A 129247-nucleotide genomic window follows, 5' to 3' on the forward strand; every position below is an offset into this window, starting at 1 on the left:
TATTGTTCTATTGCTCTTTCTAAATGACCATTTCACTTAAACTTATATATCGAAGTCTTTTAGAAATCGGTAACGTTTATCTCAGAGAATTACTTTCGATCTCCGCAACAGTTCATTCTATCAATTTTCAGGCAATTAGAATATTTGAGCGTGTATTATGCAGTCAGTCATTGCGCTGTTCCTAATTGCTAGCAGAATACATTAAATAAAGCTACACGTTTACAAATCAGATAGAAAAAAAAAACGAGAAAAAGGGCTGTTAACTATAGTTACGCCAAATCCGGCTCATCGTTTATGTCAGCCACTGTTGCCAGCTCTGATAACATAATAAAACATAATATCGTCAAATATTTGCATTGTTTTTGGCTGAAAGTGAAATGTGATAAGAGCCGAACCGTAAAGAACGCACTCGGTAGCAATTAAGCAACGGTAAATGTACCTTTAGATGTGATCCGCTCGACAAGCCGATTACTGACTGACGAGTGCCAAATAACCGCCAACTCTGATAGAAGCGGGTACATTATATAATTACCGAGCAGCTGGTCTATATCTACGTCTAGTCTATGCCGTAAGACAGTACGTATTATTATTGGTGGATATTTAGGTCAATTATAAAGAATTGTACAAAGTAATCGAGACAATAATAGGAATTACGAAACACACCTAAAATTGGAAAAAGTTAAAAAAGAAATACAATGTACAGAATACTAATGGAAACATTCTTACAATACAGAATAGGAATACAGAAAATGAAAAAGGGAATAATATAAATGGAATATGAAATATAGAAAATAGAATAAGAAGTATAAAAATGGAATATCGAATAAGCAATGAAGAATATGGAATATAGAAAATGGAATATGAATTTTAGAAAATAGAATAACTATCTTCAAAATAGACTATAGAAAACAGAATATTGATCACACCAAATTAGGGATTCATGGAATCTGGATTAGTAATAAAATTGGAATTAAGAGAATGTAACTGTGGAATAGAATACCCTGCATAATAGAGAAGTAGGAATATGGTATATGTTATATAAAATAGAGAGAGAAGTATGGACTCTGAAATATGGTATATCGAATACAGTATACCAAATACGGAATATGAGAGAATACGGTATATGACAATGGAACCTATTCTAATAACTTGAGAAACAAACACAAGCAGCGAAAACTATTTAATTTGTTGATAAACTGATAGCATTTCTATAAATTTAATAACTTTAAATCCATATGAAAAAACACAATTCAAAAGTAGTAGATATGGTAGACAGATTTACTCTATTTACTCTCTTTACAAATGTTTAAAAAAAACTACGTTAATAACTCAATAAGCTACTTAATATAATTAATTATTTAGCTGCTGTTCACTTATTTTCTAGATTGCACCAACAAAACAACTAAGTAAACACTAAGATTCCTGGGGTGTCAATCAGTTAATATTAACAATAATCTCGCCTCAGCTGAAACTTACATGAGTTGGCGATCTTTCGGCTTTTTTATCGAATGAGGTCACATATGGCTCGCTCAGTAAGATCGCATGTTATTAAGTGCTATCAACAGGCCATGCATGTACGAGCATATAGGAATACATACAGAAACAACAACGACAACGACAACAACAACCATTTATATTTGCAAGCGAACTACGCTTTTGCGCAACTCGAAAGAATTATGAACATATTTCTTGTATATTAAATACATGCGCCTGACAAGCCCAAAAGCTCAATAAATTTACTTTCCCTGCCGCAATATCAAAATAAAATAAGGCAACAGTTTTATTACAAAAAAAGAGAAACAAAAAATAAATAAAAATTATTACATATTGTGAAAATAAATCGGCAGCCCAAAAAACCAAAACAAAGAGCAGAGACAAGAAATACAGATAGAGCATGTAAGTCTGCTCGACTAGGAAATACCCACATAAACGACATGCCTAATAGCTGTTTCAAATATGCTAACTCTTATTTATTTAGCAATTGAATATGGCAGCAAAATGAGCCTAGGAATAACAGTATATAACATTACATATATCAAAATATTTTCTGGAAATTTCTCAAATAGGCGACTTTTATCCAAAAAGTAAATATTTTTATATTCTATAGAATCTATTTCTAGCTGTGAAGACTCTCAAAATACGAATAAATAGCTCAAGTTAAATATAGATTTAAACAAATTTTATTATTTAAATCACAAACTTATAAGTTGTATATGTATTATTTGCAATCGGTCTTTATCTAACAGTAACCATTAATTAACCAAATGGTTTGAGTTTCAGTGTACTTTATTTACATCATTAGTTTAGTTTTTAATCCAATAATCTTAATGGTATATAATAAATGAATTTTCTAATATATCAAGTTCAAAAAAAGATCAACAAGTCGTACAAAGCGCAGCATTTACTATTCCCCGTTGCATATGACTCAGTAATAATAATATGCCCCGCTGAAATATTTCCAATGGGTTCAGGGAGAAAGAAAAATCGCATGAAACTGCTGCGGTTAGTGGCTGCTGCATAGCAACAGCGGTGTATTAGTTGTTTGGCTCAGGCGGGCCTTAAGACGACGACAACAACAACAGCAGCAACAACAACAACAACAGCAGCAGTAGCAGCATCAACAACAACAACTATATGTATTTTATATGAATAACAAGTAAGAAAGCTCTAGTCGAGACTGCTCGACTAGGAGATACCCTGAACCCTCTAAGCTGATATTCTAATCAGTCTGCACTTCTTTTCGAAACATACACACGCACGTATTAGAACGCGCCTGCTAACTGCGCAGTAAGCAGCGACTGCGCTTGGGCTGCGCTGCAGTGTGGGCAATATTATAAGAATTTATTTGTTGAATAATTTAATTTCTAGACGTACAATCTTAATAAAACTTTCAGAGCGTAATCATATGGTAAAAATGTGTGCACATTCTAAAGCACAAGTCTCTAGTATTTGAAATACGCTTTTTACAAAAGTGAGGGTGAGGGGGTGAATTTAGGGGTGGGGGGTAAATTTTAACAAAAACCGAAATTGTATAAATTGCATATAGGCATACATTAAAAATTTGGAGACTCTAGCAATAAAGGTGTAGAAGATATAATTTTATAACTGGTTTTCGATAAGGTTTTTTATCGATAAAAAAAAGATCGGGATGAGTTATCGATTTTTAATGATAAACTTGATATGCGCGCTGTAATTACGAACATTTTTAAAAAATTTTGAAGTCTCTAGCTCTTATATCTTCTGAAATCGACGCGTTCATACATACGGACAGACGGACAGACGGACAGACGGACGGACGGACAGACGGACAGACAGACGGACAGGGCCAAATCAACTCAGCTCGTCGCCCTGATCAAGAATATATATACTTTGTGGGGTCTGCCACGCCTCCTTCTGCCTGTTACATACATTTCAACAAAACCATTATACCCTGATTTCCCATTGAAAATGGGTTCAGGGTATAAAAAGAAAATACAACAAAACATACGCATATGGTATACAGGCACACAAACTCACACACTCACACACACCATGCAAAACGAATACATGCTCAGATACTCATATATATACACGCACATGCACAACACAATCACACCTCCACACACACACACACACACACACCCCGTTTGCCCGTTGCCCCCTGGCGTTAATGTCGTCACAGTTTAGTTCGATTGCGCAAAAAAGTAGGTCGTCGTGGCCAGACAGAGGCTGCCGCGGCCAGCAACAACAACACATAAACAACAGCAAAGAAACAACAGAAACAGCAACAGCAACAACAACAACAGCAACAATATCAGCCTGAACAACAACAATAAAGCATATCATTTAAATATTTAACATATTGTGCTCGCAAGCTTGTGTTAATTTTATGCGTTTGCCTTGCATTGCTATTGAAATACACAAAAGTTTCTATTTCTATATATTGTTTTCCACAATTTCGATATCAGTAACAATGAAACAATATCAGAGGGTAGCACTGGGTATATGATGCGTGTGAAGAATATATATATGGAAAATGTGTTTATTATAAACAAGCTAGTATTTATATTTAAAAAAATATACACTCCAAATTTTATTCATTCAAAATATTTTAAAAAGCTATTTTTAAATGTTTATTTTTTATTACTATTGAAACATTTATACATAGTAAGTTTATATTCACTTAATATTTTTCTCATACTAAATAAAGTTATATATATAATATACATATTACAATAGCTCGACCTTTTCCCAGCAAGACGTCACAGTAAAAGCGTCAATTAAACTTAATTATGACAATTAAACAGAAATGCAATTAAACTTTTCAATTGATAAACAATTGTACTTTAATAATATAGTTTTTAGTATATTATTCAGCATAATTTTTAGTAACTTTTAATTGTGTGTAATTCCCATAATCTGTATAAAATAAATCCATTTTGACTGAGCAAGCATTTTTATTAAATAATTGTTTTTCATTTTTATATAATTTTAATCGAGGCTAAGATGTCTAGCAAAGTGAAGTAAATCAAATCGTGCAAACAGACAAGTGCACAACAAGGTCGTGACTAGTGATGACAGCGTGAGCGGCATGATAATGAATATAAGTCTATTAATATATTGTATACAAAATTATTCGGAATCTCTAAACAGCACAGCAGGCAGTTAAAATTTGTAGAAATTAATTGAAATGTAGTAAAATATTCATTATCACATTATTTAAATATATTTGCAAACACTTTCAAAATAATCAACAAACATTATTTTTTGTATACATATTCCTAATCAGAGTGAGTCGATTTACTCGGATTATTCTCTCCGTCCGCCGGTATGTTTCGAAAAGGTCGATTTCAAAACTGATTTTTTAAATTTTGAAGTTCCTTGTCCTTGTCCAAGCACTATATATTGTTATCGATTAAGAATGTGATACAAATTGTTTTTAAATAATATTTCCATAACTATTATAGACTGGAGGATTAGAAAATATACACATATGACTATCATTATCCTCGAAAATTTGACAAAATTCCGTCAAGAAAATATGTATGTTCAACAATATCTTATTTAGCCCAATTTGCAGCCCACACGCAGGCGCTGCGTCAACTGCGCAGTTAGTAGAGCGCGTGCCTATGCGTGATAGTCACATATCTACATATATCGCTATGTATGTTCACGTGATCTTCTTTTCCATCTCCATTTATGGTCCATTCAGAGTTATCTAAATCAGCTACCAATTGATAACTGAACATTAAATGAATGCCAGAAACTAGTTTAGCATGGAAAACGGGCTGCCTGTCGTTTAAGCATTTGGTTTCGTTTTTCCTCGCTGCTTCGAACTGTCACAGAACCGCTTTGCAGCTAACTGAAGTCACGTAGGCCAAAACGTTATATTTCAATTTAATGCAAATCTTGCATACTATAATATTATTTAAAATGAAATATAAAAAAAAAAAATGCGATAAATTTTACATTTTATGTGCTTCGTACAATGTAAATGATTTAAGTAAATGCGTGGCCGTTACTCGAGGGGCAGGTCGCTAACACGCCTCAAGAAGATGCCGAAAGAGGGCAGACAAACAAAAATAAACTTCAAAATAAAAACAAAACAGAGCAACAAGTTGAAATAACGAACAGTAGATACTCAGTACCTAAGTACGGGTTAATCCTATACATTGCCAAAACTCAAACACCCGGGCCAATCTATGCGAATTTCACATATCAACTGCAATCAATGGAAAACAGTTTATGATATATGAATAGCTCAAGTTTCCTTTACGTGGGGCAGTTTAGTAAAACTACCGTAAATCCAGAGTATGTACGTGTTTTCCATACGCCTACAATTGCAGGGCATCAAAAGTGACAAGCAAAACAAAACCAAAACAAACTGATAAAACAAAACTGACAACAACAAAACAATAACAAAACTGGTTACGCGTTTACGTTGCTGCTGACAACAACAGGTTTTTCTTTCTTCTTCTATGCTGCGGCTGCTTCTTTTGTTTAATTTTTAAAAATAAACCACACGCAAAAAGAATGCGTAGCCCCAGCTGAAAAGAGGAAATCCAAAGTGCAATCAGGCTGCAAAAAAAAAAAACGGTCTAAATATAGAATAAACAGAAATGCCCTGAAATGGGCAGGTCGCATCGAAACCAATCAAGGATAATTAAATAAACCTGATCTTATAAAGATAAATTTAATTTGAAGGCTGGATGATTCGTTACTTGTAAAGCTCGAATAATGTTTATCAATATTTGATGAAATTTTGATAAGTATGAATCAGAATATAATTTTGCTGAAGGTTATTGCTACAATATCCGTACGTAAACGAAAGAAACTTGTGGAAAGAAGAAGAATAACACTTTAGAAAATCAATCCACAGTAGATGGACTAGTAAATATAATTTGGCAATTTTCGTTTTGTTATTTGTATTTTTTCGGGGTTTGCTTTGAGGTTTTAAGTATTTCTTTTATTTGCATCTGGGTTTTATTTGTTGTGACATTCAAGGTAAGGTCTCGGTCAACGCGTTCTCTTTTACTGTCTACCTTCGCTCAAGTTGTATAATTATCGCAAATCCAAAAGTCAAGCGTGATTAATGATTACGAATTAGATTTCTTACATGTATAGGAAATATAGCCTCAACCCTCTTGTCAATCTATTGGCTAAATATGAATATATATACTGAATCATCAGCACATGCTAAATATTCAAGTATTATGTAAATATATATTATGCATGCATGTGTGAGTGATTATCGCAGCTGAAGAGCATTATTTCGCAAAATGTGCAACAAGTTGGTGGAAGTCTTGCATTAAATATGGATTAGAATGCTCCCTTAATTAAGAATAGATACATATTTACATATACAATTCTAATGAACTTACGAAAATGAGAATTATGAAAATACATTATTTGGAAATGTATTTAACCCGCGCGGCACATCCCATAATGTATTTATATTGACGATCAGATCAGGACAAGAAGCTGAGACGATCTTGGCTTATTAAAATATTAACTTATTAAAATATTAAAAAACATTCCATTTCTTAATATGTATGCTTGGTAATGCACTCGCGATTAGCGCACTTATAACTGTTGATTATATATATTTAAATACTTCCACACTTGGAACAACATTTACTTCCTGTATACATTGCACATACGCATAAGCACTACAGCAAAAGGTATACGAAATAACAGCTCTTTTATCTCAAAGCTCTTATTTCATAACTTTGATATATTTTTCAAAGCTAAGATACTTTTTGCAGATTCCTCCACAATGAATTACAAATGAAATAGAGCTTTAAGTTATTTTAGAGCTGGACTCATTCATTTTGTTTTATACAAATATGTATATTCAGCTCAACTGCATTGAAACATTTGTTGGGTACTTCCCACATATATCCCAATAAATTTAGCACATTTTTGTGATTCATTCATACTCGTAGGTTCATTAAGATCGAACAAAAAAAATCTATTTCCACAGGAAAAAAAAAGAAAAGGAACGGTAGGTCAGCAAGGAATATAGGATATCTCTAAGTTGAGTACTTCAGAGTCCAAAGTTATGCCTACTGGTTTTCTTATATATGTACCTATTTACACATAGTATCAATAATTAAAGAAAACGTGTGAATTATAAAGAGATGATCTTCATATATACATTTGACATATCAGAAAAGCTTTCACTATATATATAAAGTATACATGAAAAAATTAATAATACTTGTATGTACATCTATGAAGATTATTTCGATCCGGTACGATAATTCTAGAAGGTCTTACAGTATTACAATCTTATTGTTACAGCAATATGAACCCTAAATAGATTCCATCAATCTAATGCTAAAAATTCAAATGGGGTGCGCATTAGGGTGTGCAAATACTGTGAACAGTTAAATCCCTCAACCCTATTGAACATATCCGCAGCTAACGTCATTGAAGCAACAGCGACGATAGCAACACCGCGACTCTGACGCTGACGCTAACGCTAACGACAACGCAGCAAACGGCAACAGCAGCAGCAGCAGCAGCTGAAGAAAAAAGAAAGCAAATTGCTTATGCAATAGGCAACAGCCCATCAGACAGACAGATCACATGGCAGGAGCTTAGATTATTTATTTGGCTGTTAGTGAGGGGTAAGAGAGTTGACAAAATTAGTCCAACTATTGGGGTGACCATAACTCACCTTCGTTTCTCCTTAGGCTTGCCGCTTGCGGTCAAGGCAATACCTGCTGCTGCTGCTGAAGCAACAACACCGCCAGCAGCAGCAGCGGTCGGTGACTTGGCTCCAGCGCTGACAGTCGACGTTGCTGTAGCAGCGGCAGCGGCGCTCCGTTGCTTTTGAGCCTCCGCTGCCGCATCGATTGTATCAATTAACGAGACCATTTTCTACAAAATGTTGAAGCCTAAGCAGCATTCAAATATTCAAATCTACGGTTCGCTGTTAAATCTTTAATCTTACTATTTTTTTTTTTTTATTATTATTATTGCAAATCACTGATTTTGTTGTTTTTGTTGTTGCTTTTCCTGTTAATTAAATTTTTAAAGTTGAGACTCTTCGTTATATTCTTTATAAATTAAAAAAAAAAAATTATTGAAGTGGAAGTACTTTGTATATTTTCGAATTCCTCTCCGCACGTCTTTCTTATGCACACCAATACGTAACTGCGTATATACGTATATTTTATTGTATTTGTGCGCTTGTGTGTGTCGCGTATGTATTTGTGTCACTGTGCAGCACGAAACTTTTTAATGCACTGTAAATGACTTTAACAAAATACACTATTGTGAAATTTAGGATGCTATAACTTATAGCCGATAATATACAGATATAACTATTTATTCGAAAGCAATATGCACAACACTCACTTCACTGGCGGCTGTTGGTTATTTGACTTTCTATTTTGTTACTGATTAGGTGCGCGCTCGAACTGCAAGACACAAGGTTATTTACTTGTTTTGATTTATTTTGTTGGCCTGTAGCTCAAACAAATTGCACAGCAATCGTAATAGCTATTGCACTTTGAAATTTTGCACAGATTTGATATTAAATTTACGTTTTAACGTTTCATATCTGAGAATTATTAGCACATTAAGCATTTTACCAATACGTATAACAACATTTTCGTCACGGTTTTCATAATATCTTATTTTTCTTATTTTTCTTATGGTGGTCGGTCGATTACCTGTGGTGGCCTGTCGATAACTACACGACGAAAACGGCCAGAATTACCCATATCGCATATGTTTTTGTTAACAATTTTCGAAAATACCAGAAAAATACTTTATGTTAACATATTTAACGCAATGTTAATAATCTTAAAAAGTGATAAATAATTACAATATTTAGAAATAGTTGCTGCATTATTATACAAAAGTTAAACCTAATAAATTCCTTTAAGATTTAATTTGTTTATGGTCAAAATAAACACAAAGGTTTACTTGAAACTCGGCTCCCCGAAGGACCAAATCAGCTGTTATAGAGCAAAACAAAAAATTAACAGCTGATAGGATGTTATTTAACGGAAGTAATTGTAAAATAATATGAAATTAAACAATTTATCTATTGTATATAATTTTTATGTTTAACTTTTTATTTATTGATTTATTTTATTCCACTTTGGACACGGCATTTGTGGTTGTTGTGTGTGTATCACTTGCTGTTGCGGCTGCCGCAGCACCAGCTCCTCCAGTTAATTCGTCGACATCTTTGATATTGGAGCTACTATCGGAACTCATAACATCACCAAGGGCATCGTCGTCATCATCTCCACCATTGGCTTTATTATAAACAGTGGGGTATTGCTGGAAACAATCCTGCATCTTACGGAAGGCCTCATAGCAATCAGAACCTTTCGGTTCCGCTTCGCTATAATGAAAACATGAGAAAGCTTCTCGAAAGTCAACGCCGCATGGTCCGGTAGCCATGCCACCCAGGCATGGGCAGCTCCAATTAATCTTGCCATCTTTTGTGATGAGACCCTGGGGCGGCTCTGGTGCTGGCAACTCAACAGTACTGGGCGTTGAATGATCCTCTTTGGTGGCAAAGATCACCTTATCTTTGCCGAAGACTTTACAATACGAGAACGCCATGCTTTACTATTGTCTCGTTACGCTTCTTCACCTTTATCTTCTCCAATAAAATACTTTTCGAAGTCCAACGGAGTCTTAGAAGTTTTCAGAACTTGAAAATGACACGGTACTTCCTGGTAATGCCCAATCAATGTAATTACAGTATGGATGCGCTTATAGAACTCCTCGGGCACGCGGAAAACAACTCGTCGCTGTTCTACGCTAAATTTTACAATATCCAAACTAGTCTTGCCGCCAATTTCGCCAAAGAATTTCTCCAATGAGTTCAAAACGCAGCCCCGAAAATAAATTGGCGTAAGCTCAACCTTATCAAAATCCCGAAATTTCCTAAAAAAAAAAAAAAAAATAAATAAATAAATAAATAAAAAAAGAATGTTGCGTTAAATAACACTGGTGAAACCAACACATGCACGTGTGCTGTTAACTGTGACAATTCACTTTGATTTGCCGCATTCAACTTACAGTCGCACATCGAAGTAATGATATCCAATCATACTTCTATTTAATATACCTTTAACAGAAGATCTTCCGCTACTGTTCCACTTTTAATTGATCGAAATGCTGTCGAATGAGTTATAAATGCTGTTTTTATTTTTTTTTTTTTTTTTTCTATTTATGTAAGTGCTTTCATTTAGACTACTTGTTTCTATCTCAACGTTCCCTTATTCTTCTTTTTCAACACTTGATTCCGTTTACTAGCAAACAGCTGATGCTGCGTCGGTTTTGTGAATGGCAAAAAATGTTTATAACATTTCACAATTAAGCCCGCGTATATTTTATGAATCTGGCAGCAAACATTATAGAATTTTGAAAGTCATTTATTAAAGCAAAAGACAGATTGATATACTGTTTATTTGTACGAAAAACTAATAGAAATGGAGCAAAAGCAACGCACGGCACAGAAGCAGGCAGACCTAGCCTCAGCCACCACAGCCGATGTTTCGGATGAAGAAGAGGATGATGGAGGACCACTGGACGTACTTAAGCTACAGGCAAGCGAATAAATTGTTGAATATTGTCGTCATATATATAGTCGACTCTAATTTTACAGGGCAGCAATATCAATCCCAGAGATATTAAGCTACTACAGCAGGCCAGTTTACATACAGTGGAATCGGTGACATATGCGACGCGTCGTCAGTTGCTAAATATCAAAGGTCTGGGCGAATCCAAGGTGGATCACATTATGAAGGAGGCGTCAAAACTTATACCTTTAAGCTTTACCAGCGCACGCACCTTTCATCAAATGCGCTCCGAAGTTGTGATGCTCACAACGGGCTCCAAAGAGCTGGATAAACTGCTTGGCGGCGGCATTGAGACGGGTTCAATTACGGAAATCTTTGGTGAATTTCGTTGTGGAAAGACCCAGATTTGTCATACGCTGGCCGTTACCTGTCAGCTGCCCATCAGCCAGAACGGGGGCGAAGGCAAAGCCTTGTACATCGATACCGAAGGCACATTCCGGCCAGAACGCTTGTCGGCAATTGCGCAACGATACAATATGGATGAGGCAGCTGTCTTGGATAATGTGGCCTGTGCACGGGCTCACAATACGGATCAGCAGACGCAACTGGTTCAAATGGCAGCGGGCATGATGTTTGAATCGAGGTAAAATTTTTTGTTTTATATATATAAATATTTATTATATATATATTGATATCTTCTTTTTAGATACGCCTTAATCATCGTGGACAGTGCAATGGCGCTATATCGCTCCGAGTATATTGGCCGCGGAGAATTGGCTGCACGTCAAAATCATTTGGGATTATTTTTGCGCATGTTGCAGCGCTTGGCCGATGAATTTGGCGTTGCGGTCGTCATTACGAATCAAGTGACAGCTCAAGTGGATGGCGGTGCATCAATGTTTGTGGCCGATGCAAAGAAACCAATTGGTGGTCATATCATGGCGCATGCGTCGACGACGCGTCTATATCTGCGCAAGGGCAAGGGAGATACGCGCATCTGCAAGATCTATGATTCGCCCTGTTTGCCTGAATCGGAGGCCATGTTTGCTATATTACCCGAGGGAATTGGAGATGTTAAGGAGAAAGATTGATAGTGCTCGATAAATGATATTTTGGTATGAATTTATCAGGTAGAAGCTAAGCTATGTTCTTAATAAACGACGATCATTTTGGTTAAATGTAAGGACTCTGAACAAGTTAATATTTTTTGTGAAGGATACGTATTTAATAAATATGATATATATTTTAATATATAGAGCTTTCTCAACTGACTATGTAATATACATATCTACAAATTTTTCTATTAACAGTTTCTATTTACATTAATAGCCATTAACAGAAATTTAAGCAGACTGCTAAATACCAATTTCATTCGTTTCAACGCACAGCTGCGCACTTTTCGCGCTATGTAAACAATAATAAAAGTCCAATTGCTAACGAATGGACAGCGATTCGGCTAGGCAGAATGCTGACCCTTTAGCACTGGAACCGGAAACAGATAATAGCATATAATATGATTTTACTAGTATCATCGCACCAGAAATTATTATTAAAGATTGCGCGGAGGTGCGGCGCAGTAAACAAGCCTCGCTGACGGACGACGAGAAGCACTTTAGTCGGAGCAGAGCTCAAGCTAACGATGAGGCTAACCCACTTTTTCCGATCACAGCAAAAATGAAGCAACGCATAAAGCGCATGAAACAACGCATGTTGGCCACATTAAAGCTGTCCGAGAAGCAGCTGAGCCAGAGATGTGCCAGGCGTGTGGCTCAAACCAGGCAAAGTCGACCAAAGGCTGAGGCTGAATACCGAAGCAAAGAAATCGGCCAGAAGTTGGCCAGAACTAACGTACAGCGCACATTGTAAACGACGGAAATGTATATACATCTAATGTTGAATAATATTACCAAATATACTAGCTTTAATTTCGAAAATATTTTATTTAATGTACATTTTACTGGGTAAACCTAAATTGGGACAGTTTAAGAAACTTGGGCTTTTAGTTAAATATTTTTAAATTGATTTGGCGAAATCTTTTAGGACTGAAGGGCGATCGGCGAATGCTTAAACTATTATCTGTATAATTCTAATACGTTTGATAGCTATCAATTAATATTCCATATCCATATTCTATATTCCTTAGTTAATATAGGTTTATCCCCAGTTTGCGGATATGTATATCCCACAAACTGTACCTTCTCATAAAGAACATATAGTATTGCTCTGATAATGCTTTTATATCTTTCAAAAAACATTCAATCAATTAGAAAATTTTGAATACAATTTTAGTCATATATACACATCTTATCTCTGCTCGATCTCCATTTCCGTTGTCAATCAATCGATCAAGAAAATAATTGTATTTATAAACTCACTATTATCTAGTTAATCATATGTATATATTTGTTGTTCCGATTATATGCTTCCCTGCTCAATCTCTGCCTCTGTTTCAGCTCATCCTTCGTCAATCCATCAATCACTTCGCGCAGACAAGACACAGCAAATAGATATCGTCAAGTGTTTATTTATTTATACACATATTTTCATAATTGTGTATTTAAACATAATAATCTATGCAATTGTATTTATAGTGTCTGTGTGTGCGTGGGTATGCATGTGTGCGAATGTGTATGTGTGCGAATGTGTGTTTGTTTACGGATTGCTGATGCAGCTCTCTCAAACGTGGTAGTTCATACTGTTATAGGATAGCGCCCGATGATGTAATTATAATTAAAATTAAAAAAAAAAACTAATTGCAACCAGTTTAATTGATTCAAATGTCAATTTCAATGGCTCTGAGAAGGGTTTAGAGTAGTAATCGGTGCCTCACATTCATCTGTACGCTTAGGTGTGAATTGAATTTTTGTTATGCTTAAAGTTAACTGAAAAATAAATGGGGTGAATATATTGAAATTAAATAATTAATAGAATCCTATTATTGTGATGTACCTTAAGTAGTTGTTAGATGGGATCTGGTGATGCTCTCAGTTTTCGACCAAATCCGTGGAAGAGGCCTCCTCCTGCTCCTTGCTCTTGACCAAATTCTGATAGCTACTCTCGCTCATCGAGACGCGCAGATTATCGTTGATGTTTTTCGTATAGTTCTTGTAGATCTTAACTTTTTCGCAAAAGTCTACCCAGAAGTTCTCCTCCGGCTCGCTGTCAGGATTGAATACCGCCTTAAAGCCATCGTATATGCCTGTCGAGACTTTACGTATGATTTGCGCCTTCTCTTTGAACTCCAGCTCATCCGATATATCCATTTTCCATAGTTCCAAGTTACCCACATAGCGACGTAACCGCCGCATTATGTCCACACATTCCGGATTTCGCAGCAACATCAATTTATTCAATTCAATGTCCTTCAACTGCTCCAAAATCTCCAGGCATCGGCCCACATTGGCGCGCCGCAGTCCCAGACATTCGCGCAGCTGCTGCGACAATTGTATAAAATCACGTTCCATAAACAACGCATCCTCCTGCTCGATGAGCTCCTCGATGAAACGCACTGCCTCCTGTTTGGGTATTTCATTGCGTACTGGCTCAATGATAATACGTTCCGGCATTGATTCCGCATCGATTTGTCCCGACTCCAGTTTCAATTTCAACTCAATCGCCTCCTTGCGTGACTTCTCCAACCAGGCTTGTTCCGCAGCCGGACTCTCAAAGCTGTCGGGCTTATTGTAGTTCATATTGATGCCCAAACATTTCGCCGTAGGCATATACACCATAAGCAGATTATTCTGTATGACCTGCAAGGGAGAAAATCAATTTGATATATAAATCTAAGTACGATTTATACGTATACGGTTGTTACTCACATTTGAGTGCCGCGCACGCTTCTGCATGGGTGTCACCGCAGCCATTGGCTTCGATTTCTTTACGGACTTTTTGCCGGAAATGCCTTCTGGTGGAGCACGTCTCTTTGTTGGCGGCGGCGTCTCCAATGTATCGGTGCTACCATCCTCTGTATCGCCATCCACGTGCTTTGGTGCCGCCTTCGCCTTGCGACCAGCTGTCGCACCTCCTGCCGCTCCACGCGCTTTCGGCGGCATTGGCTGCGTTGCCTCGGTGCTATCCGTAGCTGCCACGGAATCCACTGTAGTAGTGCTGGCAGCAGATTCGGTTGTTACATCTAGCACCGACTCCATGGTGCTGTCATTGCCATCATCGTTGCCGCTGCTTGGCAAATCGATTGGCGCCGAGTCCTCGCCTCGCAATGCGCTCTCAATTTGATCGATGGCATCGCTAAATTTTGCACGTTTCATATTCTTGGGATTAGCGAACTTCTCCTTATTATCCACATATGTGAATAAATCTTCAACTTTTATATTAGCGGTCTCTCCGGTACCATAAAAGTAAACATTATACTTTTTGTTGTGGTACTTTGTTATTTTTGCTGGCCATGCTGGATAGCCCTTCACTTTTGCGAATACCAAATCGCCGATGTTAAATGTTTTGCCCGCTTTCTCCTTACCCATTCTAATTATGAAATAAAGATTCTGATCAAATAAAATTTGTACAAATTAATAGTATTGTTTGCGGCCTCTTGTTGGCGTCTGCTGCTATTTCTCTCATGCACAAGAAACTCGCGCTTTGGTCTTCTTCTTATCAAGCAATATTCTCTATCTCGTTCACAATTTCTTGTGGCTGTACACGAACATTGAACAGCTGTTTTGCTTGTGTTAACAGCGACGTTAAAAGCAATTTAAGCAATCTAACATTTACTCAACTGTTATTAACAGTAGGCGCTAAAAAATGTTTAGGAAGTAGACGTTTCTTTTTTTAAATTGTATTTAATGTTAAATTGAACTCAATAAATTTTAATAAATGTTTTAAATAATAAAAATAAATAAAATGCTTGATGGTTAACAAATAACAAAAGTTGAAAATAACCGTTTAAATTTTAAAGTATTTGGCTGTATATTCTAAATACTAAAAACTAATAATCAAACTTTAAAAATGTATACTTAGAGTTTACATATATTAAGAGTTTTTATTTTTTTATATTAACAATTTAAGAGTTATGCCATATAATTCTAACAATTTATATAATGGAAAAAAAGATTGAATTAAAACGTGAGGTGCAGCAGAGGAATGTATATTTATATATTATATATATCTACAGGTAGAAATTCGTGTACACTTAAATACACCTTACGCACCGACAAATCCACCACGACAACAACTGAAAATATTTCGAATTGTCTGTTTCGTGTTAGCGCCCAATGAGTCAGTCGACTTTTGTTCGTCGTCAAAGAAAATACAGCTGAGGCGAGCGCTATAAAAAATCATATAAACTTGCACACACATATGTAATATATAGATAAATTTATTTAAAAAAAAAAAAAAAAAAATTGTGTTTACGCTGCTACAAAAACAAATTCACAAGATACGAAATAGTTTCATTTTTGTATACGTTCGTTCTGGAATTTGTGGAATTTTTATATCTTGTGGCGTCTGATCGGGCAACGGACTCGTAAACATGCAAGAGTTAATTACGGATCCCAATTTGACGGGAAGCCTGCCAGCAGATACTCAAAAGAAATTGCGAAGCATTGTGGAAGACATTAACAGCATATCGAAATCGGTATTCAATAATAATGACAATGATAAGGACAAGGAGTGCCAAAGGTGAGCCATACAAACATTACCTGCACTGCACTGCACTGCACTCAATTTAAAGCGAAAATGCAAATTCGATTCGAATCGAGTCAAGGTCGCGCTTATGTCATGGCAACGCAAAGTTCTCAGTTTTTAACTGTGATAATTGGGCTCGACATAGGTGCACATATGTATTATATATATATTTATATACATATATTCATATACGTGGCTATATGAGGCACTGGGTTTGGGCATGCGTGACTAAATACCATTTATGGCTTTTTGCTATAAATTACTGGACACAAGTTTGGGCAACATTTTAAATATTTGTAGAGTTTATATACATATTTTGTAGAATATTTTTTAATTTGTAAAATTAATCTATTTTTTTTTTTTTTTTTTTTTTTTTTTTTTTATTAATATATTTTTATTATATATATGTAAAAATTCAAAGGCAAACCAAACGCAATGAAAATGACAATCAAATTCAATTTCTCGTATATATAAATATATATATTATATATCAATATGAACTAATTTTTTTTTTTTATTTATTTATTTTGTTTACTTAAATTTAAACGCTTGCTTGCAAAACTCTAGATATATATTAAACATACATATATATACATAAAAAACTTAATAATACAGCAGGAAAATGTGAGCAACTTGAAAGCAAACACCTTCAACTGCATTAATGCTCTAATGTGTGTGTGTGTGTAATGAAGCATATGGTCAGATTTTCCGCTGCATTCAAATTGTGCCAAATTTTTATTTCTATACTTTGTGCCAAATTCCATGCCAAATACCTTTACAGATGTGCCCTATCTATACGAAATGCATTTCATGAATATATATTTCAATATAGGAAACCGATGAAAAGAAGGCTATATATATAGCTTTAGATAAATACAGAAAGACGCTATGTAAAAAAGCGAATTCTAAAAGTACTTTTAAAATTATAAGTCACACAAAAAACAGTAAAAATCAAATCAATTTTTTTTTTCCTATTTTTTAAATTCCTATTTTATATGGCAGTTAAAGACTTTTTGAATTTACTTACTGTTAGAGTTGCCAGACTGTAGATATAACAGTCTTTCAAACTGTTTAAATGTATTTGAACTTCAACTGCCAATAAAAACGCTAACAGAGCTAAAACATAACTTCAAATGCAGAGCTGACAAACCTGCAAATACATTATACATTAAATATATTTAAAAATGTTTGACAAATATTTTATAAAAAATGATTTTGTGCACACGTTCATTATTGACAGCCCTGACTCTGACAATCGAATTCAAGGACAAAATAATTGCCTAAATATTGTAGAGGAATCATCATTTTTCATATCGAGTCAGACGAAGGTCTATTCTATTCTGTCTGCTGCCTGTCAAAAAAAAAAAAAAAAAAAAAAATCAAAACAACAACGCAAAAAATTGGCAAACAAAATCAGCAATATTTTCAACCTTGAATTCGAAATGCCTAAATGATTTTATGCACACAGATATCCGCATTGTAAGCTGAAATTTACCTAGGTATATGTAAAAACATATATATCTGTGTATATAAATATAATTGTGGTCTATCAAAATGCCAAATTCCTTTGTGCTCTACATATTTTATAGAGATTTTCTAGGAAGTGGCCTGGCTACAAGGCTGCACTTGTTCTAGAATCTAGATTATAACATTAACCCATTTCCCTTTGTCATCACATGATTCTATATATATATTAGAGTGTCAACAACTTTGAGCGGGATAAATATTGTTATATTTTTTAGCTCGCCATAAACATAAATTTTCTTTTAATTATAGATAAAATCACAAATTGTTATTTGTTTGCGCTGCATTTGTTTTTTGGGCTCGAAAGCAAATATTTTTTGGTAATTTTCACACGGCAAAGAACGAATCATAAGAGCACTTGAGTCAGCTGGACTAGTAGATACCCAGTCCTGATATATGTACATATATAAGCTAAACAGAGTAAAATTAACTTTGAAAGGTATCCAAAAAGATTACATATCCATGATATTGAATCCAAAGAGCTGGACTTTCGAGTTTATGGACATTTCGAAATCGATCGATTATCTAAAACATTATAGAAATAGTTTTAGCGCATGAAAAGTTGTATGTCCATAACAAATCTTAAGAGCTGGACATTCTAGTTTAAGGAGATCATCTCAAATTTGCCTAAAGCCTGAAGATCTTATACACTTTGAGGTAATCGAACTCATAGAACGTACGAACACAGAGATAGTCAGAGCCCACAGAAAACTGTAGATCAGTTCGCCCATTAAACCCAATCAGGCATTTAGAATAACATAAAATACGCATTCTTATACGCTCCGTATATACCCAGTTTACACATTTTCATTGAGTCTAGGGTGTAAACAAAATTTGAAAATATTTTTGTAGATATATACGTATATATTTATATATATATATATATATATATATATATATATATATATATATATATATATATATATATATATATATATATATATATGAGCATAATGTGGTGCGGTCAAAGTGAAAGTGTCCGATGATTAATTTTGGCAAAGTTCCAGAGGAATTTGTGATTATTATTTAATGACGACGAAATGTCGCCAGGCAAAAATATATCCAATGCACCTATAAATAAATTCGTTTGTTGTTGCTGCTGTTTCTATTTTACATTAACATTCCGTTATGCTTGATTTTTGTTTGTATTTTTTTTTTTTTTCTCTGGTTTCAAATGAATCTGTCAACTCAAAGTTGTCATCACTTAAGGTAACAAAGAATTGCCCAAGTTGATGCCAAGTATTTGATGATCATACTCCGATTGGTATATCTGTATATTGGTATATTTATATATACATAATATTTATGCAAATCAAAAGAGGGTGTCACCAATAAGAAACTATTATAAAAATGGTTGATTTTTCTCATTTTTAAATAATAAATCTAATTTGAATTAAAATTTAGAAATATCTTGATTGATTATAGCAATTTTGGGACTTGAGCCGCAAAGTCTTAGTAGAACTTCAGTAATGCCTAAATGTTGCTGTCTCTGTTTCTGTTTCTCTCCCGCTCTCCTTTACCTATTGAACACCTTTTTTAAATCAATTCTATTTTTATATTGCTCATTATCAAAGCAACAAAATAAAAACGCATTCGGCAAACTAATTATAAACAAAATTCTTTTAAATATATACAGGAAAAAATATATGGTAGGGTGAGAGACATATGTTTAATGTCTTCATATGTTTATTATTGTGTAGTATTCCACGTAGGTGCTGAGAAAACAATGACGTACATAGATATAGATATAATAGATCAACCAGATAAATACGCTTAACAAAAACAATAATGCTAAAAGAGACGCTAATGCCCATTCATAAAAGCTTATCGGAGGGGAAGGAACTGATTTAAGATTCTATTTGTTTTCTTGTTTAAACAACTCAAAAATATGTATTTATTTTTTTAATACGCTTTTTTATTTACGTCTTAACTTTGCAGAATTTTCTTGTTTTTTGTTTTATTATTTTGAACGACTAAAAGATGAAATATATTTTTGGTTTTGACAGCTTGCTTGATATTTAGGCTTTTAATACTTAACTATTAGTTGCAAAACCTAAAATAGGGGCAAAAATAAATGTATATGTAGCATATATAGTGACTAATTGTTATTAAAGATTTTATGTAGGATATGCTAAAAATAAATCTATTTTGTGGTCAGGTGGGATGCATAACACATACAAATGCAGATGGGCAGGCGTAGAAGTGGGTATGGCGTTTGATACTGCTATTGCGGGTATTCACACTGAACTAAATATGGACTCTAGTTTGTACCGAAATAAATCAGAATGTGAAAAAAATGTTCAGCAAAATAGAACACTGTTTGGGAATACTTGGGTAAGGAAATCGCTTTTCTATCTACCGAATATTATTAATTATATGACAATTAAATTTTATAAAATAAATCATTTTGTATCTAAAAAAAATGTTTATAGATAGAATCAATAGATAAAATCAATATTAAAAAAGGTAAATTTTGGACTTTATAACATTAAAAATAAATATTATTTTCAATTAGCGGCTTCTAAATATTTTAAAATTTTTTAATTTAAAGTTTTTATCTATTTATTTTTATTGCAGTCAAACAAAGTTGGAGGAATACACGCCGTATCCAGGCATTTCCAGGCTAACACCTTCGCTCTACCTGTGCGGCGCAGCGGCTGTGGTACCCGCCCACCTGGACAAGCTGGGCATTAGTTGTGTAGTGAATGTGGCGCCCGAGCTGCCAGATACGCCACTCTCCAGCTTAAGCAATCCGTTGTATCTGCGGATCAATGCACAGGATCGAGCCGGCGTGAATTTGGCAGCACATTTTGATGAAGTGGCCGATCTGATTGAGGAAGTGCGTCTCAGTGGCGGCAGTACCCTGGTACACTGCGTCGCCGGTGTGAGTCGTTCCGCCTCGCTGTGCTTGGCCTACCTAATGAAGTATGGGGGCATGAGTCTCCGGGAGGCCTACACACACGTTCAATCCATACGGCCGCAAGTGAGGCCCAATTCCGGATTCTTTCAGCAGCTGCGAGAATACGAACAAGAATTACGTGGCAGCTGTTCAGTTGAAATGATCTACTTTGCCTCATTGGATAAGGAAATTCCCGATATCCTAGAGCCCGAATATAGAGCCATGGAGGATTTCTATCAGAGATATCGCAGCTCGCTTAAGAAACGTTAGGTTTCCTTATAATAAAGAGTTCGATTTAATAGTTTTTGTGATATGTGTGGTAATTTTTTTAATGTAAATAATTTATTTGATAATTATTAATATATAAATATTTATTTCTGTATTAGTTGTAGACCCTAACTATTTTTATTGTATTTAGAATGTGCTGATAATTCTATGAAAATGCTGAAATATATTAGAGAAATATAAATTAATTTTTTGTGTTTTACTTATTCGGTGGGAAATCTTATATATAGCTATAGAGACATGTTCCTACCCTAAAATGTAACGTTTAAATTTAAACTCAGTGTAAAACTCAACTTTGCTTTAGAAAAGAGGAAGAAAATAAATAATTCATAACAAATTAAATTCTTAGTTTAATTTCCAACCTTAAATATATTCAGAAAAACAATACACCTTTCCAAGTACATTGAATAAATTTATTAATTTCATAAACATCACGCAAGTCGTATATACAATAACAACATAATTAGGTTACATCGTAATATTTTCTGTATATACAAGTTATTTAATTTAACTAGTTAAATATTTATTTATTTTGGGCTTATTAAATGCTCACATTTATTGTACTCGCGCCTAGCCAGACAAATTGTTGACAAATTTGTTGGCCTCTGCCATTGCACTTTCGTTGGTTTTTCAAAGTTAAATTAACAAATTCAGCTTTTACAGTCTCCATGAAATTACCAAAGCGAAAATGAAATACATTTATATGTGGTTATGGTGTATGAAACGTCAAACATTTATAGATCTACGGGTTGGCTACATATATTGAGTGACCAAAAAAAACTTTGGCACTCGCAATGCTAAAGAAACAACCACTTAGCACACGACTTAAAACGAAAAATTTGCTAGTTAAAGGCTGAAGGAAACATTTGTGTATACATTAAGCTTATTCAACTAGATTTTATTTTTAGTTTTAGTTGTAGTTTACGTAAGACATAGCTTAACGTCATTGCATGGCCGTCGATTGTGGCTTCAGCTCGCGCTGACTCATCAACTTCTTGAGGTTCTCATATGCGGCATTCATAATGCCCCAGCTGATAAAGGAGCGACCCGTATTGAATGCACAGCCCCGATAAAAGTTAGCAATTCGACTATCACGCTCCCGATAGATCCTCTTGCAGGCATGCCAACTGCCCTCAGTTAATTGTCCCATTTCGCTCTGCAGCGACACCTTAATCACATTGAGAGGATAAAATAATGTGCTAATGCTGGCACCGATCACGGCGCCAGCTATAAATTCTTGTGCAGTTCTGGTCGACACCGATTTCTGTAAGTAAAAAGAAAATCAAATTAATTATTTAACGGCGAAGGTTGGAGGTAAAGCAAAGCTGCAAAATTGAATGTAAATTCTACTCAATCCAAGTTTATCTTGAACTTTAAACTATTTTTACAGGAATTTCCAAAGCAATTATCTAGATCACAAGTCAAGTCTGCTCATTTCTTTTCAATTTTGCAGCTTTTCTAGATACTTGCCCTTTTCGGCAAACGAACGCTGGCCTCTTCACGCAGCATGAAAAACAACGCATTCGATAAGCCGTTGCGCCAAAATACTGGTTCAATGCCTCTGTATAGTTCCCGAAAACCGTAATTCGTGACAACATATCTACAAAAAATTTATATAATTTATCTCGGAATCGAAGAGAACTTTACTTTCGCTTACCTAAACGCGTTCGGCGTATTGGAGAAATAACGATGGAACTTTGAGTCGGCCAACAGCGTCTGCACGCGTTCGAATGGCAATAAAATTGATTCCGCGCTGCCTGCGACAACGCCGGCAATCACCTTGGCACCGTAATCATTTAAGCGATAATCTTCGACCAGATATCTCCGCGTGCCATCGAATACGCCAAACATTATGGACAGCGATATGGTCTTCTGTGCCAAAGGCGGCAGCATGCCGCGGTATAGAAATCCGAGACCCTCGTGACGTAGCTGCAACATCGCCGAGCTGACTGGCACTCCATGCAACATTTGTCGGAATATGAGCTTGTATATCGGATATGTGACGCAGATGTTGACAAACGCCGAGCCACAGCCGCATGCAAACTCCTCCCATTGGAAGGCACCAAAGAATCGCTCCAGAAAGATGTTCTCATGGCTAGCACGAACAGCAAGTGTTGCTGTCACTGGGGTTAATGCTGTTGCTGTTGTTGCTGCAGCTGCTGCTGTTGCTGTTGCTGTCGCTATTATCGCCGGCTCCGACTTGGCTATCACGCTGTCATCCTTATCCAGAACGCCATCGACTTTCATGTTGCTGCCGTTGCCGTTTTTGTTGCATGCGTCGTGTACGCATATGCTACCTTGTTACCATTGTATATGGTAGTAGCCCTCAATTGCACACACTTCCTGTTCAGTTTGTTCTTTTTGTTTTGGTCTTTTCATTCACATTGAGTTCGTTTAATTATATAATGAATTAAATTTTATATTACAACGAACGTGCAGTGTGATCGAAATTTGCACATTACTATTTCGGTAACATCATTATTGGCATACCGTACTGATAAGCGGTTATAACAGTTTATGATGCGATTCTTAATTACGAAAGATTTATTGTTGGACTCCTATTCTCGTATATTTATAAATAGTTCACAGACACTTCAGAGATCGCAGGTAGTACAACACTTTTTTTGTACTATAATATTATCGATAGCTCGATAAATATGCATGTGCTTAATGCTCAAGAGTACATGAAACTATACGATTCTTTATCATACACAAATTTGACAAACATTCTTAATTTCAGTAAAATATTCAAACACTGAACGGATTAAACAAAATAAAATAAATAAATACAAGATTGAAAAATATATTAGAAGAATCAAAATTTATTTTTTACCCAGGCTACATATGTATAACATACAATCATACGCCTACGTCTTACGATTCATAAATGAATTTTGAATAATTTTTAACAAATCGGCTTAATAAATATTTCAATTTATGAATATCATATCATATCATATATCAGATAGCCGGTCAATCCTGTATGACAAGTTCAGAATTTCAAACGGAAACATCAGTTGGCAGTTCTATTGGCACTGTCAGCTCTGACAACTGTCAAGCGCGACCAACTTCACGTCTTTTTTCTCTCTTTTTGACGTGCTCTTAGCATATAAGCGGTTCGTATAATTCTTAAAATCTATAAATTTCTTAAACATCACCATAAAGTGTTGCTTTATTTTGAAACAAATCATTTACTGAATAGTTGCAAATGTGCAAGATGCTAAAATTGCAATCGGATAAAGTGATTCTAGTGTGCACTCAAGACAAAGTTTTGTTGACATTCAAAAGAACCAAATGCTAATAAGGATTTGTTTTTTAATTACAGCTCCAAAATGACCATTCGCCCAGCATACCGGCCCAAGATCGTTAAGAAGCGCACCAAGCACTTCATCCGTCACCAGTCGGATCGATATGCCAAGTTGTCGGTAAGTTCAATATGAAATATAAGCAAAGAATTTTCAATACTAAAATTTACTCATATGCATTGCAGCACAAATGGCGCAAGCCCAAGGGTATCGACAACAGAGTACGTCGTCGCTTCAAGGGCCAATATCTGATGCCCAACATTGGTTACGGTTCCAACAAGCGCACCCGCCACATGCTGCCCACTGGCTTCAAGAAATTCCTCGTACACAATGTGCGCGAATTGGAGGTGCTGCTGATGCAGAATCGTGTCTACTGCGGTGAGATCGCCCATGGTGTCTCTTCAAAGAAACGCAAGGAAATCGTTGAGCGCGCCAAGCAATTGTCGGTGCGTCTAACAAACCCCAACGGTCGCCTGCGCTCCCAGGAGAACGAATAAGCTTAAGATTGGAGTTCACTTATACGAGTTTTTATATAAACATAGTCGGAATACAACTATTTGAAACGTTACAAGTGAATATTTCTAATAATTGTTTATTTGTGTGTCTGATTGGGTCAATATAGATTTTTAATTGCCTAGCAAAGGTAATAAGCTACTCGATTATCTCTTTCCGCCTAACACTTTAAAAATGGTTAGATTTGATTGCACTATATTTAATATGCCATATCTATATATCTGTATAAACGCCTAAAAAGAACCCCGGTAGTCAAAACCAATAACTATTCGCCTTACGATTTTGAAACTAATGAAATAGTTGCAATCGATTAGTGACTCGATTTCCACTTCCCGCCATCAAATTGTTGGTTTTAGTCGAACTATTGTTTATTTGAAATATTTCGTACATAGAAGCGTTTCATTTAGAAAAATAAGTCATGTCAAGAATTTATTCCAGCCTAAATACTCTAGGATTCTAGAATTATTATGATTCAATTGCTTAAACATATAAAGGTTAATATGTTAGATTTGGGGATACTTAAATGCTATTTATTTTAATACGACATCATGATCAATTTGTAAATGATGCTCCAGTTCCTTCTTGTTCTCATAATTCGTGCTGCATATGAGACAGAATCCGGCGGAATTGTCATCGTTATCAGACATAATCACTGTGACAGCTTGCTCGGACTCGTCAACGTCTACTTGTAGCTCCTCGACCACCTGATCATCTACGGGCACCTCCTCCCGCACGCCATAGACCACATCGCCTTCGTGGGTCTTCATATGCATCTTAAGTGTATAACGTTCCGTGAAAGATTTCGGACAAACGGAACAATAATGCCGTGGTCTATTCTCCTTATGGATGAGAGTATGATGATTGAAAGTTTTACGCGATTTGAATGAGACGTTACATATGCTGCATATGATTGGATTCTCCTCGGCCTCATGACGCAGGCGATGATTGTAGAGCAGATTGTCCTGAGAGAAGCGTAATCCACACTTTTCACATTGATATTTCTTCTTGTCCCAGTGCATGCGCATGTGCCGCAGCGTATTCACTGGCCGTGAGAAGCTCTTGGGGCAGTATCGACATTGCTTCTCTGTTTTGCCCTCATGCACGTTCATGTGCAATTCCAGATATTCTTCGTCGCGGCGTATAATTCCGCAGATGGGACAGACATGAGCCTGCGTTTTGTTGTGTTCTTCGCTGATATGCTTCTGGAGTTGATAGCGTGCATTGAATATTTTACCGCAAGTGTTGCATTCCTGTTTGACACGCTTTGGCATAAATTTGCCTTGATCATCCTCATCCTCTATTTTGACGGAGACACCATCGGACTTGCCCTCACAAAGAAAATCCTCGTCATCATCATCATCATCATCGTATTCCTCCTTGATTTCCATATTTATATCTTCCTCATCTTTTACGAGCTCCTCAAATAATGCTTCCGCTTCAGCATCATCTTGTGCGGTTTTGTCTAATTCCTCAACCAGGCCCTCGTCTTCGTATTCGGATTTCAATGCCGCTTTCAATTGCGTCGTCAGCTTCTTTTGCGTAACCATTAAATTAACCATAATGGTATCATATTCGGCCAATTCGTTAAAACATCGCGGGCAAAGTTTTGTATCTGCACTCAGTTTGATTTCGGTTTTCATACAGTTGGCGAGGTGGGTAAGCACTAATGACACCGATTTGTGTGACGAAGGCACTTTGGCTGAGAGCAATTCATAATTTGCAGTGCCGTGTATGTCAACGGCACCGCAAAAGAAGCATGTATTCATGATTTCCGAATATCGGCCTTCCTTCGTCTTCTAGAGTGTCGTAAATGTTTACAAAAATCGCCGTTTGGATTTAGGGATGTAAGTATTTTAGGGATGGACCGATATGATAATTTGATAGCGGGTGCGAACACTTTTAGAGATTTCTTAACTTTATTAATCAACCTTTTCTAGATACCTAATTGTGCTTGTATACAGCGTTGCAAAATAATCGATGACGTGCCGATATTTGTTAGCTGTCATAACGATAGTCATTAGCACTGGCAATACAACATTGTCAACATTGGCCTAACAATACTAGTGCAGGGCTGCCAAGCTGTGTCAGAAAGTATTCAAATTTTAATTTTGTATTTAAATAACGGACATGTAATTAAATTGTTCGTATTTATTCATTAATGTTTAAAATTAATGTAACACGAAAATTTATAGCTCTCACATCAACGTGAAGCATTAGATGTATTTCATTTTAATTATGCCTTAAATTAATTAATTACATATATCGTGGCTATAAGTTATAGCTTAAGTTATACGCAGAATTTCAGTCAGGTGAAAACTTAAAAGATCACTCTCCTGATTTAATGATGTTGAGGACCTATTTACAATAGTATTTCCTCTTTCCGGATTAGTAAATGATTGAGAGGCATTTCGTAATTGCGTTGATGTCGTCATGGACTTTTCATTTTTGCAGACAGATCTCTGGTAGACTAGCCTATCGCAGACATCGCGTAGTTTTGCTAAAACCGAATACAAAATCTTCAAACGCTTTATAATACGTTTCAGATCCACTTGAATGGATATTTCAAGTACTGCCTGGCATTCACGTAAGATAGCGATAAAATCTTGATGCAATCGTTTGCCTTCTACATCTTCAGTTAGCTCTTGATAGTTCACCTTAAGTTGAAAGTGTTCGAATAAAACGTTTCCCATTTGGCTTACTTTCAGTAAATGGCCCTTGGGATAGAGTGTCGCTGCATTGTCAATGCTCTCGTCTAAGATATCCAAATAGTTGCTGATCAAGGCTCGACTGTCAATTATTTCGTGAACAACATTGCGAAACATCAGTAGCTCTTCCTTGAAATGATTTTCCAGAATGTTTGCATGGTATAAAGCCGACGTCGTGGCTTGGAATTGAAATGCGGGTACAATACACGCATCCAAGGACTCCAAAGAGGCCAAACAACTTCGGATGATTGTCTTCGTTTTCACATCTGGAGTAAAGGCTATGGCAAAGACGCCAATCTGTTGTATGCGATCCACATTGATGTCGAAATCACAAATCAATTTCTCCACATCAGCCGAAGATTCGCTCTGTTGCAAAGCGTTTTTCAATTCACTTATATAAGATGTCTCCCCGAGGCTGTTGAAGATCAGACGCAATAGAGCTTCATTCAGATATGTTTCCACTGAATACAGTGCTCTTTGCAGAGACAAAGCTTCCAATTTACGCTCATTTCGATTATAGTTCTCAAAGTTCTTTTCAAAAGTGACACATTCATCCAGAACTGTTTCACAGATGGCAGTCAGGGCCTTCTTATCCGATTCGAGTGCAACATTGGCAAAGGCCAAAGCATGCCGGACAATGTGATTCACTTGATCCACTAGCTGAAGGTGCTCTCTAGCATCGAAAAGGTCATCCTGCTCCTCCTCGACTATGTCGCTGTAGCTCTCCAATTTATCCAACGCCAAATCCAATAGCTCCACAAACGAGAGTTCCTCGAGTTTGACTGGAGTGCTGGCTATAGCCTCCTCATTCAGCTGATATATCGAAGCCTGCAGCCGACGCAGACACCACTCGATGCGATCCCGAAAATGTGTTCGAGTTGCCAACAGGGGAGAACCACCAGAGTCCTCAATATTGATGGTGCGCTCCAATTGCGTAATACACGAGATGATTTGCGTGAAACACAGATAAATCGTCTCGATGTGTATTTTACTATATCCATCCACATCAGTTTTTGGCAAGAAGTTCTTTAATTTACTTGCAAACTTATGAAATGTGGCACAAAATCTATTCAACGACTCAATGTTTGTAAACTTTTCAATCAACTCTGTGCACACATTCAATTGCAAAAATAATTTATCCATTCTCGGTAAACGCTCGAAACTCAACTGAAGTCAAATGTTGCAAGCGCTTAGGCTATATATAGAATATTTAATAAATATTGGTTAGGTATGGGCAGGTAAGCTATTGTACGATCCGCAGATGGTTAAAGACATCTGTCATTTTATGACAGTTACATTTTAGAGTTTACTGATTGCTACCTACTTTAAGAGTGGATTATGAGCTTGTAAATCCATTCATGGCCATTTTATATAGGCATCCTATCCATTCTGCTCTTTTAGGATCAACTTGAAATTTCGAGTCAAGCGGATAAGGAAGTACAGCGACATCTACATATGTCTTAGCCAAAAGACATATTTTGAACACAAATATTTCTAAAATTGCACAATTGTTTAATACTCGATTGTAAATTTTTATTCTTAATTTATTTTCATTATAAATATATACCGAGACATTTATTTAAAATATTGTTACTTGATGCAGTTCTTGCAATAATAATATCGAACTTAGTGCCCGTTTTCTTCTGAAACAATTCATTTTTTATGCCATTTCAACAGAAAGGTGTTCCTTTCGTATATGAAATAGCATAGGTAAAACCAAAGCTCGATCTCAATGGCCACTCAAATCAGTTACTTAAACAGTCTTTAAAACCTAAGTGTAAATATATTAATTAATTAATTTACGTTGTCTTTGTGTTCATGAATTGTAATGTAAATAAAAGACGATTGTGATTTTAAAGATTGATTGCCTGGCTTTCTGTGGCCGACATTGTTGACTCGGCTGGCATATGGACGCGTTTGTGCACCTTTAGGGTGTATTTATCGACGAAGGACTTTTCGCAGTCTGTGCACTGGTAGCGCGGACGATCGGTTTGATGAGTACGCAGGTGATGTTTGTAGGTGCGTTTCGTTTTGAATTGCTGATGACAAACATCACAGATCAGGGCATGTTCCTCGGCATCGTGCCGCATTAGATGATTGTACATTAGCCAGGACAGTGAGAAGCGTTCGCCACACTTTTCGCACTGATATTTCTTCTTGTCCCAATGCACCTCCATGTGACGGAGGACGTTCCGTTTGTGTGAGAACTTTTTTGAGCAGTACCGGCATTCCAGTTCCGTTTTGCCCTCATGAAGATTCATGTGCAGATCGAGAACTTCGTCGTTTTTCACTTTAATGCCACATATATTACAGGTGGCCAATTCGTTCTTTTGACAATTGTCCGTTTTTATGTGCTTTTCGAGACAGTCTTGATTCGAGAAAAGTTCGCCGCATATGTGACATGGAATATCAAGGTTATCATCCCCATCTGAGTCGTCCATGCTCTCCTCGCTCTCGGTAAATGGGGACTCTCGATTTGACTCTTCCATATCCAAAAATTCATCTGCTTCCCGCTTGAAGCTCTTCTGTGGCGATTCATTTTCCACGATTCTCGATCGTATTTCCGGTATTTTCGGTTTAACTGTATCCTTCTTGGGCTGTAAGCATATCGGTTTCTTTTTACGACAACTTAGCAAAGAGTTCGCAATTTGTCGCTGCACTTGGCTCAGGTTTCGAACGAGCCGGTCGTAATTGAAGAGATATTCGAGGCAATCATTGCAAGCAGCCGACGTGGGAGTCAGATCCAAGCGTTGATTAATTACCTTTTCAAAGTATTTCAGTATGTCTTTAATGGGCTTAAATGTGCCCGGGACGATGCAGCCTAAAATGGTTAGCGTAAATTTTGGAACTCTTCAATTGTGTTTTCTTAAACTTGCCTTCAATGAGCTGAAAGACGCCAACAGACTTCACCTTGCCACAAACGAAACAAAATGGCCGTGCTGTGCTCATTTTATGTGTAATTTATTAAACTTAATTGTCAGGTAGTTCTATAATTGGAATCTGTATATATTTGCTTTTCAATAGCAAAATATTTTTTGTCTGATTCTCGAATTCTGTACACGGTAGATTTCTGTCAGCTGTTTTACTTTGAACAGCGATAAGCAATTACATTAACATTTTCAGTAGCTGCAACGCGTGAAAACAATATGACGAAAAAGTTATCGATACTTTGTAGTAAGGATCGGTAACATAACAGGAAAACTGTCGTTAGTTGGGTTAAAAATACCAGAACCAAAATCACGATTAATTGAAAAGCGCACAAAAATATGAATATGAGCAGACAATGCGTTAAAACTTTGGGTACAGTTCTCGTACTACAAACTCTAAGCAAATATATGTAATGATGTTACTTGTCACTGTTAGAAAATCACAGTTACTACTATACGATATTTAAACGTATCATCATCTCAATATCTGTCATTACTAGAGAAAATGCAATGTGTCTTTAAAAATTTGCTAAAATCAGCTGTTGCACGTCCTAGCGGTAAGATATAAAAATAAAATGGAAATAGTGAATTGCCTATACAAGTACGAACTTTTATCATTTCTATAAAGGAATACGATTACTGAAAATGGCTAGCAGAGCTTTTGATTCAATACCTTTGGTGGATGTAGACAAAAAAGGAATTTTTAAATATGTTCTAATTAAAATTTATGGCAACGAGGACTGCGCCGAAACATCCGAAAAATTGGTTGTTCGTGGATATTCTGATTGTAAATTTCATTGTAAGCGTTGCGTTTGCTGACTTTTTCTTGGGTAATAATAATCTTGGCTAATTCTTTTTGTGTTTTAAGCTGATATCTATGAACGCATGATGGAGATTTGCAAAAAGAACGGCTTGGACTCACAATGCCTGGGTGGTGGACGCATTGAACACGACCCAGAAAAGAAATATATGAAAGTCTATGGATTCTCACAAGTAAATTCATATTGTAATTTGATTATTGCAAATATAAATAAATGATTTTGTTTCCCATGGCAGGGCTTTGGTAAGGCTGATCATGTTGAATCGAAAAGGATTTTACAAACAAAATATAAAGACTACGAGATCGAGACAACCGATGAAGGATATTAATTATATTTTAGTTTCTTTTCTTTTTGCGAACATGAATTTAAATTATATATTAAAATTGTATTACTTTTGAGCAAAAACTAAAATTCATTGGAGTGTATAAGAATGCATATATATGGCTTGTTTATTAAGTTTAATTAAGAAAAAATTTAAATATACAAATAACCTTTATATATTGTATTTCATAAAATACAACATATAATTATTACGTATCATATATATATGGTTACATCATATTTAAACGGTTATGTCATAGCAGATCCGACAATAGCTTTGCAACCAACCTGCCAACTTCTGGTTTATAGTTATATGAAACGAAATTTAAAATATGTAAATATACATATTTCAAACAAAGTAACATGGGTAAATGTTGACTGCTTGGTAATCCTTAAAAACAAAAAATCAGTCAAACTAAACACAATTTGGATGCAGGTTTGAAATTATTAAAAATTGTATTGTAAATTACTATTTGGAAAGCAAAAAAAAAAAAGAAAAAAAAAATGAAGTATCCACAGGTTATACTCCCGCTTCGTAATACTCTGAATCGATATTGTTGTAAGTTATATTATAAACGTATATATAGCTTTCAAGAAGTTTCAACTCAAATCAATGTTTAGTGCGAAATTATGCAACTACTAAGAGGACAGTACAGAATCTCAAAAATTATCCTCAAGTAAAGTTGGGAGACGGGAAACTTCTGTATCTGTTAATCTCCATTTATATGCATGGCGAAACGTTGTTTTCCCGAACAGTTGTACAAGGTGGGCGTGCAAAAAAACATCGTAAGTTGATAATCTGAAAATATTTATTTCAAAATTTAATTCCTATTCAATTCTTAGCGTACCTTTATGCCGAAATCAGAGAAGAACTGGAGGAACTTGGTTTATGCTCTAAAGTCTTAGGTGGTGGTATGATGAACATTAATGCCAAATCTCAAGAAATGACGATCGACGGAAAATGCAATGTAAACTATTAGATATTCTTATATATACATACATATGTACATATATCTAAATATTATTATTATATTATTATATTTGCAGACCTTCGGGAGAGCAGATCATCATTTGACAAAAGAAATATTATTGGGCACTCCTGAATATAAGAATTTTAAAATTACTGTTGGGAAATAGGGTTGCTATACATTTTTTTTTAAATATGAAGGGGTGAAATAAGGAATAACAGATGCACTGTATGAATAACATAAAAAATAATAAATAAAATAAAATGTAAAATTACTTACATGGAGTCCCGTTTTTTGTTTATTTTTTTTTTTTATTCAGTTGTGACAGGATATAAATTTAGTTTGACATTTCTGTGGAAACGATCTAAAAATGTCACTTTAGCACATTTATTGAAGCAGTGGAAACAGCAAAACTCATTTATTTCGTCTGTTTCCAACACTGCTGAACAGTATTGTACAATTATGTTTTTCGGCTAGTAGAATTTAATGCTTTGATATTTGTTATAAAAATATTCAATCTTCAATTAAAAAAATACGGAAAATGAACTGTTGCATTTGCCAGTTTTCTGTGCGCAACCCAAAAAACATATACGAGGAGACGATTGGAAAGCCGCCTATATTAATCAGCGACTTGGTCGTGCAATGCACGAAGGGCACGAACTATGTGCTCGCCGAGGTGGGCTCGACAATATGCAAGAAATGCTGCGAGAAATTGTCGCGCTATCACAAATCCTTACAAATCGCACGGAAGCTGCGCCAGGAGATCCTCGAACTGATACGTAGTCCATTTATAATCAAGGACTTCAAATCGGCTATCTCCCGAAGTGAACACAAAAGCGACGACCCTGACAAATTCGATGGCAACATCAGCGTGGAAATGGTAGAGACAGTGGATGCATGTGATTTAGACGATGGAACAGATGCAATGCCAGCGGTCAAGCCGACAATCGTGGATCCAACAGCGGTGACAGAGGAAAGGTTGGAGGAGGACGATGTAGATGTCAAAAATGAGCACAATTTCATTGTAAAGAATTCTGATTGCGATGAAGAGGAATTCCAAGCGATCGACCTGGAGTTAGATATTGAGAATGAGATAATTATAAATGAAGAGGTCCCCGAAGCGGATTTGGACGATGATGAGACGAAGCAAACAGCGGATGAAATAGAAATATTTAGAGAAGACAAGGATGTGCTAAGTGAGTTCGAAGATCAGATGGATGGCACTATCGAATACCTAATCTCAGATGCTGAGGATCAGGACAGTTCGGGTGACTACACAGTGAACATACAATGCCCCAGCTGCCCCGAACAGTTCAGCAGTCGTCGGGCATACAATGCACACACGAAACGTGAACACTTTCCTGGTTATGTGTGTGATCAGTGCGGCAAGACGTTGCAATCCTATTCGGGCTTCATTGGCCACCTGCAGAACCATGAACCAGTCAAGCAGTTCGAGTGCCCTCATTGTGGCGAGCGCTTTAGTCGCAAATTCCGACTGAAACATCATATGGCATGGCACACGGGTGAAACGCCGTATCAGTGCGAGGTGTGCTCGAAACGTTTTGTACACAAGGTGGCGCTGTACAAGCATAAAATGATCCACGACAGCGAATCGAAGCGACTGGAGTGTCAAGTCTGCGGCTTCAAGACGCGCACCAAAGCCCATCTGGAGCGTCACACACGCTCCCACACGGGCGCCAAGCCGTTCGCCTGCCCTGTCTGCAATAAGCGCTTCTCCCAAATGTACAATATGAAGGCGCATCTGCGAGAGCATGAGAATCCGGGTAGCAATCGGCACAGGCGCTTCCACTGCCCCAAGTGCACGCACACATTCATCAATGAACAGAACTATTTAAGTCATTGCCAGCGGGACGATTGTACGCCAGTCTAGCGATTCACATGATTTTGTTTACGATTTGTACATACACCTCTATTAATTATATGTTGGGACAGCTAAATAAAAAAATAAATTCGATTTCATGTACTTGATTCGTTTGTTTGTCGTTTTTATTAGATCTACATGCAGTTTTTTGCTCACAAATAAAATATGGTTTTTGTTTACTATTATAAATGTATGCATTAATTTCATATTTCTGCGATATTATGCTCGGCTTCTTAAAAAAATATTTATTGTGTTGTTTATTTTATTATTTTTTGTTTTGTTTTCTTTGATAACTTATACAAGTATAACTAATCAATTAATATTTTAAGCAATTATGCAACTATTGGAGCAATTAGCACTCATCGTTTATCAAAAGAAATTTGTGTCCAATGGTAAATATATATATATTTTTATATAAATATATAATATAGACGAAAGCACAATATATGCATGTAAGTGTGTGTGTGTGTGTTGAGTGTATATATATAAATACATAAATTCAAATTTACATACATTATAATATGCAGTACAATAGATTATACAAAAATAAAACAGATTATATTTTGATTTTTCGTCAAGTTGAATAGAACTTTGTTAATATCATCATATCATAAAATGCACATTATAAAAATATTAACAAAATTTATTGCAGGCAGTCCATAGTTAGTAAAAAGTAACAAACAAATCCAAATTCAGGAATACCCATCAAATTGTTTTCTTAATTTTTCCATCTTTCAATTATTCCATTTTCATTTTGCATTTTTGTGCTGTGCTCAATAATTTCTATCGTTTGTTTGTGTGTGTTCGGTACGTGGGATATACAAAGTATTTTGACTTAATTTTCAGGATCTTCGTTGAGTTTGTGTGTTAACATATACAAAATACAATAAATACATATATACGTAAATGTACGATTCGCGTTGCTCGACTTATAACAAATACATATACATCAAATTGATTTCGGTGTTAATTCATTATTATTAATCATACGTTTATTTAGAAAAATACCTCCGGATGTTAAGGACGAAATGATGAAACACATTGCTCCTTCCTACTATCAACTACCCCATAAGCCCGCTCCCCCAGTACCAGTCCCAATCCCAATCCCAGTCCCAAACCCAGTCTCCCTTCCCCTCAGATCCCCCACGTACAATAGTTTGTGATGCTTGCAAAAGCCTATTGAATGTACAGTTAGTTCTATTTAAGTTTTGATTTCTGGGAATAGCTTCTCGAGTTTGTATCTCTAAGATGCATGTACATACCATACATCATTCTCCCCTACCTCCCTCACATTTCATAATTTATCTTAAATACAAAATCTACACTTAATGCTTAATGTTTAATCGGATGGTTTGACAAGACCCATCGCTTTGTCTCCGAACAACGGCAGTATATCGGAGTCATTAACAATCTCTTCCTGAATCACTGGACTATCAGGGTCCTCACAATGAGTCTTAAAAAAGAATCTGCAAATGCCAAATATATAAATTATTGAATTTTTACAAAATGCCTAATATCATCCATACCTAAAGTGTCCCCTTCTGGGCAGAAAGTCCTTGAATTGGCGCAGGGTCGGCTGAGTACCGGGTATTTTAATTCTGTAAGGAACTGGCTCTTCGCAGAATGAGAACACAACAACCGTCTCCGGCGGCTTGATAGGCAACGGCGGTGGACACGTTGCAATAGTAGCAGGCTGATGGTGATGCATTGTACTGCTGCCGCTGCTGCTACTGCTGAAGGAGGATAATGGCTGTTGCTGCTGCATGGCCACCATATGGGATTGTAGCTGCGGTTGGGCATATCGACGAGAGCGACGCGGCTCGTCTTCCAGTCTTCGTTTTCCTTCCTCCAATTTTGATGACGAACTTGAACCAGACCGGGAGCTGCAAAATATCCAAATACAAGAAATTCAATATAAGCAATTGGTAAATAATTCAATCAGTCTACCTTGACTCCTTGTATTTCATGACTGTGTCAGCAGAGAACATGCTTATGCCACTGTCTGTGTTCATTGAAGGCCATTTATTTGTTAGCTTCCTAGAGCAGGAACTGGAATCGGGCATGGATTTTGAGTGCTTCATTGAGTGTCCACCTGACGGCAAAGAAACCATTTGCATGAGTTTTGACAATTGATGGGATGTTTAGCTGGAACTCACTCAGACTCATGGCACCATCACTGACCATGCCGGAGTCATGTGTTGCGGTGCGTCTTCTCGATGGTATGGGCGGGCAGGGAGACATTGTGCCGGGCGAGCGATGTGGCGTCTGATCTTTCCACACACGCGACACATGCTGGTCCAAAATGTCTTGGTCGTTGTCTTCATCGAGCGCAAATTTTTCGCGTATCGCCTCGGCGAAAGCGCGATCACTGGCACTCGATGAGGTGCCGGGCATGCGCTGCAAACACAATTCCAGTTTAGTTCTAAATAAAATGGCAGTATATAAATATTAACCTCTAAGCGCGCACGTTCCTCCAAATCCCGTTTGCGTTTCACCTCCTCCAGCTTGGGTATCAGCAGCGCCAATAATTCGTTTTCCGATAGCGGTCTGTGCTCGTTCGAATGTAATCGTTGCGTGCGGGGTATAACCTGAAAAGAGTAAAGATTGAATATACATATATTCATGTCGAGCTTAATTTAAGGATTTGACTACCTGAAAGCTGTTCGTTTCCTTATTCGCCATGGCGCTTTGCCGTATGGCTTTACTCTCCGTCGAGCTATGTCTGCGCTCTATATAAGGGCGGCCATCCCTGCAAGCAAATGGAATAATACGTCATTGAATATTAATTTTACACTAATTATGATTTGTATAAATGTCACTCTTCATAGTCTCCATAAGCTGTAGACGGTCTCTCTCTCTCTCTCTCTTATTATCTCTAAACTCACATTGAACAGCTGGACAGTGACATGGTATCGGAGTCGGTGCGGCCGCCGGAGCTAACGCTTGCCCTCTCCGAATCGACGCGAGAGTTTGGTACAAAGGATGTATTGGTGCTCGCAGTATACACATAACCATGAGCTCTATTATCATGCGAAACACATTCATAAGGCAATGGGAAAGGAGTAACATAATTGATGGATCCATGCAATGCGGCGAATTTTTTTCGTTTTTATGTACAGTTCAAAAATTTCCATAATTGAAAAAAAAAAAAAAAATGTTTATACAAAAATAATGTAGATAAATAATCCGTTTTGTTTGTTGTGGTAGTAGTTGTTGTGTGTGTGTAGATGGGTGTCGCATTTCATGGTTGTGTTGTTGTTGTTGTTTAGGTGGGTTCGTGGGTTTGTGATCGTACAAATATGTTTTTGTTTTTGGTTTTATATATATGAAAATAAAAAGAAAGCATATTAAAAAAATTAACAGATTAATAAAAGAATTTAAATGAATAGAGGTATGTTTATTAGAAACAAAAAAAGTTTAAAATGCTTAAATTAAGTCTATTTATAGTATAATAAATATAATGAAATTAAGAATATAAAATTATTTATTTAGATGTCTATAGGAGCACTATTAAATTATGTTAAACTGTACTTAACTCTAAGTTGTCGCTAGTCTTATTGACTTAAATTGATATTATTAGTTTTTATTTACACACTCTGTCGCCATATTTTTTCCATGCGATTCTCACGAATTTAACTTTTATAAATCTAAGACTACGGATCTTAACAAGGGGAAAAATTAGGTATTAGAAGCGAGTCAAAACCAAGAAATTCGTCCGAAAGAAAAACATTCTGTGAAAGATATGGTCTTACAGCTACGATTTTAAGTTTAGGTTTTTGTTAAGAATGAATATATAATAATAAAAAAGGGACACCAAATCATATCCATTAGGCATATACATATACTCTAAGTACAAACAGTTTTCATAAGGCCAATATACTCATTGCATGCCATAAAGTAGTATAAATAGCCTCTCAAAGTGCTTTTTCTTCTTCGCTTTTTAAACATACATCCCAAATCGTATAATTTCAGCCATTTTGAAAGGCCTAAAAATCTAAAAACTACCCTTAAAATGAAGTCTCATTTTCATACAATTTACTTGTGTTAACGAAATGTAATAATATACAAATTAATAGCTGAAACAGCTAAAGAATTGATGGGCATATAAATACATGCTTTTAGTTTGTTTATTAACTTACACATATTAGTAATAGTAGTAGTAGGAGGAGAGTAAACTAAATGGGCTTTAATAATTTTCTATGAAATTCCACGAGCAAGCATAGATCTATTATTAAATCTAATGTGTAAATGTAGTGTCTTTGATGATATCATGTTACATACCCGGGAGGTCTAATTTCCAGTCTTCTTTTTTGAGTTGCTATCAGAAGGTCGCGCGTGAGACGCATAGGTAAATCGATATGGGCACGACCACCGCCGCTCTCGACGTGCACCTTCTCGAAGTCGTCGCATAGCGACAGCACCGAATCCTCGTGCAGCGTGGGCAATGTGGAGCTGCGCGGCAGCGTGTCGGTGGCACTGATTGAGCCACTGGAGCTAGCTGACGTTGATGGACCATACACACTGCCACTGGCACTGCATGTGCCGGCTGGCAGCGCTGTACCGCTGCTCATCGGCAGATTGATGAAGACGCCCGGCGGCATCGAAGCGCCGCCTGCTCCGCCGCCGCTGCCGCCAGCTCCACCTGTGCCCAACAGCTGTTTGCTTGCCGCCGTCGGCAGAGCACAGGCGCCGGCAGCGCTGCCATTGTTGCTGCCACAGCTGCCGCCGCTGCCGCTGCTGCCCGCACTGCCCGTCGCTGTGGCGCCGCTGCTGCTGAAGCGCTCCTGCACCGCCGACATTTGCTGTATGTACTGAATGTACAGCTCAGAGCAGAGGAAGCTCGGATAGATGTTGTCCCGTATGGTGGCCTCCACATGCTGCTGCATAGGATCGTAAATGTGCGGACTGAGCGGAATCTCATTTGACTTGATGGCCTTGATTTGCGCGCGCAATTCATCAGATATAGATAGTTGGCTTTTGCGCAAGAATCTGGAAGAAATAATAGATAATTATAATTATTATTGATGAAACCAAAAAATATACCTAAATTTTATCATTCAAAAAATAAAAATAAAGAATATTAATAAAATCATTTATTATTATTAGCATTAACATGGGCATTGTAATTATTATTATCATTGCAAAAATCTAAATTTTTTGGTGCGAAATTGCGGTAAAGCTTCTTGCGACAACGGGCTTAAGCCTCCTGGAAGGAGGCACGGGTGTTGAATAGCGAAACAATCCCAAACTTAGATCAGTGGCTGAGACGACTTTCTTCTTACCTCAAATAGTCTCTGACTATGGAAGTACATTAAAAAGACTGTCAAAATTGCCGAGCAAATAGGTAATGACAAAGGATATTTGAGCGGAGTATGTGATTTCGCTGAAAAGGTATTCCGGCGGATTGACTGAAGCTTGCACGCAGGAAACTGAAGACAGCGTGTGGTTAGAGCAGATAGAAGTTATCCACCTTAAGGTCAGGGCAGCATATCGCCCGCCAAAAAAAGGAGGTTTTTGGTCGACAAACAGCAATAGCAACTGCAGTCCGGCACACCGTTCAGAAGGACAGACAAAGCATAAGGTATTATTACTGTTATGCTGACTTTATTTTAGTAATAATTATATTTACAACTTATTATCAATTTCTTCACTAAATAAATTAAATAAATTTAACTCGATTTGCTCTTAATTCACTTACCTATATATGGCTCCGATTATTTGCTTCACCTTCTCGGGATCTGTTTGCTGTTTCAGACCTTCGCAGGCAAAGTAGAAATTGAGATGATCATTGTAGGCGGGCGCCTCCTCCTCCACATATTTCTTGAACAGCTCCACCCCATCGCGATCCTCGAGCAGATGATTTAGCGTGCGGGCCCAGTTTAGATAAGATGGAGGTGAGTTCTTAGAGGTATCTATTACCCCTTCGGTCATCTATGCAGATTAATTAATATAAGAGAATGTAATCTTATATTACTAATACAATAACTATTTAGTTTCGTACCTTTTTAACTCGGCTCTCTTCTCCGGGTACAGGTGGTCGTGGCCCACTACACTCATTATCACCATGTTTCCGGAGTCCCAATTGATGGCTCATGCCACTCTTAGATAGGCGTGCGCTTCTCGCTTTTTCGTTTCTCTTTGTTTTGTCGTAGATCCACACTGGGCTGGTTAGCTGCTGTATAGTGTGTTAATATTTTATCTAGTCCTAAGTTCTATGTCCTAATACAATCAAACGTGTTTTAACAAATCACAAACGCCAGATATTTTAAAAATATTTGGGATATGGAAGATGTTCTTGGTGTATGTATTTCGTTTGCGAATTTGGAAGGCAGTTAGACAAGGCCTGAAAGAGAAACAAAATGAAAGTTCAATTTATATATGAATTCGAAGTAGATTAATATACATATAATATCAAAGATAATATATGATATACAGAAGAATGCGGCTCAAGGGACCGACGCGTCGTTATACCTGTAAGCCGCTCTAACTGTATAAGTTTGATCAGATAAATTTGTCTGAGGACCAGAATTTTTGTCGCAATAACCGTACGGACACCATAAGCGGAGTAGGTATAACCGGATTCTACTGTATTCATATTTTTCTTAAATTATCTTAAGGAATATTATCACATATTATATGTATAAATTTCTATTTATTTGCGAATAATTCTCCGCAAGTACTCAGTCACCTAGAAATAGGGTCAACTGGGTGTTAAAGTAAAATGCAATTTCAAGAAACTTTTAATTGAATGCCTTCCTTATATTCCTTTTATGATGCATTCGAACTTGTGTAGTATATATAAAGGGAAAACTCAATAAGAAGGCGAAGCATAACTGCAAACTATTGAAAAGTTTAGTGAAAAGCTGCTGCATTTGCCCACGAGCAGATGGCCCCGAAGCAATTCCCACTGAGTTGTACATAATTTGATATATCGAAGAAAATTGAATGGCGGCCATTTTGAGAGCGTTTTTGATTGGTTCACGTTATCGACCAATACAATATAGCACAGTCAGGGCAGAGCAGGGCAGGGCAGGGCAGGGCAAGGCAAGGCAGGGCACATGGGCCATGCCAAAGGGAAGGACAATAATCCGTGATGTACGAAATTTGAAAATGGAACGCACACACACTCACACATATACATATATATGTATAGCTGGATTTGGTGGTGGTGGTTGCTCTGCTCCTGTCTGACGCGCATGAAAATCAACAAATTTGTTTTTTCATCTTCCGTTTCGCAGTCAAAGCGACAACAACAACAACGACAACGACATAAGAACGCTATGTCGTCGCCAACAACAGAGCAACGACAACAGCGGCAACAACAATCACAAAGAACGAAAACAGCAGCAGCAGTAGCAGCCCTTCCCATCAAGCACACACACATACACACACAAAAATACGTATATACGTAGTGATAAAAGCGTAATAAAGGGGGATGAACGTCTGCTGGGACAACAAAGAGAGCGCCAGAGCCAAGGAAACTCATCAAAACGCCATTTGCATAGCACTCCATTACAGCCAAAAGGACAAAGCAAAAGGCACAATTAAAAACGCTCAACACGAGGCACACATACAAGCACACACAATATCCACAAAGCGCGCCGACAGAGAAAGAGCGCGAGATAGACACACACCCACATATACACCCACACCTACACATACACACATCTATGGCTAGATAGATATCCATGCGCCAAGCTCTAGCTGGCCACTTGAAGCCCACTACTACTTCTCCGCCCCACTCACTCTTTCTCTCTCTCTCTCTCTCTCTCTCTCTCTATCTCTCTTTCTCTCGCTCTCTCTTTCGTCTATCGTTCTCTGTCCCGCTGCACCCACTGGTCTCTTGTGGCCAAGTCCCTGGCAGCCGAACTATTGAAAATGCACGTCGCCTCCTTGAAAGCGCGCAAAAGATAAGTTGATGATGCTGCAGCAAGCAAAACCCAAATCCTCAGCCACGCGAAACGCCAACATCAAAGGACATCCAACTGGCTTTTAAGCATATAATAGCTGCCTGCAGTGCTCTAATGCAACAAAGATGCCCGCCAAACACGTCAAAGCCGCCTCAACTTGGTAAGCCAACATTTCTTTTTAATTCTTCCCCAAGAAATTACTTGAAATACGATTTTTCGTGACTAATTTTTTTTATCTTTAGCTTGAATTTGGTGAAGAGTAAATGGAGATATTTTAAAAGAATTTCTCACAACATCATTATTATAATTTCCTTACAGAGTTTATTGTTCATTGACTAGACTGTACTTAGACTAGACTGTTTGATGAGAGCGTTAAGATAAAATTAAGAAATTTTTTAGTAAATATATATTAGATTATATAAATCATTTACTGTATAATTCAGTCAATATTTATTAGTAGTACAGAATACTACATATATAGAAGAACTCTTAATATTTATTGCATCCCTATTAATATTAGATATATAATATATTTAATTTATTTCGTCATTTATTAATATATTTTATATGAATATAAAAAACACATACTAACCTTTTTATGATAGAATGGAATTTAAGGTAAAAAAAATATTAAATAGAGTCCATATTGTTCGACCCAGCGACCGGCGCTACGTTTAAGCAGGTGCTAAAATAGATTTAGCTTTGTAAATATTTTATATTTCTCTTTGTAAGAGTTTTATATTTCCTTCTAACGGTGCATTAGCTTGATTATGATTAGCCAGCGCTTAGAGCCTATCATCGATCTGAAAGGATTCGCGACTGCTGCTCGCGACAGTAAAAGTGCAACAATAAAGTAAATTTGTTTGAATTGACTTGGAGGTACACGAAAAGTTGGTACCGTAAAACACGTTCCTCTCTACTATATACTTGAGTCAGTAGGTTTTACTAGCAGACTAAATGGGAATACGTTCTGTTTAACTTAAGTAAAGCGTTTGCTTCACTCGTTAGAGTGCTTGAATTGGATTATGTACCGCTGATTTCGGTGAGAGTTATATGATAACTTGCATTACTTATCGTGTGCTTGAAAACTATATCTATATTATATATAATTATATTTCAAATTATTTTAAATTATCGCGGTCATAATATTCACAAATTCTAAGCCTAACCTACAAGAAAAACCAGTTATATTTTTACAAAATTTGATAACATATTTCTATACACATATAGCATATGTATATAGCTAATCTTTATTGTAAACCTTACTTTTCGTTTACAAAAATTCAACTGGAAATTATTTTAAAATAGCAATATTATATTTATGCTACATCAGACTTGTTATATTATAATATGCATCTATCAATTGAAAACCAATTTTCCTGCTCATACCCGAATTCAGTTTCTTGAACTTCAATCCTAAATATCAAACATAAGAAATCAAAATATCTATCAATTTTACAATTCCTATATAAAGTTTATGCTCAATAGACACCGAATTGCGATCGAATGCGAATTGCCAAATGGATGCAATTGAAGAGGAAATCAGTTTATTAAATTATGCTTACGATATAATGATGATGTGAAACTTATTGCGGGCAACGAGTTCTTTTGTATCTTAGTTCCAGCCGGTTGAATGGCTGAGAGATTAACAATAAATCTCAAGGCGGGGCCGGAGGCAAGGCAGAACGATTCCCCTCGCTGCCAGACAAACAACAGAACCATATTTTATTATCCCTATTAAATTATGTACGCTTCACAGGACCAAATATATATGTATATGTACTTATTATGATTTCATAATGATTGACAGGGGTTTTCGAGTTGAGCAAAACGATGCGCCGCTGCAACAGGATGCGGCAGGATAATGACTGCCGCAATGATCCCGCTGCTGCTGCTTCTACTGTCTACTTACAATGCGCCCGAGTTTCATGCGCTCGATGCAAGGTGTTTTCGCCAAGGATCTGTCGGCGATACAATGTCAATTGAAAGGTGCCGGCGTTTCAGGTATTCACTACTTGAGCACAACTGTTGACAAATACACAAGCACACACAACAAATCACGAGCCACGAGATGTCCTGACAAACGGCACAAAGCTAAAGAGTCAAACTGAATCCTGTTGCCGTTGACAGCAGCAGCTCAGCAGCTCGCAAAACTCGGTTCACAACTACAAATGCATCCTGTTTGACACTACACGTATGTATGTGTGTGAGCTTGTCTATGTGTGTGTGTGTATATATATAAATGGCAGTGTATATAAACAGTTTTTTTATTTCGTATTTTGGGGGTTGCCCATGTAGCTGCCTGTCAGTTGGTTAGCAGGGTGGCATTTCGCAGAGGGTGGCACGCAGCCGATTGCGTCTTTTTCGGGCACAATTGTTGCATGCGCGCATTAAAGCGCAAGCAAAGGGTATCTTAGCTATGTCAGAAAATATGTTGCATAAGGTATAATTACCTTAGACGTATAATGGAAAATATGAGCTTTAATTAAAAATGTAGACTTGAGGTTTTAATGTTAATGATAAATGTTATTAGAGTTGCCACAATCTAGTCATATTTTTTTTATCCGTATATGTATTTAATATTCATATAATATTTTTAGCCGCAGATAGTTAGATATTTTATTATGTTCAATATCCCATCGAAGTTTCTTAATATTTCCAAGACATAGATTTTTACCTTGGGTTTTATGAATATAAAGTTACAGAGACGAGATGTAGCATATGGGCTCATGTAATGAGTATATACATATCTTTGTGTATATCCATATCTTATGGGAAACGAATAAAAGATATAGCATAAGATTGAATATCAAAGCATAAAAATGAAATAGATATACCTTTGTAATTTTTATATAATCACATTGGCAATGAAAGGTGCTACCGATCATATGGAAAAACTTCAGATGTAGATGTGTGGAATTTTTACAGTTTAAGAAATTGAGTATGCTATGGGACAAAGAAATTCACAAGGCTCGAACAGCTCGACTATTAGGTTGAAAATAAAATATATACAGATATATGTATAGATATATACATAAGATGATGTATAACCCCATAGATGGGTCTCAAACTAATAAGGAAATTTCTACATCAAAGCTTAGAGCTCTTCAGGTGAAAAGACGTCACTTAATAAAAAAAAAAAAAAACAAAATATTTCAAAATTGTAAGAAACTATATTACGAAAAGGCATAAATCAAGCAAAATATTCTAGGCAATAAAACCCAATTTATGTCGATATCAAATATTTCATATAGCTATAAGATATATATATTTTCTATATATTGTATTATGCCAATATCAATTATGTTTGCTTATGACTGCCCAAGGGTATTTCGAATTCGATTTCAAGTCATTCTTAATTGGTTTCCAATATCGAAATGGAATATTTAATGCGGCATTAGATGATTGAGTCGAAGAACTTGGAGTGCTTGATGCTCCAATCAGTGCGGCTGAGTCATGCAGAAGCTGCGCCACTTGACCAGCTGCCCCACACGGCAACACGGCCACACGCCCACAAGCCCCGTCGACCAGCTCAGCTGAGTGCCCGAGCGACCAACATAATGATGCTTCATGTACAACAAACACAAAGGATGTTCATTTGAAAGTGTCAGTGGTTGCGGCCTGGCTCGCCCGATGTGAGCAAAAGAGACGCCACTACGGAATAGAAGTCGCTCTGTGTGTGTGTGGGTATGTGTGTATGTATGTGGGTGTGTGTGTGTGTGTGTACAACCAATATGCGCAGGTCCAGTGGCTATGTGTACGTACACACAAAGAAAGAATGAAGAGAACAAGAAAACCAAATCCAAACAATTCGAACCGAGCTCCATGTAAAAGCTGTGAGGGTTGCATTTAATGCACCCCAACCACAAATCACAAAGCCACCCTCGTCACTCTATTAATAAAACTCCTGTTCTTCTTCTCTGTTTTTATTTTTTGAACAAAACATTTATTTCCAATAACTTTTGCCAAAGAGGGCGGAGCTGAGGTGGGGGCCTGAACGGGATTGGCGCCGTTTTGTTTCTAATGAGGTTAAAGGCAAATTGCCGACGAGCGCCATTCGCTTTGAGCTTTGAATGTTGAATGTTGAATGTTAAGTCTGATCCGAGTCTAGACTGCAAAAGTAAAGGGGGCCAACAGAACCAAACAAACGCACCAGCACACACACACACACACATCCACAGACACAAGTTGCATATTCAGAGTGATGCAATTGACCTTCATGCATTTGACTTGTTTTAAACAAACTTTATTTAACAGTTCCGATCAAAAGCTGTTGCGGTCTTTTCATACATATGTATGTATATAAATAAAAGTAAATAAATATGTATATATATGGTAAATAAAGTGAGTTTATTACTCAAGAAAGACAGTTTATCTCATGGAAACTTGATAATTATTATATAAATATATTTATTGCATTTTTACGACTTTTACTGTATAACTTTGAGTTTAATTTCAATATGAGATATACAGACATATATTTATCGAATTAATACTCGAAATCTCCATACAATTCTTAAATGGTAGTAGAAGGCAAAACAGCATTTAATATGATATTTTTCAAATAATATTATTGAAATATATATACAAATGCTATATATGCTAGAAACAACACATGCTCACTCACATTTTGTTTGTCAAACCTTGCAAGTTATTAGATAAGTAATAATGTATAATACTAATAGCTCACGGAACATCGCCTATTCTTCTAGGCACTTAATTTGCTACTTATCCATATCCCTCAACAATGCCGAAGGAATTTAGGCATTTTTATTGTAAATTGTTCAAATCAATTGTACTTATCTTTTTCCTCGATTGTTTCCCAATTCACAAAACTCTACACAAAATCTGTAATTATATCTAAAAACAAGAGACTATTGGCGCTGCGGAGTTCTATTATTTCCCAAGCCTGGTCCCCCTTGATTTGTTTCTAGTGACCACACTAAATTATATGCTACAATTGAGGAGGAAGAGCTAAGAACAGAAAAATAAAAATATTTTGAACTGCACCAAAGAATAGCAACAAAAGATGCAAAACTTTTATACTTTCTATCTGAGCAGGATTACTTTCATGTAGTCATGAATAACATATATAAAATATTGTTCACGAATTGCTTCTGACCAAAAATAAGATTTATCAAATCTATTCAAAGTAAACCATTTTATTAATATAACTCATGCGTAATTTTAATTATATTGAGAAGTGATAATATTTATTATTAGTAAAATGTAAATTTGCTTATAGTTTTAAACAAGTAAGAAGACTCTAGTCGAGACTGCTCAAATAGGAGATACCCTGAACCCTCTAATCTGATATTCTAATCAGTCTGCACTTCTTTTCGACACACATACATACACACGCACGTAGTAGAACGCGCTCTGCTAACTGCGCAGTAAGCAGCGACTGCGCTTGGGCTGCGCTGTAGTGTGGGCAACATTATAAGAATTTATTTGTTGAATAATTTAATTTCTAGACGTACAATTTTTATAAAACTTTCAGAGCGTAATCATATGATGAAAATGTGTGTACATTCTAAAGCACACGTCTCTAGTACTTGAAATACGCCTTTTACAAAGGTGAGGGTGAGGGGGTGGATATAGGGGTAGGGGGTAAATTACAACAAAAATCGAAATTATATAAAATACATATAAGTCTACATTTAAAATTTGGAAGCTCTAGCTCTAAAGGTGTAGGAGATATAATTAAATAACTAGCTTTCGATACGGTTTTTAATCGATAATAAAATATTGGGAGTAGTTATCGATATATAAAGAACAACTTGATATGTGTGATATACACGGACCTAGGAACTAAAATTTCAAGTCTCTAGCTCTTATATCTTCTGAGATCGACGCGTTCATACATACGGACGGACAGGGCCAAATCGACTCAGCTCGTCGCCCTGATCAAGAATATATATACTTTGTGGGGTCTGCCACGCCTCCTTCTGCCTGTTACATACTTTTAACAAAACCATTACACCCTGATTTCCCATTTTCAATGGGTTCAGGGTATAAAAAATGGATATTATATAAAATTTACAAAAAATATTCTTTATTATATTATTAAAAAATTATATATTATATATTATATATTATATATTATAAATTATATACTTACATGTGTAATTTGCATTTGTGTGGATTTAAAGGAGATTTTGGGATTCTACAAACTGCAGTTTCTACAAAGAAAAGAAATTGATTTTGATTTTTTCATTAAATTATAAAATAAATTTTTTAAATAACAAATTTATTTAATCAAACTAAAGTAGTTATTTTTATAAAAGTTAACTGAATTAAAATTTTAACAGCCCTTTCCATATATAGTTAGAGTAGAAAACGAAACCAAACTGCAATTTTTCCAAAGCTATGATTTGTATTTTCAACATAGTGGATAAGGCATTAAACAAGAGTGAATAGTCAACAAGGAGCAACTTGGAAATATCCCAAAACTGACGCGAAGCCTGGTTTGAAAAATATGTTCTAATATTTGAAATTAATTATTTGATTATTTTTGTTGTGGATGCACTTGCCTAAATATTCAGATGCGGGGCACACCTTTTATTTGTAGACAAAATTTTAATTTGAATAATAATTGTCGTAAGTTTAATAACTTCAAAATTAATAATGATAATATGATGAAGCTATGTTATTATCAATATTATTTATGCATATATACAAAATTAATATTAAAGTTCGCGTGTTGGTCTTGATCAATAATATCTATACTTTAAGGACACGTGTCCTTCTGTCTAATTCATGCAGCTCAACAAGGTCAATATACCTTGAATTACAACTACAATACATTTATTCCAGTATATAACAAAATAAGTAATAACTGATACTTTAACTAGCTAGGAATTATAAAATATTTATGGGGTGTTAAATATTTTATAGACACTCAACGTTTTGATGTACCAATGCAAATATGATTTACAAATTTATAACAATCGAAGAAAGCAATAAAACTCCCCTTGAGGCTGCACAACAAATTGAAACACCCTTGAAAATGTGGTTTGATTTGGGTTCGAGTTGTGTTGTAACACATTCCTCGAAGGGTGAATTTACAAATATTTCTCGCACGACTTCAAATAGATAATGCGTAAATGCAATCAAACAAAATATATTTTATTGAATTTCTTCTTCAGCAATCCAATTTAAATTCCAACACGAAAACACATTTTTGTGGCTGTTTCGAATAGGCTAACAGCGGAAATATTGAGAATATATACATATATATATTATATGAGCAAGACTATCAAGTGCTATAAAATGTTAGTGGCAAAGTATATTCTTTGGACAAAAACAATAGAGTAATTATGTCACGGACTTCACATTCGCCAGCTTTAAAGGATACCTCAGTTACAACTGCACTCCGCTCTAAACGAGCTAAATGCAATGCAGGACAGAATAGCATTAATAGAAAAAAATTTTATAATTTTTTTTTTTAATTTTCATTTCTTTTAACCGATTTAATCTAACGCTTTATAAATTTTTATTGTATTTTAGTAACTATTTTTCATCAATAATTGCAAGCTAATTTTATTCATTATTAATTATAATTTTAATGATTCAACCTATATATTTTATACCGTGAACCCATTTATAATGGTTTTGTTGAAATGTATGTAAATGCGTTAAGGCGTGGCAGACCCCACAAAGTATATACATATATTCTTGATTAGGGCGATCTGTCTGTCCGTCTGTCAGCAAGTTGTGTGGATTTCAGAAGATATAAAAGCTAGAGACTTCAATTTTTTTGTAAAATGTCCGTGTATGCCACGCGGATATCGAGTTTTGCTTCAAAAACCGATAGCTTGTCCCGTTATTTTGTTACCGATTAAAAACGATTATCTGTATTAAATTTATATCTACAACATCTTTAAAGCTAGAGTCGCCCAATTTTAAACGTAGATTCATAAGCTGTTTATGGAATTTCAATTTATTTTCACAATTTACCCCTCACTCTTATATTCACCCCCTCATCCTTACATTTGTAAAAGGCGTATTTTAAATACTAGAGACTTGTGCTTTGGCAAATGCAAGTATATCCATGGTATAATCATAATCTGGAAGTGAAAGGACATCCACAAGAAAAGTTATTAAACATTTAAGTTCTCATAGTAAGCACACACAAGCGTTTATATGTATATATAATCATAAATAAAAAATAATAATTGCGCCCACTAAATATTAAATGTCCGACCTGAATCTAATTTCTTAATAGTTTCTAGTATGAAACTGTAACAAAGACTTCATATTCCTTGAGTCACTAATACATTTACACACGCTCAGAAAATGAAGACAGCATATTAGCACCCAATGAAATGAAATGGTACACAATCTATGGCACACTTGGAATAACTATATAACGTGTAACGTTAGTGTTATTATTTATTCATTTATTTATTTAGGCTTAGCGCCTCGAATTTCAGATATGTATAGCAGATTTAAAACTAGCATAATTATTTTTTTATTTTCTATCATTGTTTCGCCCATTTAGGCGCAACAAATCTAAAAATATCGACAGCTAAATCAAATTTTCTATTAACGAGTACTATGAACATCATCTACACCTATTGCCCTATTAAAAGTCAATCCAATACAAAATGATAAGTTATTAATTAGTAATTGAAATATTGGATACGTACATTCAAATTGCTTTTATGCCATTTGTTTTCCTTGATAGCGAATGGTCCTCGTCGAGCGTGGAAAATGCATTGATGATGGTAACGAGATATTGGAATTGGACGGGTCTAATAATATTATTGTTTTTGTTGTTGTTGCTGTTGATGTTGCTCTTGCTGTGGCTGTAGCGGCTGGACGTGATATCGATGGCAAATGCGACAAGGAAGATCTCATTTTGATATAAATGCTCAACAAGGGATTTGTTTTCTAACTATAAACCGTTATAACTCGGAAATTGCACAATTAAATGTTAAATATAAAATGAGCTAAGAGTGTTCAACAAATGTGCCAATAAACGTAAACAATGAAAAGCAATTATAACAAGAGTGTTTCGGAGAGGCACGACAATGGCAAACAATCAAATTAAATGCTAAAAACAAGGCAAAGGACGAGCAACAGCTTCTGTTTCAGTCGCACTCGCCGGTTATATATGTGGTAAGGTATTAGTGATGGGTGTCTTTGCAGTCACCAGCACCGATGGACGCGGACTCTGATTTCGTTAGGTGTTTTTGTTGTTGCTGTTGATATTTATTGCGATTGTCTTTGAGAGCATTTTTCGTTGCACGACGGACGTATATTTTGTATTTAAATCACTGTGGTGCTGTGGCAGGAGTAGAAAATGTCTCGAGCAACTCCTCTGGCAACTCGCGGCCAGAGAGAACGCAATGAAAATCGTAATTTAAAGCATTTTTCATTTTCAGCTTCACATCCAAAGTAGCAGAAATATAAGTTGAAATTAACTAAAACATTGTTCAGCACTTCACACTTGCTTAATGCATATGCCTTTCAGCTGCTGGGTTTTGTATTTTTTATTTATTTACTGGCGTGTTTGGTCTTTTTTTTTGTGTATTTGTATTTATGTTGCCTCGGTCCTGCTGCTGCTTGTGCTGCTGCTGCTTTTGTTATTTGACTTCAATGGACGTTTAGTTGCTTGTTGGTTGGTTTTAAATTTGTAAATGTTTCAATCGCGTACACATCATCGTTGGTTCACTATTATTAACAATTTGCATTCAATGGCAAAACAAAATATATATTTATTATTGAGCCAACTTTTGTTTGTTAGCCACTTTGAGGTTAGAACAACAGAGTTGTGTTGCGTCTGGGTATGTTGCCCTATATCGATGAATCGATGTAACGCACAGGCAAACATTCCGATAGTCTGGCAGCGCATTTTGGGAAACAGCAGTTTAAATTTACGATACTTTGCATATTTTATAGCACTGTGACACTGCTTTAGCAATAAAACAAAAAATTATTTAATCTTACGCACTGACACTGGTCAGTGTCTTACGTTATGTCTTAATACAAAAAGCAAACATCTAAAGTTCAGTTCGCTTTAAGGCTGTTTGCAGCTACCAGTAATGTTCTGTAGAATTTTTAAAACTAAATTAACTTCTTAAACATTTTTACTCGATACTAAACGAATTTAGCAGAAACTGTTATTGCTCTTCTTTATGTTCAGTTTGCTGTTAACTAGAAACTGTGAAAACCACGCAAAAGTTGGGAAATAAACAGTGTTAGTAATAAACAAATACTTACAACACAATTATATTAATTTATTTAAACGCTGCAAAATGTCAGCTCATGATATAAAGTTGGAAGTATGTGTTGATTCAATAAAATCAGCATTTGCGGCTGAAGAAGGCGGCGCGGCTCGCATTGAACTTTGTGCCGCCCTACAGGAGGGTGGCCTAACACCCACCATTGGAACTTTGAAGACTCTCAAAGAATTACCGTTTACTTTGCCAATACATTGCATGCTGCGCCCGCGACGTGGCACCGATTTCGTCTACAGCGAGGAAGAGTTGCGAGCGGTACTAACCGACATGGAATTACTGCGTTCCCATGGCGCTGATGGATTTGTCTTTGGCGCGCTTACTCCAGAGAGAACAATCGATGTGGACAAGTGTCGACGTGTAATGGAGCAGTCGTATGGTCTGCCTGTAACCTTTCATCGTGCCTTCGATCTCACTGACAACAAATATATGCACGAGAATGTCGAATTGCTAAAGGAACTGGGCTTCAAACGTGTGCTTAGCAGTGGCTTTCGTGCATCCGCTGCCGAAGGCGTTGAAGCCTTAGCACAGTTAATAGCAAAGCATCATCGTGACATGATTATAATGCCAGGCGCCGGCATTAAGGTGTCCAATCTGGAAGAGATTCTAACATTTAGTCGTTGCTTAGAGTTTCATGCGTCTGCCCTAGACACAGCCAGCGAAGATTACAGCGCACCGACAACTACGCGCATGGAGTGCGATGTAACAATGGGGAAACAGGACATCGATCCGTACTATGGCACGAACGCCTACGTAGTGCGCAAAATGGTGGTAATTGCCAATGCGATGAGCTGCAGATAAAAGATTATTACATTAAAGTTAAATTAGTTTATACTAAGTGTCTTTAGAATGTACATACAGATATGTCCAATAGTTTATTAAATAATCATAAGTTGCAACAAACGTTTTATTCTATAGTACATCCAGATGTACTAAAACATTTTGAAATGGAAGTTATATGAGCTATCGATATAGTACTGTGTATTTATCGATGTGTATGTATAATAGAAATATCGATTTCTTTCAGAAACATTTGAATTTTGTTTTTATTTAGAACATCACATTTGGTTAAATTACAAAAAATTTAAATTATTAAGCAATTAAATTAAAGTCCATTGAAGCTCACCAGTCCTCGTAATGGATACGATAGACGATTGTGCAATGCTCGTGGGCTTTGATCAGCAATTGGATTACGTGGAGCAAATGTTGCAAAAGGCCGACAAGTATAATATCAGACTTGTAACAGAGATCGACAATCTAAAGAATATCGTGCAGGCCAATCAAAAAATTCTTCACAATTTGCAATCAAATGAGGCGCACATGAAAGCTTTACTGGAAGACAATCAGAAAGCAGATCTGCATGCTAAAATGATTAGTTGTGCTAAACGTTTAAAAAGAAAAGTAAGTAAGCCAGCTTGCATTTATGTATATAATCTGCAGCAAAACGTCGATGTATCTTACATAACAATTAAAATTCTTGGCTAACAATACGGATGAATTTATCATATCTCTTCTTCAATATCATTGCATATCTTCTATTCTTCAAGTTTCTTGATTTCCTCTTTCTATATATTTCCTGTTTTCCCCCCCAACAAATTGCTTTATCCTTTATTATTTACCTAACATTTGACAACTCGGTCTACAGCTTTTCGTCACTGTATCCTTGTTAGATGAGCTTGAGGCCGAGGATATCCCCATTGACTGTAAGGAGGAACAGGGTTCCGAGTCGAGCCTGTCGCAGCAAATGAATGGACTGGGCCCATCTCTGGTTTCCATCGGAAATGAGTTAAAGTCATTGAGCGAGGATAAACTGAATGAGATACGCGAAGCAAGTCTTCTGTCGCAGTCGTCTTGTAAGGGGTCCAACAAAGAACGTCGTTGCTGGACCCATTGCAGGACCTTGAACCAGAATGATTTGCATGCTAAAGAACTCATAGAGTTGCGTAAAGCAACTGAATTGTTGTTACAAGCCTTTAATCAATCAAACTCAGTGACTGTGGAGATCATATATCGGAACCACATTATGGAAAGAGGTATTTTTTATATGATAAAATTGATATTTTAAATACTATTTTATTATATGCATATAGTTAAAAGCATGCTGGACAAAAGTGAGCGGTTAGATTTAAAATCCAAGATCCTTAATACGATCAAAATTCTGTCAAAAAAACTGCTAAGAGCCTTGATTAAACAAAAAGAATTACATTTTTCGAACGGTCTAATGAAAGTTTGCCCGATATTAAATTGAAAATCTGAACTGGTAAAAATGTTAGTTGCTAAAATAAATAAATTAAATGTAATATACATATTTTACTTTCCATTCACTATACCGCAAATATTATATAATAATACCGCTAACTTTTCGCCGAAATATGAACGAAATTAATTAATTAATTACAATTAATCTGCATAAATATAATAGTTTTTATGAGTAAACCATTTAACTATCGATTTCTTCTAAGCAAATTTTGAAATCTTTTTCAATGTAGAATGGAAATTAGACAATAGAGATATGATAAAAGTATTTTATTTTTTACAATTTTTAATTCTAGACAAATAATATTCTCAATTAAATCATACATATTATCGCACAAAATAAATTTGTACCATTTTTTTTACAATTAGTTTAGCACGACATAAATATAAATTTTAATTTCGTACTACTGTCATATTACTACTTCTTATCCTTAGCTTGCAGTTTGGAGTTAATCATGTCCTTGAATTGTGTTAATATCTTATTCTCGCGCTTTTGTCGCTCCTCCTTGCTAAACATGGCCAGGGCACGCTTCTCATCCGCCGAATAAAGTTGATTTTCCTTACGAATACGCACAGCTTCCATGCGACGATGGCGGCTGCCGCTCATCACGTAGCCCACTGATTCGAAATTGGCAATCTCATCCGATGTCAGGCCGATTTCTCCACGTCGAGGTATGCGCTTGCCTTCCGCAATGTAAGCAGCCATTGCAGCACCTTCACCCGGAAGCAAAGCTCGTCCAAAGTCCTTTTGATTCAGGCTGCCGCCAGAGCGTAAAGCCGGACCCACGTCTTCCTCGATCTTAGATCCACTCGCTTTTGACTTGGACTTTGATGAACTAGATGAAGATTTCTTTTCGGACTCCGATTTCTTCTTCTTCTTCTTTTTTTTGTTCTTTTTACTTGAGCTTTTTTTGGCTTTCTTTTTTGGCGGCTTTTTAATGCCGTCCGCTGTCTTTTCTAGCCAAAGTTCCTCCTCATCCTCACTCTCTGAACTATCGTCATCATCGCTTGAGCTATCTTCGCTGCTGGAGCTTGATGAGGATGAGCTTGAGGAGGCTGAGTCAGATGAGCTACTGGAAGTGCCTTTGTTCTTTTTCTTCTTTTTGATTTTCTTTGCCTTCTTTTTTGACTTTTTGGATGATTTCTTATTTTTCTTTTTCTTCTTTTTGGGCCCCACATAGGAACCCTTAACCAATTCCACATCATGGGTGCTTGAACGCGTCGGACTTGTGCCCCAAACCTCTGGCACGCCTTCTTCGCCAATGCGTACACGTTGCGCGCGTCTCGCACTTAAAGCCTTCGAGTCCCTCGGATGACCGCCACCTCGGTGTGAATAATTTTTCCTACTAGGCCGCTCAGCCGGATCGTTTATGAAGCTACGTTCCGGTGCACGTCCTCGAAATGGATTGCTTTGCCTCTCGTTGTTTTCGTGATAGCGGTCGTTAGGCCAACGCTCAACAGACTCCTTTCTCTGTTTTACAGGACTTCGGCTACGGTGGCGATGGCGGCTTCGACTACGTGAGGCGGATCTGTTTGAGCTGCTGCTGCTACTAACGCTGCTTCCTGTGCTGCTGCTACTGCTCCCAGTACTCAATGAGCGGTCACGCGCGCTTTGTCGTCGTGGAGGCGAATCTCGTTGCTTCGAGCTGCGACGGTTTTGCCGCGAAGGAGACTTCTCATACCCATTTTTGTGCGGCCTATCTCGATCTCTATTCTTAGATCCTGCCACCGGCTTGTGAGCTTCCCGCCTTTCGGTGCGCGTACGTGATCTGTCGTAGTCGTGTCGATCTCTTCGTGGACTACGAGAGCGGCTTCTGGTGCGCGAACGCATTTTTTATTTTGTTATTTAATATTTGATTTTCTTTCACATGAAAATAAATGTCATGAAAACGTTTTGGTTTTATATGCTGATATCGTAATAAATCATAGATGCTAGCAATCGAAATTCGATATTTAGACATGCACTTCGATTAGTAAACAAATTTAGCTGGAATTCATATTTCATTCCGCCATTAGGCACTAAATAACAATAAGGGAATGAGTAGCAATAAAACAGCTAATACATCAATTTAGAGTTTTTATTCAGCTTAAAAGAAAATGAAACATGTCGATATATTGTTTACAATAAAATCAAATTGAATATATCGATAGTGCAAAACATCTGAACAATGAATGTGACTGTGGGACAAATGTTAAAGTAGGCAGCAACGTTTACAGCTGAATGGTGAATACTGGACTTCTTCTTGCTGTGTAGTGTGACGTGTACGCATAGCGAAAAATCAGTGATTTTTCTTTATACAATTTCACAATTAAATTCGTTATTTTTGACACGTTTCTAAAGTAAGCATCACAAGAATGGGTTCATTTCGTCGCGAGAAGGATGAGGAGGAGGACGGTAAGTAACTGCCAAACACCGAAATTGTACTAACAGTGACGCCGGAGCGCCAACAAAACATCAACTGCCAACTAATAATTGAAGAAGGTGCTCTGCTGGCAATTATAAAAACCGGAGCACAACAATATTAACAAACCCATACATACACAAACAGACACTAAATAAACCCGAACAACACACTCTACACTCAATTGCTTTCAAGTTCTAATGATATTTATTGCCTACTGCCGGTTCGATAAAAACATAAAATGAAATATTTTATTTCGAATTCGCGAAACAAACGGAATACCACAGGTCCCACGAATGCGTACCAAAATCTGGAGAAGACCTCAGTGCTGCAGGAGACGCGTACATTTAATGAAACTCCAGTAAATGCACGCAAATGCATCCACATTCTCACCAAGATCCTCTACCTGATTAATCAGGGCGAGCAGCTGGTAGCCAGAGAGGCAACTGATTGCTTCTTTGCCATGACCAAGCTGTTCCAGTCCAAAGATGTGGTGCTGCGCCGCATGGTCTATCTGGGCATTAAGGAGCTGAGCTCCATTGCCGAGGATGTGATCATTGTGACCAGCTCACTGACAAAGGACATGACCGGCAAAGAAGACCTATACCGTGCCGCTGCCATACGTGCCCTCTGCAGCATCACAGATCACACAATGCTCCAGGCCGTCGAGCGCTACATGAAGCAATGCATCGTGGACAAAAATGCGGCTGTTTCGTGTGCCGCTTTGGTTAGTTCGCTGCGTCTGGCTAACACCGCCGGCGACGTTGTCAAACGCTGGGCAAACGAGGCTCAGGAAGCCCTAAATAGCGATAACATTATGGTACAGTATCATGCTCTGGGGCTGCTCTATCATATACGAAAATCGGATCGCCTGGCCGTCTCCAAGTTGGTTAACAAATTGACGCGTGGATCGCTCAAGAGTCCATACGCAGTGTGCATGCTGGTAAGTGGGAATCTTTTATATTAGGTTACCCCTATTAAAATATTTGTTTGCAGATACGCATTGCTTGCAAACTGATCGAGGAGGAGGACATACCTGCAGAAGAGCTTGCCGACTCACCTTTGTACACCTTTATCGAGTCCTGTCTGCGCCACAAGAGCGAAATGGTCATATATGAAGCGGCCCATGCCATTGTTAATATGAAGAACACAAATCCACGCATGCTCTCGCCAGCGTTCTCCATACTGCAACTGTTTTGCAGTTCGGTTAAGGCGACGCTTCGCTTTGCTGCCGTTCGTACCCTAAACAAGGTGGCCATGACTCATCCGGCCGCTGTGACTACATGCAATTTGGATTTGGAGGGTCTGATTACCGACACGAATCGCTCGGTGGCTACGCTAGCCATTACTACGCTGTTGAAAACCGGCGCCGAATCCTCAGTGGAGCGTCTAATGAAGCAAATCTCAACATTTGTGGCGGAAATCTCCGATGAGTTCAAGGTTGTGGTGGTGCATGCCATTTGTGCCCTGTGCGCCAAATATCCACGTAAGCACACTGTGCTAATGAACTTCCTTAGTGGCATGCTGCGCGAAGAGGGCGGTCTGGAATACAAGACTTCCATTGTGGACACCATTATAACGATCATCGAAGAGAATGTCGATGCTAAGGAGTCCGGTCTGTCGCATCTGTGCGAATTCATAGAAGATTGCGAGCACGTCTCGCTAGCCGTACGCATTCTGCATTTGCTTGGCAAAGAGGGACCATTTGCGGCCACGCCCTCCAAATACATACGCTTCATATACAATCGCGTTATTCTGGAGAGTCCGATTGTACGCGCCGCTGCAGTGACTGCCCTGGCACAGTTTGGTGCCTCGTGTCCCGCCCTGTTGGCCAACATTTTAGTGCTGCTTGGACGCTGTCAGATGGATTTAGATGATGAAGTACGCGATCGTGCCACATACTATCTAACTATACTTAACTCGGCCAAGCCGGAACTGTACAAGAACTACATAATCGAACGTGAGAACTGTTCGCTGGCGTTGCTAGAGAAGGCGCTGGCAGATCATCTGAATGGGGATCTGCAAAATCACTTCGACATTTCCATTGTGCCCAAGGCCGCGATCGTAAAGCCAGAGATCACCAATGATGTGATGATGGTAACAAGTGCACCGCGAGCACCTAAAATCACGCGAGAGGAAGAGAGTGCCGCACGTCTGGCTCAGCTACCGGGCATTCAGGTCTTGGGACCCATTCATCGAAGCACAGCACCAATACAATTAACAGAAAGCGAAACGGAGTATACGGTGCAGTGCATCAAGCACATCTTTGCTGAGTTTGTTGTATTACAATTTGATTGCCTTAATACGCTCGCCGAACAGTTTCTGGAGAATGTCCGTGTAGAACTGACGGTGCCCGAGGGCTTTATAATACGTAAGATAGTGCCCTGCCCAAAATTGGCCTACAACGAATTGCAGACAACATTCGTAATTGTCGAATTTCCGCGAGATGTCAGTAGTTCCATAGGTAAACTTAATCTAAAAATTCTTGTGATTTAGTAGTAATTAATTTTGTGGCCTTTTCTTTTTCACTTTTGTAGCTACATTTGGCGCAACTTTACGGTTTGTGGTCAAGGATTGCGATCCTGTTACTGGAGAGCCCGACTCGGATGAGGGCTACGATGATGAGTACATGCTGGAGGACTTAGACATCACAGTCGCCGACCAAATACAGAAAACGAAGAAGAATAATTTCCAAGTGGCATGGGATGCTGCCGACAGCGAAGGTCTGCTTGAATTTATATATATATATATTGCGTATTACTTATAAACTCAAATTTATATGAATCATTGACATTTGCTTTTACAGAATGGCTCCAAGCCGAGGACACCTTTGTGCTCTCTGCTGTGAACAATTTGCAGGATGCCGTGAATACCATTATCAAATTACTGGGTCTGGGCCCTGCAAATCTTTCCGAAAAAGTGCAAGAGGGCACGCATCTGCACACCGTACTCTGCTCGGGTATGCGATAGAGTCAGCATTGAGTATTGCCTTTTATATTAACTGTAATCCATCTCCTGCAGGCACCTTCCGTGGCGGCATCGAAGTGTTGGTGCGTGCCAAATTAGCTCTGTCTGAGGGCGTGACGCTAAATTTAACCGTGCGAAGCACAGATCAGGATGTGGCCGAGCTAATAACGGCAGCGATCGGATAAAATTGCGCACCATGCAGAGACCTAATCGTACAGCTGCGTACTCTGCATATATTATGATTATGAAACATATATTAAAAGCAAAGTTAATTGTAATCAAAAAATATATAATGTTATAGCTTTAAGCGATCGCCCTCCCTAAGACAATGTCAACTCGTCCAAAATTTGCTTGCACGAGCAGAAATCGGCCACAGTTCGAAATTGTCCTCAAGCCACAAAATAATTGCATCATTTTTTTGGGCATTTGTTGTGTGAGTTTCCCAAATGCATAAACTCATCAAATCAATTTATATTTGTATTTGTTTATTAATGATTTAACCTATGCGTTTTTAGCTTAAGTATTCCAAAACTTAAATACATTAAAATATACGCAATAATAACTAAGAAATGGAGTAAACGAAACAAGACAAACTATTGTTGTTTTTTCTTCGCTGCAAAGTTATGAACAAAGTCTTTAATACTATATAGGTACTTAAAGCACTGAAGATTACGTGGAGTGGTTTTTGGAAGATTGTAGCATTCGAAATGGCTGATGGTTGGCTACCAGTGGTCAGTGGAATTCTATATAACTTAAAACTTGTGTAAATATGATACAGAGATATGACTTCATATTTTGATTCAACTGATCCCACAATAATATTTATTGGGAATCTCATTATCCCTTTTCCATAGTAAAAAGCATTCAAGTTTTCAACCTATTTTGTATGTATTTTTTGTTTTTTTATTTAATTATAAATAACTTAGGTTGCAATTTATACAATTTCTCATTCAGAATTCACGCGTTAACTGTTTATGCTTAAATTATTTCTGTTTTGCTGCATTCACTTAATAATTTCTTGTGCTTTCCTATTTTTTTATTTTGTTTGATTTTTTGTATTTTGCTTGATTTTATTTTTAAATTTATTTATATATTTATATATCTTTTTTGTTTGTTCTCAATCGATTTCACTCGCATTTCTTTCAGTTTCTCTTCCTCGATCTTTAATATTTGTAAATACAATTTCTCTTCAGTTCAATCGATACGTCAATACTCTTTAGCTTAGCATACATAATCAATATTTTTGTATATATTTTGTTTCTGATTTTTGTTTAAAATTTGATGCAAAATTGACGCAAGTGTAAAAAAACACCACACGAAAGACCTTTTCAGACACTTCGAAATTTGCTGTACGTTACAATTTGAATGCTCATTGTCAGATCGGTAATTAGTGTTTAAGAAATCTTTATATATATACATACATATATATATATATATATATATATATATATATATATATATATATTTGTGTCGCATAGGCATGCATTCCACACACTTAAAATTCTAATAATTCGAAAACAAATTGTAAAATCAATTGTCTGGTCTTATCTGGCCCTTTTCCTTCAGCTTAACACATTAACGTATTTTCTCTTTCTCCTTCTTGGAATTGCCGATTTGTTTTTTTTTTTTTTTTTTTTTTTTTAATTTTTTTTTTTTTAATACACACTGGAGTATATTGATATTTGCTTTTCGTTATCATCTATACAAATTTCGACGGTATCATTCGCCATTTTTCAGTGTGTATTTCAATTCATTTCTTTTTGTTTTCATTTTTTTTCCATTTCCGTTACGCTTATCTCGCTTTCTAGGCAGACAACGCCTCGACTCATATGCCATGCAGATATAGATGTATATATATATACTTATATATATATATATGTATACTAGTCTATACTATATTACATTAGCATACAGATTTTGTTTTAACTTCTTCTTAAGGTTTGATTTCTCTTCTCGCTTCTTGTTTTTTAAGGATGCGCACATTGAGCCTGGCCGAAGCGAAAATTCACAACACGGCTTCGGCCATATATATAGATATAGGTATATATATACATATATATATATATATATATATAAAGTGAGTCGTCGCATTTAAATTGATGGTTTCGTTGGGGACCTTTGACTATTGTGAGCGCATATATTGTGTATGATGTATGTGAATAGCCTAAACTGCTTAAAGTCTACAATTAAAATAGTTAATGCTTGGATATATTTATACAGAGTGAATGAGTGCTAGCTGGTGGTGGTTGTTGGTTTTGTGGTTACAATCGTTGTTGCAGTTGATTGGTGGCTCTTCAGCATTTGAACTTGACCATGGGTATATGCTTGGAAGACACACACTTGTCACAGCACCACTCGGCAAACACCTCCTTATTGAGCATTTGAAAGGCCGCCTCGGTTAGACCCACGCAGGTTCTACAAAATGGAAAACATATATATAAATAGAGATAAGCCTTCAGTCGCTGGTTGGACGAGGTTGAAACCTCTGCTCACCTGTGAAAAAAGAAATTACAACCGGATTCACAGAAGACTGCCTCATCGTTGTCGTTGACCTCCTTATGACACATGCCACATGGATAGATGGGCGGTGCATTAGGATTCTGAGGATTGAAGACCATTGGCTGACCCGGTGGATACATTTTGCCACCGCTCATTGTCATGGGTTTTCCCATAGGACCGCCCATGTTGCCCATGGGACCGCCCATTGGACCGGGACCCATATTGCCCATGGGACCCGGACCCATAGGCCCACCGCCGCCGCCGCCGCCAAACATGTTTGGCCCACCCATGGGACTGTGCCCGTGACCGTGATGATGTGGGTGTGTGTGTGCATGGTGAGATGGCATTCCGTGATGCGGTGGTGGACCATTCATGCCGCCTGGTCCTGGACCCGGTCCCGGTACACCACCCATGTGACCATGACCCATATGTGGCCCAGCATTCCCGTGTGGTCCCATCATATGCGGATTACCGCCACCGCCGCCGCCCATGTGAGGCGGCATACCACCTGGACCATGCATGCCTGGGCCCGGTCCCATCATATGGTGAGGCGGTGGACCGCCTGGATGCGAATGATGCGGGTGCGGATGATTCATAAGTTGCGGGTGCGGTGGTCCACCGAGATGTGGTGGTTGTTGTGGCGGCAACATTTGATTCATGCCCATGCCCATGGGACCCCCAGGTCCGTGTCCACCGGGTCCGCCTGGCTGGCCAACCATATGGACGCCCATGGGGCCATGTTGCTGCTGTTGTTGTTGTTGTTGCTGCTGCTGCTGCTGTTGTTGCTGTTGTTGTTGTTGTTGTTGTTGTTGCTGCTGTTGTTGTTGTTGCTGCTGCTGCATAGGAACATTTGGGTTCATTTGCTGGCCCATCATGGGTCCATTATTGTTGTTGTTGTTGCCCGCCGGCGATTGTAACGGACTGGGCCCCGCATTAGGCATGCCCGGACTGGGACCGGCACTGTTTAACGCGTGATGCGGTGACATGGCGGGCGGCGCTGGTGAGGACGTAGGCACTGATGTGGTCGCTGTTACCGCTGTGGACGTCGTCGTCGCTGTGGATGCTGATGGAGCAGACGATGACGCTGACGACGTTGGCATTGGACCATTCGATTGCATTGTTTGATTGGGCACTCCGCCCAGACGTCCACCTGCCGCCGCTGGCGACAGATGTGGATGAGGATTTTGATTGTTGTTGCTGTTGCTGTTGGGATTGTTGCTGCCATTGTTGTTGTTGTTGTTGTTATTACTATTGCTATTGTTGTTCACTGCATTGCCGCCCATCATGTTACCGCTGTTGTTGTTGCTGTTGTTGCTATTCGCCGGCGACATGCCACCAGGTCCGACTAAGCCACCCGGCCCAGGACCTGGCCCCGGACCTGGTCCGCCGGACATATGACTGTGATTCGTTGGTCCATTGCCCAGCGGACTGTGCAGAGGCGGCGGACCCATTTGTCCATTATTCATGTGCGTCTGTTGCGGGTTTTGTGGTTGCTGTTGTTGTTGTTGCTGTTGTCCAGGCTGTTGTTGGCCACCCGGGCCGGGTCCAGGACCAGGTCCAGGTCCGGGACCTAGCGGACTGCCAATTTGATTGCCCATAGGCGAACCCATTGGCAGCGAGTTCATAGGAGAGTTTTGCCCGGGCATCGGTCCACCGGCGCCACCCATGGGCGATCCTTGCATTGCACGCGGATTTGGTCCATTTGGACCTCCCATGGGCGACAATCCACCCATGCCCATATGATGTGGGGATATGCTTGGTCCACCCATGCTTCCCATCGGACTCATTCCGCCCATGCCGGCCATTCCACCCATTGGACTGCCCATGGGAACTCCGCCGCCTCGCCCGTGATTCATGTGTGGCGGTAGTCCTACGCCAGGTCCCATGCCATGCGGATGCGGATGCACGCCAGGTCCCAATGGGCTCATGCCACGCATAGGTGGTGGCCCGCCCATATGATGCGGTCCGTGTGGCCCATGGCCCATGGGGCCACCGCCAGCACCAGGATGATGTGGATGCATATGAGGATGCATGCCCATACCCATTCGCTCCTCCCAATGCGGATGCGGTCCAAAGTGTCCACCCGGACCGCCAGCGCCGCCCATTTGATTCATAGCCGCCATGGCAGCGGCCGCCGAGCTCGACATGGCCGATACCTGGGGACTATCATCGAATGGATTGGACGCGACGATCGTATCACCAAAGCCGCCCATTGGCGGCGGTGGTAACAGATCCTGAGGTGTGGGCGGTGCCGATTGCTGCTGTTGCATGGAATTGGCAGCGGCAGCCGCCGCAGCTGCTGCTGCTGCAGCAGCGGCTGCCGCCGAATTGGCCGCATTCGATGTTTTCCGCCGTTTCTTCGGATTACTCGGCGCCGAGATAATATCCGTCGGGGGCGGAGGTTTAAAATCGGGCGGACAGAGGCCGCCCGCTGGACCCGGCAAACGATATGGCGCCATACCGATATTGTGGGTCATATTCGAAGTGTTTTTCTTCCGAATGGTGGCAGCTTTTCTTGAACAACGGGGCGAACGAAATATCTAGTTAATGGCGTCGTCGATCCGTGGGATCACGACGCGTCTATCAAAAGGCAGATTTTTGCCTGGCAAATGTTGTCCTCGCTGATTGCTGAACAGGGCTGCCAACCTGTATGCCAAAACCAAAGAAAAAATAAACAAGGAACGCGTTGAATCTCGTGTTGCTATTTACTTAATAGGCTGCGGCAATTTACCAACGAAATGGGTCCAAAAGAATGTCGATCCGTGTTGTGATGATAGAAGCCGCCAGAAATGCGACTACCTTGGTTATTTCAGAGCTGGCAACTCTACGCGCGCATGTCGTCAGCGTTGGCAGCGTCTGAGCAGCGAAGCGCCAAGCAGCCGCAGCAGCAGCACCTGCAGCACGAATAACACAATGAACTGCACGTTGCAATAATTGAGCGTTTCTTATTATGTTGATGTGATATGATTAATTGATTTTGATCGGAGCACTCCGTAGCGGTTGATTATCTTGACTCTGCTTTGGTTTGCGTTTTTTATTTTTTTATTTCAATTTTCTCACTTGGCGGCTCTTCTTCTTGCCACCGATTTTATGTTCTTTTTGCACCACCACCGCAAAGCAGCGGCAGCAATTTTGCTGCAATTTTTTTTAAATTAATTACACTGGAAATGGCGAGCGCATTTTTGAGGGTTTGCACGTTTCAAGTTTTCTAGCATGCAGTATTGCCGTTTGCGCACGCAAATTTCTATCGTAGTTTTTGGTTTTTGTTGATGGCCGCGGTGCTGGCTATATTTTTATGTGTAAATTGGTTGCTGCGTAACCATTTAAACACAAATAACACATATTTTTCGCTTTTTGAATACCACACTTTGTCATTTATGCATCAATGCGTTCAAAATTAGAGCGTAACTACAATATTTTGATGATTTTCGTATGCAAAGCGTCGTGGATTCTAAAATATAAATAATTTTCCTCTACTGTCAGCCAAGGTGACCGTACTTTGACAACATGCTAATACCAAAATTCCATTCTTTGATTTTTGCCTAAGGTGACCATTGCTTTGCGCGTGTATAGCATAACGATAGTGTATCTATTTTACATTGAAGAGCAAATTTATAACAATTTTATAACTTCGATTTATAGCTAATCTAAACTAAAGAATAAAATATTTAATAAATCGGTAGTTATTGATTAAATATCAATCCCATAAATTAATTCCACAAATAAATTTCCAACATTTGAATTCCTAACAGAGCTATCGATGTACAATTATTGAGAGATATCGAATCTCATCACTATTGGCATAAGAGTGACGCGTAAATTTTTGGCGCTGGTGGGTTTAAATTTTTTTTAGCGAACAAAACATTTAGTGCAAAACAATGTGGAGTAATTTTGAAGCATCTACGGTAGAGGATGAAACAATTTCGAATGCGTTCTCCTCGCGCAGTATATTCAAAATAAGCAGCGAAGATGGGGTAAATTCATTTGATATTAAAAAAAAAAAGGTAAATAAATAAAGCTATTATTGTTTGGTTAGGTTTCAAAATATCCTGCGATTCAGGCCGCTGTGCAAAGTGGCAAAATGGTGATATCCATAGATAAGAGCTTGATATTGCTAGAAGATGAGCTGATAGCCAAGTGCAGCTTTCTAAGTTTTGGCGCTAACATCGATGCGATTGCCATATCCAATAGCGGAAATCTTATTGTTTGTGGACTCACTGACGGCGAAGTGCACGGCGTCTACATAAAGGGCTTCTTGCTATTTAGTGTGTGCATCAAAGTGGAAGATATTAGTCTCAGCAGCGGCACTTTTACGAGCATTCAGAGATTGGGATCGCACTTTTACTTCACATGCAAGAATGGCAGCGTCTACTGGTGAGTGAAACCCAAATAGAAATTGAAGACTTCTTCGCTCAGCCAGGTGTTGCATTTCAGTCTCAACGAAATAAATGAGACTCATTTAGAATCTCTAGCCAATGTCACGTTGAATGACAATGAGAATATGGCAGCACTTCTAGACGATGTGACTATTGAGCGCACATCCTCGGGCCGAGCTGCCAACAGCGTAGATAGTGCGCTGCTGCTCAAGATGCCCACCACCCATGGCTATGCGATCAACAATCAGGAAGCGCCGCGTACAGATCACGATTTGATAATAAGTGGCGCACAGGATTCTTTCAATTTTAAGACCGTTTCCAATGATGTGACACGGATCGGTTTACCCACGCATTTGGGCAGAATCAAAAGTATTTTCAACATGGACATCTATATGTATGTTTAAGTTAAATATATTATCTATTGGATTGACTTATACCTCGCTCATCCGCTTACAGAATTGCATTGACAGAATTCGGTCACCTGTTGGAGATTTGCCCATTTACACGCACCTTAAGCTTGTGCCAATCGGCAATGAAGCGCTCGCTGCTCATCGAGGATTTGCTAGTCATGGAGTCCAGCGAGGAGCATGTGGAGCTCTTGATACTTACTAAGCCCACAGCTGATGGCGAACGTTTCATCAAAATTGTCGAATATCCTTGTAAGATTTTTTTTTTACTTTATTGAATTATAATTTTAATTATGGTTTGATTTTTTTAGCGCTCAAATGTAAAAACGAGATCGAAGTGCCGCTGCACACTTGGCTTATACGGCAGCCCAAGAGTGCCGTCAATCTGTATTATTTGGCGGCTCGGGCAAGTAAAGAAAACGAAATTCCATCAGAGGTGGAGATGATGATGGTTTCCGAAACAGATCCCAGTGATCGCTTAAAGAAACTGATAGCCAAGGGACGCCTGGATGAGGCGGAGGTAAATTGAATTTAATTTAAATGTTTGATAAAGATAATAATTCATTGCATTTCCTTTTAGGATTTTGGCATACAATTTGAGCTGTGCCTGCAGCCCATCTATGAAGCCAGAGCCAAACGTGTTCTGGTCGAGCTATGCAATGCCAACACAAACAGAGTGCAGCCCGATGAGCTTGAGCAAAAGTTTCAGATGCTGCTCAATCTGCTGGGTCAGATCGAGAGCAAAGAGTTCATCAAAAATAATCGCATGATCAATTTAAGCTCACGTCAAATTCTGGAGCGTTACCTAAAAGAGATACACAAGAGATTGGATTTTGAGGTGAATAATCAGGCAATATTTGTATAGCTCTACATGTTTACAATATATTTGAATATAGGACGATGAGCAGCATTTGCTGGAAATAGATGAGCAGCTGCATCGTCTTAAAACGCTGGCTATCATCGATCCCTATGAGTGCAATACTGAGTGGCAAAAGTTTGTGTACAATACGAATCTGGTGAAGGTAATCAAGGGTATGTTCAGCACCGATATGCCCACCGCTTGCCTCATCTGGCGTCGTCATTCGAGCAGCGTTTTGCCACATCTAAGCGAGGATGAATTGCGCACGCTGCTGGGCTTTATACCAAGCACCACAGAGCCGCTTAATGTGGTGCAGTGGCTCCGTCAATTCGTGCCCATAGTCAGCAATACACATCCCAAAATTATGCCATTCATAACGGACTGGAGCATTGAGATGACGCGTAAGCTGCAATATAGCGAACATTGGCCAGACATTGGTCTAGAGTTTGCCAGCAATATCCTGGAAATATTTGAAGAAGTTAAATTTATATACTCGTGGGTTACTTATTATCGGCTTAAGTATTGCTGCAATTATTAATTAATGCTTACATTATTTTCACAGTGATGTTGGTCGACAGCAGGAGCGTAATGTTGGCAAGCTGCGTGATCTGGTCAATGCGCTGCAAGATTTATCGGTATTAAAGAAGATCTACAAGCTTAGCTTTACGCTGGACAACTATATGGAGGACTCTTTAGATGGGATCGCATTGCGCATACTGCAGCGCGTGCATTTAGATAATTTACAGAGTCTGGTCAAGGATTTTCTGTATCCCATCTATCAGGAGAAGGGTCGCCAGCCATTGAATGCCATCAAGCAGTATATTGGCCAATTGGTGGCCAATCGCCAATCGCTCAGTAATTGGATAGATCGTGCAATGGCTTGCGTCGAGCTGCTACACAATGAGGATAGTCGTTTGGAGAGCGCTCTCTCAATACTGCAGAATGCGCCAGTGCCTTGGCCCGAATCGGTGACACCTCTCATCAAGCTGCGGAACTCGACGCATCCGCTGAGCATTAAGATCAATGCCGAATATGAGATTCAGGTGATAAAGATCATGAAGGTGAAGTATGGCTGGCCAGCGGATGGTGCTGTTGACATCAATCTCGAGCTGTTTATGATGCGCATTGTCAAGCTAAACTTACCGGACATGCTGCAGAATATACACACGCTGACCAAAGCGGCGCCAGAGATTTCCACGAGCGCCAATTTTAATTGTTGCTATCAGATGGCTCGACGTGGTCAAATTGAAATGGCCTATGAGTTCTTCAAATCGTTAAACACAAAAAATAATGACAATAAATGCGGCAATGTGGTTGAAATCCTGACCAATATGCTCGAGATGAGCTCCGGTTCTTTTGTGAACGAAGCGAAAGTGCAGGAGCACATTAATCTGCTAGAGCTCTTCAAGCTCATGCTGCCCCACGTGGATCCGATTTATATGCAGCGCTATTTGCTCATTAAGCATTGCTTCCAGCTGCGCCAAAAGTTCAATTTGCAGGTGCCGAGCAGCAGTGAATTGATACCGATGCACAAGCGTCTGGAACTGCTTAATAAGGGCATCGAGCTGATCATGTCACGCGCCCAGGCCACATTGAATGTCTGCGCCTTTATAGTCAACGAAATGGGTGAACTGTGCGCCGCACTCAATTTGCAAAAGGTTCAGGGACTGTTGTGTATTAGCCAGCGCATGAACTGCCTACCACTCAGCTGTGCGCTGGCTCATCACATTCTCGAATTTGTCGACTGTGTGCCAGCGAACAGCAACGACTTTATTAACTTTGCCATTGAGCTGCTGGCGCAGCAAATTTGCGAGGCCAAAAGCAATGGGCATGGTAAGTCTAAGCTTACATATATGTCAATTGACCTCATTTGATTGACTCCCCTTTTCTTTTCAGATACGCACTCATCGTTGCAGCAGCTTAATGAAACTGATCCCCTGTGCTTTCCGCTGGCCTACGAGCTGCTGACCGAGGCCATGTTGCACGAGCACCGTCGTCAGCGTGATCTCAACGAGTTGATAAAGTATGTGCGCGTTGCCGTCATACACTATCCAATGGATGCCATTGAGACGCACTATTTGGGCAAGGAGCAGAAAATTAATGATCAAATCTGCCGCGCATTGGATGGATCTCCCATTGCCTTGGGCGATACAACGCTCAATTTCTCCATGGCGCTCAATACCTCCCTAGAAGTGAAACCCAATGTGGAGTCAACGTCAAAGAAACGTTACTCCGTCTCCATGTTCGAGGAGATCGATGTGCAGCCACAGCAGCAACCGCAAAAGAAGGTGAGATCATCTCAGCTAAAATTCATACGAAATCATTTTATAATATATATATAATGCATCTTATAGAAACGGATTACTGGCAGTCTACCCATTGTCAAATTTTTGGCTCGTACGCTGCTGCTCATGATCATTGAGACGGATTCAAATAATTCGTTGATGCAGCAACTGCAGCAGCTACTGCCAGAAAATGTCAAGAACGATATTGATGGAGCACGCGCTGATTTCTTCTTGTCCCTGGAGCATTTGACCAAAGCCAAGGAGCATGATGTTTGGTACATTATGTCCCAATATTTGCTGGAATATCAGAAACAGAATCACAGCAAAAAGATCATCAATGAGGGCTTCATTACCCTCCAACTGCGCCGCATTCTTCGCAATGCGATGAACAACAAGGATGCGAATCTGATTGGTAAAGGGCTCTCACTGATAATTCCCATTCTTGATCTAATATCTGTATCCTTTTCAGAGCTCTTCACCATGCTGACCGCTGACACCGAGTCGCGTGCCCTACTGGATAAGCTGTCCATGGATATAAAAACGGATCAGCAGAAAATACATTTCCTGACGCTTTCCGCTATGTACCATGAGCACATTGATGAAATGGATTATGTGCAAATATTGCGTGCCAAGTATGATAGATGATTATGAATTTTATTGTGCTTAAATTTGATAACTTTACCTCAACAGACGCAACAAGCTGTATTACTATTTGGAGTTTTGCCAGCAGGATCCTAGCATTAAGGGCAAATTCAATGCCGAAATGGACAACATAGATCAGTTGCTAAAGGAGTTCCACAATAAACGGCTCAATGTGCAGTTGCTGGAGCGCATGAGTTCCGATTTCGGCTTGGACTATCAGAAGATGCTCATTACACAAATATTGAGCATTTTGAATGCACAGGAACTGCGATATGAGATCAAGACCGATACGTTTGGGGACGAAGAGCTGGTGATATTGAGCAGCGTGCAGGAGATTCGCGACATGTGTCAGCCGTACATAAACGAGATCAAGAACGTGGATCTCTTTACAGCCAAACTGAAGCAATTCATTGAGGAGATCAACATCTATTTCTATGAACTGTACCTGTGCGTCATTGAGATTCTCATATTTTTCGATGCGGCGCCCAAGCAGATGGAAACATGGATAAATATCTTACACTTCCTGCGCCATAAGATGAACAAACGTCGTCGTAATCGGCCAGGCCAACTGGAGACGGACATGTGGCTGCAGTCCCAGAAGGAGAACGGTGTGCTGCCCAAGATAGCCCGCTATCGACTGCCCTTTAAGCCTATTGTGGAGAAGCCTCTGAAGGACATACTCGGTGGGAGTTTCTATTTGACTGTCTATATGAAAAGCATATATTAATTTTATCTCTGTGATATTCCTGCTGCAGATAGCGAGCTGAATGTGGACAACTGCCAGAGCTGGTTTCCTCTTATACTCATGTGCATTGCGCTGAAGAACTCAAAGGAGATCTCCCAGAACTGTGACTACTTCTGCATGGCAGCCGTCAAGAACTCTATAGCCGAGTACAAATCGAAAAACGATTCAGAAACTTGGAGCTTGCATCCAACAAATAATGCATTCCTTAAATCGGTAGTATCTTTAACTAAATTTAATGTAGTTTATCTAACTTAATCGCATTTGCCTTGCAGATCCTTCGTTTGGTCAAAAATGTGCACAGTCCGAGCAAGGTGTTTCTAATCTTGTATTTCGTTGCTGGCTACGCGCCAGAAGGTGCAGATCAGGTGGAGGCCTCTTACGAGTGCTGGAAATATGCCATGGAGCACGAAGAGCTGACCAAAGATCCCAAGTGTCAGGAACAGTTGGTCAAGATTAAGCGAAGATATCCCATGCAAAAGACACAGCATTTGCTCCACGTTTATGGCATGACAGATGAGAAACTGTTGCGTCTCGTCGAGCATCCCACTGAGCTCATCCACTGCCTCTATCATCACGAATTGATACTCAAGTCCAGCAAGGTGGACATCAATGGCCTAGTCAAGGAGATTTGTGCGCTGCACGAGCTCAGCCTCGATGCCATACAGTTTAAGCTGTTGCAGAAGTGGCTGTCCGTCACAATGGAGACTACCGATGGCACCATTATGGAAGAGACCTTCCTCGAGGATCACAACTGGCCAGAGAATGGCACCAACGGCAGTGGCGGCGACGAGACAGGCAATGCCAGTGAGAATGTTGTACGAGCATTTTATATACTCAGCAGCTGGCCCAAATCGGAGGCTGTGCAATTCCTGGTTGGCTTGATCTTTAAGGGCGGGTATGTTTGAAATTAACTCTTATGATGTCATATATTGATTATTGTGCTCCCTTCGCAGCCCCGTGAACACCTCCACGCAGCTGCAGATGTATGAATGCTACTCGAAACTCAACGATGGCAGCAACTCCTTCAGCAATACCATCAGCCAGCGACAGTTTATAACGATCAAGTGTGTCCATGAACTGAAGGCGCTCGGCTACAACTCAAACATAGAGAAGTTTGCGGACGATAGCTGCGATAAGATTAGCATCCTGAAGATGCTCTGGCAGCGGAATGCACAGAATTCGCTTTCGCTTGAGGTAATGGCTGACATTTGCCTGGGCTTCGATATACATTTGCCCAAGATCTGGAACGGCATACTGAAGCGCATGGTTATATTCAATATGGTGCGCGAGCTAAATGCATTGGTCGATGTGCTCAGTTGTAAGCGGCAGCTGTTGCATCTCGATGGCCTCGCTCTGGCGTGGGACTGTGTGCTATCGCATCCGCTCAAGAATGCGGTGCAAACACGCTCCAATGCACTGGAGGAGCGACTCCAAAAGACGCTGCTACGTCTGCAGGGCTGTCCGGTTGTGCATGCGCTGAATCTGTATCAATTTGCCGAACTCTGCATGCTCATCCAACGTCCACACATGGCAGCCATTGTACTTATATTCTGCCAAAGCGCTGAGGATCGCGAAAAGGTTAAAAAAGTAAGTTAGAATCGAGATTAAGATTTACTTTTGCTGATTTCTAAACTAATTATCTTGTTCTTTACAGCTTATCACGTCCAAGCCTATGGATAATTTACGCCAGCAGATTCTGGACCTGGAGGACGCGGGCTTGTTGCCCATGGTTCTAAACTTTGCACTGAAGGAACTGAATCTCTAGTGTATCATTTCTTAATTTAATCAGTATACTATATATTGAATGTATTATTGTTTACTCGCATATAGAGAACAATATTTTTAAGAATATTAAATAATATTAAAATTTAAAATACTTTCACATTTCTTGAAATCTATGTAGTATATAAGAGTATTGAATATTATATTGTTAAATTGAATTTTAAATATATTGAATATTGAAATATGGAAAATATTTTTTGATTATTTTTATACAGTACATTAGTCAAAACAATATGTAGATATATGTATGTTTATTGATTATATTCAATATGTAGGTATATATATTTATTAATCATATTCAATAAACTACATTTCAATATTTGACCCTCTTTATAGTGGCAATTAGTTGTGCCATCATAATCAGATTTGATTTGCTGCTAATCAACCTCGAGCATCATCGCCGTTATTGATGACGTCACCAGATGTCGCTAATGAACCGTGGTGCACTTGCCACAGATAAGCATAGAATCATGAATTAATTGAATGTTCGCGTATGCAAATATTGTAAGTGTAGTTAATAAATTGTCAACACATGTACGCTTTTAATTCAGATTAGATAAACAAGACAACAAGCAAACGACCTTATCAGACATGCTAAAATTTCCACAAGTAGCGCACTTGGTGCAACGATTACGATCAACATTAAACCACTGTGCGCAGCGTACGAATCAGCTGTTCGTTAGTAGAGTATGTACACACATAACAGCAACTAGTTCTAGGTCAACAAAAATTCGCCATTTTTCTTTTCGGAAATCTTTAACCAAATTTAAAATAATGTTGCGCCATTTAGCAGGGGCAAAACGATGTGTAAGCCTGGTCAGCAATGCACTGATAAAAAGAACACCTAGTAAGCTGTGTGTCCCTAGCAATGTTGCGTCCGTCGTCTCTATGTGAGTAACAAACTGTATTCAATGTTAGTTTATAAACAAACAGCGAACGTTGTAGCCGTCATTTTGGGCCGCCCACGCACATCAAGCATTCGACGGCCAATGAGTCAGGCACGATGGCGGAGAGTAAGTGAATCCCCGAGGTTTATCTCAAATGCTCACTTTAGTCCTCCGCTCTGTTCTCAGTCAAGGAAGAGATGATGAAACGCCTGGGCTTGGACCATGGCTATCAGCCCCTGCCAAAGTCACGCGAACATCTCCTTAAATATCAGCCCAAGCTGGAGGAGCTGCCGTCACGCACAATGCAGGACTCTTTCACATCGGCCATCATACCTCTCAGCACGAATCTCTTGTTGCAGGACAAGTACGTGACATATCTGGGAAATGTGCGCATGGGCCGACTGCTCGAGGATATGGATATGTTTGCAGGTTGACATACATTACTATAGAAATCTGACAGGATATTCACAGCTATCATATTTCTTACAGCTTGGAGCTGTCACAAACATGTGGTCATACCCAATCTGCCGGCAAATGTGCCTTTGCCCTACACTTTTGTCACCATTCTGGTGGATCGCATTGATTTCACCGATACGCTTGCCTCCGGCACTGCCGATATTCGTCTCTCCGGGCATGTTTCGTGGGTGGGCACCAGTTCCATGGAGGTTGTCGTGTGGCTGGAGCAGATGCAAAACGGCAGCTATCAGAAATTGACGCGTGCCCTCTTTCTGATGGCTGCACGGAATGCAACTAATACGGGAGCGGCCCCAGTGAATCCCATTAAACCCGCCAACGAGGAGGAGCAACTCATTTTGGATGGCGGTATGGCACGGAAAAAGCAACGTCAATTACTTGGCGCCCAATCCATCTTTAAGGTGGAGCCCAACGATCCGGAGCAAACCATTATGTATGAACTGTTCAAGCGGACAACGCCCAACGACACCATGGAACTGAACAAACGAATCTTGCCGCCCAACTGCCGATGGATGTCGCATTCGTATCAGATGAGCACCATACCCTCGTTTCCCGAACATCGTAATCATCACAACCGCGTCTTTGGCGGGTTCCTCATGCGTTGCGCTTTAGAGATTAGCTGGGCAGCTGCAGTACTCTACTGTCGGACACGTCCCAAGCTGGAACGCATTGCGGACATTAGCTTCGAGAAGCCCGTCAGCGTCGACTCGTTCATTAAGATGACCGCCTATGTTGTCTACACGGAGCTGAACTACTTGCAAATTATGACTGTGGCCGAGGTGCTGGACCCGCACTCGGGCAACCAGGTGACCACCAACACCTTTTACTACACCTTCTCGGCAACTCACACAGTGACCGAGGTGCTACCACGCTCCTATCACGAGACCATGTGGTACATTCAAGGGCGTCGCAAATTCAAATACAGTATGGGCATTGAGCCACATTACGAATGAATCTAGATAACGCAATATGTGGGGCACAGTTAAGGAGGCAATACTAAAGTGGCGATACCTATCATATTTTCTTTAGATTAACCGCCCTTTGCTTTTCTGTTTAAATGTCAAATTTATGAATATTTTATCCTAAATTTTAATTTTACAATATCTATTGCCCAAAACAAAAAGTGCATTTTTTTTTAAAATGGAATGGAATTTACTAAATAAAGAACTTTCAACCTATTATGATGCAAACATTTTTATTATTACCAATTCTTAGATTTAAAATATATATATAGTTATTTGTTAATTAATCTATAAATCATCCCCATCAGATATTAAAAATTTGTCTTAGCAATCATCGAAGCATTACAAAAATTTATTTAGTATGTTTCATCTTTATCGCATATCTGTATCTATCTATCTTCCATTTATATAGACAAATTCTTGTTACTAAAAATTTCATGATTTTTTATTTGTATATAGCTATGTAAAATTTTCATAATCAGATTATCTTTTCATATTTTGTCTTCTAAATTGCAAATTCTAAATTGAAAATTCTCGTATGACGCGTCTAAGTCTCTGGACCCCTAGAAGATGGCAATATTTAATCAGGTGAGGCATGGCCAGCTATCTCCATAATCTTGTTGAATGCATAATGAAATCACACAATAAAATAGGATTCAAGCGCGATGGCCCCTGCACTGTGCGCGCAGGCACTATTATATGGATGAATATATGAAGGAGCAATCGGATCATAATTCTGGCACCATCCATGACAGTAAGCAACGAAAGCCATTAAAACGAACAACACCCCTGATTCCCTCTTCCACGCAGTTGTAATAAAGCTGCGTGAGCGCACGGGCGTCGACATTGGATATCACATTACACCCAAGTCTCGGGAGAATCTGCTCAAGTACCAGCCAAAGCAGGAGGAGTTGCCGACGCGCAGCATGAAGGATTCCTATACGGTAGTAACTGTGCCATTGTACGGCAATGAGCTGATTCGTGAACGCTATGTTAATCACCTGGGCCGAGTGCGCTTGGGTCGCCTGATGGAGGACATGGACATGTTTGCAGGTGAGCAGCACGACTATAATATATGATGACTATTAATCCCTTTGCTCCAGTCTGGATATGTCATCGACATATCCAGTTGCCGAATCTGCCCAAGAACGTGTTCTTGCCCTATACCTTCGTCACAATCCTCGTGGATCGCGTCGACTTTAAGAACACGGAGTATTTAGCTCTGAACAAGAACTTGGAGCTGAGCGGCTTTGTTTCCTGGACCGGCAGCAGCTCCATGGAGATAACAATCTATGTGCGACAGCCGGTCGATGGCGAGTATGTGAATGTGACCAAGGCGCTGTTCATAATGGTCGCTCGGAACGCCACCAATACGGGCTCAGCCCCAGCGAACACCCTGAAGCCAGCCGACAAAATGGAGCAAAAATATTGGGAGGCGGCGAATAAACGACAAATCGAACGGAAACGAGCTAGAGGTGAAAGTGTATTCATTTCACCCCCGCTGGAGCATGAGCAGGCAATCATGTATAATGTTCTCCAGCGGACCACGCCCCCAAACACCTTTGAGCTGAACAAACGCATATTGCCGCATCGTTGCCGGTGGATGAAGGACAGCATGTGCTCGACCCTGTTGAAGCCGTATCCACAGAATCGCAATGCACAGAACACGGTCTTCGGCGGCTATCTGATGCGTCAGGCCGTCGAGTTGACCGTCGTCATGGCCAGCGTCTATGTGGGGGATGCGCCCAGATTGAAGTGCATATCGGACATAAGTTTCCTGAAGCCCGTTATGGTCACCGACTTCCTGCAGATGAACGCCCATGTGGTGTATACGTCGCACAACTACCTGCAGCTGATGACCATTGCACAGAACTTCAATACGGACAGGCGAGAGCATACGACGACCAACATATTCTACATCACCTTCAAGGCAGACACTATTGTGGATGAGGTGCTGCCGGGCTCGTATCGTGAGATGCTGTGGTATATACATGGACGTCGGAAATTCCTAAGTGCACTCAATCTTCAGATGCAGTACCCTCTGCCTGAAGAAGAGTGTGGCGATGACGACGAAGACCAGGAAGATGACCAACCTTGTCAGCAAGAGTCGCCTGCAAAATAATCAAGACCACACTTAGTTTGTTCTTTTCCTCATACCTCGACACTGAGTTCCGGTTCTGTAATTTTTATTTTCTTTTTACAAAATTGTTTGTAATCAGCGGGGCTTGTACAAAGTATTTAAAAAGTCCTTAAAGTGAAGTTTTTCTTGGTCAACGCGTTGCTTAGAAGCGCAGACGATGTGGGTATTGGGACGAGTGCAGAGCGAACATGTTCTGCAAGTACTTCGTGAAGTATTTTCCCTCCGGATGGGCCTTGATGAGCTTCAACAGGGCGCTGTCGACCTCCTTTTGGTCCTTCTTGCGCTGCTCGTTGGGCACAAAGCGTTCCTTCTTGGCTGCGAAGATGTCGGCCTCGCCGGTCTTCTTCTGCTTCTTGGCCTTCAGGCGACGGAAGTAGGCGTCATTCAAATGCTCTGGCACCTTATAGGTACTCAAGTCCACACGCGTTGAGGTGCCAATGACGTAGCGTTGCGACACACGACGCAGTGGGCACGAGTTGATGGCGAAGGGACCAGTGACCAGCAATAGGCCAGAGGCCAGAGTCTTCAGCAAGACAACGCGCTTACCCTGGTGACGGCCAGCCAACAGAATGAGGATGGTGCCGGGCTGCAGGTTGCGGCGAGTGTTGCGCTTGTGCTCACTGAAGTTGGCCTTGCCGGGACGCTTCTTGACGAACGTCTTGGTTGGATAGTTGGCCTTGGGCTTGCGCAGATAGACGGTACGCTCACCACCGTTCTTGGGGCCACCGATTTTCTTAACCTTCTTGATGGGCACCTTCTCCTTCTGGACAACGGGACTCTTCTTACCCTTCAGGCGGTACAGCGCACGGCGCTTGTACATCTATACAACACAAGAAAAGAAATATATCAAACACTAATTAATCGCATTATTCACCCACGCTGTTGCTGTCGACGCAAAGGCGGCGCGTCAAAGCAGATGCCAAACTTTGTGACCGTATTTTCGGAGTGTGTTTTATTTTGTATTTACCTGGGCTTTGGAGTAACGCAGGATACCGCCCTTCAGGTATGAGTTCAAGGGATGCTTCTTGCCCTTTTTGGCCGATTTGGCCACCGTTTTAGCTTTTACGACGGGTGCCATTGTGGAGAACACGTGTACACAGCACAAAAATTATTTAGAAAAGGAAGGTTATGTGTCACGGCATTGCCAGCACCAAGCAAAAACACGACATGCGTGCTATCGATGAATATCCGTGCAGTTATGAGTTTACATGTTTTCCAACACTCGTTCCGATGACTATCGAAAATAAACCGATGATGAAGATGTCATAGAATCGATCCACTCAACTACTGCTTTTTGATTAGTGCAACAAAATAAGATTCAAACTACTGTTTTCTTTTACCATTTAATAATACTTTTTTCCATTTATTTCTTTTCATGTGTATATAATGAATTAATCACGGTTTTTGTTGTTCTTTTACAGCTCCTTCAACATCTATACACAATCTTCAATTATCTTAATTGTTCTTTCTCCTTTGCCTGCCACGACGAATCGTTTATAACTTATTATAAATTTCAAATTTAGAATAATTTAAATAAATGGATGATAATTTACAAAATGAATGGATTTCTAATACTACAAAACCTCTCTAGAGATAATGAAATGTACAATTTAAGATCTCTTTGTCAAAGATGAAACTCAAACTAAAATTAAATTTAAAATATAATGCGGAAGAGAATTTAGTACATTTGTTCTCATTTTTGTACTACTAAGTGAAATAATTATACAATACTAATATAGAGTTCATTTCGTTAGTTAAAATGATTCGTTATTTGTTTTTGTTTCTTGTGTTTTTTGTTTTAACCTCGCTTGCAAATATTTAACTAACTCCGCGCTAAAAATGTGTAAAATTTGCTAGTTTTAAAATACAGTTACAATTAATGTCAGAATAACCGACTGGCGGCATACTTGTAGAAAGTCTTATGTCTATACTTCCAATTTTTTCTTGTTTGTCTTATTTGTCACTTTGCCATTATTTAAAGTTAGACTAAGATTAAAAAATATATGTATAAAAAAACAATGTTTTCTTTTTTTCATGCAGCCTGGCAATGAACACACAATTTTCTCTTCTAGCTTCGTCGCTTAAATATTAAAAATCATTTACACTTTTCGTTTGTGTATGTTTGTTCTTAAGCTTAAAAAATATATGAGTATTGCCATGAAAGATTTAAAAATTGTTTGGGGGAAATAATAGTTGAACTATTGCACATTCATTTAAAAAGTTAAAACTTTTGTACAACAATTAATGTTTTATTTACATTTGCAGAGTGTGCAGAGTGCGGCTTGTTAAGTATTTTTTCTTTACTCGTCTAAGTGTACTCACATTTGACCAGAGAGGAGAGATCGTGAGAGCGAGAGTTTCCAAGATACAGTTGGAGCTTCTGCTAGTCTGGCTACAGCTATACACACACGCACACACACAGCCACTCACACAAAGGTAAATAAAACATTTGGATTTGTTGCGAATATTTCAATTAGAAATCTGTATGTCACTGTGCACAGTGACACGCGCATTTTATTAAAATTTACAGAGAAAATGTTTAAATCGAATTTAAATTTTTTCGATTTGGCATTTGCTTTAAAAATTTTTTGTTTTCCTTTGTTAAAAATGAAAAGAATTTTAAGAGAAATGTAAAAGCTTTTTCTTTTTCTTGTTGCTATTTGCTTTTTGTCATTCTGCGGATAGTTTTTGCTAGCTCAAGTTAAGAGCTTCCTGGTTCTTCATAGTTGTTGTTCTGCCGTGTATATATATATATACTTTACTATATAATGCATCATAATTTTTTTTAAACAGAGCGCGGCGCTTTAGTTTAATAAAAAACCAAAAATTAAGACAACATATTGTAAGATATAGTTGCTTGATTTTTGATTTCCTCTTATTCTTTGCTGGTTTGTTATAATAATATCTATAGTATATTTATTACATGGTTTTTCTTTTTTACAAGTTATTTTTTGTTTTGTGTTTTAATAAATTAAATAGGCATTAAATTATATAACAAAAATGAAAGTGAAATGTGTTTATAGATATAGATATATGTATATGTATGCATATATAGTATGCATATTTTAAAAGTTATATGCATCTATATACATACATATATATACATATAAACAAAATTGATCACCGATTTTTTTTTTTGTGTTTTGTTTTGCAATGTTCTAAATACATTTCATTTCAAAAAGATCTTGCTTGTTGTTAAATAAATAATAACAAATTCCACTTAGCTCAAAGTAATTATGAATGTTTTCTATATAGACGTTTCTTTTCGTTTTGTTTTATATATATATATATTTATAGAGCAGAAAAATGATCGACTACACACTCAACTACATATTGGGGTTATTTTATATATCTGTATTACGTTTTGCTTAGTCATAGTTCTGCCTGAATCTTCAGCGCGACAAAATTTTATGTTTGATTTTAGGGGGTAAAGTTTGAACATTTAACTTATACTTTAATAGTCTGTCTATAGTTAATGATTTTTTGTACTTTTTTAGATTTTTTGTTGATTTTTTTTCTCGTTTTCTTTTTTTAAGGGTCCAGTGTTTTTTAAGTGTTTTACAAAACAAACATGGAAAACAAAAAGTTACGTTAAACTTATTTGAAATTGGGTTGATAGATATTTTTTTTGTTTTGTTTTTTCTTTTCTTTTTTGTTGTTTTTTTTTTTTTTCACAAAAAAATTAATGTTCCATTCCGTAAGCATGTTTCATAATCAGTTATCATTTAAATCGTTTTCCTTCATCGATCTCAATTGGTCCGGAACAACATCAATCTTTTGTATGATGGTCCGCATCATTTCTATATTTATGTATATTTTTTTTAGATTTTTTTTTTGCTTTTGTTTTTTTTTTTACTTTTTTTCTATCTTGCCGCAAAATTAAATCGAAAAATTATATATTCGTGCCGTGTCCTGTGCCTGGCTTTTGGCTGACCTCTCGCATTTCTCAATAGTTTCTTAAATGGTAGAACCAGCGTAAATTATATATATATACGCACATACATATATATAAAGATGTATATATTATATATATATATATATATGTGCGTATGCTAAACAAATTATGATGCATCATTGTTTCTCTTTTAGCATTATATACACACGCACACCCATTGCTAACACACAAGCACACACAATAGAGGCTCACAAAATTGTGGAGCAGTTACTCAGTTGTTGTTGTTGTTGTAGCTGTAGATATGTCTTTTCCACTGCTGCCACAAATGTGTGGCACCTGTTGCTGCTGCTACTGTGTTGCATGGATGATTCCTGCCTGCCTGCCTGCTGCTGCTTCCATCCGGCTACCCAAAACTTGTCCGTTGTTCGTTGACTTTTGGGTGCTGTTTGTTGTTTGCTTCGTTGCTGCTCAAATTCGCTGCTGCTGCTGGGGGTAAGTAGATGCTACTAACATTGTTCGAAAATTGGAATAATGGGTGAAGTTGGCCAGTCCTCCTCCTCCTCGGAGCTAATACTCTCGGTTCTACAAGAAAAAAAGGAAGAAATGCATTGTTAATTGATTAAATGAAAAGCTTATATGATCTAATATTTAGTATACTTAAAGCAATTAGCAGTCGAACAAAGAAATTATAGCATTGTTTTTTATCGCTAAACTTTGCCAACTCAAGTTGAAGGTCATTTTTTATATATCAGCTGATCAGTTGATTTAAGCCTTTGCGCAAGTGCAATCAGTCGTTTCGACGCAGTGCGAAAGTCAAATAGTGCATTGAACTCAAAATGTTTATGACTAAACGGAACAAAGGTATATATATTTGTATATGTATAAAAACACCTCATCAGATAAGAAAACAACACAGTTGAAGGCCCACAAATTAAAAAGCTAAAATATAACAACAAAGTTTAGGCATAGCAATGAATTTTTAATACTCTTGCCAAAAAAAAAAAAAAAAAAAAAAAACTGAAATATGTATACAAATATACACAAAATATATATATATATAGATTTTTTTTCGGAATATAACAGTTTGAAGGTCTCAATGTCAAGTACATACGAATTTTTTTTTTACAAAAATATAAATTAATGTTATGTATATATTGAATATAAAAAAAAATTTTGGTTTTTAATATTTATAATTCAATAATGTGAATGTCATAAATGAAATAATTTGAATAATAATAATAATTATTATATTTATATTCTATGGTAGCTGTCATTTTCAATATGTTCAATATGCTGCACTTAGCGCATGAAATGTCAAGGTCTTCAAATGGAATAGAGAAACTTATGTAAGGCGAAAGAAATCGATGGTCTGACGCCCACATCGTGTCGCCCAGCAATTGACGCACATCGCGGCGAATTCCACACTCGCAAAGCGAATTCTAGATATGTGTGGCGAATTTCACAACTTTCAGTCAATTTTAACAGCGACCCTCGTACTCTTTCTCGCTCACACGCGCCTGGTTGGCGTGCCTCTCTGATAAGATTGTTGTCGAAAAAATAACAGGCGCACACACAGTCATATAACTATATGCGTATGTATGTATATGTGTGCACATCTTTATGGACATTTATGCATACATATGTACATACGTATGTCTGGCTGTCTAGCTGTAGGTGTTGCTGCTGCTGCTGCTGCTCGTCGAACCACTTTTGGCAAATGCGACAAGTTGAGCATGGGCATGGGCAGGGGGTAGAGGGGGCAGGCAAAACCAGCCAATGGGTCTCATGATTTTTATATTTTTCTATGCGTATTGTTGTTGTTTGTTGTTTTGCTGGTGTTTGGTGCTTGTTGTTGTGATAATAAAATCGCGTCAATTCTAAAAACTTGTTTACGCGAAAAACCAAAAACAAAAAACACAACTCAGCACATACTTGTTCGCTTACATACAAATTAGTCCAAAGACTACACAATAATAGTGCTAAAAATAACTAACTGACCTTTTCAGCTGGGTAGAAGCAGAAATGTTCTAGAAAAAACAAAAAACCCTGCCTAATTAGGCTCTTTTACATATCAAAACTTTCTATATACATACTATGGTATTGATTATATAAAGCTCTATATCTACTGATTTCACTTACCTTGAACGCAGGCCATCGTCTAGAGCATTCGATATGCCCTCCTCAATGGTGGGCAAATCGGATGAGAAACGATTGATCGGGCGCAGGACGCGCAGCGTGCGACTGGATAATTTCCAGACAAGCCGCTGCTTGTAGGGCGCCTTATTCTGTCCATTGTAATGAGACAGAATGCCCGAGACAATGCTAAAGCCGCAGGTAAAAACGCGATCGGGTATCTGCAATAGATGTATATATATATAATATAACTTTCCATATTCTTATTCTTCATCTTTGTCAAACATACCCTCATGTACTCCTGCAGATAGAGTATGTATTCAAAGACATGCTTCAGTTCGGGACTGCCGCGTGTGTACGACTCCTTAATGTGGAAATCCAGATGCAGGCAGATGAGCACAAGAGCCAATGTCGCTGGCGTTATCACGGTCGTCTTGACATCGCACAGTAAGATCTCTAAGCGATTCTCCAGTTCCTCCAATTTAATGAGTTGCTGATAGAATTTAAAGAAATCCCCACCAATTTGCTTAGCCAAATTGCGGAAGAGTGCGTAATAGATGCGCAGGTAGCTAACGGATGTGATCGGGGCATGCCCCATCTGTACGCCCAGTTTGTTGGCAATGACCCCGGCCATGCGTTCCAGATCGCCAGCGGTACAACCACACTGTAACAATTTAAAATGTTAGACAATGTCATTTACCCTAATGTGTGTGAGTGTGCGTGAATGTGTGACATACCTGAGATATTGTAACCAAATCGTCGGCAGGTATAGGCTTCAAGTCTAGCTGCTTAATGGCCAAATGGAAGGAGGCAACGCTCATGCAGGCCATATGCTTCGGCTTGACAGCCATGCGATCGAGAAAACGATCCACAAGGCTCATCGCCGAGAACAGCACATCCGATGGCAGCTCGTACCACATCTTCAAGCAACGCAGCACATACGCCGATCCATCACGTCCGCCGGCAGTCACCTCACGCTGTAAATATAGAGAATGATAAATATAGATATTGATATAATAGGAAGTCAATATATAAATGATGTTCCATATATGCTATATACGATTAGATTGGCAATGCAGACAAATATAGTTCGTCTGTTAGTCAGTTAAATATTGGGTAGTCTAAAAAGTTTTTTCGTATTTTGCCAATAGATGTCGTTGGCGTCGTATATCTCCAGTGCTACCAATCACATTGTGTACACATTGTGGTGTTCGATTGGTAGCACTTTAAGCTTCGATTGCCAAAAAAAAAAAATGTAATTCAAAGAATTTGAAAAAAGTTACAGCTGTTCAAAAATGAGTGAAAATAAAGAAGAAATTCGCTATATTTTGAAATTTTTGTATAAAAAAGGGAAGAATGCCACGCAAGCCACTAATGAAATTTGTGATGTTTACGGTGACGATGCTCTATCAGTTCGTGTAGCACAACAATGGTTCGCACGCTTCCGTTCAGGAAATTTCGATGTGAAAGATGCACCTTGCTCTGGTCGACCAATCTTTGAAAAAGTCGATGAAATTATGGAAAGGATTGACCAAGACCGTCACATAAGCAGCCATGACATCGCAAATGAACTAAACATTCATCATCAAACGGTTCTGAACCATTTAGAAAAGGCTGGCTACAAAAAAAAGCTCGATGTATGGATACCACATGAATTGTCTGTGAAAAATTTATTGGACAGAATTAACATTTGCGATTCTTTGCTGAAACGAAATGAAATCGAACCATTTCTGAAGAGAATGGTAACAGGAGACGAAAAATGGATCAAATACGACAATAATGTGCGAAAAAGATCATGGTGCAAGAGTGGTGAAGCTCAACAAATGGTCGCAAAGCCAGGATTGACGGCTCGAAAGGTAATGCTGTGTGTTTGGTGGGATTGGAAAGGAATAATCCACTATGAGCTGCTTCAGCCTGGTCAAACGATTGATTCGACACTTTACTGTGGACAACTGATGAGATTGAAGCAAGCAATCGAAAAAAAACGGCCAGAACTGATCAACAGAAAGGGCATCGTATTCCATCAGGACAACGCCAGACCACACACATCTTTGATGACCCGGCAAACACTGAGAGAGCTTGGCTGGGAAGTTTTAATGCATCCACCATATAGCCCTGACCTTGCACCTTCGGACTACCATTTATTTCGGTCAATGCAGAACTCCCTTAACGGAGTAAAGTTGGCTTCAAGAGAAGCCTGTGAAAATCACTTGATGCAGTTTTTCAAAGAGAAACCACGAAAGTTTTACACGAATGGAATTATGTCTCTAGTGGAAAAATGGCAAAAGGTGGTCGACCAAAATGGTGCATATTTGATTTAATAAAGTTTATTATAAATATTTAAAAATATGATTTGAAGTTTCATTACAAATACGAAAAGACTTTTTAGACTACCCAATAATTTGATTCATTCTAAAAGAGTTCAGTCAATGCTTATCATGCAATCAATCAGACTTCCCAGTCAATCAGTCAGTCACTCGGTTAGTCATTGATTCAAACTCAGATAATCGTATCTATATTGTTATCAACATACCCTCGACTCCTTGGGAAGCAACAGTACTGTATGGTATTTATCCTGCAGTACATCGTACTCCTTCAGCGTCTCGTACAGCTCATCCGAACTGAGCGCATGTAATTGATCCTCTAGTTTTTTGAGCGCTGTTGGCTCTGCTGCTCCTGTTCCAGCTCCAGCTCCTTGTCCAGCTGCTGCTTCTGTTTCCAGTGTTTGCTGTTGTTGTTGTTGTTCGTACTTCTGATATTCCAAGCCAGCAGCACCCGGTGTCCCATACCGGCCCTCGTCCGCAATCCTCATCCAATCAGTTGGCATCTCTGCATTATGATCCACCAAGTTCATGCCACCACCATTGATTGATTCGCCCCTCAAAATAGCCGCCGCTGCCTGAGCCGATGTGGATGGTTGTTCATCATCGACCAGGATAGCATTGATGCTTATTGCATCCATGTTGTTGTTGTTGGCGTTGTTGATGTTGTGGTTGCTATTATTGTTGGTGATGTTGTGGTTGTTGTTGTGGGGCAAATCAAGTGATGGCATAACCGTTGAGGACATCAACATCGATGACCGCTGCTGCATCAACTGCTCCTGCTGCTGCCGCAACGCCAGCGCCTGCTGCTCTGCCTCCAGCTGTTGCTGCAATTGGCAATACAATAGAGCCTCCTCTTCCTCCTGCTGTTGCTGCTGTTGGTATTGCGCGTATTGCAGTTGCTGGTGCTCGAGCTGTTGCTGGTGCAGGTGCAGTTGCTGTTGTTGTTGGTGGTATTGCTCTTCTTGGGTTAGAGTATTATCCAAACCACTATCAACGACGGCGTATTCGGCGGCAGCAGAGTAGCGTACAGGGACAGACATTGTGAGGGCTGGCCTAGTACCTGTATATGGCAAGGTTTGTTTTTGTTGTTGTTGTTTTGTATAATAAAACAGCAAAAAGATACAAAAATCTCTTTGCGTTAAGGCCAAATATATTTATGGTTTATATATATAAATGTGTCCCTTGATCAACTTGTTTGATATGATTTTATTTTCAGCAAAAAGCCCACAAAATTGAATTTCAAGCCAAATTCAAATATATATATGTATATATATTTTTTTTTTTTTGCAGTATATCAACGAGTGCACTTAGAAAAAAACTAAATGCTCTCTCAATCTGCAGCTCGAAATTCAAGACTAAAAATGCAGCGCTTCAGGGATTATATAGATATCTATATCCTCTTTATATAGCAACTATAATATTATAATCCACTGGTAGCGCGAATGCAACCGAAAATAAAATAAACTGTTTGCTACTTGTGCTGCACACACCGGTTTAAGTAGCCCAGAGCCGAAATCCAAATATATATATATAGATTATATGTATATATATTGATAGCTCTGTTAATAGCCGAACAAAAACCTTAATGCAATTCTTTCAACAATTTGCAAACAGTTAACAAACAAAACGCCCTCAACAATGCAATATATACATATATTGAAACAAATATATCATATGTATATAGCGTGACAATTGGCTTAGTGTACAAATGACAATAACGAAAGACAATCTAGATTTTTTGTCTATCAGTCAGTCAATGCGTACAAATTGTCTTTATCTTCTTTTGTGAAACAATATTTAATTAAATAATATATAAATATATAAATTATATAATTTTAGCATCAATGTGGTTTATTATGTGTTCGCTCAATGCTTGGTACGATAATAAACGCTAGATGCTGAAATTGTTTACAGTGTATTCAGCTCGTAGCGGAACTGAATTTTAGATGCTTTGAATTTCTTTCGGAAATTTCTCTTTTAGCTAAAATATATAAAAACTTACACGCTGCAAAATTATGCAAGCATATTCATTAATTGTTAGGTCAAATAAATAAATAAATATTTAAATATTTAAATAAAAAATATATATATTTTTTTTACTGTGTATATGCTAAATGTCAAATGAAGTTCATTAATGTCAAATTAAAATGAATTGAAATATTATTGTTATTGTTATATTGGCAAAGAGCATTGCTCTTGCTGCGTTTCATTTTTTGTTTATATACAACATATTAAATTGTTTACAATGCGTTGAACGAACTTTGAGCGTTATAAACTGAGCATAGGAGTCGAGTGCACAGTGTGGCAAGCAAATTTGACATTGGAATACATTTGGTATATGTTTGCCTGACCTCACGTTAAATTGCTTACATTATTATTCAAATCACACAACTTGACAAGGCTGCAAGTGGGGCGGGTTGGGTGTGATCGCTGTCTCAAGGCAAACCACATATAAATAGTCTGGGAAATATCACATATTTATGCAGAATGTCTAAGAATTCGAGACAAAAATATATTGACTTCCCAGAGTCCTCAACATTGATTGATTTCCGATTGCAAATGAAGAAAACAAAGAACTCAACACAAAAGCTCGCTGCGCACACTTGAGTAAACAAAGTGGCCGCCATCTTGTTCCAATTCAGCGTTCGCCTTACAGCTAGTAATATTAAATCGACACACACACGCACACGCATAAGAGCAACACACAGAATCGGATACGCTGGGATTGAGAGATAATAGCAACAGCATATGTGCCAGGGCTGGACAAGCTTTCTCTAATGCTCATGTGCTAGCAATTGACATGGAGGAAGCGTAAACAAAACATTAAATAATCCAAACACAGAAGCAAATGATGAATGACATAAAAACTAACAAACACAGTTTCGAAATTTGAAGCTGTGCAGACGAGTGGAGCGGAGCTACTTGAAAGTGTGAGATAAATGTTTATGGCATTGTGGAAAATAGCTGCCATTGCTGCTGCAGCAGCAGCAATTGATGTATGAATTATTGTAAGTAGCAGCGGGAAATGGTGCTAAGAAAAACTGTTTGGTATTTATAGTTGAAAGGGAAATTTTAATTATAAACATACAGCCCAGACGAAAAAAAAAAAAACGAAATTAAAAATGAAAACCCGATCACAAGTGTGAACAATGTGTTTCAAAACAGTTGTCATTAACCTGGCTAGCAGCTTAGGACCCCGTTTTCTGAAGGCTAAGCATAACTGAGTTAAAAATACCCTAACGAGTAATAGTTCAAGTTCGAATTTTAACTCGCTTTAAAACGCCAATGAATCAGGTATACAATATAAAACTTAAAATGCGAAGATCCATACGACTGAACTTACTGAACCCTAAGAAACTGACCGCACCTTGTTATATTTCAAATGTGAATCAGACCAACCCAACTGATGAGGGCACAATATCCACATATCTGACGCACTTGCAGAATTTATCAAAAATAATAATATAAAAACATCACCAGTTGACGAAAACGTACAACTCACGCTCTTTTTTACTTCCGTTCACAAAACACAATAATAAACCCACTCGCTATGGATCAACAAGTGCTTCAATTCAAGGTCGCCCAGCTAAAAAACAAGTTTTCGATAGTCATAAACATGACGGTGCAGCCCTGCAATGAGCCCCAAAGCTACAATACCAACAAACTAACGGCACGAAGTCAAAGTTCAGCTTGACGCTCTGATGGACATAAAGCTACATGCAATGCGTAACAGTGCGAAAGAGGTAGCAGATCAGAGAACTAAAGCTTGAGCTGTCTGTTATCTTATGCGAGCTGTATGTTTGTGTGTATTGCTGACTGAGCTAATTTGGATTGGGCTAGCCTCCCTGCCGTCTCACAAATGAGTGCGAGTGAAAGAGACGACTTGTTCTCTGTTTATCACTTTCAAGGCTCATATTCTTATATTTCTTTACACACATGCATATATATGTAAATATCGGTTTATACCATACTTCCAAATTCGATTCGATAATTTCTAAATTGAATTATTGTTTTTTTAGTTTTTGCTTTTAGTTTCTCGTCTATGTGTATTTTGTTGTTAATCTTTTGGTCAATGAAAAACAAAATCTATTACGCGTTCCGCTGACGCAAAGCACGTACACACTCATACCCACACACACTTGTTTACAGCTATAAGTATGTGGTACGCATCGGATTGCATTTGTGTGTATGCGTGTAGTTGTTTTTATTTTTATATGAGCTTTACCTAGGCTGTTGCTGTTGATGTTGCAGCTACTTGTTGTTATTGTTAATAACTGCTCGAACAACTTGGCCAACATTTACGAGTTTGTAAAAAAAATTTCACTTTTTGCCTATTTTCGTAACGAAAAAACGCGAGTTAAACGAAGACGAATGCTAGTCGGAGTTGGGCCTGCTCAGGTGTGAAATACGAAAATATATTGGAATTTATGTATGTACGTAACTATATAAAAAAGCGTTTACTGTTTCTGCTCAGTAAGCACAGAAAACAACCTTTAACTATAAGAAAAAGGTAATCATCTCAGTTAGAGTGAGCGAGAGCGAGAGACAGGCGGAGCAAGGAGAGAGACACTGCTGATCTTATACATATGTACATTTGTATGTGTATCCACATACATTCAGTGCTTAAAAACGAAAGTAAATTATGTCTGCGTTTGTGTTCATCTATTCTCTATTTGCTTTAGCTAAAGTGCATGAAATCACAACAAAGGCTAGTTAAAAGCTTGCAAAGTATTTTCCATTATTTTGTTGTTTTTGTTTTGTAACGCGAACGCAGACGCACACACGCAAGTGCGAGAGGGACGTGCATAAAAACACCTGCACGAGCGAGATGCCCTCTATTATTCAGCAGTATTTTGTTTTGCTTTTATGCTTTTTCGTTTTGCACTGTCGAACGGTTTATTCATACATATATCAGCGCCTAATTGATGTTGGGCCGCGTATTTAAAGCTGCTGAAGGTCAACAAATGACAAGACACTTGGAGCTACTGTTCAAAATGTACAAACATAAAAATAAACAAAAAAGGAGACCTACAGAGCTTTCGAGTGCAAGCAAACAGACAGCAAGCAGTTACTTCAACTCAAACAACAACAGTAGCTCGGGAAATTTCTGCTCTGCTGCTTGCATCATGTTGCATAGGGCCGATGATATGCGTCATACGTGACGCCAAACAGGTACACAACAGTTGGAGTTGCCACCCTACGTGAATTCGTTTGATCCGCGACATGTGCCAATGCCACCATTCCGTCTGTTTTAATAAATGACCAACCCCTTTGCTGAGCTTAAAATAACCAACACGTTCCACTGGCGACTTTAACTTTGATGAAATTAACAAGCAAAATTGCGCACTGAACTGTTAAGGGCTGTCAACCAGGGTGTCCGTTACCCCAACCACCACCAAAGCCAAAGCTGCCCAACCAGGAAGCCACATAGTCGACGTCGCGACGTCCAAATTTGGTTTTCAACCCCAAGCGCAAACATCCAAACTAACAGCTGTACACACACACACATTCATACATATGTAAATATTTATAGCGTACAGTGCGAAGTGGCAGACAAAGCGGAAACATCAAATGCTGCCCGCTGACAAGGCGCAGGCGCAGCAGCTGTCCTGTGGCATGCACTGCAAGATAAATTATTGCATTACCATGGAATGGAATGGAAACAGTGTTGTTTTACTTTTTATTTAGCCAGTACTTAAATTGCTGTACGTATCGTTTGTATATAAACAAAGCAGAAAGAGAAAAACTATACAAATAAGAAAGCCAGAATTTCGTTAGCAATAAAATTGTAAAATTGTCTGCGTGCAGCTGAACTAAATTCATGATTCCGAATCACGCGTCTAGCTTTGTATTCTGTTTGCAAGTTCAACCATTGAACTTTGTCTGACGCTAGTTCGATCCCAGCGGAACTATGTTCACTATCTGCGTATGCATGTACTTTAGATTTGCATATGTCTGCGGCTTGTCTCGACAATCTGTCAATGGACTCGACTCACTTAAATAGAGCGGACGTATACACGAATACATATATTTGCATTTCTATTATCGCCCGACTTCAATGCCTTAAATTAGTTTTCATTATCGGTGAGTGAAACGAAAAATGCATTGAGGAATTTTTGTTCATGGCAATTGTCATTACAATCGCGAACTGTATTCGATTTTAGAGGTAATTGGTTTAGTGCTCTTTTATGGGCGCGTCTAGATAAGCCCTTTCTGGACAAATATGTCCGCACTTTGTACCCGAAATAGAATGGAAACAAAGAAGAAAAATAACAGTAACTGATAATTGGGCTTCGAATACATAGATGTATATTCATATGTATGTTTATCAGGTTGTCAGTACACTCTAAGTTGTTAATTCCATTAGATAGAGGAAAACGTACAGCGGATGTAACAATAAGATAAATTATTATCGCATATTGAAATTGTTATTGCAGATAAATTTAAATTATGTGTGGTGAAAGCACAGTTGGACACTTGATATAGGTTATTGAACTAGGGTGAAATCATAGAATGTATTGAAAATTACGTCCAGTTCAAAAACATTCCTCAGTGTTTTATGTCGGGTGGGGTTCTTGTAGTATTCCATTAGATAAAACAATTCGATCATATCGCTCACCCACAGCATTGACTTATTGTAATAAGTGGAACCAGTATCAGTTTCAGTCCCAGTTGCCAATCCATTCTCAGAACGATAAGTAGATGCAACGATTTGCAAGCAGCTGCCAGGGCCACAACCTAGCAGCCGCCCCGGAATGCCTCAGCATCTTTCAATTGAATTAGAAAAACGACTTAAATAGTAAATCCAAAATGAAGGGAAAAATAACTAACAGGCAGCAACAATTGAAAAAGGGGTGGTCCGAACAAAGTCGTTTTTTTTTTTTTTTTTTTTTTTTTGCTTGGCACGAGTTGACACTCATTGTTGCCAGAGCAACTTGAATTACCTATATATGGATGTGCATATGATGGAGGGGTTGAAAAGCCTATTTCAACTGGGAGCTCTATAAATTAACTTTTGTTGTGTGCATTCTGAAATGCTTATTGAGCTCATTTACGCTTCACAGTGGTACTGCATAGATAAGAAGCAAAGCTCAGCTTATTTTTTTATATATGTATATAAATATGCGTCACTTTATGGACTTGATATTCCTACACGACAACAGCTGTTCAATATATATATATATATTTTTTTTTTTTGTCATACTCTTTTTTTTTGGCTGTAGACTCAAGTTTCACTTAAGGCTGTCGCGACGAAAGTTTATTTCAAAATTTGTCTGGCGAGTAAAGAGATATTGTCAAAAAAAAAAATAAAATAAAATAAAATACATGTTGGATACAATTTATAACTGTGCAGGAAAAAAATTTTTTTAAGGGCTATTTAAGGAGCGGCTGACCGCAGTCAAGATCAAGATGGCAACTCTCTCTATCTCTCTGCATCTCTCATGCTCTCGCTTAATGCCTCTATATAACACAGTAACACACAATCACACATACATAGTAAATGACCGAGGAAGCTACAAATCAAACAATGTAAAGACGCAACAATGAAAAAACAAACGAAATGCGCGCCAACGCCTCAAAGTCAACAAAATAGACGCTAAAGACGCTGAGCAAAGCAAAAGTATGTTAAAAATATAATAGGAGGGGCATAGTTAAATGAAGGGATAAGGAAAGCAACGGTACGCACAGCCAAGCATCTCCCACACAAACACAACACGTATACACTCTCAGGTCGATACAAACTATTTGTGTGGGATCCCTTACGAAGGTTATTTGTTCATGGTTAAAAACGAAAATGTATATGTAAAATATAGTATATAACATAAAATATGTTTGCTGCGTCGCCACCAGCTAATTGAAATCAACAAATATGACCCAGAAAGCAAAAATTTAAAGAAAAAAAAACGCTGAAGGTGAAATCAAGCAAAGAGAGAGAGAGAGCGAGAGCGAGACAGAAATCAATATAAGTAAAGTAAATCCAAAAACTCAGCCGAGTTAACATTTGTCTATAAGTTGTGCTAAGTAAAAGAAAAAAAAAGGAGTTAAAAGCCTAGCTAACATTTGGGGGCATGTAAATATGCGCAAGTATAAATAAATTTTTCAATTGGCTGACGCAATTTTCGAGCTTGTACAAATACATTCAAATCTTATACACTGGTATTGGTGTAAGAATACAAAGCAAAAACGCAAATGGGAACACGAACATTACGCACACACACAACAAACTCTTTGTTTGCGCACTGCGAGTGTATATGTTGAGAGAGCCAGAGTGAAACGAACGGTACGCTATGGAATTGAAACACTTCCATTGGTTGGATCTCTCTAACCCAGTGCGTCGCTATCAATAAACGACTTTAAAAATACAATTGCACACAAAATACGCACAATATGAGGTTAACTAAAAATGCATTGAAGGCATTACAATAATTAAATTGTTAATATAAATTTTGCACGTTTGTTTGGATAACTGTACTGGTGGGATACCAGCACAGTTTCTCTTTGTCTCTCTCACAATGGACCTATGAATAGCAGCTCCACTGTACCCCACTCACACACATACACACATGCACATATTTAGATACACTTATGCTCGAACAGCTGGGAGACGAATTGAGAGTTGAAACAAACACGTAAATTGTTTCTACAATTTTTTTCTCATATCTGCTTTGCATTGAAGTTAATGCATACTTAAATGTATATGTATTGTATTGTATTTGTATGTACAAATATGTATTTGTATATACATTTACTCAAAATAAAAAAAAAAAAAAACAATTGACAAGAAACACACAAACTAGGCCTTTTTGTGATTTAACGCAATGAAATTTTTGTAATTTATTTTTCTTTAGTAAAAATAGTTATGCTTACGTTGTTACAGCCATTTTGTTGTTTTATGTTGCGCAGGAATGTTTCGAGATGAGTTAGTTACTTGAGAATCTTGGCGAAAATTGTATTATTGCACTCGAAAAAAGGTGTATAGTTGAAAGTTGGTTCTTTTAAACTATACTAAGTGTTTTGTTGTTAACTAATTTGTACTGCAAAAATGTATCACAGTGAACTTGTTTTTGTCATAGTCTATCGGTTAAGCCAACATTTTTCATATTCTTTGCAAATAGTTTGTGGATCGATTTTTCCCACGCACTAATTTAAGAGTGGTAGGTTTTTTCCCATCAGCTGCACATCGTAATTCTGTTTTTGTGTACTTCGTTACTTTACTTAAGTTATGTTAAATATACATTTGATCTTGCATGTACTTAAATTCAAATTCAAATTATAACACAATTTTGTTTAATGCAAAATCTCACACACACATAAATTTAATCACACACGCACACGCTCAATTACAGTCCAAACGGTACTTTGCTTTGTTGCTTCCAAATGTAAACTGAGGAATCAAACAGGGGAGAAAATCATACATTGGCAACCAATGGACATGTTGCCTCACTCACTCAAATGTTGCCTCACTCGTGCTGCTACGAAATTGACTTGTTGGAAAGAGTGAACAGATGTTGCTCACTCGTGCTGAACTGCTTTTGCTTAAGCGCTGTACGTGTTGAGGAACATTCAGTGCAGTATTTAAATACTGCAATTTGAGTAAAATTTGTACTTTTTAGAAGCATGAATTGCCACTTGTTAGATGCTAGATTTTTGGTGGCATTTCTGCATAATATCCACAAGGTGGCAGCCTCTCAATGCGCGGCACTTTTTAAATTATAGTAAAATTGTATAAATAGCAAGTTAAATAAAACTATCCGATAGAATAAGAATGCTTACATATTGATCTCATCATGTATTTCACCAACTTTCGAAACTATTAAATCTATAATACTTCCCACAGATTATTTCGTATTTTATTACAAATTTCCCAGTTAGCAATTTCAATATCATATTTACAGCTCATACTTATGCTTATTATTACGCATAGTTTGAATACATTTTCACCAAATAGTGAAAATCATTTTCTATTTTTTAACTGTTGCTAAGCAATTTAGTGAATGAACCCGTGAGGGCGGGGAGAAGCAATTTCGCTATTCACATACACTCACTCACGCACACACACACATACAGACACAAATATGATTGCTTATGTATGGGTGCTTCCAGAAAGTTGCAGCACTAAGCTTTATATATAACTATTTGCTATATTCATAGCATTATTTTTAATCTTTAAATTGCAATTTCAACAAGAACTCAATGAAATGAATAATACAAAATAAGAAATAACCTTTTATTCAAGATTTCGTCACAGACCTGCACATACACACACACTCAGAATCTTATTGGAAGAAACGCGTGGCGTAAGGCACTCGGCTGCTCAGTTAATTTAACGCTAGCAAAGTCGTTTTTGCATTGTTACACAGTTTATAATTAGCTTTATTAGTATCAGTAATGATTTTTTTAATAACTTACCCGGATGCCTCTGCGTTTTAATCAGTATTTGTCTTTTTTTTTTCTGAACTGCGACACGACCAAATATATGTAAATATCTAAATGAAATGAGCTGTTGAAGGGCTGGCAAGTGTCTTGGTTGGCAATTCGGTTCTTCGGAACCAGTTGCGAGTGAGTGAGCCATTAATCGCTGTTCACATGAATACTTCAATCGCTTTTCTTAGTGTTAGTTAATGTTAAATGATTTAAAATTTTGTCAATTTCATATATTTTAATATTTGCCGATGATATAAACTAACTATCCATTTTTTTAAATCCTAGTGTTAAAAGCCACTATTAGTATTATTTATGGTATTTTTTAAACTATAAATAGATAATCTAACGGTGCACATTGCGGCTGCATTTCATTTTTATCACTGATAAAAATGGGTTTCAAACAACAAAAAGGCTTCGCCACTAAGAACAGCGCCTCTGTAATACCGCCCATCACCGTGGCAACTCCAAGCGAAATGTCCAGCAGCAGTTTCTGGTAGCGATCGATAATGTCAACTATGGTTTGGTCTTCTCCTCTGGCCTTGGCGCCACGACCGCTGTGCTGGCTATGCTCATCATGCGATGATGTCTATGGTCTGTGGTGCAGATCCTCTCGGTGGTCTGGAGAATGCCGATTTAATCGATGATATCAAAAATGCTTTGGATGTGGCAGCTAAAGTTTGACTAAAAGATGGGAGTATTTTTTATATATTTATATGAATTTTTAGTTAAAGATATATGTATATATATTTTAAAATGAATTGATCTTCCATTTATATTATATTGTATAATAATTAATAAACAGGTTGGATTTTTTCTAAAATATATAATTTTGTTAGCTATTTTGATTTTTTGTCATTTGATTACAAACAATAAAAATAGAAGATATTCTATGACATTCAATCCTCGTTCAACTGTTGGTCGATGAGTTATACATGAGATTCTAAGCTTACTAATTTTAAGTCATTTGGTTTGGAATACCAAGAAATATAATTTTCATGTTTTCTATAACACCTACATCTGATATATGATACTCTAAACCATAAATGCAAACAAAATATTTATTTAAAGGAAAAATTAAACTGTTTTATCTATTGTATTCTATTCTTCAGAAGCTATATAATATTTTTAGTCAATCTTAGGGATATTTAGTCTTTAGTTTGGAGTTAAGAAGCTCGACAGTGTACGTTTTTTTTTTTTTTTCAAAGAAGATATACAAAACTTAATGAAGATACTTATATGATATATAATAGCAAGTTGTCTTATCGAAATTTAAATATACATATTGGTATAATTTTTAATGATAAGTAAAAGTTAACTAAATAATAACACTGACCAAAGAACAGTGATAATAATCAATAGATTTGATTTAAAAGTATGACAATATATCCGAAAAAAAAAATGGAATATGCATAATACACACACATATTACGTTTAGATTAGCTCTCTATAAATAAAGAACAAACTGTAAAAAACTAATCGAATACTCTATAAAGTAAACAAATATGAAACTGGTTTAAGCCTACTATTCAGTTAGCATATATGTATATAGACAAGATTAGCTTGGAGCTTTATAACTATGCCTATATATATAATAATTATATATCTACGTAGTTTATTGTGTGCTATAGTGTGGTCCTGGTGTAGGCACGCTCTTCAAAGGCGAATCGTAGTCAGGGGGCGGCTGATCAAGTACGGTGGGCGTGGCTGTGTCTGGTGCCACGGCCGTGCCAATACGCTCCTGCAGCGTCTCGTAGAGTTTGTGGATGTGCTCATTGTGTGCCGACGTTGGCTGCATGGCCTTCATCAGTGTCGCCAGGCGACCAGCGGGCAACTTATTGTAGATGTACCAGAGCAGCTTCATCATGTGCCTGGAGGTGACGTTCTCGCGCGTTAGACCCGCGAAAATGAACTCATCAAAGAGTGTGGTGCAAAAGTCTTCGGTAGCGAACTCCTCACTCATGGGTATGAGCAGAGCAATCAGCGAGTGGAGGAAGGGATCCTCATAGGCACGATAGTCCTTGCAGGCCGACAATATGGCTAGAACTCGCAGCAGACCGACGCGATCCTTGACGCGAGCCGTGTGCAGCGTATAGTACATGGCTAAAATGCTGGCCACCGAGCTCTCCTGGATATAGGCCTCTACGGCGTCCGGCGCCGGGCCAGAGTGTTCAATGGTTGTCAATGCGGATTCACGCTCATCGGGAGGAAGTTTGGCGTGTAGGCTTCGGCACTGATCGTCCACCATGAGGGACATCAGTGCAGGTAGAAACTTGGTCACCACCTGGCTATCGAGCTTCGGCTCCTTAAAGTCCTGGGTATCGATCATGAACCAGGCACTCAATCCTAATGCCAACATGCGCAGCAATAATATCAAAATTTGATTGTCTCGCGGCATGCCCTCGTTGTTGATCAAGTGATTCAGAATCTTGATGGCCGAGGTAGCCAGAAAATTAATGGCATACGGATCACACAGTGTCATGGAGAGATCACCAAGCACCTGCTCCTGTCCGCGTTTGATGTTATCCAGAAATCCCTGAAGTTCCCTCGAACGTTTAATATCCACATTCTTCTCCCGAATGCAAGCGTCCAGGCACCACGTAAACTTGTGGCACGGATCAATCGAGATGATCTCCTGCACCTCCAGATCGTGCAGTGCCATCAACAGCTCTGCCCGGAGCGTGCAATAATGTACATTGCGTGTGCGCAAGAAAAGAGTCCGCAGAAACTGGAGCACCATATCATAGAGCTTCACGCTATTGCCAATCATGTTGGCCAGCTTCTGGACTACCTCCCCCTGGCGGCGCACCTTCGGTGTGGGCTGGAAGAACAAGTTATTCAGATTGGTGTGATCAAAGAGGATGTGCTCCTTTTCGCGAATATATTGCGATAGCAGTGGAGACACCTCGTCACCAAATAGGGATTGGTTATCGCGCCATATTTGCCGTTTGACTTCTGTGTCTGTATCCGCATAGAGCTCGCGATCGCGCATCAGAACGCGCAAGTACTTATCATCAATGTGCTGGGTATTTCGAAGTATGGCCATCACAACAGGACGCAAATGTTTAACACGCACCACGGGAAAACTCTTGACCAGCAAATCCTTTAGTTTCTTTTCGCGCTCGCGTGGATCCTTCTGACCCAGCTCGTTAATGTGCGCGATTAGTTTGTCACGCAACTCCTCCATAAGCGAAGTATGGAAGTCCAGACGTCGCACACCATGCAAATCCAATAAAGGCAACATCGGACGCAGAGAAGGCAGCAAAACTCCATTTTCGAGTTGAAAGCTCTCGATGGCTTTCAGTGGATCCGTGCATGAGGTGAGCGCTTCACGTAGAAACGCTTGGCCTGGTATATTAACATCCTCCAGACCGGTGCCAGTGCTTTTTGCAGGCGTGCTCATTTTTTTTTTTATCAACAAAACAAATTATTGTCTATTTCACTTAAATAGCAAATGTCAGATTGTGAAACCAGGGCTACGCCAGCTAACAAGTGTTAGGGATGTGCACTAGTCCCTGCTGTACACTTGAGATGGCTGCGTGCCCTATCGCTAATAGGTTTTGATTATGATATTTAAGGATTAAAAGAAATACGCTCATTTTTTCAACATATAAATATTCATTTAAATAAATTTAAATTAACAAATATATTAATTTAGCATTCCTATGTATTTTTTGTTATGTTTACTTTTGTTGCGATGTCTCAATTTTTCCACTCGCTACTTGTAACGAGTACCCGCTACAAATATAAATAGCACCCATCTCTGAAAAGAGCATAAGAACAGAAAAGCAAATTGGGTGGAAAACTGGCTATAGATGTGCGGAAAATTATTTAGTGCAGTTTAACAATCGAGTATTAAAAACGCTGCAATTAAGATATATTATAAACAGTGCAAGGCAATAGAAAGCAAATTACAAATTAAGAAACACCGCACGCCAAGTGATTGTGAGTGTATATGTCTGCGTCTGTTGCTGCTGCTACTGCTGCCGGACGTTCAGCCATAGAAGAAGTGGCAAGAGCAGAGGAGAGCAGAACGAATGGGAGTGAAGAAGAAGAACTAGCTGCAAGAAAAGCCTTGCTGTTGCCATAATTACGGTAGCTTTGTGGGAGTTCAAGTTTAACAGCGCGCGCCTCTAAGTGTGTGCGAGTGTGTGTGTGCAATCATTTTCGATGTGTGCGTAACACCCCCAAAGTCGCTCTCTTTGGCACAAGTTGTAAAGTTACAACAATAGCAACAACGACGGTAACAGCAATAACAACAATAACACTAACTGCTTGTAAGCAGTAAAAAGGGGGAAAGAGAAGAGAGACTGCCGTTCGCTGACTTGTCGTTTGTTTTGTGCGCACATTCGCGTGCTTCTCTTTGTTTCGGTTGGGCGCTGCGCTTTATTTTATTTTGTGATATTTTTTTGTGAGTGCGCAACGCTAGTGGCGAACAGCTTCGCTTTGTGGCCATCAGCTGGATACGGATTTTGTGACGGCGGCGAGACAAACAACGCCGAAGTGGATGCACATGCACGCGGTGGCCTGGGCATTGCCCAGGACTTTGGCATGGCCGGACCGGCCGCTGGTCCGCCAGCACATATGTATGGCGCCATAGCGCAACAGGACAGTGAGTGCAAGCCTATAATTATGTATATGGCTCTCTATAATACTAAATGATCTCTCCCTCTCTCTCTCTCTCGTCCACTCGTTTCTCCAGTAATTGTTCGGGATATGGTGCAAATGCCGCCGCCGCCGCCGTCGAATGCGCCCACTTCAGCGGATGCTTGCCTGAGCATCGTCCATTCGCTAATGTGCCATCGGCAGGGTGGGGAGAGCGAGGGCTTTGCTAAGCGCGCCATCGAGTCGCTCGTTAAGAAGCTGAAGGAGAAGCGAGACGAATTGGATTCGCTGATAACAGCAATTACCACGAACGGCGCTCATCCAAGCAAATGCGTCACCATACAGCGCACGCTCGACGGCCGACTGCAGGTGAGCGTCAACGACAGCGTCGACGTCGACGTCAGCTTCAGCTTCAGCTTTAGTTTCAGTAACACCTCTTATCGCCCGGCAATGTGTGGGGTCTATATGCTTTTATACCCTGCACCCATTAATTATGTGTAAAAGAGGTATATTGCAGATGTAGCGATGGGAGAATTAAGGAAGTTTTTAGTTTGTTGCCAATCAGGGAATATATGATATTAAAAGTGTAGTTAAGATATAGATAATAGCAGTCATATGCCAAAGGTAGATCAATATATAAATTATAAAAGCTAGACAGCTAAAAATTTCGAAGTCAGTTAGTCATATGTCAAGTGTTAATTTATGACTGATTGATAATTATCAGGTTTACCTAGTAGCCATACAAAATTATGTCTCTTTTATAGCGCATTTCCGAAAAGATATCTTAGCCAATATTTACTAGATGTTGTCTAACATATAGCCTTTTTTTTTAAACTACAGGGTATTTTATAGTCAGGCACTTTTTTCCAATGCATTTTATGTGTTTTGTTTGTTTACGTTGTGGCATTTCCGGTTGCGATATGCGACGCATCTACGTGTTTACTATTTCATTCGATTTGATTTTCATTTAATTTTCTTTCTTCCATTCTACGCTTTTCTTACCCTTGCTGGGCGACAGGTGGCTGGCCGTAAAGGCTTCCCGCATGTGATCTATGCACGCATCTGGCGCTGGCCAGATCTGCACAAGAACGAGCTGAAGCATGTGAAGTACTGCGCTTTTGCGTTCGATCTCAAGTGCGATTCAGTCTGTGTGAATCCCTACCACTACGAGCGCGTCGTATCGCCGGGCATCGATCTGTCTGGCTTGAGCCTGCAGTCGGGACCCAGTCGATTGGTCAAAGATGAATACTCAGCCGGCTCTCTCGTTGGCAGCATGGACATTGATGGCAACGACATTGGCACAATTCAGCACCATCCCACGCAGATGGTCGGCCCGGGTGGCTATGGCTATCCACCACAGGGTCCCGGACCCGGTGAATACGGTATGGCCAGACACTTTAGTAGACTCTCATATTACAACTGATCTTGATCTTAAGCTTCAGCTAAGTAGATATTGTTGGTTTATTTTGCTTGCTTCTAGTTTTCGATTTAATTTTGCTAAATTTTGTTTTCATTTTCATTTTCGTTTTCCGTTAATTTCGTAGTCACCGATGCTAATCAAATGAGTGCAATGTTTGCTGCCGGTCGCGCAATACCAAAAATTGAGCCAACGGACAGCGGCGGGCCAGTGCGCAGCTCGTGGATGTTGCGGCATCCGCCACCGCCGCAGCAGCAACAGCAGCAGCAGGCGGCGCCACAGCAGCAGCCACAGACCCAATCCCAGCCAGCGACGCACGCACTTTGTAAGAATTTTTCGTTGTTTTTGGAATTTGAGTTCATTTTTTCTGCAAAATTAGCTGCATAAGCTTTAGCACTGATAGCCAATTAATTCTAATTTGTTTGCATTGCAGCCGTACCTCATGGCATGCCGGGTATGAGCGCTATGAATCCTGGCTCCGGTGCCGTTATGGCGCCTCCACCCCCGCCCACACAAGCACAGAACGCACAAGGTAATGGCGTGCATCATGCCCAGGCCAGCTCACCCACAGATCCAGGCACGATGGCCATGCAGCAACAGCAACCGCCGCCGGGTGGCGGACCCAATGGACCAAATGTGGCCAGCAATTCAACCGGAGGAGCTGCTGGCAGCGCCGGTCAGTACTATGGGGCGCCGCCCGCGGGCGCACAAATGCAGAGCGTGGGCAATGATGTCGGAAAATTTAGCAGCAGTGGCAATAGCGGCTCTGGACCGACCCCTGTGCACGCCCAGCAACAACAGAATGGCTATGTGCCGCAGCCGAGTGGTCAGGGAGCTGGCGCCAATAGCTACGGCTCATCCCAGCCTCCGTCTGCACAACAACAGGCTGCAGCAGGCAATCAGCCAAATGCTGGCGGTGCTGCCCAGGCCAGTGGAGGTGCTGGTGCCGGTGGAGCAGCAGGCACCTGGACGGGACCCAATACGCTCACATACACACAGTCCATGCAGCCGCCTGATCCGCGCTCCTTACCCGCCAGTTACTGTGAGTGTGAAGGGGAATCTCTGAAACTCAATTCCCTTTACTAAACACTTTTTATTTATTTGTAGGGAGTACGGCGTTGCCTGGCGATCTGGCTTCACCGCAACAGGCGCCGCCTCAGCAACAGCAGCAGCAACAGCCACGATTGCTATCACGCCAGCCTGCGCCAGAGTACTGGTGCTCCATTGCCTACTTTGAGCTGGACACACAGGTCGGCGAGACTTTCAAAGTGCCCTCAGCCAAGCCGAATGTAATCATCGACGGCTACGTAGATCCCTCTGGAGGCAATCGTTTCTGTCTTGGCGCTCTCAGCAATGTCCACCGCACTGAGCAGTCGGAGCGAGCCAGGTGAATAGTCTATAGTTTTTCTATTATTTCAAATTGGTTACTAATATGCACAATCCATTTACAGGCTACACATAGGCAAGGGCGTGCAATTGGATCTGCGCGGAGAGGGTGATGTCTGGCTGCGCTGTCTCAGCGATAATTCTGTCTTCGTACAAAGCTATTACTTGGATCGCGAGGCGGGTCGCACGCCGGGCGATGCCGTGCACAAGATCTATCCAGCTGCCTGCATCAAAGTATATCCTAATACTAATCAAATGAAACTTTTATTTGTAACTTATTTAACTGTTAACAGGTGTTCGACTTGCGTCAATGCCATCAGCAGATGCACTCGCTGGCCACCAATGCACAGGCTGCTGCGGCAGCACAAGCGGCCGCCGTGGCAGGCGTTTCCAATCAACAAATGGGCGGCGGTGGTAGAAGTGAGTGTCAGCATCACTTCCTAGTTAACTCTTGGCATACTTATATATATTTTTATATTGCAGGTATTACTGCTGCCGCTGGCATCGGTGTGGATGATCTGCGTCGTTTGTGTATTCTGCGGCTGAGCTTTGTGAAGGGCTGGGGACCTGATTATCCGCGTCAATCCATTAAAGAGACACCCTGCTGGATCGAAGTGCATTTGCATCGTGCGCTGCAGCTGCTCGATGAGGTGCTGCATGCCATGCCCATCGATGGAGCCGCTGCCTAATGATCGGACCACACACAACAACACAGAAACAAACAAACAACCAACACCCATAAACACACACAAGCATATTTATTATTCATAGCAAGCAGCACACCACGTCTAAATGTTAGTTTTAAGCATAAAGTTTGAGCAGCTATCGTTATGTTCAAGTTAAGCGAAGAGCAAAACAAAGAAAACAATGGGTATGAAATATTTAGTTTTGATTTGCGATTACGATTCTTGAATTCTGTTTGCCTTTAATTATTTAATAATAATTTTTATAAAAAATTGAAACAAAACAAATCGCTGTCAAACATTAAGCCAACTAGTTTTATGTATCATACAGACCCACATACATACATACATATATAAATATACACACATTCGATAACTGACTTTGGGCAAGTGTCAAGCGATGCATTTCCTGCCACCCACCCACACACAGACAGACACAGCATTACTTACGCAACGACTACAGCCCGAGTATAGATAGTGTGCAACATCTTGACGGCGAGTAAAGCATAAAAAAGTAGTTGTAATATAAATGTAATAAACAGCATAAACTTAATTATAAATATTGTCAAGCATTAACATATTTCTCAGCTCTCAGTTGCACCTGTGTATTCAGCCAGGACAGCCAATCATCCGTTATAAGCCGCTCGAGCGTCACTTCGTGGAAGACCTCCACACGACGCACTTCCTTAAACTGAAAGCTTTCGAATAGGCGCAGCGAAACAGCATTGTCCATGTCTATCTTGGCTTCGAATTTTCGTAGTGGCAGGTGCTGTTGGGCATATTTGAACATCAGCAGCATCGCTTCACGACCATATCCTTTGCCACGTGCTGCAGGCGAAGCTATCATTATCTCAGCCTCGGCAACATATTTCTTAGGCTCATCGTCATCATGTCGTACAAATAGATTTGTATCGCCCACCATGGCGGCAATCTCATCATTGGTCTTCTCATACGTGTCCGCGCATAGCACAATGAATGTAAGCTTGTCAGTGTCCTCGCGCCAACTGCGTTGCATTTCGTACTCCTCTTCCAGCGTCAGTTCATCGGATGCCGTGAGGCTCCTTAGTGCGGGACTGCTCATCCACTCGTGATATTTGGGCACATGGTGGGCTTCGTAGGGCACCAGCACGACGCGTTGGCCACTTAGTTTTGTATGCTCATTTAGGCGCATTTTAAATTTGGCTTAAATTATTTAACTGCCAGTATCCAATCTAAATAATTTTGTGAATAATTAAAGATAAACAATAGCAACTGCAAAGCAATTCAAACAGCTGAGCTTTAATCGGCTCTTCTTAAATATATTGGCATTCACAATAGTTGCAGCGTTGCCATATGATGATCACAAAACAGCTGATTGCCGCGAAAGACGCGAATGATGGTAAGAAAATAAGTAAACAACTCGTTTGATTTGGAAAATGATTTGAAAAATGTCGGCACGTTGTCGTACCTGTGGCAAGATTATTTACTGTGTCAACGCAAAGAATTTATTCCAACAGCCCGATAACATTATGCTACATCAGATTGCAGCATTAACTGGAATTTTTGTAAGCATCTAATTCGATTCAATACCAAGTGTGATAAGTTAATATGTTTTTAGTATTTTCAATAGTTAACCGAAAATATGGAGTTTCCTACACAAATCTGTGGACCCTGCGAAGTGGCATTACGAGAAGCGATCGTGTTTCGAGAGCGCATTATAAAAACTCAAAAGGTGCTATTGAGCAACAGCAATAACATAGAGGAAGCGTTTAAAAAAATCGACTCGGAAGAAGTGGAAAATCTGGAGTTTGAGGAAGATGCCGAAGACATTGAACAGGAGACGACGCAGGAAGAACCAACAGAAAATGACACCTCTGGCGAAAATAATGACTTACAACAGCAAAGTGAATTAAATGATGATGGTCAACCGGAAGAGTCTGTGCAACAGAACGAGATTGATAAAGAATCAACTGTAGATGCTCCCACTCCAGCACCCAGCTTAGCACGCAAACCTGGCAAACCTCAATCTAAGCTCTATGCAACTGTAAACTTTGCAACAAATGCAAGGAATACTCCTCGCATCAACTGGAGCAAATTGTCGGAGGAAGAGATTGTCGCGCTCAAACGTGAACGGCGTAAGAGAGATTGCATCTGCGAACTGTGCGGCCGCCATTTCACCTGCCCCAGCAATTTCAAGGTGCATCTGCTGCGGCACACTGGCATAAAGAATTTCAGCTGCAAGCAATGTCCCTTGAAGTTCTATACCCCACACTTGCTGCGGCGCCACGAGCTGGCGCATCTGTGCGAGAAGCCCTACCCATGCCAGTACTGTGGCCAGACATTTGCCGATCACAGCGGAAGGATTCAGCATGAGCGGAAGTAAGTATAATTATATATATATTTTTATGCTTATATATATATTTTTTTAATGTTTCTCACAGTCGTCATACAAATTATCGCCCATACAAGTGTACCAAATGCGAAAAGGAATTCGCTGTTAGTAACAAGCTCAAGCGGCATATGCTCAGCCATTCTGGCGTACGCAGTTTTCCGTAAGTTAAGGCTACAAGGCAAAAGAATAATTGAATGAGTTGAGTCAGATGCCGATTTGCTGTTGAAGACTTTAGTCCTTCTCCCGACTGGTTTAGTAATCATTTAATCATTTGAAGGCGCCCTAACTCTTTTGGGCTACATCATGCTTTGCAGCCAAAGAATTTCAAATATTATCAAATATACCATTATCCGATTCATCTAAATGTACTTTTTTTACAGCTGCGAGATATGCAAAGTATCCTTCCTGCGGCGGCCACATTTAACTGCTCATTATCGCTCCAAGGGACACGAACAGAATGCACAAAATTTCACAGACTTGGCTAATGCTGTGGACATCGATATCGAAAGTGTCTTACAGTAAAATCTCTGTCTGAATGTAGTTTGCAAGCTCAGTTAAACATTGACTAAGTTTAACTAGACTTAGTTTTAGTACAATTTTTAAGATAAATTTATTAGTCACATGTCTTTTTCACATATTTTTGGTTAACAAAGACGTTGTTTTAACCATGAAGTTTTTTAACTAAGTAAATAATGTCACGTATGTAAATTCGTAAACTATGAATCTGTTGAATTTTTCCTCATAATATACATAGTTTTCGAAGAGAAATCATTTATATTTTGATACGTATATATTCGTGTAGATTTTAAGTACAGTAATAAAAAAAAGAAAGTTCGCAATGGGCACAATGCAGATTTTGGATATGCCCGACGACTGCCTGATCAGGATATTCGGGCATTTGGATTTGATAAATCAGTGCAACTTGGCAAATACCTGTCCTCGCTTTGGGCACATCTACGAATGTGCCTTTAGTAAGCGATTCCGTTGCTTTTCGTGGAATGAACCCATGCATTCTTGGACTACGCCGCAAGTGGAAAATTTCTTTAAGCTGAATGGCCATAAGATGCACATGTTGGCAGTCTCGGATGTGAAAGAGGGGGACAGAGAGCCACTGATTTGCAAGGCCCAGCAGATGATCAATGTGTGCTGCTATTTGAAAAATCTAACATCATTGATATTATCCATAGATTATAGGGTGACTTGCATTATCATTCAGATCTGTAAATATATGCAGAAGTTAGAGAATTTCGTGATCGACTGTGAGTCCCATCCCAATTATGAGTTTCTCGTTCTGTTGCCATGTATAAGAAGCTTGGATATTAATTATTATGTTGACCCCAATTGTAAGCTGCTGCAGAGATTCGCCCAGCTGCGTCCACATGCTTTGCACCACTTGCGTCTTGGAACGGAAATTCCGGTGGAGCATCGGGGTTATATTGCCAAAATGCGGGCCCTTGAACTATTGAACGTCTACAGACCCTGTTATCATTTTCTTAACTCTGTTATACTTCAGTTGCCCAATTTGCGTGTCCTTAGCATTTCGTCTGGCCATCATTTACGATGGACGGATTTTAAGCATTTGGTTATTCAGCTTAAGTTCCTTTCCACTATGTATATTATTCAGTGCAATCAAGTCGGCGACGAGTTTATACTGTTCGTTGTTCAGTATTTAAAGGAGGAAATTAGGCAATCAATTAGTTGTCGTCAGTTGCCTTTCTACGTGGCACTATATGAAACTAGCGTAACGGAGGGCATGAGGGAGGTAATGTAAATAACACCGATTTTTAGTTAGTCATTAATAATTGATTTTGCAGAATGAACTCATCAAATCATCTGATTCCATAATTAAACTTGTTTCGGTAAGTAATCTTTCCTAATTTATTACTTGTTATTTTGATTCAATTTTCAATTTTTGACTCCTTAGCAATCACAAAGAACTGCGTTTTGAAAGTGTTGGCGCCTTAGCGATATACAAGCATTCATCATTGGGAACAAACAAACAATTCACAGTGTGATTTAGAATTAACTAATAACAGATACACAGTACATATTGTAAAACATATAATTATATATTTTATACTTTGTTACTGGCCGATTTAAAGAAACACACATACACAGATTTACGTGTTTATTTTCCAATTGGTATTATAGGGAATTCGAATTGCTTGGCAGCACTGATAAACATTATAAGCAGCTGCTAATTGGCAATGCAAGAGCGCGGCTAATACGACAATTACACGCATTACTTTTGAACGTAAAGCGCCTTTCTGATAAACGAGTGGAAATTTACTGGGAAATTTGAGCAGAGTGGCAGCGCTGCTACCGATCAGCTGTTCTCTTCGGAAAAATGTCTGAGCGTGGTCGTCGTTGGTGCATTTAATACCTTTGTAACTTAATTTTATAGAACTATTACGCTTATATAAATATCTATAATTATTAAAATAAACACAGTGAGTCAGGCTAAGCAACTTTTGCCTTGGTTTTTGTTCAGCACAGAATCCATTGCGAAAGCGGCTTCTAGATCGAAGCCGGCTACCAAAACTTGCAACAACAAATAAACTGAAAGAAAAAAAAAAATGAAAAGAATTATGAGAACGTGTTATGCTGATGCATGCTCTAATTATGATGTGAAGTGCGTTTGAAATCCGAGCTGAGAGGAGGTGAACCCTCGACGACAAAGCGAACGATTGAGTTTTCTAGCTTAACCAATGTGGCACCTCCAATGAAAAATCAATTCGAAATCGTTGGATGTTCTCAATATTGGTTATTGGCCAGAAGAGCTCAAACACAGCTATAAGAAACGAAACCATCAAATATATGATATAAACTCTGAAATTAAATAGCATAGATTTTAAGCACATACAATATTTCAAATGGCAGACACTAAATTGAAGCAAGCCGAAGAGACCGGCCTAATGGGGCCACAGTCCGCATGTAAGCGTCCACGCCTGGACGAGGAGGAGCAGGCACTGAAGGTGGCGGGCTTCTCGCTCAGCGCCATTGAGGAGATGCGTCAGACCCGTGATGCTGAGCTGCTCTCGGAGCCAATAGATCAACAGCTTAGGCAGTTTCAGGTGCTGGACGAGGTGGGCACAGCCAGTGATGATGATGATTCAGGTGAGCGATAAGAAGAAACGAAGAGATTTACTGCATGTAGAGGAGCAGGCATATTTGCCGACTATCCAGGGCACATGGTGTTTAGTCATAAAATTGAAAGAAGCAGCTTCTACATGTCTTATCTGTTGATCTTACCGGTGCTTATCATTGTGTAAGTAATGTGCCATGGAGGCTGATAAAGCACGTGTACAGTGTAAATCTATCATAACGAACAGAGGCTTCACCCTAAGCACTCTAATTCAAAACTGTCCGCTCAAGAATGAATTCACTGTAGTTGCCAGCAAGATTCGCTTTATGAATGTTTATCGAGCGAGCGCATTTGCTTAAAACATTCCGAACTCGCTAGCAATTGCAGCTCAATGTGAAACTAGTCTAAACTCGTAGCTTGAAAAGATGCGCATGATACCCATTTTACGTCTGGAACATCACGAAAGACTAACGTTTGGATCAGGTTTTATTTTACACTCTTAAATTGACCGAAATTAAAAATAAGTAATAAGTATTTACATTCCGCAGATGATAAGCAGCGCGGCGATGATGATGACGGTGAGGGTGACGACTATGATTCCTCGGACTTTAACGATGAGGAAATTGAGAATCTTTTGGATGAAAAGCTGCCCGACGATCTGCGTGAGTCCAAACGTCCAAAGTACGAGCAGCGCTTCAAGACTGTGCTGGAAGGTAAGTGGATAGATCATAAAAATAAATATATAGATTAAGCTAATCCCATTTAATGTTGTTCATATTTTTTTAGAGAAGCGCCATAATCACTTTGAGGTACTGCCCGAGGGCTGGGTACAGGTGACACATAATAGCGGCATGCCCCTTTTTCTACATCGCAAGACGCGTGTCTGCTCAGCCTCGCGACCATATTTTCTGGGCACAGGCAGTGCACGCAAGCATGCCGTGCCGCTGGGAGCTATACCGTGTTTGAACTATCAACGTGCACTGGAGGAGGAAGCGGAGGCGAAACGGGCAGCTAGCGCAGACAGTACGGCACAGCCTTCTGCAGAGAACAGTAACAGTCACGAATCGCTCGCTGGCGTTTGTCCAGTGGCGCACGGCAACGTAGCCACCGAGGAGGCTATGGAAGTAGATAACAAGGAGAAAAAAGACGACACTGCTGTGGAGCCTAAAACTGATCAAGCAACCACTGGAGCTGGAGCTGGAGCTCTCCAGGCACTTATACCGGCTGCTAAAATTGTCACCGTCAATGAGAACACACAGAAGGAGTCGGTGACACCGGAGGAGCTGAACAAATACTGCCAGAAACTCTTCCGATTCAAGGAGATACGCGTGCTGCGCTTTCGCAGTTGGAATGCACGGCGCAAGTTCACGAAGAATCGGAAGCATATTAAGAATATACAACGACCAACGCTACCCGATGGCACCAAGCTCATAAAGTTCCCCATTTTGGCGGCCAGCGGCTCGGAGGGTAGTACAAATTCGCGAGGACGCAAGGAGTGGATCATGAACCCCAATGGCAAAAGCTTTGTGTGCATACTGCATGAGTATGTACAACATGCGCTAAAGACGCAACCCACTTATGAATTCAAAGAGCTGCAGAACGCGGCTACGCCTTATTCAGCAACCGTTTCCGTTAATAATCTCAAATATGGCACCGGATATGGTACCAGTAAAAAGCAAGCCAAGTCGGAGGCTGCACGCGAAACACTGGAGATACTCATACCCGATGTTAAGGATAAAATCACGGGCAACAATAAGGATTCGAAGACTGGCACTGCCAAGAAAACCCAAAGTGATCTATCTGTAAGAGTCTGCAATGAAACGAGAAAATATATGCAACTAAGAATTTTCTCTCTCTCTCTTTATTTATAGGTCTTCGATGACATTCGTATTGAGGATCCTCGAGTGACCGAGTTCTGCAATAAAACGACAGAGCCTTCACCCAATGCCATTTTGTTGACATGCTTGCAGCGTAATTACGGCAGCGATGTTCAGATCACCCAAGAGATCAATCGCACGGCAAATAACAAAAACGAATTCACCATGACCGTGGGCAAGCATACGGCGAAAGTTGTCTGCAAGAACAAACGCGAGGGCAAGCAATTGGCATCGCAGGCTATACTGCAGGTAAAATCAAGCCCATTTACCTATATATGTGTATAAAATATATAAAAATGTATTACTTTCCATATTTTATAGATTTTACATCCACATATTCAGACATGGGGCTCGCTTTTGCGTTTATATGGCAACAATTCGATCAAAACATTTAAGGAGAAGAAGCTCGAGGAACAGGAGATTACTGTGCTACAGAGCAAGGCGGCTGTTAATCAACCCAACTATGCCATTCTTGATAAACTCAAATCGGAGATGTTAAAGCTTAGCGCCAAGCACGAGGGGGTTCAAACCAAAGGAACTTTTGTGCCGCCCAGTGATGTGGATTTGCCTTCATCATCCGGTTCCAATTTGAATAATGTTGAACTATAGTTAACATATATATCAAGGCCAATGCATCAACATAATCATCATAATCGTCATTAGCTTTTTCGAGTATCTAACTTGCATGACAAACTTTTCTCAATGTGATCCATCATAATATGACAAAAACAAAACAAAACTGAAATATTTTGACTTTAGACGCAAGACGAACTACGTATACTCTTTTATAGTTGCGACCCTAATTAATTCCACATAATATATTAATATATAATATGCCAAAAACTGAATAAATAATAATTGTTAGTGCATCCCTTGTGCATTAATTTATATTTAGAAGGTTCATTCTAGATGAAGTACTTAAATGCAATCTAATCCTCAGCAAATTTTTACATATGATATATCCCTTAGATTGCTTCTAGATATACAACTTTAATTTAGACTAATTTAATCTTCAAATAAAAAAGTAATGTTAAAATGAAGTTTTTCATATTCACTTAGAATTACAATTCTTTTGTAGAGTTAAACATATATAGACAAATATGACTTCACTTGAACTTTGAGAAAAGTCCAATAAATCATATAAACATTGTTTACTAAATAAATAATATTCACCAGACGTTGGCTCTGCTGCTAAACGGATGTCGCAGCTTGCTCTTCAACTTTGGATCCACAGGAAGCGACCCTTGGTGGGTGTGGCTCACTTCGTTACGCAAGTAACGCAGTCCCATAGCCCATTTATTTTGCAGATTCTTACGTAGGATGGCGTAGTAATTATTATCGTATAGGTACACAGCAAATCCCACAGTTAGGAAGTAGATTAGCTCAACTCCGCTGACCATCGAAGCGCCGAGGCAGAGCCCAAAAATTCCACCAAGATTAGCTGAAATAGGAAACTGTTTATAAATGTGTATATAGTGTAAGTTGAAACGAATACCAATCAAGTCAATGCTGGTAAACTCGAGGCTAGTGCGATACGTTATCATCATATCCACCTGATAGTGCACGTCCACTTTGAAAACCTTTAGGGCTGACGATGCGGGCCTATATAGCACAGGAATAGAGTTAAGAGAATTTTGACTATAGATTTATGTAAATCAGCAGTACAATTCCATTGGGGACAGCGGCAGCGTGGTGGTGGAGGTAAAGTACTCCAGTAAATCGCAGCTGACCAGGCAGGGACAGCTCATGCCCGGCTTACTGGCGGTGAAGTAACTGTCTTCCTCCAAATGTTTGTCGTAGCTGAAAATATCTGCAAGAGGCACTATTATCCATTACTGATGCTGTGGGCAAGGCATTGGACTCACCATTGTGACGCGAAATACATCGCAGACTAGAGGCCGTGCAGTTACTGACTGCAGTCCAGGAAAGTGTCATAAATATTATAGAGAAGTCCTATTAGCAATCAGCTCACCTTTTTCATTTCTTACAAAGAAAATGGGTAGCGAGCAATTGCACAGCCTGACCAGATAGGACTCGTGACAGTTGGTGCGGCAGTTGGAGATCAGGGCACTCTGGTTAAGTCGACTCGTGCCAACGTCAATTTCCTCGTCCTCGAAATAGCAATTGCGACGCTTCGGCGGTATGTTTCGTGTGTTGTAGTCAGTGCGCGTCCTCTGGGGTCGCACTGCCACATGGGTCTCTGTGTTGGGCCTAATGGAGTAGACGACATTCGTCATTTGGGTGGGCGGTTTGATCATGATCTGCAAATTGCAAAATTAAGTGGAAAGTGCTAACTCAATTAACGGTGCAATCTATTCACAAAAACATTATCCGTGACTCTCGAGTCTGGGCTTTTGAAGCTGTCGTTAAGCAATAAATTGAAGTTCAGACCGGAACCCTGTCCTGCCTTGGCATTGTGTTTCGGATAGAAGGCAGGGCCTTCGCGCTTAACAAGCATTTGTGAGCGGTACGATAGCTCCGAGTTAAACACCAAGCACAAGCCATACTCCGTCTTCTCGAGCAGAAAGTAGTCGCAACAGTTAAAGGACGTCTGCCGCCACTGACAGGAGTCCGGCACCAGAATATCCTCACAGCGCAATACCAGAAAATTTGCCAACGAAATGAGCGAAACGAAATTCACAATCTCAAAGTTTGTATCCTCCATTTCGGAGGTACTAAACTCAAAATTATCGAATCTCAGCATCGTCAAATATTTGACCAGCGTGACAAAGGCCTCAACGACATCCTCGCTCGCATTGGTGGGCAGAAACTGTGCCTTAGCGGCCTCCAGCTTGCTCCAATTGACGCGATTTTCCGTGCAGACGCCAACAGCTGGAAACTGCACATGGAACACCGGATACTGCGAGTCCTCAATAACCGTTTGTAGCTTCTGTGTGCCATAGCGCTCTGAGAGCAGCATATAGAAGGAACAGCACAGCGTTACGCTAGTGACGAGCAGGACGCCCCAGATGAGTCTGCATAGAGAGTATGTCAATGAATGAAAAAGGCCGTGAATGTAGAGGCAGAGGTAGAGGCAGCACCTCTCCACATTATGTAGCTGGGTGTCATACAGATAGCGCACACAGTGTATTGTAGACCGGTCACAATAATACCGAAAGTAGCTGCGCACCAGCTCCACAAAGCTCTTGTCCACATCCTTATCCTTATCCGCTGGCATGTCACCGCTCGTCACTTTAACCATTTTGCTACTGACGGACGGACAGCGTGCTCTGGCTTTATTTAGGCGATTCTCGCATAAGTTTCGGCTCGTAATTACAACGGGCTGAAAGTATGTTTGGGCATCCATTAATGCTAACAATTCTTGTAATTGAGTTGTTATGTTTCAATTGGCTGATAAGCCCTTTGACAGATATATGCAGAGCCATAAACTTGCGATATTAATAACGGTGCTGCTGTTCATTGATTAACTGCCACGCCCGTCAATCAGTTCATCGAAATGGGTCCCGTGATTAAGTTGTCTGATTGCAATGACAATGCCAATGACAATGATGATGACAAGCTACCAGTTAGGCTAAAGGACAAATGCTTCTGCATCAGACGGTAAGCACTTAATAAACTAATTTACGGCCTTAACTCTTCAGTTTGCAATTGCTATTCTCAGCCTAACTCGTATCATACTAATATTCGTTGCCTTTGGGATGACCATTTACGTCTGTATGTTATCCTCGGAGCGCTACTTCCAGTACTGGGTGCAGACCACAATCGATCGCACCGACGTTCACGTCTCGGAGATTGCCTTTCCAGCCATCACCATTTGCCCCGCCCACATGAGTCCCAGCACGCCCCTGAATGCCAGAGAGCAGCGAATAATTTTTCTCTATAATCTAATGCAGAGCATTCATTGGCGCACCCCATTGGGCCATTCCACACAGTTGAACACTAGCGAATTCGAGGAATTTAATAACCGATCGTTGCTCTACCTAGACCCTATCTTCGACTTTGGCTACACCTGCAAGGATTTGTTTTTGGAGTGCACTTGGCGCCGCCAAGAAGTGGATTGCTGCAACTTGCTGTTCCGAAGGCTGCAGGTGGGTTCCTGCTATGTCTTCAACTCGTTGCTCGTTGAAGATGCCGATCCCACATGGCCCTGGTCTGTGGCCGATTCTGGTCTCAAAAGTGCGCTAAGTATCAAGGTTAATCGCTTTATAAACGGAATCAGGCTAACAGCCTTAGGGGTAAGTAACCCAAAATACAATTTTAAATAATGAAAATAACAATCTGTCTACAGCAAATAACTGTTTATCATATCGCAAATTGATACCGAAAATGTTATATCATTTCCATTTCATTATCGGAACTAACTGCATATTACGCAACCAAACAAAAAAGTGGACTGAGTGATATAATATTATTAAGAGAAATTAGGGACTAGGTTAATACGAATTTCATCAAGAAGCAAACTAATGTATCATCATCACTTGTCTACGCTATCCAATAGCAATTTATAAGAGGCTTTCATACATATAAAAAAGTTTTAAAAAACCGAATAATCAAATGGAAACAATTTGGCTCAATTTTTTTATTATGACTAAACCTAATTAAAATTGAGAAAAATTGAGAATAATCTATTATTAATTGGAATGGAAGCCCATTTTTTTTTTTTTTTTTTTTTTTTTAAATATTAAGTTATGCACCTATAGCCCATACAGACAAACACATTTTTTATTTCCAATAATTCTCATAAAAATGGAACCCAAATTCTGCTTTCTTCAGGTCATAGTACAAGAGCCAGGCCAGTATGTGGGTTCCAGTGTGACGTATTCCACAGATGATCGGATTGTAGTCGGATTGCAGCCGCGTCACTTTACGGCCGAGCCAGCTGTTAGGGCACGCCCCGTGAATATGCGATATTGTTATTTTATAGACGAGCTGAAGCAGTCCTATTCAGAGTGCATAGTCAGATGCCATATCACCTACATATCCAGGAAGTGTAACTGTACTCACAAACTATTTCCAATCAATATAGACCAGACACATGTGGAACCCATGCGCCAGTGTACAACTGCGGATTTGCCGTGCATGCAAAAGAACGGAGGTAACTATTTGGCAGGCAGTGTTAGAATGTAAGTTGATCAACGAATTCGCAAAGTTTCACTCTTTTACATGGGCAACATAATTGAGGAGTCGAAGGACAGTGTCTTCAATACCACCCATTGCAAGTGCTATCCCACCTGTGACCACACTCAGTATCATGCAACTACATTCACGGATCGCCTGAGCACCGCCGACAGCAGAGGTAATCAGTTTGAGATTGATGTCTACTTTCAGGAGGAAACTCTTTTCTCGTATCGCTCCACTCTGCACATAACAATACTTGACTTGATGGGTGAGGGTTTTTATGTGAATCTTCTCAGCCTTTTCTTAGTTTCTCATTGTTTTAATTATTCCACAGTTTCGTATGGGGGCATAGCTGGTTTGTTTTTGGGTCTATCAGTGGTCGGAGCTATAAACAGCCTATTGGATCGCATTACTTGCTGCAGCAAACCCACATCAAGTTAAAAGAGTCTCTCGTGTTGTTACCTGTAATCAAAAGAACACGAACGAATAATAGGGATGAGGAGAACGAAATAAATTGAGAAGGGGAACAAAAAACCTTAAACGCATTGTCTTATTGAGTATATTTTTTGGCTACCTGTCGTTCCAGTGGAAAATTTCCAAGGCGCAACTGCAACGTCTATGAGTGCGCATTGATGAGATTCCACTTATCCACAAAAATTATCCTCAGGAAAATACGTGAAGAATCTTTGACCCGATGAAAACGATTTCAATCGCAGCTTTCCACAGCTGAACAGGCGACCAAGCAAACGTTGAACCTTTCCTAATACCATTCTCGAGCTGCAGTTGCCTATTTTAAACTTAAACATACTCTAATATATTATTAGATGACAACTTCAGAATTTCTATTATTATATATTATATATATGATATAGTAAGCTTAAACAAATTTGAAATTGTTATAGTTTATGCTGTTAAAGAAATATAATCAGTCATTAAATTGTTTAGTTCAGTTTATTTTCATAATCAATAGCAATCCCTAAACAGTAGGTGAATCATAGTAAATCCATTAACTATACTAATCTCTACTGACATTAGACTTATTAAGTATGTCGCAAGTATATTTCAGCTAATATATAAATAATGCAATTGCTCTCAAATGTATGTGGAAAAATTATATCTTCAATATTTGAAAGCTTGAGAACATTTTATTTTTAAGGAAGTCCGTAGAAAAAAAAAAAAAAAAAAAAAAAAAATATATATATATATATATATATATATATATAAGAAAGAAGAAAGAACTAAAAGAAAAGCAAAAAAAAAAGAACCATTTTATTTGCCTCAGTTCTTCAGACCTGTAAAACTAAAGAGACCAATATTTCCTGAAATATAAGAAATATAAAACTATCACCCAACCAAAAAGAGAATATTCAATTCGATATGCTGTTATGAGAAAAGGTTACCTCTTTATTTAAAAGTAGGTAGACGAAGCTGATAGTCGACGACGATAGGTATAAATATCGTCTGTGTAGGCCCCGACTTCTCACAGTCGAAGCTTGATCGTCGAGCCGAACACACGCAAGGAATCAAAATGAAATATCTCGTTGCCATCTGCATGCTCGTTGGCTTGGTGAGTGGTTTGAAGCGTGTTAAGGCGATCAGTGTATTGTACAATTTACTCATTCACAGGTCTCATCCGAGTATGTGATCAAGAACAAAGAGGATATGCTGAGCTATCGTGAGGCATGCGTCAAGGAACTAAAAATACCAAATGAGCTCGTCGAGCAATACCAGAAATGGGTCTATCCCAATGATGCCCAGACTCAGTGCTATCTGAAGTGCGTCTTCACCAAGTTCGGGCTGTTCGACAACCAGTCTGGCTATAATGTGGAGAACATTCATACGCAGCTGAGTCGTGGCCATGCCAACCACGACGATGTGCTGCACGGCCAGATTGAGGCCTGTTTGGACAAAAACGAGCAGGGATCAAACGCTTGCGAATGGGCTTATCGTGGCGCTGACTGCCTGCTTAAGAATCACCTGAAGCTGGTGCAACAGAGTCTGGCACCCAAATCATAAATTATAGCTTTAACTTCCGATTGACCAGCAATTTTGTAATTCTCACTAATAAAAGTTTCGATTGCCATATATGTATAGAGTAATCATACTTATTTCACTTAGCCACGCCCACGCACCTTTATTAATAACCAATAAAAACTTAAGCGCAAGCCTGACAGGGCTTCATAGGTCTCGGCTCAGTGACCATGTTGCTGTACACAAAGGAGCTCGTAGCGCCGCGTGCCAAGCTCAACCAAGGTCTGCAGAGATTCAGGACGCAGCAGCTGCGGCAAAAGTATGAGAAGATGCTGCGCAGAGAGTTTGCCCACTCGACTATCCATGGCATTCAGAATGTTATTGAGGAGAAGCATGCTAACGCTCGCTACTTTTGGCTTCTTGTCGTGCTGACAGCTACGATTGGACTGTTGGTTACCTTCACCTTGTTGAAGCATCAGCATAGTGAACAGCAGCTGGTCAGCGTGGTGGAGACGACACAGTTTCCAGTTTATAATATTCAATTTCCGTCGGTTGCTATTTGTCCCTTCAATCATGTTAACTGGCTGCGCGCCTCAACGGCTGAACACCGCTTCCTGCCCAGGAATGCTGACTCATACACGCGTGAGTCCTTTCACCAGCTACTCGTTCAAATGGAACAGCTCAACTTTGGTAAGTTTCAAACACTCGGCGCGCTATCCAAGCGAAATCTGACTGCGCTGGCGAACGTGAGCCTCATCAAGCTAGCCAGTTATTTGGCCTACCGCTGCGATGAGCTCTTCGAGCCGGACTCCTGTTTCTTCGATGAAACCAAATACGAATGTTGTCAGCTGTTTGTGTCGGAGTACACTGAGAAGGGCGTCTGCTTGGTTTTTAACTCGTTGATATCCGAAGAATCGCGCAAAAAGAAGCTGGTCAGTGAGTTTTATCCCTTCAAGATAAGCACGGCCGGCGAGGGGTCTGGCCTCCAGTTTATGCTGCATCTCAATGATACTTTCTTGCGCGCTGGCACCCAGGTTCCCTTTTCTATGCATGTAGGTGGAAACATCGAGTCTTTATAACTCGGCTAACGAATATTACTGAGCGATTCTTGCTTTCTAGCTAATGATAAAGGAGTCCAATCAATGGTCAAACAACATGAACTACCATCTCTATGAAAACACTGAAAACTTTGTGTCAATAGATCCGATGGTCATCCAAACGTCCAAAAACACCGAGGTCATGGATCCGGTCAAGCGAGGGTGCTACTTTGAGGTAGGTGCACAAATTTCTGCTAACTAACATCGACTAACCTAATTATATCAGCACGAGCGACATCCCGACTATCCGTATAGGGATCTACCCTACAGTCGCTCCAATTGCATTTTCACTTGCCTACAGTGGACTGTGATAGATGCTTGTAATTGCTCCATGCCTCTATATTTGCCAGATATAGGTAAGCTCAACAACTGGAGTAGATGTCACGCCATTGATAACCAATTCCATTTATCTCCAAGACGATACCAGGGAGTGCACTGTGCTGGACTTTGCATGCCTTCATCGCCACACGGATGTCGTTGGGTATGTGAAAACCATTGACCAGGATAAATATATTAAGGACCCACGACCGGGTCAGCTTTGCCCCTGCCCAGCCAGTTGCAACACTCAACTATACCAGACGTATCTGAATGTGCGTCGCTTTGATTAGTAAGTAATAATTTACCGTTCAGCTTCTTCAGCCTCATGCTGTGCCTTTTTCCACTCCAGCTTCAATGCGACAAATACCACAATCTCAAAACGAATCAGGGCAGAGATCCATTATGGCCAGCGGGTTTTGATGAAGATTGAAACTAAGTTAAAGTACAGCTTTGTCGACTGGGTCGCTAGCTTTGGTGGCATTCTAGGTCTTTATGTGGGGGCATCGACGCTGAGCTTTGTCGAACTGGGCTACATAGTATCTCGGCTTTTGTGGTCGCTGCTCAAGGATGCGTATGCTCAAATAACTTCAAAACTATAATCGAAAAGCATTTAATCAGTTGATCAAGAGTTAATTACAAATACTTATGGCTATTTTTGTTTTGTTTCTTGGTCAGTCGGGTAGCGGATATAAATGGCCGGATTAGGCACTGTATCAGGCGTCTTTGTGAATTGATCCAAGTATGAGCAGCCAATGGCAAGGGCGCTGCCATCGGCACTGAAGTTAAGAGATGATATAGATGTGTCATACTCGTGGAACTGGCATAGACGCTTCTTGTTGAAGCCATCCCAAATGTTAACGATGCAATCGGATCCGCCGGTGGCGAATGTGTGATAAATATTGTGAAAACTAACCGCATTAACTGGATAGATTTGCTCAATATTATTGTCTCTGTTGCGATGGCATTTGAATGCAAATTTTCGACGTTGCACCTCAGGATCGTGGTCGAGGTATTCAACAGCCACACGACCCTCAATGGAGGACATGACATAACCTTCCTTATTAGGGAATAAACGAATACAGCGCGTTTGATATTTCAATGATGACTCGCGCTTCATAATATAGCTATCCGTTTTACGCAAATCCCATATTAAAACCTTACGATCGGATGTGGCCACCACAATCTTTTCATCAATCACAGACATGGAGTAAACCTTTCCGTTGTTCTGTTCAAAGCATCCAACACAGCGCTTTTCGCGCATGTCCCAAAGTTTGACTGTCTTATCCCAGCTGCCGGTCAAGATGCCATTGACATACTCTGCATGTTCAACACAGCGAATGGGTTCATCGTGAGAACCCACCAGAGTTTCAGCTTGAGTATTCACATCGTACATCCGAAGTTGATTGTCCAGGCCACCACTCACCACATGTACAATATTCTGTCAAAAGTGTAATTAGTTACGGTTCCACTCATAATGGATAAGTGTATGAAACAAACCATGAACGCACAATCCAAGATAGGAGCATCCTGTACAAATTTTTGGCGCATTGAGTTTGCCGCCACATCGTAGAAGCGAAGCGTTCCGTCCCAAGATGATGCTGCCATATACTGGTTGGATTTGGAACCAAATTTGACAGCCGAGATAAGGTCCTCGGGGGGATTGTTTAACTTAAACTCCGACGGACCCATTTTCTGTGATTAAAATAATATATTAACAAATAACAAGTACGATTCCAAGCCGATAGAGTCAAGCGGTAATGAAAATGACCAGAAAATGTCAATATAAACGCGTGCAATGGTCACCCTAGCGTTCATTTATCATATGCAGCTCTGTTTGTGCTGCGCTACACGGCCCTGACTGCTATAAAGCCGTGGTGTATACAAACAAAAGAAGTCCGTTGTGTTTGAAATTGATTTAAAATGTTTGATATTTATTTTTAACAAATAATTGGTATCACAACTAAATAGCTTTAACAACTAATCTAATATTTTGGAAGTACATATTTTGGTGGTTGCGTTTAAAAGATTAATTGAGCAATTGACAACATTATTTGTCTTTGTTCTTAAATGGCGGCAACGGTCCGTCATCGGAAGTGCTCAACGCAATGGCAAACTGAGCAGCATAATAGGTGATCATGATTTGCAGTCGTGGTGAGGGCAGCTCTACACTCAAGAACATGGTAACTGCAATCAGTGCATCCGATATCACAAACAGGACAGCGCCAAAGGCACAGAAGCTGGCCAAATAGCTCTTCGTATCAACAGCTCGTGCCAGGGCACGCCACAGCATGGTGATAATCAGGACACAATAGATGGGTACACCAATCACGAGTATCTCATCCAAGTATCTGCGCACAAACACCACAACTGCAATGCATACAAAGAATAGATTAATTAAAATTAGCAATTTACTCTATGAAATAAATACTCACAAGCAATAACCGGCACATAAAGACAGACTCCAATGATCCACTTAAGAGGACGCCAACCGAATGCTTTTATATAGAAAATGTGCGCTACGCCAAAGGAAATCATTCCGAAGGGAAACAGATTAACATTGAGTAAAGCATCGCCGCCACATGAAAACACTAAGCCAAGCAGAATTAATTGTGAGCGGCGAAATCTAAAAAAAGTTGGATATAATTTAAGTGAAAAGCGCTTAATGAAAACAAGATAAGAGAAAGCTTACTGCTTGTTAAGCGAAAATCCCTTGATTAAAACATAAAACATCAATGCCACAATGGGCAAGCACTTGAGCACAGTGGTCCATAGTTCACCCTCTGGATCTTTACGCACCAGCGAAAAATAAAGCACCAAACTAATAAAAAATGGTGCTAGCTGCAGGGCTTGAACTGTGGCCTTAAAGATAAGTAATCAAAAGAAAAATTCGAAATGATTAGCTGTAATCCAAAAATATAGAAAAGGCGATAATATTCCCACAATCGGTAGTATTATTATAGGTGATTAGATTAATAAGTTAGCAACTTCTGCAAAGAAACATGCGTATAATTAATTTGCATAATATGTGAGAAACGTGATAAGAAACTTTTACTTTTCATCAGTGAGCTTTCCATAGAAAGAGGGTGAGAAAATTGAGAAAAGCAATAGAGAGCAGACTATGAGAGATGAAGTGAGCAAGGTCAAGGACAAAAGCTCTGTATATACCTTTTTGCAGTTAGATAAAGCATCCGCAATGTAGTGCAAGCACACTCCCACACACACACACACACACACACACACACGGACGCACTCACAGTCATATCGTAATCAGAAATATAAAAAATAATTCAAAGGCAAACAAAGCAATGCAAATCCAACTGCAGATCACATTTCTATATATGTAATTGTATACATATGTGTGCATATACACTGAAAAAGAGATTAAAATTTTAAATTAAGATTAACTGCATCATGCACTTACGAACTGCATTATATGTCCCATAATTGGAGCTCTGGCTGTATGTCAAATTTCTGAGTAGTCACTTAAATAGGTACTATTGCAAATATTAGAGCAAGCTGCCGTTTCGCACGATGGAACTATTAAGCCTCCCCCTAAATAAACCAAACAAAAACTGTCCACTCGTCACGGTTGAACACGTTGCGCGCTTTTGACCAACGTCAATATACTGAATCAATCCGTATAATTTTCCCGTTGCCGTTTGCTGGACGCTACACTGGCACCGACTTTGATTGCGTTCACCCGCCGCTCCCAGTGTGTGCGAATATTGAGAGTGCGAGCGGAGAGAGCCGGCAGGCCACGTGCAGCATAAGCAGCATTCTGCCAGATACACAAACAACTGCGGCCAAGCTACTTGTATTTGTTGGCTTCACCTCAAAAGCACGACAACAAAATAATAACAGAAAGAGAAAGATAGAGACAGAGATGGAGAGAGTGAGAAATGAGAGTAGGAGAGAGTTAGCACATTCAATAGGCAGAGAAGAGCAGAGTTATATGGGCTTTTTACTCACGCAACAGGTTAATTAGTTGAATTGTACGCTACAGCGCTCGGTACATAGGGCGCCATTAAAGCTTTGCCCAACGGTAAACTTCACGCTTAGAGAAAGCCATGCGCATAGTCGCTCAACTCATATCAAACTGTGGTAGCGCACTCAACTTTCCTCTCTCTCTCTCTCTCTAACTGCTCTACTGATAGGAATGTCAAAACAATGCAACAATCTCTGCACACTTTCACTGCAAGACAGAAGCTTAAAGCTCCAGCAAATGTTAATGTAAGCTTTTTCTGTGTCGTTGATGCCAACCGAAGCTTATTCCATTTTAAGTTGTGGCATTTTTCAGGCGAGCGAAAAAACTCTAAGGGTATTGCGGGAATTTTTAATTAAATTCTTATACGCCTATACAGAGATTTAAATTGAAGTGAAAATTGCATAAAAGGTATAATTAATTGAGTAAAACTTGCCAATCAAGCAGCAGGTAAGAGATAAATGTAATACGTCTGATGTCCGAGTCCTTGCCCAGTGCTGAAAAAATTGTGTATCCATTATGAAAAGGTATCCGCTTATTAGCACGGACACTTCGATGTATTGTATATTTTGGACACTAAAAGTATGCTTTAAAATCAGACGCTACTTTATTATCCAGTTGAATCAAAAAATTGAATTTATATATTATTAATTTAATTTTATATGTACATCCTTTTTTATGTATTTCACCTTGAAAATGTTGTATTATAACAGCCATAACTGCTGGTCGGACCAAGATATTTTGGTTACATAGAGAGGTAGTACCTATGCTTGCTGCCAAAAGGAAAAAAGCTTAGGACTGTTAAATGTGGGTGGCGGCACAGAAATGAAAGCTGACCACCAGCTCATAAGTCTCAAAAGTATTACATTACTGAAAATGCATTATGCTAATGGGTTTCTCTTTAAGAAAAGTAAGTGCGAGCCTTGGCACATGCTCAGTGCACACACAATCGACCTCCGGGAACGTGGACGAGAAAACAACTGAGTGAAGGCGAATCCAGCACCCACTCAAGACAGGCGAGAGGGCAACAGGGGGCGTCATTTTATAGGCCAGTGGGTGGGTGGCACACATTAAAACGCAACAACAGGCAGACGACTGCATATACGTACATACATACATAAGTGCACGTTGAACTTGAGCCACGTTTTGCATATCATTCAACGTTGACATCACAATCCAAGAATATAAATATGTACATCTACTGATATCGATCTTAATTAACTGTTCTGTGCGATGACATTTCGTTGTGACCCACTTTTAATAATATTAGTTAAACTGGCTCAAATCGAACCATTAATACTCCAAATAGGTTTGGCCAATAGCGCTCAATTCATCATAGCCAGGGCGACTTTTCAATAGTAGTCGCACGCAATATGGCGTGTCCTTTCTTTCGTCGCGCCGACTCGCTGGCGCGCCAGCCATCGGTCACTGTGGAGCCGGGCGCTCATTGGAATTTGGAGGATGAAGATCTGTCTCTAGCTGGCGATGCGTTGACCTTGACCCATCTGCAGATGGCAATACAGCTGCTGACAGCACCGTCGAACGAGGATCTCAATTCGGCCGTCACCTCGCTGGTGGCCAAGTATCGACAGAGTTGGCCAAACATTCATAAGCTGTGAGTTCCAAAAGATTACGCAGCTGGGCATCCACGTTTATATAAACCATTGCTTCACAGTAAACTGGATCCGAAGTTCTTGAAAAGCTGCAGCAACTATGATTATTTGGCGGACATACAAGAGTTGCTTTTAAAGATGGATGAGGCCAGCGCCAGCGAAATTCTTGTCCTACTTGGCGAAGAGCTGATCACGTGCTGCTGCACTGGCATCATCGAACGAGCGTTCCGTTGTCTGGGCACCGACCTTCAAGAGTTTTTGGGCTCGCTGGATGGTGTTTACGATGTTCTAAAATTGCAAGAGGTTAGTAAATTGTAATAAGATATGTCTAAAATTATACAAACTTACTGCTCTCCTTGCTCAGGACGATGTTACCGATACGGGCTTTGTGTGTGCCGGCGATGGTGAGTTGATCTTCACCTCGGAACGTCCGGTAATAGCTTGGCTATTGCTCGGCTCCCTCAAGGCACTTACTCGCATGCTATACAAGGTGGATGTGAACATTAAAATTGAGCCGGTGGAGGGTGATGCGCGTAGATATCGCTATTTATTCTCTTTGGTCAAGGACAACTCTCAGACTTTGCAAATGGAGCGACCTGAGGAACCCAAAAAATTGCTTGAGAAGGTGCCACGCAGCAACTCGGCCAACGCTTCTGATCTGCAAATGAACTCGTCAAGCTTCTGTAAGATGTTCCCCTGGCACTTCATCATGAACGAACAGCTTGAGTTGGTGCAGCTCGGGCGAGGATTCAGCAAGCTCTATAAGCCGTATCTTGCGGACTTTGGCTGCCAGGCTACCACATACTTCGATTTTAAGCGTCCCAAAGGCTTGACCATGAAATTTCGAGAAATTGTGCGGCGTACCTACACGCCTTTTCTAATTGGGCTAAACAGCCCGCCGGGAGTATCCGATTTTTCTGCTATCGGCTTGGAGATTAAGGGCCAAATGGTACACTGCCCGGAATCAAACTCATTGCTATTCATTGGGTCGCCCTTCTTGGACGGCTTGGATGGGCTGACCTGCAATGGGCTCTTCATCTCAGACATTCCATTGCACGATGCCACACGCGAGGTAATCTTGGTAGGCGAGCAAGCACGTGCTCAGGATGGCCTACGTCGCCGCATGGATAAGCTAAAGAGCAGTATTGAAGAGGCTAACTCGGCGGTAACTAAGGAGCGCAAGAAGAACGTCAGCCTCCTGCACCTGATCTTTCCGGCTGAGATTGCCGAGAAATTGTGGCTGGGCTCTTCGATTGATGCCAAGACCTATCCGGATGTGACCATACTCTTCAGCGACATTGTTGGCTTCACTAGCATTTGCTCCCGGGCCACACCATTCATGGTCATCAGCATGCTAGAGCGCTTGTACAAGGACTTTGATGAATTCTGCGACTTCTTTGACGTGTACAAGGTGGAGACCATTGGAGATGCTTATTGTGTGGCAAGCGGATTGCATCGGGCCTCTATCTACGATGCCCACAAGGTGGCCTGGATGGCGCTGAAGATGCTCGGTGCTTGCTCTAAGCACATCACACACGATGGAGAGCAAATCAAAATGCGCATCGGCCTCCACACTGGCACAGTGCTGGCGGGCGTAGTCGGTCGCAAAATGCCAAGGTACTGTCTGTTCGGGCACAACGTGACCATTGCCAATAAGTTTGAGTCGAGCAGCGAGGCACTGAAGATCAACGTTAGCCCAACAACAAAAAAGTAAGTGGTTTGTGAATTAGTTTGATGAGTTCATTGACTATATAGGAATATTCGTTTAGTTGGCTAACCAAGCACGAAGGCTTTGACTTCGATCTGCAGCCGCGCGATCCCTCCTTTTTGCCAAAGGAGTTTCCCAATTCAAATGGCAATGGAACCTGCTATTTCCTGGAGAGCTTCCGCAACCCGGCCCTGGACAGCAATCTGCCGCTGGAAGAGCACATTAATGCAGCTATGAAGACCATAACTGAGGGCGGCGATGCCTAAGCATCTTATAGAATCACTTGCTCAGTAGCCACTTAAAACTAGTTCAATGCACATGTAGTCTAATTTTGTTGCCCCATTGTGTAGCCTTTACAGAATATTAAATAAACTTATCGTCAAAGCGTTTGCCTTCAAGCACAACGGACAATTTATTGAGCTTAAGCCTTTGCAGCTGCCTCAGCCTGCTTGGCCTTGATGTAGGCTCTGACCCTCTCGCCGATCTTGCTGGCCATCATGCACTTGTGACCGCGGAAAGCCCAAACGTCCGCTGGACTTTTCTCAGGGTTGCTGTCGATGCAGCCCTGGGCGATTTGCAGTGCCTCCTCCTCAGTGAGGTCCATCTTAAACTGCTTAGCCA

The 129247-nt window shown here is 39.4% G+C and overlaps 36 protein-coding genes and 1 long non-coding RNA gene across 48 annotated transcripts in view; 19 read left to right on the forward strand and 18 right to left on the reverse strand.

Annotated features, from left to right (window-relative positions):
- Nucleotides 1-9548: 9548 nt before the first annotated feature.
- On the reverse strand, nt 9549-10068 carry LOC6572775 (mitochondrial intermembrane space import and assembly protein 40-B). The gene has a single exon (XM_001998845.4). The coding sequence runs from the start codon at nt 10066-10068 to the stop codon at nt 9586-9588; it is 483 nt and encodes a 160-aa protein (XP_001998881.1). The 3' UTR covers nt 9549-9585.
- Nucleotides 9689-10704, reverse strand: LOC6572774. 2 transcript variants are annotated; one of them, XM_001998844.3, is made up of 2 exons: nt 10531-10704; nt 9689-10395 (listed from the first exon to the last, which is right to left on the reverse strand). In XM_001998844.3, the coding sequence occupies exons 1-2, from the start codon at nt 10560-10562 to the stop codon at nt 10086-10088; spliced, it is 342 nt and encodes a 113-aa protein (XP_001998880.1). In that variant the 5' UTR covers nt 10563-10704; the 3' UTR covers nt 9689-10085. The 2 variants fall into 2 exon arrangements, with proteins under 2 accessions (XP_001998880.1, XP_043863298.1); XM_044007363.1 differs by having other exon boundaries at nt 10086-10395; nt 10473-10556.
- Nucleotides 10705-10791: 87 nt separating this feature from the next.
- LOC6572773 (DNA repair protein Rad51 homolog) lies at nt 10792-12282 on the forward strand. The gene is made up of 3 exons (XM_001998843.4): nt 10792-11060; nt 11120-11676; nt 11740-12282. Exons 1-3 carry the CDS (start codon nt 10944-10946, stop codon nt 12122-12124), a joined length of 1059 nt encoding a protein of 352 aa, XP_001998879.2. The 5' UTR covers nt 10792-10943; the 3' UTR covers nt 12125-12282.
- Nucleotides 12283-12953: 671 nt separating this feature from the next.
- LOC6572772 (PC4 and SFRS1-interacting protein) lies at nt 12954-15651 on the reverse strand. The gene is made up of 3 exons (XM_001998842.4): nt 14855-15651; nt 13983-14785; nt 12954-13915 (listed from the first exon to the last, which is right to left on the reverse strand). Exons 1-2 carry the CDS (start codon nt 15512-15514, stop codon nt 14018-14020), a joined length of 1428 nt encoding a protein of 475 aa, XP_001998878.1. The 5' UTR covers nt 15515-15651; the 3' UTR covers nt 12954-13915; nt 13983-14017.
- Nucleotides 15652-16261: 610 nt separating this feature from the next.
- LOC6572771 (dual specificity protein phosphatase 18) lies at nt 16262-21569 on the forward strand. Of its 2 annotated transcripts, none has more exons than XM_001998841.4 (2): nt 16262-16667; nt 20775-21569. In XM_001998841.4, exons 1-2 carry the CDS (start codon nt 16519-16521, stop codon nt 21364-21366), a joined length of 741 nt encoding a protein of 246 aa, XP_001998877.1. In that variant the 5' UTR covers nt 16262-16518; the 3' UTR covers nt 21367-21569. The 2 variants fall into 2 exon arrangements, with proteins under 2 accessions (XP_001998877.1, XP_043863142.1); XM_044007207.1 differs by lacking the exon at nt 16262-16667 and adding an exon at nt 20344-20531.
- A 685-nt stretch (nt 21570-22254) lies between these two features.
- LOC6572770 (mitochondrial nicotinamide adenine dinucleotide transporter SLC25A51) lies at nt 22255-24183 on the reverse strand. Its single transcript, XM_001998840.4, has 3 exons — nt 23039-24183; nt 22852-22981; nt 22255-22645 (listed from the first exon to the last, which is right to left on the reverse strand). Exons 1-3 carry the CDS (start codon nt 23626-23628, stop codon nt 22325-22327), a joined length of 1041 nt encoding a protein of 346 aa, XP_001998876.1. The 5' UTR covers nt 23629-24183; the 3' UTR covers nt 22255-22324.
- Nucleotides 24184-24390: 207 nt separating this feature from the next.
- Nucleotides 24391-25254, forward strand: LOC6572769 (60S ribosomal protein L32). The gene is made up of 3 exons (XM_001998839.4): nt 24391-24497; nt 24707-24806; nt 24872-25254. The coding sequence occupies exons 2-3, from the start codon at nt 24714-24716 to the stop codon at nt 25181-25183; spliced, it is 405 nt and encodes a 134-aa protein (XP_001998875.1). The 5' UTR covers nt 24391-24497; nt 24707-24713; the 3' UTR covers nt 25184-25254.
- Nucleotides 25255-25549: 295 nt separating this feature from the next.
- On the reverse strand, nt 25550-27274 carry LOC6572768 (serendipity locus protein delta). Its single transcript, XM_001998838.4, has one exon. It carries the CDS (start codon nt 26963-26965, stop codon nt 25730-25732), a length of 1236 nt encoding a protein of 411 aa, XP_001998874.1. The 5' UTR covers nt 26966-27274; the 3' UTR covers nt 25550-25729.
- Nucleotides 27275-27384: 110 nt separating this feature from the next.
- LOC6572767 (serendipity locus protein alpha) lies at nt 27385-29094 on the reverse strand. Its single transcript, XM_001998837.3, has one exon. The coding sequence runs from the start codon at nt 29045-29047 to the stop codon at nt 27482-27484; it is 1566 nt and encodes a 521-aa protein (XP_001998873.1). The 5' UTR covers nt 29048-29094; the 3' UTR covers nt 27385-27481.
- Nucleotides 29095-29535: 441 nt separating this feature from the next.
- Nucleotides 29536-31034, reverse strand: LOC6572766 (serendipity locus protein beta). Its single transcript, XM_001998836.4, has 2 exons — nt 30781-31034; nt 29536-30725 (listed from the first exon to the last, which is right to left on the reverse strand). Exons 1-2 carry the CDS (start codon nt 30851-30853, stop codon nt 29758-29760), a joined length of 1041 nt encoding a protein of 346 aa, XP_001998872.1. The 5' UTR covers nt 30854-31034; the 3' UTR covers nt 29536-29757.
- Nucleotides 31035-31277: 243 nt separating this feature from the next.
- Nucleotides 31278-32040, forward strand: LOC6572765 (sex-regulated protein janus-A). Its single transcript, XM_001998835.4, has 4 exons — nt 31278-31388; nt 31460-31630; nt 31700-31824; nt 31888-32040. Exons 1-4 carry the CDS (start codon nt 31337-31339, stop codon nt 31978-31980), a joined length of 441 nt encoding a protein of 146 aa, XP_001998871.2. The 5' UTR covers nt 31278-31336; the 3' UTR covers nt 31981-32040.
- A 304-nt stretch (nt 32041-32344) lies between these two features.
- LOC26527558 (sex-regulated protein janus-B) lies at nt 32345-33215 on the forward strand. The gene is made up of 4 exons (XM_015166588.3): nt 32345-32532; nt 32595-32759; nt 32817-32941; nt 33021-33215. Exons 1-4 carry the CDS (start codon nt 32478-32480, stop codon nt 33108-33110), a joined length of 435 nt encoding a protein of 144 aa, XP_015022074.1. The 5' UTR covers nt 32345-32477; the 3' UTR covers nt 33111-33215.
- A 149-nt stretch (nt 33216-33364) lies between these two features.
- Nucleotides 33365-34930, forward strand: LOC6572764 (zinc finger protein 771). Its single transcript, XM_001998834.4, has one exon. It carries the CDS (start codon nt 33483-33485, stop codon nt 34830-34832), a length of 1350 nt encoding a protein of 449 aa, XP_001998870.1. The 5' UTR covers nt 33365-33482; the 3' UTR covers nt 34833-34930.
- Nucleotides 34931-35448: 518 nt separating this feature from the next.
- LOC6572763 (axin) lies at nt 35449-52523 on the reverse strand. Of its 3 annotated transcripts, XM_032728074.2 has the most exons (12): nt 51385-52523; nt 48855-48915; nt 40825-41166; nt 40522-40754; nt 39105-39812; nt 37709-37843; nt 37476-37572; nt 37277-37411; nt 36980-37220; nt 36771-36915; nt 36350-36706; nt 35449-36289 (listed from the first exon to the last, which is right to left on the reverse strand). In XM_032728074.2, exons 3-12 carry the CDS (start codon nt 40915-40917, stop codon nt 36163-36165), a joined length of 2271 nt encoding a protein of 756 aa, XP_032583965.1. In that variant the 5' UTR covers nt 40918-41166; nt 48855-48915; nt 51385-52523; the 3' UTR covers nt 35449-36162. The 3 variants fall into 3 exon arrangements, with proteins under 3 accessions (XP_032583965.1, XP_032583967.1, XP_032583966.1); XM_032728076.2 differs by lacking the exon at nt 37709-37843; XM_032728075.2 differs by lacking the exons at nt 48855-48915; nt 51385-52523 and adding an exon at nt 44646-44829.
- Nucleotides 52524-52636: 113 nt separating this feature from the next.
- On the forward strand, nt 52637-55281 carry LOC6572761 (copper homeostasis protein cutC homolog). 4 transcript variants are annotated; one of them, XM_032728088.2, is made up of 4 exons: nt 52637-54200; nt 54253-54378; nt 54623-55010; nt 55068-55281. In XM_032728088.2, the coding sequence occupies exon 1, from the start codon at nt 52996-52998 to the stop codon at nt 53776-53778; it is 783 nt and encodes a 260-aa protein (XP_032583979.2). In that variant the 5' UTR covers nt 52637-52995; the 3' UTR covers nt 53779-54200; nt 54253-54378; nt 54623-55010; nt 55068-55281. The 4 variants fall into 4 exon arrangements, with proteins under 4 accessions (XP_032583979.2, XP_043863155.1, XP_043863156.1 ...); XM_044007220.1 differs by having other exon boundaries at nt 52637-54378; XM_044007221.1 differs by having other exon boundaries at nt 52637-54378; nt 54648-55010.
- A 207-nt stretch (nt 55282-55488) lies between these two features.
- Nucleotides 55489-57314, reverse strand: LOC6572760 (NKAP family protein CG6066). The gene has a single exon (XM_001998830.4). It carries the CDS (start codon nt 57062-57064, stop codon nt 55652-55654), a length of 1413 nt encoding a protein of 470 aa, XP_001998866.1. The 5' UTR covers nt 57065-57314; the 3' UTR covers nt 55489-55651.
- A 139-nt stretch (nt 57315-57453) lies between these two features.
- Nucleotides 57454-61195, forward strand: LOC6572759 (coatomer subunit gamma). The gene is made up of 6 exons (XM_001998829.4): nt 57454-57628; nt 57923-58578; nt 58632-60099; nt 60173-60358; nt 60442-60594; nt 60657-61195. Exons 1-6 carry the CDS (start codon nt 57589-57591, stop codon nt 60785-60787), a joined length of 2634 nt encoding a protein of 877 aa, XP_001998865.1. The 5' UTR covers nt 57454-57588; the 3' UTR covers nt 60788-61195.
- On the forward strand, nt 57624-57814 carry LOC122756770. The gene is made up of 2 exons (XR_006356623.1): nt 57624-57715; nt 57783-57814. It is a non-coding gene; the product is annotated as an uncharacterized LOC122756770 (long non-coding RNA).
- Nucleotides 61196-61480: 285 nt separating the features above from the next.
- Nucleotides 61481-66616, reverse strand: LOC6572758 (protein pygopus). 2 transcript variants are annotated; one of them, XM_001998828.4, is made up of 3 exons: nt 65833-66616; nt 63096-65747; nt 61481-63017 (listed from the first exon to the last, which is right to left on the reverse strand). In XM_001998828.4, the coding sequence occupies exons 2-3, from the start codon at nt 65576-65578 to the stop codon at nt 62897-62899; spliced, it is 2604 nt and encodes an 867-aa protein (XP_001998864.2). In that variant the 5' UTR covers nt 65579-65747; nt 65833-66616; the 3' UTR covers nt 61481-62896. The 2 variants fall into 2 exon arrangements, with proteins under 2 accessions (XP_001998864.2, XP_015022072.1); XM_015166586.3 differs by having other exon boundaries at nt 65811-66616.
- Nucleotides 66617-66885: 269 nt separating this feature from the next.
- On the forward strand, nt 66886-74390 carry LOC6572757. The gene is made up of 16 exons (XM_001998827.4): nt 66886-67075; nt 67138-67475; nt 67536-67871; nt 67934-68136; nt 68196-68404; nt 68465-68722; nt 68781-69238; nt 69306-70576; nt 70640-71031; nt 71098-71440; nt 71498-71660; nt 71719-72353; nt 72426-72628; nt 72688-73310; nt 73369-74002; nt 74070-74390. Exons 1-16 carry the CDS (start codon nt 66980-66982, stop codon nt 74178-74180), a joined length of 6273 nt encoding a protein of 2090 aa, XP_001998863.1. The 5' UTR covers nt 66886-66979; the 3' UTR covers nt 74181-74390.
- Nucleotides 74391-74868: 478 nt separating this feature from the next.
- On the forward strand, nt 74869-76736 carry LOC6572756 (acyl-coenzyme A thioesterase 9, mitochondrial). Its single transcript, XM_001998826.4, has 4 exons — nt 74869-75087; nt 75143-75210; nt 75271-75513; nt 75574-76736. The coding sequence occupies exons 1-4, from the start codon at nt 74972-74974 to the stop codon at nt 76509-76511; spliced, it is 1365 nt and encodes a 454-aa protein (XP_001998862.2). The 5' UTR covers nt 74869-74971; the 3' UTR covers nt 76512-76736.
- Nucleotides 76737-76870: 134 nt separating this feature from the next.
- Nucleotides 76871-78768, forward strand: LOC6572755 (acyl-coenzyme A thioesterase 9, mitochondrial). Its single transcript, XM_001998825.4, has 4 exons — nt 76871-77108; nt 77174-77274; nt 77331-77573; nt 77624-78768. Exons 1-4 carry the CDS (start codon nt 77059-77061, stop codon nt 78640-78642), a joined length of 1413 nt encoding a protein of 470 aa, XP_001998861.2. The 5' UTR covers nt 76871-77058; the 3' UTR covers nt 78643-78768.
- Nucleotides 78655-79785, reverse strand: LOC6572754 (60S ribosomal protein L6). The gene is made up of 2 exons (XM_001998824.4): nt 79628-79785; nt 78655-79480 (listed from the first exon to the last, which is right to left on the reverse strand). The coding sequence occupies exons 1-2, from the start codon at nt 79736-79738 to the stop codon at nt 78803-78805; spliced, it is 789 nt and encodes a 262-aa protein (XP_001998860.2). The 5' UTR covers nt 79739-79785; the 3' UTR covers nt 78655-78802.
- Nucleotides 79786-81849: 2064 nt separating this feature from the next.
- Nucleotides 81850-97527, reverse strand: LOC6572753 (cyclin G). 2 transcript variants are annotated; one of them, XM_032728079.2, is made up of 6 exons: nt 97423-97527; nt 87222-88072; nt 85426-85665; nt 84978-85352; nt 84695-84909; nt 81850-83137 (listed from the first exon to the last, which is right to left on the reverse strand). In XM_032728079.2, the coding sequence occupies exons 2-6, from the start codon at nt 88050-88052 to the stop codon at nt 83062-83064; spliced, it is 1737 nt and encodes a 578-aa protein (XP_032583970.1). In that variant the 5' UTR covers nt 88053-88072; nt 97423-97527; the 3' UTR covers nt 81850-83061. The 2 variants fall into 2 exon arrangements, with proteins under 2 accessions (XP_032583970.1, XP_032583971.1); XM_032728080.2 differs by lacking the exon at nt 97423-97527 and adding an exon at nt 95881-96285.
- A 950-nt stretch (nt 97528-98477) lies between these two features.
- LOC6572752 (negative elongation factor B) lies at nt 98478-100927 on the reverse strand. Its single transcript, XM_044007215.1, has one exon. The coding sequence runs from the start codon at nt 100835-100837 to the stop codon at nt 99050-99052; it is 1788 nt and encodes a 595-aa protein (XP_043863150.1). The 5' UTR covers nt 100838-100927; the 3' UTR covers nt 98478-99049.
- A 267-nt stretch (nt 100928-101194) lies between these two features.
- LOC6572751 (mothers against decapentaplegic homolog 4) lies at nt 101195-106078 on the forward strand. 2 transcript variants are annotated; one of them, XM_001998821.4, is made up of 9 exons: nt 101195-102046; nt 102137-102408; nt 103058-103421; nt 103584-103781; nt 103890-104498; nt 104564-104843; nt 104908-105076; nt 105136-105262; nt 105326-106078. In XM_001998821.4, exons 1-9 carry the CDS (start codon nt 101986-101988, stop codon nt 105529-105531), a joined length of 2286 nt encoding a protein of 761 aa, XP_001998857.1. In that variant the 5' UTR covers nt 101195-101985; the 3' UTR covers nt 105532-106078. The 2 variants fall into 2 exon arrangements, with proteins under 2 accessions (XP_001998857.1, XP_015022071.1); XM_015166585.3 differs by lacking the exon at nt 103584-103781 and having other exon boundaries at nt 101196-102046.
- Nucleotides 106026-106813, reverse strand: LOC6572750 (N-acetyltransferase 9-like protein). Its single transcript, XM_001998820.4, has one exon. It carries the CDS (start codon nt 106694-106696, stop codon nt 106091-106093), a length of 606 nt encoding a protein of 201 aa, XP_001998856.1. The 5' UTR covers nt 106697-106813; the 3' UTR covers nt 106026-106090.
- Nucleotides 106814-106866: 53 nt separating this feature from the next.
- LOC6572749 (transcription factor Ouib) lies at nt 106867-110015 on the forward strand. Of its 2 annotated transcripts, none has more exons than XM_001998819.4 (6): nt 106867-107069; nt 107135-107883; nt 107946-108056; nt 108277-109658; nt 109711-109755; nt 109821-110015. In XM_001998819.4, the coding sequence occupies exons 1-4, from the start codon at nt 106953-106955 to the stop codon at nt 108416-108418; spliced, it is 1119 nt and encodes a 372-aa protein (XP_001998855.1). In that variant the 5' UTR covers nt 106867-106952; the 3' UTR covers nt 108419-109658; nt 109711-109755; nt 109821-110015. The 2 variants fall into 2 exon arrangements, with proteins under 2 accessions (XP_001998855.1, XP_032583976.1); XM_032728085.2 differs by having other exon boundaries at nt 106978-107069; nt 107123-107883.
- Nucleotides 110016-110232: 217 nt separating this feature from the next.
- LOC6572747 (microprocessor complex subunit DGCR8) lies at nt 110233-113898 on the forward strand. The gene is made up of 5 exons (XM_001998817.4): nt 110233-111013; nt 111530-111694; nt 111768-112783; nt 112853-113107; nt 113180-113898. Exons 1-5 carry the CDS (start codon nt 110770-110772, stop codon nt 113465-113467), a joined length of 1968 nt encoding a protein of 655 aa, XP_001998853.1. The 5' UTR covers nt 110233-110769; the 3' UTR covers nt 113468-113898.
- A 28-nt stretch (nt 113899-113926) lies between these two features.
- LOC6572746 (pickpocket protein 19) lies at nt 113927-116044 on the reverse strand. The gene is made up of 6 exons (XM_032728081.2): nt 115179-116044; nt 114831-115119; nt 114724-114771; nt 114524-114668; nt 114354-114460; nt 113927-114299 (listed from the first exon to the last, which is right to left on the reverse strand). The coding sequence occupies exons 1-6, from the start codon at nt 116034-116036 to the stop codon at nt 114028-114030; spliced, it is 1719 nt and encodes a 572-aa protein (XP_032583972.2). The 5' UTR covers nt 116037-116044; the 3' UTR covers nt 113927-114027.
- LOC6572745 (sodium channel protein Nach) lies at nt 116001-118478 on the forward strand. The gene is made up of 5 exons (XM_032727920.2): nt 116001-116419; nt 116481-117054; nt 117506-117914; nt 117969-118205; nt 118272-118478. The coding sequence occupies exons 1-5, from the start codon at nt 116316-116318 to the stop codon at nt 118376-118378; spliced, it is 1431 nt and encodes a 476-aa protein (XP_032583811.1). The 5' UTR covers nt 116001-116315; the 3' UTR covers nt 118379-118478.
- A 915-nt stretch (nt 118479-119393) lies between these two features.
- Nucleotides 119394-120024, forward strand: LOC6572744 (general odorant-binding protein 99a). The gene is made up of 2 exons (XM_001998814.4): nt 119394-119504; nt 119564-120024. The coding sequence occupies exons 1-2, from the start codon at nt 119466-119468 to the stop codon at nt 119951-119953; spliced, it is 429 nt and encodes a 142-aa protein (XP_001998850.1). The 5' UTR covers nt 119394-119465; the 3' UTR covers nt 119954-120024.
- A 114-nt stretch (nt 120025-120138) lies between these two features.
- LOC6572743 (pickpocket protein 19) lies at nt 120139-121922 on the forward strand. Its single transcript, XM_044007328.1, has 5 exons — nt 120139-120960; nt 121028-121180; nt 121232-121361; nt 121423-121612; nt 121673-121922. Exons 1-5 carry the CDS (start codon nt 120139-120141, stop codon nt 121920-121922), a joined length of 1545 nt encoding a protein of 514 aa, XP_043863263.1.
- On the reverse strand, nt 121918-123112 carry LOC6572742 (mitotic checkpoint protein BUB3). Its single transcript, XM_001998812.4, has 2 exons — nt 122821-123112; nt 121918-122761 (listed from the first exon to the last, which is right to left on the reverse strand). The coding sequence occupies exons 1-2, from the start codon at nt 123010-123012 to the stop codon at nt 121973-121975; spliced, it is 981 nt and encodes a 326-aa protein (XP_001998848.1). The 5' UTR covers nt 123013-123112; the 3' UTR covers nt 121918-121972.
- A 121-nt stretch (nt 123113-123233) lies between these two features.
- Nucleotides 123234-125066, reverse strand: LOC6572741 (lysoplasmalogenase-like protein TMEM86A). Its single transcript, XM_001998811.4, has 4 exons — nt 124745-125066; nt 124013-124182; nt 123756-123946; nt 123234-123690 (listed from the first exon to the last, which is right to left on the reverse strand). Exons 1-4 carry the CDS (start codon nt 124763-124765, stop codon nt 123371-123373), a joined length of 702 nt encoding a protein of 233 aa, XP_001998847.1. The 5' UTR covers nt 124766-125066; the 3' UTR covers nt 123234-123370.
- Nucleotides 125067-125587: 521 nt separating this feature from the next.
- Nucleotides 125588-129024, forward strand: LOC6572740 (head-specific guanylate cyclase). The gene is made up of 5 exons (XM_015166583.3): nt 125588-125716; nt 126615-126920; nt 126981-127221; nt 127283-128628; nt 128688-129024. Exons 2-5 carry the CDS (start codon nt 126679-126681, stop codon nt 128890-128892), a joined length of 2034 nt encoding a protein of 677 aa, XP_015022069.1. The 5' UTR covers nt 125588-125716; nt 126615-126678; the 3' UTR covers nt 128893-129024.
- LOC6572739 (general odorant-binding protein 99a) overlaps nt 129000-129247 on the reverse strand; it is a 651-nt gene continuing 403 nt past the window's right edge. Inside the window, exon 2 of the mRNA XM_001998809.4 lies at nt 129000-129247. This exon is cut by the window's right edge and continues 214 nt beyond it. Coding sequence (XP_001998845.1) covers nt 129048-129247 — 200 coding nt within the window. The 3' untranslated portion in view covers nt 129000-129047.

Source organism: Drosophila mojavensis, unplaced genomic scaffold, assembly GCF_018153725.1.
Source record: "Drosophila mojavensis isolate 15081-1352.22 unplaced genomic scaffold, ASM1815372v1 contig_16, whole genome shotgun sequence".
Taxonomy (NCBI): Eukaryota; Metazoa; Arthropoda; class Insecta; order Diptera; family Drosophilidae; genus Drosophila; species Drosophila mojavensis.

What these genes read in the sequence shown, in the direction of transcription:
- LOC6572775 (XM_001998845.4), bottom strand. Translation starts at nt 10,068, where the DNA reads ATGGCGTTCTCGTATTGTAAAGTCTTCGGCAAAGATAAGGTGATCTTT.
- LOC6572774 (XM_044007363.1), bottom strand. Translation starts at nt 10,540, where the DNA reads ATGTGCGACTGTAAGTTGAATGCGGCAAATCAAAGTGAATTGTCACAG. An exon ending in TTAACAGCACACGTGCATGT is followed by an intron (nt 10,396 to 10,472) that starts GTTGGTTTCACC and finishes TTTTTTTTTTAG; the next exon opens with GAAATTTCGGGATTTTGATA.
- LOC6572773 (XM_001998843.4), top strand. Translation starts at nt 10,944, where the DNA reads ATGGAGCAAAAGCAACGCACGGCACAGAAGCAGGCAGACCTAGCCTCA. An exon ending in TGGACGTACTTAAGCTACAG is followed by an intron (nt 11,061 to 11,119) that starts GCAAGCGAATAA and finishes CTAATTTTACAG; the next exon opens with GGCAGCAATATCAATCCCAG. An exon ending in GGCATGATGTTTGAATCGAG is followed by an intron (nt 11,677 to 11,739) that starts GTAAAATTTTTT and finishes TCTTCTTTTTAG; the next exon opens with ATACGCCTTAATCATCGTGG.
- LOC6572772 (XM_001998842.4), bottom strand. Translation starts at nt 15,514, where the DNA reads ATGGGTAAGGAGAAAGCGGGCAAAACATTTAACATCGGCGATTTGGTA. An exon ending in AGCGTGCGCGGCACTCAAAT is followed by an intron (nt 14,786 to 14,854) that starts GTGAGTAACAAC and finishes TCTCCCTTGCAG; the next exon opens with GTCATACAGAATAATCTGCT.
- LOC6572771 (XM_001998841.4), top strand. Translation starts at nt 16,519, where the DNA reads ATGCAAGAGTTAATTACGGATCCCAATTTGACGGGAAGCCTGCCAGCA. An exon ending in AAGGACAAGGAGTGCCAAAG is followed by an intron (nt 16,668 to 20,774) that starts GTGAGCCATACA and finishes TTTTTATTGCAG; the next exon opens with TCAAACAAAGTTGGAGGAAT.
- LOC6572770 (XM_001998840.4), bottom strand. Translation starts at nt 23,628, where the DNA reads ATGAAAGTCGATGGCGTTCTGGATAAGGATGACAGCGTGATAGCCAAG. An exon ending in AATACGCCGAACGCGTTTAG is followed by an intron (nt 22,982 to 23,038) that starts GTAAGCGAAAGT and finishes AATTTTTTGTAG; the next exon opens with ATATGTTGTCACGAATTACG. An exon ending in GCGTTCGTTTGCCGAAAAGG is followed by an intron (nt 22,646 to 22,851) that starts GCAAGTATCTAG and finishes TTTTACTTACAG; the next exon opens with AAATCGGTGTCGACCAGAAC.
- LOC6572769 (XM_001998839.4), top strand. Translation starts at nt 24,714, where the DNA reads ATGACCATTCGCCCAGCATACCGGCCCAAGATCGTTAAGAAGCGCACC. An exon ending in ATCGATATGCCAAGTTGTCG is followed by an intron (nt 24,807 to 24,871) that starts GTAAGTTCAATA and finishes TATGCATTGCAG; the next exon opens with CACAAATGGCGCAAGCCCAA.
- LOC6572768 (XM_001998838.4), bottom strand. Translation starts at nt 26,965, where the DNA reads ATGAATACATGCTTCTTTTGCGGTGCCGTTGACATACACGGCACTGCA.
- LOC6572767 (XM_001998837.3), bottom strand. Translation starts at nt 29,047, where the DNA reads ATGGATAAATTATTTTTGCAATTGAATGTGTGCACAGAGTTGATTGAA.
- LOC6572766 (XM_001998836.4), bottom strand. Translation starts at nt 30,853, where the DNA reads ATGAGCACAGCACGGCCATTTTGTTTCGTTTGTGGCAAGGTGAAGTCT. An exon ending in CGTCTTTCAGCTCATTGAAG is followed by an intron (nt 30,726 to 30,780) that starts GCAAGTTTAAGA and finishes TAACCATTTTAG; the next exon opens with GCTGCATCGTCCCGGGCACA.
- LOC6572765 (XM_001998835.4), top strand. Translation starts at nt 31,337, where the DNA reads ATGCAATGTGTCTTTAAAAATTTGCTAAAATCAGCTGTTGCACGTCCT. An exon ending in AGCTGTTGCACGTCCTAGCG is followed by an intron (nt 31,389 to 31,459) that starts GTAAGATATAAA and finishes ATTTCTATAAAG; the next exon opens with GAATACGATTACTGAAAATG. An exon ending in TTCTGATTGTAAATTTCATT is followed by an intron (nt 31,631 to 31,699) that starts GTAAGCGTTGCG and finishes TTGTGTTTTAAG; the next exon opens with CTGATATCTATGAACGCATG.
- LOC26527558 (XM_015166588.3), top strand. Translation starts at nt 32,478, where the DNA reads ATGAAGTATCCACAGGTTATACTCCCGCTTCGTAATACTCTGAATCGA. An exon ending in TACTCTGAATCGATATTGTT is followed by an intron (nt 32,533 to 32,594) that starts GTAAGTTATATT and finishes ATCAATGTTTAG; the next exon opens with TGCGAAATTATGCAACTACT. An exon ending in TGGGCGTGCAAAAAAACATC is followed by an intron (nt 32,760 to 32,816) that starts GTAAGTTGATAA and finishes TTCAATTCTTAG; the next exon opens with CGTACCTTTATGCCGAAATC.
- LOC6572764 (XM_001998834.4), top strand. Translation starts at nt 33,483, where the DNA reads ATGAACTGTTGCATTTGCCAGTTTTCTGTGCGCAACCCAAAAAACATA.
- LOC6572763 (XM_032728074.2), bottom strand. Translation starts at nt 40,917, where the DNA reads ATGAGCCATCAATTGGGACTCCGGAAACATGGTGATAATGAGTGTAGT. An exon ending in AAGAGAGCCGAGTTAAAAAG is followed by an intron (nt 40,755 to 40,824) that starts GTACGAAACTAA and finishes TAATCTGCATAG; the next exon opens with ATGACCGAAGGGGTAATAGA. An exon ending in TGATGGTGCCATGAGTCTGA is followed by an intron (nt 36,916 to 36,979) that starts GTGAGTTCCAGC and finishes CTTTGCCGTCAG; the next exon opens with GTGGACACTCAATGAAGCAC.
- LOC6572761 (XM_001998831.4), top strand. Translation starts at nt 54,115, where the DNA reads ATGGATACGATAGACGATTGTGCAATGCTCGTGGGCTTTGATCAGCAA. An exon ending in CTAAACGTTTAAAAAGAAAA is followed by an intron (nt 54,379 to 54,622) that starts GTAAGTAAGCCA and finishes CTCGGTCTACAG; the next exon opens with CTTTTCGTCACTGTATCCTT. An exon ending in GAACCACATTATGGAAAGAG is followed by an intron (nt 55,011 to 55,067) that starts GTATTTTTTATA and finishes ATATGCATATAG; the next exon opens with TTAAAAGCATGCTGGACAAA.
- LOC6572760 (XM_001998830.4), bottom strand. Translation starts at nt 57,064, where the DNA reads ATGCGTTCGCGCACCAGAAGCCGCTCTCGTAGTCCACGAAGAGATCGA.
- LOC6572759 (XM_001998829.4), top strand. Translation starts at nt 57,589, where the DNA reads ATGGGTTCATTTCGTCGCGAGAAGGATGAGGAGGAGGACG. An exon ending in AGATGTCAGTAGTTCCATAG is followed by an intron (nt 60,100 to 60,172) that starts GTAAACTTAATC and finishes TCACTTTTGTAG; the next exon opens with CTACATTTGGCGCAACTTTA. An exon ending in GCACACCGTACTCTGCTCGG is followed by an intron (nt 60,595 to 60,656) that starts GTATGCGATAGA and finishes CATCTCCTGCAG; the next exon opens with GCACCTTCCGTGGCGGCATC.
- LOC6572758 (XM_001998828.4), bottom strand. Translation starts at nt 65,578, where the DNA reads ATGACCCACAATATCGGTATGGCGCCATATCGTTTGCCGGGTCCAGCG. An exon ending in TGTAATTTCTTTTTTCACAG is followed by an intron (nt 63,018 to 63,095) that starts GTGAGCAGAGGT and finishes TCCATTTTGTAG; the next exon opens with AACCTGCGTGGGTCTAACCG.
- LOC6572757 (XM_001998827.4), top strand. Translation starts at nt 66,980, where the DNA reads ATGTGGAGTAATTTTGAAGCATCTACGGTAGAGGATGAAACAATTTCG. An exon ending in GACGCCTGGATGAGGCGGAG is followed by an intron (nt 68,405 to 68,464) that starts GTAAATTGAATT and finishes ATTTCCTTTTAG; the next exon opens with GATTTTGGCATACAATTTGA. An exon ending in GCCTCTGAAGGACATACTCG is followed by an intron (nt 72,354 to 72,425) that starts GTGGGAGTTTCT and finishes TTCCTGCTGCAG; the next exon opens with ATAGCGAGCTGAATGTGGAC.
- LOC6572756 (XM_001998826.4), top strand. Translation starts at nt 74,972, where the DNA reads ATGTTGCGCCATTTAGCAGGGGCAAAACGATGTGTAAGCCTGGTCAGC. An exon ending in GTTGCGTCCGTCGTCTCTAT is followed by an intron (nt 75,088 to 75,142) that starts GTGAGTAACAAA and finishes CGAACGTTGTAG; the next exon opens with CCGTCATTTTGGGCCGCCCA. An exon ending in GTCAGGCACGATGGCGGAGA is followed by an intron (nt 75,211 to 75,270) that starts GTAAGTGAATCC and finishes CTCTGTTCTCAG; the next exon opens with TCAAGGAAGAGATGATGAAA.
- LOC6572755 (XM_001998825.4), top strand. Translation starts at nt 77,059, where the DNA reads ATGACGCGTCTAAGTCTCTGGACCCCTAGAAGATGGCAATATTTAATC. An exon ending in TTCTGGCACCATCCATGACA is followed by an intron (nt 77,275 to 77,330) that starts GTAAGCAACGAA and finishes TCTTCCACGCAG; the next exon opens with TTGTAATAAAGCTGCGTGAG. An exon ending in GGACATGGACATGTTTGCAG is followed by an intron (nt 77,574 to 77,623) that starts GTGAGCAGCACG and finishes CCTTTGCTCCAG; the next exon opens with TCTGGATATGTCATCGACAT.
- LOC6572754 (XM_001998824.4), bottom strand. Translation starts at nt 79,738, where the DNA reads ATGGCACCCGTCGTAAAAGCTAAAACGGTGGCCAAATCGGCCAAAAAG. An exon ending in TGCGTTACTCCAAAGCCCAG is followed by an intron (nt 79,481 to 79,627) that starts GTAAATACAAAA and finishes TGTGTTGTATAG; the next exon opens with ATGTACAAGCGCCGTGCGCT.
- LOC6572753 (XM_032728079.2), bottom strand. Translation starts at nt 88,052, where the DNA reads ATGTCTGTCCCTGTACGCTACTCTGCTGCCGCCGAATACGCCGTCGTT. An exon ending in TGCTTCCCAAGGAGTCGAGG is followed by an intron (nt 85,666 to 87,221) that starts GTATGTTGATAA and finishes CTATATTTACAG; the next exon opens with CGTGAGGTGACTGCCGGCGG. An exon ending in ATCTGCAGGAGTACATGAGG is followed by an intron (nt 84,910 to 84,977) that starts GTATGTTTGACA and finishes CATCTATTGCAG; the next exon opens with ATACCCGATCGCGTTTTTAC.
- LOC6572752 (XM_044007215.1), bottom strand. Translation starts at nt 100,837, where the DNA reads ATGAGCACGCCTGCAAAAAGCACTGGCACCGGTCTGGAGGATGTTAAT.
- LOC6572751 (XM_001998821.4), top strand. Translation starts at nt 101,986, where the DNA reads ATGGCCGGACCGGCCGCTGGTCCGCCAGCACATATGTATGGCGCCATA. An exon ending in TCCCGGACCCGGTGAATACG is followed by an intron (nt 103,422 to 103,583) that starts GTATGGCCAGAC and finishes TTAATTTCGTAG; the next exon opens with TCACCGATGCTAATCAAATG. An exon ending in CTCCTTACCCGCCAGTTACT is followed by an intron (nt 104,499 to 104,563) that starts GTGAGTGTGAAG and finishes ATTTATTTGTAG; the next exon opens with GGAGTACGGCGTTGCCTGGC.
- LOC6572750 (XM_001998820.4), bottom strand. Translation starts at nt 106,696, where the DNA reads ATGCGCCTAAATGAGCATACAAAACTAAGTGGCCAACGCGTCGTGCTG.
- LOC6572749 (XM_001998819.4), top strand. Translation starts at nt 106,953, where the DNA reads ATGTCGGCACGTTGTCGTACCTGTGGCAAGATTATTTACTGTGTCAAC. An exon ending in CAGCATTAACTGGAATTTTT is followed by an intron (nt 107,070 to 107,134) that starts GTAAGCATCTAA and finishes TATTTTCAATAG; the next exon opens with TTAACCGAAAATATGGAGTT. An exon ending in AGGATTCAGCATGAGCGGAA is followed by an intron (nt 107,884 to 107,945) that starts GTAAGTATAATT and finishes TGTTTCTCACAG; the next exon opens with TCGTCATACAAATTATCGCC.
- LOC6572747 (XM_001998817.4), top strand. Translation starts at nt 110,770, where the DNA reads ATGGCAGACACTAAATTGAAGCAAGCCGAAGAGACCGGCCTAATGGGG. An exon ending in AAACCCAAAGTGATCTATCT is followed by an intron (nt 112,784 to 112,852) that starts GTAAGAGTCTGC and finishes CTTTATTTATAG; the next exon opens with GTCTTCGATGACATTCGTAT. An exon ending in CATCGCAGGCTATACTGCAG is followed by an intron (nt 113,108 to 113,179) that starts GTAAAATCAAGC and finishes CATATTTTATAG; the next exon opens with ATTTTACATCCACATATTCA.
- LOC6572746 (XM_032728081.2), bottom strand. Translation starts at nt 116,036, where the DNA reads ATGCCAGCGGATAAGGATAAGGATGTGGACAAGAGCTTTGTGGAGCTG. An exon ending in GAGTCACGGATAATGTTTTT is followed by an intron (nt 115,120 to 115,178) that starts GTGAATAGATTG and finishes TGCAATTTGCAG; the next exon opens with ATCATGATCAAACCGCCCAC. An exon ending in CCGCTGTCCCCAATGGAATT is followed by an intron (nt 114,461 to 114,523) that starts GTACTGCTGATT and finishes TGTGCTATATAG; the next exon opens with GCCCGCATCGTCAGCCCTAA.
- LOC6572745 (XM_032727920.2), top strand. Translation starts at nt 116,316, where the DNA reads ATGGGTCCCGTGATTAAGTTGTCTGATTGCAATGACAATGCCAATGAC. An exon ending in AAATGCTTCTGCATCAGACG is followed by an intron (nt 116,420 to 116,480) that starts GTAAGCACTTAA and finishes TGCTATTCTCAG; the next exon opens with CCTAACTCGTATCATACTAA. An exon ending in AACAATACTTGACTTGATGG is followed by an intron (nt 118,206 to 118,271) that starts GTGAGGGTTTTT and finishes ATTATTCCACAG; the next exon opens with TTTCGTATGGGGGCATAGCT.
- LOC6572744 (XM_001998814.4), top strand. Translation starts at nt 119,466, where the DNA reads ATGAAATATCTCGTTGCCATCTGCATGCTCGTTGGCTTG. An exon ending in TCTGCATGCTCGTTGGCTTG is followed by an intron (nt 119,505 to 119,563) that starts GTGAGTGGTTTG and finishes ACTCATTCACAG; the next exon opens with GTCTCATCCGAGTATGTGAT.
- LOC6572743 (XM_044007328.1), top strand. Translation starts at nt 120,139, where the DNA reads ATGTTGCTGTACACAAAGGAGCTCGTAGCGCCGCGTGCCAAGCTCAAC. An exon ending in AGGTTCCCTTTTCTATGCAT is followed by an intron (nt 120,961 to 121,027) that starts GTAGGTGGAAAC and finishes CTTGCTTTCTAG; the next exon opens with CTAATGATAAAGGAGTCCAA. An exon ending in TCTATATTTGCCAGATATAG is followed by an intron (nt 121,362 to 121,422) that starts GTAAGCTCAACA and finishes TTTATCTCCAAG; the next exon opens with ACGATACCAGGGAGTGCACT.
- LOC6572742 (XM_001998812.4), bottom strand. Translation starts at nt 123,012, where the DNA reads ATGGGTCCGTCGGAGTTTAAGTTAAACAATCCCCCCGAGGACCTTATC. An exon ending in TCTTGGATTGTGCGTTCATG is followed by an intron (nt 122,762 to 122,820) that starts GTTTGTTTCATA and finishes CACTTTTGACAG; the next exon opens with AATATTGTACATGTGGTGAG.
- LOC6572741 (XM_001998811.4), bottom strand. Translation starts at nt 124,765, where the DNA reads ATGGGACATATAATGCAGTTC. An exon ending in TGGGACATATAATGCAGTTC is followed by an intron (nt 124,183 to 124,744) that starts GTAAGTGCATGA and finishes CTTATCTTTAAG; the next exon opens with GCCACAGTTCAAGCCCTGCA. An exon ending in GGATTTTCGCTTAACAAGCA is followed by an intron (nt 123,947 to 124,012) that starts GTAAGCTTTCTC and finishes AACTTTTTTTAG; the next exon opens with ATTTCGCCGCTCACAATTAA.
- LOC6572740 (XM_015166583.3), top strand. Translation starts at nt 126,679, where the DNA reads ATGGCGTGTCCTTTCTTTCGTCGCGCCGACTCGCTGGCGCGCCAGCCA. An exon ending in TGGCCAAACATTCATAAGCT is followed by an intron (nt 126,921 to 126,980) that starts GTGAGTTCCAAA and finishes ATTGCTTCACAG; the next exon opens with TAAACTGGATCCGAAGTTCT. An exon ending in GTTAGCCCAACAACAAAAAA is followed by an intron (nt 128,629 to 128,687) that starts GTAAGTGGTTTG and finishes ATATTCGTTTAG; the next exon opens with TTGGCTAACCAAGCACGAAG.